The sequence below is a fragment of the Argentina silus genome (assembly GCF_951799395.1).
Source record: "Argentina silus genome assembly, chromosome: Y".
NCBI lineage: Eukaryota > Metazoa > Chordata > Actinopteri > Argentiniformes > Argentinidae > Argentina > Argentina silus.
Genome location: NC_139654.1, coordinates 17,437,202 through 17,581,380, shown reverse-complemented (window position 1 = coordinate 17,581,380; position 144,179 = coordinate 17,437,202). Strand labels below are relative to the sequence as shown.

Genomic DNA, 144,179 nt, shown 5'->3' with positions numbered 1-144,179 from the left:
CTGAAAAATTAAATACTTTAAGTCTCACCGTAAGGACATGGAAAACAGCCTCGCTGCTTGCGCCCAGCTTCTTAGGTGGCATAGTGCTGGATGGGAAGAGCAGTGGCAGGGCTCTGAACACAGCAGTGGCATCCACTATTTTGAAAGAAAGCACAACACAAGGCAGTATGAGTAACCACTCATCATGAGATCTCAAAATATAAACTTGGACAAATCAAGGTATACAGTGACCTCACCTCCATCCAACGTTTTAGGGGGTTTCATCGCTTTTGAACATTCCAGTTGTACATTCAAATAAGGATCATATATAACATTTTGTTGCATTTGTCCTGGTCTATCTATATTTTTATCATCTTTTGCTAGAAATGGTAGAAAGAAGCTCATTCGAGTGTTCAGAATTGAATTTTCAGCTTTCCCATATTCAAAAACCTACTTTTAGACACCAAGATCATCCAAATTGATCAAAGTGGTGAGATTATGTGTCAAATGTCCCCATTTACAAGTCTGCATGGCGGCCATCTTGGAAAATGGGTGGCCCGCATGCTTTTTCAAAAGAATAATGTCTAAGGAGTATTTGTACCAAGTTTAGTGCTTGTATCACTATTTGAAAGATTGTTTCAGTTATCTGCTGCACTATAACAGAGTTACTGCTAAATAACGTTTTGGCAAAGACACAAAACATCTACCATGTTGTACTAGCCTGCTAGTTCTAAGGTCTAACTGTCCTGAAAACATAGCACTAAAGTTCCAGAGTTAGCTAACAGTTGTATAATTTCCTTAGTTAAACTTCATGCACTTTTGCAAAAATAGCATCAAAATACTTAATGTTTGATAATAAAATGCACAATATTAACTGTAGATACATACATAAGATATTTTGAGCTTTACCATGCTAGTTAACTTAATGGGTTTTAGCACACAACCCAACCTAGCAAGGCAGGTTAGACACATAAAATGAAAAAAGTTAATGTTAATAAAACAGATAACTTAACAATATAACGTACCTCTTAGTGTAGCAATTGCAACTTCGTCCAGTTGATCCATTACCGCGATTCCAAAAACTCTCTGGCTGCAAAAATATGTACCTGCATTTGAAATCCAACGGTTAACGGCCTCTCTTCTCTACAGAAAACCGCATGTTGGAATATACCTTTTCAGGGTAGGGTCGGGGGTGCGGCCGGCCGGCCGAATTTTTTTTTTTTTTTATTAAATTGAAATTCCTTTAGATACTTTCACTAACATATAATACATATTAAGCCCGTGTATGGGATAATTAATTAATGACTGGTTGCTGCTCTTATGAGACCCAGAGTCACTTCCCCTTGATGACCTAATGTGTCGCCCCAAGGGGATAAAGATATTAAAACGTTTGTTCCCATTAATAAAGTGTGTGATGAAACACTTAGTACTTTTAGGACAACTTGACTTGGATGTTCTCAATAGTGCGTTACTTGCATTTCCCTACTCTCCACTTGATGTCAGAGATAAATCAAGCCCTATAAGCTACAGCACATTAGCATCCAGTGACAATAAATTAAAGCAGTCCTCAGGCCAAATGATTGTTCTACTTAAAATTCTTCCATTTCTGATTGATACAGTTAAAGGTAATGAGTACCACACAGTCATTCTTGAGCTGATAGAAATAGTTCAAATTTTGTTTGCTCATGTTATTGGTCTACAGACTATCAACAAATTGAAAACACTCATTGAACAGCACCTAAAACATATGAAGAACCTTTTCCCAGATAACAACATCACTCCAAAGCAACATTATTTGATTCATGTTCCATCTCAGATTAAGCTACTGGGACCAATGGTTCGTCATATGTGCATGAGATTTGAATCAAAGCATTGCTTTTTTAAACAGTGGGCTTCAAAACTAAACTTTAAAAATGTCTGCAAGTCCTTAATAAGGCATAATCAAATGTATGAATGTTGTCAGAATGTAAGTAGTTCTGAACACCCCATTTTTTCAAATGATTGTACATTGGGACCGATATCAGAAATAAGCAACATGTCATACTTAAAAGAAAAAACGAGAGCATTCCTTGGAAATGATGAGGTAAACCATGCAGTGTCTGTAAAATGGATTAATCTAAATGGCAACAAATATATACGGGAAAAGTCATTATTTGTGAATAATGTTAATTCTGATCTGCCAGAATATGGACTTTTAAAAAATATCTATGTAATTAATTCATCATTGTTTTGTTTTGAGTTCATACAGTACAACACCATTTGTTATAATAGAGATTATATGGCATATCAAATAGAGATCCCAAACTTGGCACAAGCAACTGAACTGATATCGGTCGATAACCCTGTAGATTTCACTCCGTATTACAGCTTTACTCACAAGGATATGGTCTATGTCCCAATGAAATATTCTTAAATTGAGAAGTTGTGCAAGTGGTCTCAATCTTAAAATAAGGAAAATAATCTTGTTCCTTTGCTGGGATAATTTGCAAAATATGTCCATACCTTGTTACTAGTTAAATTGAGCTTGATATTAGCTGGTAAATCTTATTAAGAAAAAGTTAGATATATTTTCTCAAAATAAGACTATTTTTCTTATGTGAAAAATGCTTGGCAAGATTACTAAAAATAGGACAAATTTTCTTTCTTAAAAATCTGTTTTTGCAGTGCATAAACGATTATATAGAGAACCAAGGTATCCAACTTGACCCTCATAAAATTGAGTACAACGCAGCCAAGCGTCAGATCGCAAAACTTTTACTTAATTCCCTCTGGGGAAAAATGGCTCAAAGATCTAATCAACTTACAACCAGCATAGTGAAAGAACCTAGAGAGTTTTTTCAGTACCTCTTTAGCAGTAAGTATGATATAAGCCAGTTCCATTTCATAAATAATGATGTTGCAATCATTCAATGGCGTCATAATTCCAGGTGTGTCTTACCACCCGGTGAATGCCTGTCGGAGGGGTAATTCTATTGTCCCTGCCCGTTACAATAGAATTAAACGTGATATCAAAGCTTTTTCGCTCACTAATAAACAACAAGTGATCAACTTTTCAGTTGTTTTTGATAAGAGACGCCTTCTCCCCTCAGGTAGAACACTGCCGTTTGGTTACTGAGTTGTTATTACCTGTTATCACCTGTTATTACCTAGGTTCACAATAGACTGTGTTCACAATATTACCGGGTGTTTTCTATAGTTCTGTAGGAACATTATTTGAAAAAATGTATTCTACAATGTATCCTGATGGTGTTTTATTGTATTTGAAAAATGTATTCTACGATGTATCCTAATGGTGTTTTATTGAAATTGAAAAATGTATATCTTATTAAATTCTTATTCATACGTCACCCTGCCTCATCATTTTTACATATTCCAGGCTGGATAAAATCAGGGTTCACCGTTAACCATGCTGTTAGTCTGCTATAGCTTACCCTTGAGAATGGAGGTGACTGTCGACCTGGCATTCCAAATGCCATGTAGCATGCTAATAGTGGGGCCTAGTGGCTCAGGTAAAACTTTTTTTGTAAAACAATTACTTGAAAACATGGAGAGTACATTTTCAAAAGTGCCGGCTCGTATAATCTGGGCATACTCTTCATACCAGCCATTGTATGACGAACTCAGTCAAAATGTCAATATCGAATTCATAGAAGGTATTCCCGCAAACTTTAATGATGAAAATCTTTTCCCTCGGAACCAGCACAATCTTTTAGTAGTAGATGATTCCATGGATGTGGGAGGCAATCATGATGAATTAATGAAAGCGTTCACAGAATATCGACATCATAAAAAATTGAGCGTATTTTATCTGCTTCAGAATTTGTTTAATCAAGGGAAACATTCGCGCACGATTAGTTTAAACACTAATTACATGGTGCTGTTTAAATCACCACGTGATAAAATGCAGATCCGGGTTTTAGCTCAACAAATGTATCCCGGCCTGAAAAAATTCTTTTTAGAAAGTTATGAAGATGCTACAAGGGAACCATATACATATTTAATCGTTGACCTACGTCCTAATTGCCCAGGAGCCTTAAGACTAAGAAGCGGGATACTTCCAGGAGAGTGGCCGACGGTCTATCAACCTAGAAAGTGACAAGAGACTTTTTAAATAAATAAACAATGTCTCAACGGATAAAAAGAAACCTTCCCATTTTAAAAGCTTTGCTCGCTCTAAAACCCAAGGAGAGAAGAAGCTTTCTATGTCGGGGGTCGGAAGATCTCATACTCGCACTGTGTGAGATTGCATTAAACATATTGAAGGGAAACATCCCTCTCACTAAATTAAAAAAACAGAAAAAATTTATCAAGCTTTTTGCCGAGCGTAAAACTGGATTTAAGCACAAGCGGAAAGTGCTGACGCAATCTGGTGGCTTCCTGCTACCATTATTAGCCACTGCAATTCCGTTTATAACTAGTCTGTTCTCTCGTCAGAGATAGCCATAGATACTTTGGTTATGGCTGCGTTTAATAAAATGTACATGATTTCTCCACAACAGTTGGATAATTTAACCCAAAAGAGCTCACAGAGCATTGGTGAGCGAGCCCAACATGTCTTGCAAAACAATATGGAACGAGTTCTGAAACAGACAAGTGTTGACTCGCATACTAAAGCCAAGCAGTTCAATGATTTACTCGATAAATATCTAACCTTGCTCTGCAAGGGGGAGACTCGAGATCACGAAATCGTTTTTAAACTACCTGACAAGCCCTCTGAGAAATCAGGTGAAGCTGATGAAGGCTACATAAGAGTGGAGGAGGAGGAAGAAGCTTCTGACAACCTGGAGGATGAGATTTTGGAGAATATAGGTTCTCGCAATCGAAAAAATGCAGCCTACATTCTGCAGAAGCTTCGTCAATCAAACCTTCTAAGATGGAATCGTTCAGGCGAGATAGGATAACCCTATTAAAGGATCTCATATTTTCGATTTGATGAAGACGCTGTCAAACCGACGGTTCCATTCCGGAACTCTACCACGCGGATGGGATGTATTTTTAAATACAATTTCTGAATTAAATATTCCAATCACAACGGTTACGAACACACATGCTCGCCAGCAATTACGGCTTAAACCCTCCAAAACCTCGAGTGAATCAATTCCTCAGATACGTCACAGCAAGAGAAACCGTGGAGAAAAAAATAAAAAATCTCCATTGTCAACATCATTATTAGACATGTCTTACGACAGGACCCCTTCTAAAACACCTAAGGATATATTACAGATGGCTACGTCAGCAGACTCTGAATGGTCAACGCCCACCGAATGGCAGCTCTCTACACCAATCCCTCCTAGATGGCTAGATTTCAATCGAAAAAAATGAATTCAAGCAGACTGTATGATCTTTTAATCAATAAATGATTTATTGAAATTAATATATGACCGAAAGAGTATTCATTCATGACAATTATAACACTCTTTAAACAGTTTTAAAGAGCATGCATTCTGATTATACGTTTTAACAGTCTTCACCCGTGAAATACATTTAGCATATTTCTTGACAAACTTGCTGACCATAACATCATTCTTTTTTGAATGATCAGAATACAATAGCATTGTTTCTTGAAAGGAGAGTCCTTTAAACCGTTGACAGAGGAAGAATACTACATGGGCTCCACAAGTCGTTGAATAATCATCTTGAACCTTCTGTTTGTTATAGCGTATTTCATGAGCATTCCTTGATAGAAAACGCATAAACGCTTCAGGGTAGAATCTGTGATCTGGAGGATTCGCATATGAGTCAAAAAATGTTGCCTTGTCAGGTTCAGCTTCAATAATCATCCCCACCCAATGTTCACCCTCCCTGTTCTGATCGTGCGTGTTAACGACTAGGTAGCTCGGTCGTCTATCTATCTTGGAGGGTAGTAAATCACTAGGCCAAACACCTGCAAAAGCATCACCTAAAATTGGCTTTAATATAGACCTTTAAACCTGAATATTTTTCAGGTTTAAAGGTTTCCACTTTTTTAATAGTCGATCAGGACTTGTCGCTTTGAGTTTATCTCTATGACACTGTCATAGCAGGCATACACTATCAGGGTCATTGTCTGGGGTAGGGCTACTCTGAATCTTAAATCCAGACGACAGGTACCATGCACCGAGGGTGAGAGAGCCTCGCTGTCTAATTCATCATCCCTCGACAAATTGAACAGGAACAATGAGTAACCGTTTTCTAAGTTGTCACGGTTAATGCAGAGCAGAGAGTCTCTGATATGTCGGTTTGTACCCAAATATAAGTTGTAAAATTCTCGAACACTCTGATGTGTATCAAAGTGGGGTTGGTAGGGTTTTGCGGGGATAAAGCGTGAATTTACACTGAGACTGAGATATTCAAGATCCGAGTGATGGAATCTGAACGGGTTCTTTTCCCATGCTCCAACGAAAGCTCGATCATCAACTAATCCCGCTACTATATATTTAGGGAGCCTCCCTAAATATAAATTGTCTTGCGAGCACACCCGTGAGCCTCTAGGGATTGTATAATTCTTAACGACTACCCGGCTTATAGGGTATAGCGCATTGGATTTCATCAGAGGAGCCGAATGTCCTAACATGACATCGGGTGAAACCTGTACTTTTTTCGCAAAAATACTTGCAGATAGGATTTTTAATGCATACTCCTGGTCTGCAGCTGACACCAGTGTAAAAGCACTTTTGGCTTTCACCAGTTTCAAACGGACATCCACATTGTTTAACAAGAGTCTTTCGGAGAAAAATATGTCACTGTGTAGAGGCCCGATTAGTTCGAATGCGCGTGAACCTCGACAGAAGCTGCGATAGATACAGAATCCAAATCTGCACCTTCATCTTTGTACCAGAGCCCTGCTGAAAACTGGCTCTCCAAGGTTTCTTTTGAAAAGTTGAGCAGAGTTTCAATAATAGATCTGTAAGGATGTGTTGCGGACGATGAGCTAATGAGAACATCATTCAGACTGACATCTACCTGTGAGAATATAGTATTTAATGGGTATTGTATTATTCCACAATTATCAGCGCCTGCAAGATCTGTTCCATCTGCCTTGGTAATCTTGAGTCGTAGATAGAGCAATGTTGAGTTTAGATCTAGATAGGCACTTCCACTTCCGGATATCTGAAAATCCAGAACCTCTTGATCCACAATAGAGTTTAGATGATGGATCTCCACGTAACTGCTTTGTTCTATAGACAATTGGGTCATGGGCGGTGCAAAAAGGTCAAGTTCCGATTTGGTGCACTCAGCTGAGAGATGATGTACAAGAGACATTCTTCTTATTCTTATTCTTATTATTTTTAGAATATATTTCCGTCACTTAGTCTTTTAGCCTTTCTGGGTTTTTTTGATATGCGTTTCTTAGAGGTGCGATGCTCTAACAATGCCACCGATCTTTTTCTTCTTCTTCCTCTGGCAAGGCGTCCTATTCCTGATCCTTCCTGAGACTGGCTGGCTCGAATGGCGATATGACTGGTTACGGCCCCCACAACGTCTGATGCTATCCCCTTCGCTGCTGATTTCAAATGTGGTTTAACAATATTTGCCCCTCGCTTAAGAAACGGCAGGACAAATCTGAACGCCCGACTTAAGATAGACCCTAACCCTCGGCCATATTGCACAGGAGCACCTACAAACCCACTTAGACTGCCACGACCTGTTTGGTTTACGTAATAATTCACAAATCTTTGTGAATCCATTTTTTATTTTTTTATTTTTGTTTTTGCGGCTGTTTTTGCTTTGTTCTATAGATTCAGATGAGAGACTTTGGTTTAAAGTGCAGCTTGCAAATTGTCTTCCCGTATGTGAATCGAATCGGCTTGTTTAAATCCGTTTTTAGCTCAATCTGTATATCCTGTATGCGCTGTTTATTAACAGGAACGTAGTGTAGCTTGCTATAGGAGAGAGTGATTACATCACCGTAAGATCCTTCTTTTTTAACGATTCTTAGAAGGGGAACAACATAGTCTCCGACATGCTGTGCTTCCACGATATTCGTATAGACGAAAAAATTATACTGCCCTGCATTAATATCGCTGGGATATTTACTCATGGGATTTCCACCCGATCGTGTCCATTCGTCAGGCTCAAATCCTAGCATGTAGGCTAGTGGAGCCATGAACCTGAGAGAATATTTATCAGGTCCTAATACAGAAATTCTTTTATGTATAGAACTGTAATATAAAAGTAGATCTGTTTTTTGTTTCTTAAATAAGGCATTTATCTCCTTCACTATCGCATCGACACTGTCATAATAGCCTGTAGGGATTTTCTGGTAGATTGGAGGGTCCCTCGGTCTCGAATGGTCTTTCAGGTCATAGGTATCTTCTAAACTTATAATATTATTCCATGTATGACAGTACATTATCTCTGCTAATGCCACCTCATAAGGTCCATGTAACTCTATAGGCTGAGACAGCGTTATCGTATAATTTGAACTGTTATTGCTAGGGTAAACGTTGTGACATGCATTTGAAGGGAGCGTCACATAGAAAGATTCTCGCTCCTCCATCCTTGCTTCTTCTAGTTTGGCTTCTTCTTATTTTTCTTCTTCCCAAGCTCTATGACCTCTTTAGCAGGCAGCCATGAGTCAAACTGACTAGGCCAACCTTGCCAGTGGACTAAAACCATCTTCCGTCCATTTTGAATTTTCTTGTCTAAAATCCTTTTGACCCGAAAGACTGTGTCAGGGGTGATTCTCACTTTCTGCAGTTCTGCCTCATAGAATGTGCCAGTAAGAATTTCACCTTTTATATCCCTTAATTTATAAACGGTCGGGAGTCTAGGGATACATTCATTAACTATAAAGTATTCATCAGTGAATGATTGTTCGTACATTTTATCGAATATCCCCCTGTATTTGGAAATCCGCACAATGTCACCCTCTTTGAATTTAAACACTGGGGGCTTACTGTTCAGAGGTAAAGTCCCGTATAAATTCTCAAAGACTTGCATGCTATTGGAGGGTGTTACCTCAACAGGTTTCATTTTGATACTGCTATGATAACTATTATTATAGCTATCAAGCAAATCCGGAATCACATCAATATATCTGCGGGTGTTCTTAGCTGTGAAAAACCTCCACATCTTCGTCTTCAGCGTACGGTTAAAACGTTCCACGACTGACGCCTTCAAATCACTACCCGTTGCAAAGTGTTGAATATTATGTTTCTTCATTAGTTTTTCAAAGATACGGTTAAAAAATTATTTTCCTGCATCCGTTTGAATTTTAACAGGTATACCGCTCTCCTCTAAGACTGCAGCAAAGGCCTCTGCAACTACGACGGCCGTCTTGTTTTTTAAAGAGCGTGCATAAGCTTTTTTTGAAAATACATCTATTACTGTAAGCAGAAATTTAAAGTTATCATTGTCTTTAGACAGTGAACTCATATCGCAAAGATCCGCTTGAAATTGATACATAGGACGTGGCGCAAAAACACGATTTCTAGCATAGGTTTTTCTAGCCGTTTTGTGTAAGGTATACGCCTCCTGACCAGACAGCCACTCTCGTACTTGATCAGTGCTAACTTTTTCAGCCGTCTGCTCTTCGACGGCTTTTTGAAGTTTTTCTACCCCTCCAAATGATCCCGGGTGTGCAGGGTCATAATATATTCTCTTCATTACACGCTCAGACGTTTTTGAGGTCATGACGACTAGTAAGCATGCAAGATCTGAGTACAATGACGATTTTCATAATTATTTATTGATTACATGTCATTACATTTGAATGATTAATACATGTTTTTAATACAACCCCACAGAAGTGTGTAAGGCATTTAGGGCCCTATCAACATCAAATGGTAGACCATTATATAGGTATACAACACCATGAGATGACTAAATTTGAACCTATGCATAGACACTTCTCTAATAATTCCACCTAATGTTTTTTCAAATTTCTCCGCATCAGATGCATTTGAACCAATATACACCAATTCCTTCCAACGGTTAAAAGACACACAACCTCTCACAATTTCCAATGACCTCTCAAAACGGACAACTTGTTCAATGTCAACATCGCTACATGTTTGAAATAAAGATTCATCATTAACACGATTAGCAATAGCACGTTTTACAAGAGCGCTGACCCCAGGATGACCTGAAGCGGAATTTAAAAAGTTAAAGAATAGTCTGAAAGCATTCCCCATTTTTGATCAGTTTAGACTAGTTCAAAAGAGGGTGTGAACTATTTCAACACTCTTCCAGTAGGATATGAGTTCATCTGTCATATGATCCTGGTCCTTGTCAGCCCCCACATACGCATCAACGATCTCTTTAAGCTTCCCCTGGATGTTTTCTTCATACTTCAGACCGTATAGAAAGGCCTCGGCTGCTCCTTGAACACGGCCGGTTGCTATCTCACCTAATCCAACCGTCTCCAGAGCAACCATAAGAGTCGGGAGAAATTTCCATGTCCACAGGGCGGTCATCAGCGCCTCAAAGTTGCTGTAAAAGTAATCACGCTCTAGAGGGTACAGACAAGCATGCTGACGTTGGCTTGGATGACCGGTTTTACACCCATAACATTCGTTTTTTATCTGATCCTCTATCACCAATGTTAACACAATGGCAACGCTGGCCTTCACCGTGTCCAGAAAAACATCACCACCCTGACGCTGAGATTGAAGCCGGTTCTCTAGAATTTCTTTAACCACAACAACCATCGGCTCATACAAGGGAGGGTTCACGGGTGTCCCCTGAGCAGTGATGCAAGCTTCCGCACAGGGTTCGTTCTGAACCACAGGGGATCCCGCTACTTGCAGGCGAGGCGAAGTCGGAGGTGTAGGATAGGCGTTGAGGACAGAACGATCTTCAGCCACGGGGGCAGCAAAATCTGAAGCCTGACACCCAGGGGTGTACAGACAGGGTGCTTTGTCCGATGTTGGCTTGTCGGTATATGGCCTATATCTTTTGACGGGGAATTCAAGAGGCCAGGACGGAGTATTTGACATGTCGCTGTCGGGCGAGTCGGGAGAGTGGGTGACAAGGCTAATAGTCTCCTCGGAATCGCTCTGATGTTCTAGGGCTTTCCACCTCGTGAGGTCGTCCGTCTGGGCATTCCGATAGTCTTCAAGAACCGGTTTATACAAATCATCGTAGCCGCCAGATTCCTGAGAAAGGCTCGGAAGATATCTGAGAAGCTTAGACTCTTCGTCCTGAGATTCTAGGGGTTTACATTCCCCAGCTGTAGAGTAGCCTTCGTCTTCACTTGATGAAGGCAAATCGTTGACTGTGAAAAAATCAGCCATGTTGAAGTAATGTCGCACAAACTCGTTTTTCCAAACTTCTTATATTGATTGAAGGTGAGGGGGGGTGGAGGGCTTGTGTCTAGTAGGCGTGTCTAGTAGGCGTGTCTAGTAGCCATTGGTAGTAGAGGTGTCTAGCATGATTTACTATGATTCAACACCGTCTGTTTCAAGCATGTCTTCTGGAAAAAGATTACGTCTGTATGGCTCAGAGTCAGACAGAGATCTAGGGGTTAAACGCCTGGACGGGCCTGAGATCCGTTTACCAGAGCATGTGTTCAGACGTTTTGCCAGCTGGATGAGTCTCAGTCTCTGACTTTCCTGATTGAAAAACTCGGTGATAGCTTTCAGGAGATTAGTCAACCTTGAGAAGTCTACCACTTTGATTGCCAGTTTAATCGGACAGTAGCGGTCTTTCAGAAGACTCTGCCTCTGTCTGGAATCGCACCAACAGCCATATGTGAGATCTTGAACAGTCAACAAGAAAAGCTTCCTGCAGGGAACGGCTCGGTACTCTGGGATCCACGTTCATCTGGCTAGAGCATAGGTGTCAAACTCATTCCATGGAGGGCCGAGTGTCTACAGGTTTTTGCTCTTCCCATCTACTTGATTGATGAATTAAGGTCACTAATTAGTATGGAACTCCCCTCACCTGGTTGACGAGGTCTAAATTGAAAGGAAAAACCAAAAACCTGTAGACACTCGGCCCTCCATGGAATGAGTTTGACACCTATGGGCTAGAGGGTTTCATACCCTCCAGGGTCGCATTTTGCTCGTCGTGCACAGAATGCATGTAGCGGATGAATTCCAGGATGTGACCCTTCAATCTTTCGAATTCTGATGAATAGATTCTCAGAAGATTCTCAGATTCTTTTTCGAAAGTGTATATGTCCACATAGGGGAATGCACCTCCTGATGCAAACTCGACACGCACTACACGACCGCCGTCCAATTCCCACATCATACTTGTAGACGACATTTTAGACACTGTCATATAGTGACAACTACTACAGATCTCACACAGGGTCATATATATACACCTTTTGCCCGGGAAACACGTGATCTTATCAGTGACACGCCCGCGACATGTGTCATACCCATGTTTGAAACTAAACATTTTTAAAAATGTAACCATTTTTTAATTCCCCATTTTATTCTTCATTATTGAACACTTATTTTTATTCTTCATTATTGAACACATTACTACCACTAGAGTAGCAGCCTAACCATTTTTTAATTGCCTTTTTTTTTTAATTGCACATTTTAACCCTCAGTATTGAGCTTTTATTTTAAGCCTCATATGCAATAAACGTTTATAGTATGCGTGTCTAGATGTATGTATGCGGCATGAAGTCATCACGACACATCACACAGCACTTATCAGTGACAAACTTTAGCTGGCCCTTGGTTGGTCTTCAGTCAGTTCAGGGCCCCTGGTTTCCTAGAAAGAGAAAAGGCCCCTAATCCAACCGTTCTAACGGTTCTATATCCTGTGGGTGTGACCACATCCTCAAAAAAGTTCCTAAAAAAAGAAAAAAAGTTCCTAAATCTAATTTCACAAACAGCAGAACACCTTGTCCTCTCACCAACGTCTCATTGCGCAAGCATCAACACCCACCACATCAGTCCAAAGGGGCGGGACTTATAATTTTCAAGTATTATTTTTGATGATTAAATTCATGTGACGTCATCACCTTTTGACAGAAGGTGAATACTATATTCTCTCTCATAGGATATGGTCTTCTCCCACGTCGATCAGTCTGTAGCTACTTCGGCGAGATGTGAATCAATGCGTGCTGTCCTCTTCTGTAGCTACTTCAGCGAGCGCGTGAATCAATGTCATTGTCCTCGTTGGAATCAGAATGTAACGTTGTTTTGGCGGGAATATCTAAATCTTACCCGGATACAGCAATGCTATTTTTTGATTGGCTGTTCGGTAGCTATATTCTTTTTATTTGATTAGCTGGTACGTGGCAGGCGCCTCCTGAACTGTATGGGGAACCCACTTGATTCCTACCTGTTCCACTGTTATAAAAAATAGCGGCGCAACTTGGTGGGCGTTATCCTGGTAATTTCTCTGTGTGAGAAATACAAGGTGTGGCGTGTGAGCGTGTGAACGGGTTGAAATGCGTGAGACTTGAGAGCTTTGTGGACAGCTGAACCCACCTATGAAAGTTGGGACTAAGTTTAAGAGAGACGCGTTTGCAATACTCCACCATGGACTCCAACATTTCGCCACTGACTATGCGAGTTACATTATTGCTATCTGGTTGAGGTTCTTGTCAGGTAGTAGTTAACTTTGTCATACACTTGTGAGACTATGCTATCAAACTGGCTGCGTTTTCGTCCTAAATGTTTTCTTGCTAACTGGGTGATCATTATTAGAATTGAGCATTTGTACGATATTTGCTATTATGGTAAATTTAAAGACAATATAAGGGTTGTAATCCCACACCTAGGGGAAAAGGTCACAAGGACACCAGATAGTCCTGGAACATCTCAGAAGGGGTGAGATCAGATAAGTGGGGGTTGACTAGAGGGTATGAATGCTTTGAAGTAAAATGGTTCAGGGCTGCAGAAACAGGATGGAGTGATCTAGGGACAGGATAGATGAGTAATAAACACAGTTGTAAACAGCCAAGACAAAAGGCTTTTGAAAACAGCTTGGGTCAATTGATCTTTCAACAGACAAACTGCCGCCAAGCCAGATAGGAGTATCTCCCGGGATGACGAAATGTAGTTCTTAAATGTCATTGGTGTTAGTAGACAGGAATTTGAATGAAGGGCGTTGACCTGTGTGATGTTTATAAAAGGTATGGGAAGTGGAAGGGGTTCAACTTTGCCAATCTGAAACGGCTTCTTTCTCTGTGAATAAAGTCTCTGGATGAATCAACAGCTCTGGTTAACGGTATTTTATTTCAAAATACTATGCGTAACAATGTCCGTGATACACAGAGGCAGACGCAGCGTTTTGGTGAGGGAATGTCCCGTTTATTTATCAAGTTCATAATACTAACACTCTCGGCGACTTTCCAGTCGCCCTCCTTTTTTCCTTGAACGCAGAGGCACACACATCTTAAACCATCTAGTCGACGAGGCTTCATTTGCAACAGGTGTGCAACGGAGCCTCGCCGACGTCACCCTGGCCACGGTCCTGTAGCTCCCTCTACAGGCCGAACGCTGCATGTCCCCCCACATACCCCCACCGCCCGACACAGGCCAGGGACACGACGGCCGACAACCTACTCCCCCCCCCTGCACGGGAGAGGAAGTCTGCCACGACCATCTGCGCCCCCGGTCTGTGCACGACCGAAAAGTTGAAGGGCTGCAACGCGAGATACCACCGGGTGATCCTCGCGTTCACATCCTTCATGCGGTGGAGCCACTGGAGGGGAGCATGGTCGGAGTAGAGGGTGAAAGCGCGACCCAGCGGATAGTAGCGGAGGGCACCGACCGCCCACTTGATGGCCAGGCACTCCTTCTCCACTGTGCTGTACCGGCCCTCCCTCTCCGATAGTTTGCGGCTCAGGTACAGCACCGGCCGGTCAGCCCCCTCCACCTGCTGGGTCAGCACTGCTCCCAGGCCTCTATCCGACGCGTCCGTCTGTAGGGAGAAAGGGAGGTTAAAATCAGGCGCAAACAGGACCGTTTCTCCACAAAGAGCTCCCTTAAGGGCCTCGAACGACCCCTGGCACTGGCCCGACCATTGGACCGGATCCGGGGCACCCTTCCGGGTGAGGTCCGTCAAGGGACTGGCCAGCTCTGAAAACCCCGGCACGAACTGCCGGTAATAGCCAGCCAGCCCCAGGAAGGCCCTCAACTCCTTCTCCGTCTTGGGCCGCGGAGAGGCGGTGATGGCCGCAGTTTTTTCAATCTGCGGCCGCACCTCCCCCCGACCCAAGTGGTACCCCAGATACCGGATCTCCCTCCGCCCGATCACGCACTTCTTCGGGTTGGCCGTCAGCCCCGCCTGCCTCAGGGACTGCAGAACAGCAGCCACACTCTGCACATGCTGCGCCCAGGTGTCACTGTGAATGACAATGTCATCCAGATAGGCCGCAGCATAGGCAGAGTGCGGCCGCAGAATGCGGTCCATGAGGCGCTGAAAAGTGGCTGGGGCTCCGAACAACCCGAAAGGGAGCACCGTGAACTGGAATAGCCCGATCGGAGTGGAGAATGCAGTTTTCTCCCGGGATACCGACGAGAGTGGAATCTGCCAGTATCCCTTCGTGCAATCCAACGTCGTGAAATACTTGGCCGTGCCAAGCCGGTCCAAGAGCTCGTCAACCCGGGGCATCGGGTAGGCATCGAACTTAGAGACCGCATTAACCCGTCTATAATCCACACAGAACCGTATAGCCCCATCCGGCTTGTTGACAAGCACAATGGGGCTACACCAGTCACTGCGGGACTCCTCGACCACACCCAGCTCCAGCATGGCTTCCAATTCCCTGCACACAATGTCTCGTTTGTGTACCGGCAAACGTATAGGGACGCGTGCGCACCATTAACCCCGGCTGCGTTTCTATGTGGTGGTCGATAAGCGTAGTCTGACCAGGCAGGGGAGAGAACACGTCCGCAAACTTAGCTTGCAAATCTGCAACGTCCGTGGCCTGGCTAGCAGAGAGATGGTTATCAATACCGACCGGAGTGCTAACTTTTGATTTTGGGACTTCCGGACCGAACTCATCTCTCTCTGGAATTATTGTAGCCAGAGCAACAGTGACCACGTCGTTCCATTTTTTTAGGAGATTTACGTGATACACCTGCAAGCTATCCCCCCGGTCCGAGCGTACTACCTCGTAATCCACGTCCCCCATGCGACGTGTGACCACAAACGGCCCTTGCCACTTCGCTAGTAATTTCGTGCTGGAGGTGGGTAACAGTACGAGCACCTTATCTCCCGGTGTAAATTCTCGTAGGGTAGTTCCCCTGTCGTACAGTCGCTTTTGACGCTCCTGGGCTTGCAGCAAATGCTCGCGTGAGATAACCCCTAGGGCGTGGAGCTTTGTGCGCCAGTCCAGGACGTATTGAATCTCATTCTTACTGTCGCTAGACCCTTACTCCCAATTTTCTTTAGGAAGGTCTAGGACACCCCGGGGCTTACGCCCATAGAGTAATTCAAACGGGGAAAACCCGGTGGAAGCTTGGGGGACTTCCTGTACCGCAAACAACAGGGGATCTAGCCATTTATGCCAATTCCGACTATCCTCGTGTACAAACTTCCAGATCATTGACTTCAATGCAGATATTGCGCAGAGGTATTGCCTCGGGGTATCGGGTTGCGTAATCTATCAAGACCAACACAAATCGATATCCCTGTGTACACCGATCAAATGGCCCGATAATATCCATGGCTATGCGGTCGAATGGGTTCTCGACCAATGGTAAGGGCCGCAAGGGGGCCCGTGGAATGGCTGGGGGATTTACCAACTGACATTCGCGACAAGAAGCGCACCACCTACGCACCTCTGCCCGAATTCCCGGCCAATAAAATCGAGCCATTATACGGTTTAGTGTCTTATTATACCCTAAATGGCCCGCCATGGGGTTGAAATGAGCCGCCTGGAAGACCATTTCCCGGCGGCTACGGGGAACCAACAACTGGGTTACTTCCTCCTGACTATGTGAGTCACGACTTACTCGGTACAACCTGTCGCTGATAATCGCAAAATAGGGGTGGGCGCGTACTGCGTCTGGTCGTACCAAAGTACCATCAATCGCTATCACTTGGTCATAGGCCGATCGTAGGGTCTCGTCACGAGACTGCTCGAGGGGGAAGTCACCTAGCAACGGATAGTTCGGCGGGGGAATCTCGGGTTGAGACCCCCCCGCCGGCTCCGGCTCCTCGGCAGTGTTGCGAGGCACCGCCTCAGCACAGAGCACATTACACACCTCACACCTCCCTCTCTGTCGTGCACGCACCCCGGTAGCCCGCTTTACCGCTTGAGGAAACCCCTCCCAATCTACACCCAGAATAAGGGGATGCGTGAGGCGCGGGCTAACCGCCTGTACACTATGCTTTTTCCCTTCAAAATGAATTTCGATAGCGACCACAGGATATTCGTGGATGTCCCCATGCACACACTTCACCAACACCCTCGATGCCTTTAACAATGCCCCCGGTCGAACCAGGCGCTCCTGGATCATGGACTGCATGCAGCCCGAATCCAAGAACGCCTGGTGCGTATCATGTTGTATCCTTACCGGAACACGATACGCCGCTCCTGGTCCGGGGGGAGGGCCCGGTATGTCGCCGATGCGGACGACCTGCCCCACCTCCCTCACTGGGCACTCCGACCGTACATGGCCCGGCCGTCCGCATCGCCAACACACCCCCCCTGTCGCTCGGGGTGCTTCTTGTGGGGCCAGGGCTGGTTCTCGACATGCCTGCCCCTGCCATCTCGTCCTCGGGGCGGGCGCCGGCCTCTCCTCCTCCGGCAGCACGGCCCAGGCGGTCCCGAATCGCCCGGGCGAGGGAGGGATAGTCCCGCTGGGCGGCCGTTGGCAGACTGTGGGCAGCGAGCTGCGCCTCGCCCGACAGGAGGGGCAGCAGGTGGTACGCCCACTCCCCGTCCGGCCACCCGAGATCCTCGCCGTCCCCTCGAGCACCGCCAGGAACGCCTCCGGGTCGTCCAGGTCCCCCATCTTCTGGAGGTGTACCTTGGGGGGACCTTGTGGCGACCCGGGCGTCGGTCCCGCTTTGATGGCCCCGACGAGCTCCCGGAGGAGGGCACGGTCCTCAGCCCTCGCCGTCGCCGTCGCCATCTCTCCCATCGCGGACTGCTGCTCATGCTGGAGGTGGGCCTGCTGTTCCAATATGAGGGCCATCTTTCCGATGGCCGTGCTTAACGCCTCCATCTGTGTCCCAGGTTGGGCGCCAATGTACCAATGTCCGTGATACACACAGGCAGACGCAGCGTTTGGTGAGGGAATGTCCCGTTTATTTATCAAGTTCGTAATACTAACACTCTCGGCGACTTTCCATTCGCCCTCCTTTTTTCCTCAAACGCAGAGGCACACACATCTTAAACCATCTAGTCAACGAGGCTTCATTTGCAACAGGTGTGCAACGGAGCCTCGCCGACGTCACCCTGGCCACGGTCCTGTAGCTCCCTCTACAGGCCGAACGCTGCATGTCCCCCCACACTATGATTTAAATTCTACGACATAATTGGCGTCACGAACAGGATTGGATAAATAGGGCTCGCATCGTGAACTATCGTTGAGGAGAAGACCGGACGATTTATACAAAATTAATGAGCTCAAACTAAGGTAAGCAGAATTCCTGCTTTTCGTATAGAAAATGTGTATAAATCGTTCTGGATTTCCATCTCTACGGTAAGAAACACGTGCATGAGTCTTACCAATAAAGAAACCAAATTTAGGATTTGAACTAGAGCTGTTGAGGATTTCAGAAAATGTGCATGCCCTAAATGTTAGTACTGTAAATAAGTTTAACTGTCATGTTGAGGAAGTGTATTGACAGAAGGTTTAACTGTCATGTTGAGGAAGTGTATTGACAGAAAGTTGATAGTATAGGCCGAAGCTAAGTGACCAAATTCTGTGTTCGTGCTTAGGATAACGCCAAATCAGATCAATATTTCAGGCCTGCTCGGGTAAAATGTAAAATTTATGGAATACCGCTGAAATTGAAATTGATTGATTTGGGGCTGGATAGTAAGCTAAAGAGTTAGAGCGATATTTGAGGTCTGTATAGGTGTACACTAATCTGTGGATGCCGCTGTCATATTAAATAAATATTACAGGTCTGAACGGGCAGATTATTGAATGAATAACGCTGAAATATCGTTGATGTGTAGTTTTAGTGAAATAGTGCTGGATAGAAGTGTTAAATAGGCGGACGAAGATAACAGAAGTACTTGTTAGCGCTGTGTTATAAAAGAAAACTGCCGCCTGTAGTTTTAATGAAATATTGCTGTGTTGTGTTGTGATAATATTTGTAAAATTGCTATGTCGTGTGTGTTTGTGAAAAGCACTGTGTTGTGTGGAGAGAGTGATATTTCGTTGTGCTGGCTTGTGTTGAGAGAGATATTCTGTATAAACACTGTTGGTCGGGAATTGAGGACTACAGTTAGTATATAACATATGAGAGAAGACAAAAGTTTAATTAATTAGATATATTATAGAAATTAGGTATAGAAGAATAAAGAGTATACATGTTTAGAGAACGGGTCAATGTGTGACCTTTTTAGGCCTCTCAGAGTACAGAATAATGAGAATATAGTATGATATATAGTATATCTGTGTATACGGAATTGGAAGAAAGCCATCGGTGCCTCTTAAAGGAAACGTAAGTTACTTCTTGCAAAAACTAAATAATCAAAAGTAAGAATAGCGACAACCCTTTTGGGGAGACGGAGCGTGATAAGTAGAGACGTTTACAGAAAAACGGGAAGACCGCCATCTTGAAACGTCATCCGAGTTGGGCTGTATTGTTGTAAAAGGGGGAGGGAATCAGGGTTGAGTGCGTATTATAACAATAGACTCCACAGCAGTTAGGTTTAGGATGAATGAATAAATAGATAATGAAATAAATAAATAAGATAAAATAAGAATATTTTATTGTATAAGTATATGTTGAGTGAAAGTGATTCTTAATTGAAGAGATTCATGTCTAAGCTCACACTGATTTAATTCACCTTCTAGGGTCACACACCTCACATTCACACCCACTCTACACACACGTACCCCCTCCCCCTCATCCCCACTCACACACATAGACACACACATACACACACATCTTATATACTCACACACACATCACATACTACACTCATACACACATCACACTTACACATAGACACACTCATACACACATCACATACTACACTCATACATACATTACACACATAGACACATACATATAATTATACCAATATAGACGCACACTCATTCTTACATTCTCACATACAAATACACTCTCAAGCACACATACATACATGCAAATACAGTTGTTGATGATATCTATATTTGATTCCCAGGGTGTAAGACACCAATTGTGATGAGGATATCTCAAGCTGATTCCAAAGTGGTTGCCTAAAATATTTCTTTAATTTTACAGTGATATCCTAGATAACCAATAATACAATATTGTTCTCTTTTGACAAAATTACAGAAAAGAGTGAAAATTAAGACATTTTACAATAACCCTAAAAATAATTACTGCAAAAGGAAAGATAAAAGAAAAAATGGAGAAAGGGATTACTATGGTAACTCCAGTAGAAATATTAGAGAATAAAAACCCTCTTTTAAATAATCAAATAAAAGAGATGTCAGAAAAATGGGAAAAACGAACCAGTAAGAATTATACTAAGTGGCCTAAGGAAGGGACATTTGATGTTGCAGTGTGTAAGGAAATGGGAACACTGATAAGAAACCACAAACCTCGAGAAAATTCAAAAAAGAGACAGGAGAAAAGAAAGAGAGAAATAGACATGTTGAAACTGTTCAAAACAGAAGGGGAAGCAATGTTAAAAGAAGAGAAGGGAAGTGAAGTGAGAAGGGGATGAAAACGCCCCCTAGAGCTTGATTGTTATGCAGAACTAAAAGAAACCCTAAACCAGGTAGACAAAGGCGGGTGGAGGTCAGAGTCAAGACAAGAGAAGAGGACTAAACCAAGCGCACGCCGAACAGAGAAACAGCTATACAGCACACCCAGAGATGAGGGGGCAACCGCCTGGGAACCCAAAGATGACCCAAGAGATGACCCGAGGTCCGGTGACGAGGGACAGGAGGAGAGGAGGTCTGGGATAAGCCAGAGGGAGATAGACCAAGCAAAAACAATAGATGAAATATTTAGTGACTGGGAAGAAAGTACTAGGAGAAGACATAAGGAAGAATACAGAACAACAGAGCGAGAGTTGAGGGATAGGGGAAAGATAGGTCGCTCAGATAGATATCATTGCCCCATCCTGATAAAAGGAAATCAAGGACACTATGTGCCCTGGGGTATGCAGGATTTGCAGGGAATAGTTAACAGATTACCTGACATACATGATGGAGCAGGTAAATGGATTAGAAGCTTTGAGGAAGAGACTGCAGGGAAACTGCTGGCGGTGGGAGACCTCAAAGCCCTGTTGGCCAAGGTACTGGGGGTGGCAAAAATGGAAGACATTCTCATAAGCTGTGGACTGGAAGGAGCAAAGGGCAATACCAGAGCCGATGGGATGTCATTTGACCAGACCAGAAATGAGATGTGGACAACCCTGAGAGAAGAATATCCACAGAGGCTGGATATTAAGACCCTGAAGGGAGACCCACTGGGAGAGACTGAGAATCCTGCCACATACCTGCACCAGCAATTGAAGAAGTGGAAACTAGAGACTGAAGTAGACCCAGAGGGAGACCCACTGATGACAACTCTGTTCAGAACCACAGTGATAGATGCCATGTCCCCTCCGGTGAAAAGCAGGTTAGAGGATGTGGTGGGACTCACGTCCAAAACACACAAGGAATTCTGTGATCATCTGGTCCATGCGGTGGAAAAATACCGGAGAGATGAATCAAGGCTAAAGGAGCAAGAAAAGGAGGACCAGAGAAAGTTAACACAGCTCCAGCTGAGGGAACTCACAGAACGAAACAAAAATAAGGTACAAGGCGTAATGGACGCCGAAACCGGGAAACCAGTTCCATACAGAGCCACACCAGAACCACTTCCAGTGCTGAGACCTCAGGGACAAGAGCAACCCACCGTACCTGTAGTTCAGGTGTATACCCAGCAGCCCCAGCAGTTTAAGCCATGGAAGGGCAGAAAGAGACCCCAAGGAAGGGTCCTAAGGACAGACCCACTAAGTCCACCAGGTGTGTGCTGGGGATGTCACCAAGCAGGACACAACCGAACGAATTGTCCAACTAATCCATGGAAGCAGAGGGAGAATAGTAAACAGGGCTATGGTCAGCAGCAGCAGAGGCCTCCACAAGGACCAGCCAATCCATATAGGGGACGAAATTATGGTTACTAGGGATGCCCAGAGAATCCGAAAAGGGAGGGTCAGCTTCCAGTATTAACCACAGAAGCTGATCAAGAACCAATGCTGTGGGTTCAAATAGAAGATAGGAGACAGAGCCAAAACCCTGCCCATACTGACCTCTGACCCGTCATCGGTGAATCTCTTGGGGAGGGATGCATTATGCATGCTGGGGATGAACATATGGTGTTCCCCAGAAGGTGTATATGTAGATACTATGGCAATAAAGATACAAGAAATACCAATAACTGCAAGCGCAAATGATTACTGGTTAGGGGAAATAAATTATGAAATAGAGCAAAATTGGTTAAAATGGAGAAAATTTATTGAAGCCCAATTGCCAGATGCAAGGAGACCACGATTTGACTTAAATTACAACTCCTGCCAAGAACAAATCTGGCAGGAGCAAACCAAAAATCTGGTTGTCCCATTAATGTCACAATATATTATAGGGGAAAACAGGGAGCAGCTATGCAAATAGATGAATCAGAATTCGTACAAAAATGGTATAATATACCTAATGCTGCTCATCATGTGTCATTAATGGTAAATAAAGGGTATAGAGCAAGAGTCTTGGGACCAATGATGAGACCCGCATTAAAAAGTAATTGGAAAGAAACAAGTAACCCATTGATAAAACATTCTGCAGGCAAGGAATTCATAAAATAATATATACCACGGGAAGTAGCCATATTGGTTAAACGACAGGGTCAGATGAAAGAAAAGTCAGATAATCAATTAATAGAACCAATAACGCAGCTAGAGGATATAATACGCATGCATCGGATTGCAGGGCCGTTTGAGCAATCCATGTGGCTCCGAAGGGGGGCGAAGGTGGACTCTACAGGAATGTGGAGATCATATGTGGGTACTATAGTGGCACCTACGGTACTACTGGGGATTTTGATCACTGGTGCGCATGGTTTTGACCATTGTGCAAGGGGGGAAGTTGTGAGAAAGATAAAAATCCAAGGGTATTGGACACCCTATGTACAGGCAATGGTAGAAAATGCATTAAACTTATAAATTAATTAATTAAAAACATTTAAATTACAAATTTGGTAATGGACTATGGAGACATGATAAAAAAGGTCATTGGGAAAAAATACATGCTTGTTGATATAGATAGATTCAGAAGATGGGTAGAAGCAGGGAACAGGGGTTAAATTTCTAACAAGTGAAGTAATACCCAGATTTGGAATAACTAATGAGATTAGCTCAGATAACGGTGCAGCATTTATTCAGAAAACTGTGAAACAAGTCATACAGCAGTTAAGAATAAAGCAAAGATTGGGTTGTGTCTACCATTCACAATCACAAGGAATGGTAGAATGAATAAATGGTACCCTCAAAACAAAGCTGAATAAGATATGTGCCAGCGCAAAGCTTAATTGTGTAAATGCCTTGCCACTTGCATTAATGAATTATCGCATGCAGACTAACAGAAACACGCATTTAACACCGCATGAAATGCTTACGGGTCGACCCATGCCAGTGCTAACAATAAGAGGACCTTACAAAGGACCACCACTTGAACAACGCCAGATAGAATTGAAACAATATATGAATTGATTAACTGAGATACACAAAGTTATATGTTCACAGGAAAAAGACAAGCAGCCGGAGCCGGAGACACCCCTGCCCAATCCGAGAACTCCAGGAGACCAGGTGTACATCAAAGTCTTCAGAAGGAAGTGGAACAAGCCAAGGAGAGAGGGACCGTACGAGGTAGTGAGAGCCACCCCCACTGCAATACAAGTTCGAGGGAGCCTAACCTGGTGCCACTTAAGCCACGGCACCAGGGTCCCGAGGCAAGAACTCAGGCAAACCAGAGAAGAAGACGAAGGAATGGGTGAGATCGTACAGGAGCACAGAGGAAATGAGGGCACAGACTTTGGGAAAGTAGACTGGTTAGACAACATCCTAGGATCATGGGGAGGAATGTTGGCGAAAATGGGAATAATGGTTGTGATAGCGATTGTAGTGTTAGGACTGTTATTTTGTTGTATAATGCCTGTTTTGAGATCCTTTTTTATACAGAGCACAATTAAGCAGATGAGTGTAACCAGAGGGATAGCTCAACAAATTTGCACTCAACACAGTGAGAGGCCACCTAGACCTATATCCTGTTCTCAACTGGGGAGGCAGCAGTGAGTCTTCTGCCCCCTCATCCGAGGATGACGAGATCGTCTAGACTCCCAGCCAGGACTAGCAAGCGCTAACAGCTACACCTACTTGGGAGGAACATGGCTACATTCATCAAGAAAGACGAAACCCTGGCCATACAAGGACGATATTCCCTTTGGGATATTGACAATTTCAATGGACATTGATGTGTTTTAAGGTGTTATGTGTAGCAATTATGGTGTGTAGTACTGATAGAATGACCATGTTGAATGTATGCATAGAGGCACAATGGGATGGCCATGGTTAAGGGACAGGGAATGTTCCCCTGTGTTGGACATATAGGTCCCATTATAGGTTGATGTGTTGTGTGAGGTTTTACTTTTTATTAACAATTTGTGTAGTCATTTAAATGTAGTTAAGTTGTTGCTCATGGGGACGGGTGCTCATTTGCAGACCTGTAAAGTGGTTGCTCAATGATGATTGGATAAGGTGAGAACCGTGGGGGAATTTTCCTAAGTACAAGGCTGGGTTTTTCGCCCCCACCTGTAAAGGAGGCGTGTCCCCAGGAGCTAATAGAATGTCATACTGTTGATGCCATACATGTTATGTTTGCTTCTGTGATTTGCTTATGTATGTTGTCTTAGATCACTTACCTGTTTTATTAGTATATAATTTACAACTCATTAATATAGGATGTGGGACTATTAAGTCCCAAAGGGGGGAGTATATGGTAAATTTAAAGACAATATAAGGGTTGTAATCCCACACCTAGGGGAAAAGGTCACAAGGACACCAGATGGTCCTGGAACATCTCAGAAGGGGTGAGATCAGATAAGTGGGGGTTGACTAGAAGGTATGAATGCTTTGAAGTAAAATGGTTCAGGGCTGCAGAAACAGGATGGAGTGATCTAGGGACAGGATAGATGAGTAATAAACACAGTTGTAAACAGCCAAGACAAAAGGCTTTTGAAAACAGCCTGGGTCAATTGATCTTTCAACAGACAAACTGCCGCCAAGCCAGATAGGAGTATCTCCCGGGATGACGAAATGTGGTTCTTAAATGTCATTGGTGGAAGTAGACAGGAATTTGAATGAAGGGCGTTGACCTGTGTGATGTTTATAAAAGGACAGGTAACGGAAGTGGAAGGGGTTCAACTTTGCAAATCTGAAACGGCTTCTTTCTCTGTGAATAAAGTCTCTGGATGAATCAACAGCTCTGGTTAACGGTATTTTATTTCAAAATACTATGATTTAAATTCTACGACACTATTAGCATTGCTTTTTTGTCAAATGAGTGTTGCTTTCTACGGACTGACGGGAATGCTTCCTCGTGGATTATTATGTGCCTTGCCATGTTGACTCAACCATCGAACGTCGCCATCTTGGATTGCATGATTCTGCTGCTATCTTGTAGCTCCCTACCCTCAATGGAATCTGTCTGTTGTGTTTAACTACCAAACATTGGAACCCTTTGGATTAGTCTCTCTTGAATCTCGTGCGGCCAGGGAGGTGCTCACATGAGTCACCCAGCGGAGTGCCGCGATCCCATCGGTGGATAGGGAAGTTGAACATTTGTTTTTTCTTGTTGCCTTCTTTGCAGGCTGAGTTCTGCGTGTTAACATGTAACGGTAGGTGCAGCAGGTTGTACTTTGTTGGGTGTGCGGTTTCAGTTCGTGTTCAAGTTTGGGGTTTCGTTAAGAGTCAGAGTGCGTTGTGGTGTTCAGTTAAACATTGTAACTGTGGGTTCGGGTTGCTACTGGGCGCAGTCAGTGGTGATGTCGGAGCTATCTCCATTAACTAGGAGTTGCTCCAGTTGATGGCAGCAAGTTCAACATGTTAGCTCAGGTTCAGTATCATGGTTACCGTTCATGCTGTAGGACAGAGGCTTTTAGTTTGAATACGTTCGGCGACATTGCGCAATCATCATGCTCTCTTTGCGTGTGCAGGTTACTTAATTTCCTGTGCTTGCGGGAGTTGTTCTGACTTAGGCCAGGGACTGTTAGGCTTTTAGTTTCAGGTCGGTGTTTAACACGTTGACATTGGGATGCTTGAAATTTGTAAAATAGTAGTCATAGGTCTCAGTTCAGAATTAGGTTCACTGGTGGTGCTGTCTGATCACCTCGGTAGCTATGTACTTCCTCTCAGAGGCTAGGAGTTAAGAAGTACCACTTTAATCAGATACATGATGTTCACAGTTCTTCCGTTCCTGATTGGAAATCCTGTTCCTTAATCTCACAGAATGCGCCTGTGTCAGCATGCGAGTGAACCTTCCTGCTTTGTTACATGGTTTTCAATTACAGTTCATTGAGACAAGTGTCATATCTGAGGTTTATGATTACGTCTTGCTTAACTTACATGTTCTCTCCCTCAACTCAAATTAATTTGGCTTACTGGCATGAACAAACAATGTTTACATTGCCTAAGCGATTATTTTATTTTTTTAATCAAAAGATAAGAGGTAAAACTTCAGGGAGGAAAGACAAATGTTAAAGGCTAATAAAGTAAATAACACAAGCAAACAATAGCAGTTATGGTATATTGCAGGTTTATGGTTCAACTCAATTTACTTTGATTTGGTAGTTTATTTTCAATATGTTACATAGTTCTATTTTATTTATTTATAATGTGGTTAGGTCTAATCTCCTTGGTGTTGCTGTCCTGAGGCTCTATGGGCTCTCTCTCTGCATTTTTGTCGGAAGACATGTTTACTGCGCACTCGCTTTTTTGCACTGTTATGTTTGGATACAGGTTGTCGTGGACATGCACTGTTCCTGCTGTGTTGACGTGCTTGTCAAGTTGTGTTGCAGCTCTTATTCTGTTTTGGGGTTTTAACAACCTTGGTTCAGAGCATGGTGCGATTTTATCCTATTTAAGGTGCCTGGACGCTGGCCTACCAATGCATTGGATGGTTCTGTTGTTGGGGTTTGAAAGTTTATGGGCTCCCCGCCTTATGATATTGTATTTGATGTTTGTTTAACTTCTGGCGGGGAGCAGAGCCACCCAGTTACGCCAAACCTAATGTATTACCATCAAATCTAATGTATTACCATTTTCATTAAACGCCAAACCAAAATGTATTACCATGTCTTTCCATTTATTAGATGACGTAAGTAAGTGACGTAACTGACTAAACTAGGCATAATGTGAAAGACAATTAAGACGACAGGAGGGCAACTTCTGACCTTGCTGGTCCTACGTGAGGGACCTCCTAACAAAATTCCCAAAGCACCTCAGACTAACCCAACACAACCAGAGTGGACACTGTCTTGCAGGAAGAATTTTTTTCACCCCTGTAATGTCCTATAGGACTGCAACCAAAGGGGTGAAGTGGTCAGGGAAGGTATTGGACAAGGGTAGACCTATAGACTGGGATAAGGTTGCATGCTGGGGAAAGAAGTCACTTGAGACGATAATGAGGGGAGAGTATGATAACCAGATAGGTATGAGGAGATGAAAACAACATATCGTCAACATCTTTGGTGGAGTGTACAACATGTTGTGTCCAGACTAACTAAGCTGTTTAAACTGATCACAGGGTAAATGAGAGAGTGCTCTCATTCCAGACACTGCTTAGCATTTTCTGATAAGGATTCACAGGGGAGGATGTGACTCTTGAGTAGCCATTGACCCATATATCAGAGAATAAATCCCCAGGGGGGAAGTTCTCAGTGTTCATGGAAGCCCATCTGTTGCAGGTTGCGGTGGGGAAACACATGATAAAAGGGAAAATATTACAACTGAACACTCTCCCAACCCCCCTTCTCTCTCCACCCCTTCTGAGGGCAGACGGCCAATTGACTTACCTCCCAGAGGACTGGGTTTTCAAGGGTGGGTTCATTGTTTATTGGCCATGGGATGAACTCTGTACCAGACACTAGCACAGGTCCTTATCCCTCTCCTCCCTTTCTCTTGCACCAGGTGTTATTTAGTCTCTGCGTTGTGTATCGATAGGTTGCTACAAGGCCAGTGGTGAAGGGCACATAGAATACTTGAAAATAGAATATAGAAATCATGGGACAATTCTAACAGACCCCCTATGATTATTTTGAAGAAAGTACAATAATAAAGAATTACCAAAATGAACAATAAAGACATCAAAACATAAAAAGTATAAAAGTATAAAAAAAACAAGGAGTATAAAAAACAGCCAGAATAAAAAGTGATAACATTCCTTCATATACTTAACACCCCCCCCTGTTGTCTCTAGGACAACATCCTCATACAGAATCGCCGTCAGATTCTGGAACTTAATACCATTAAACCCAGGGAGGGGTGAAGGCTACTATTATTATTCTTTAGTGGGAAAACAAAGTACAGTAATCAAAAATAAGGAAATACAAAAATGAATGATAAAAATCGAAAAGATGCAATGCAAGCAATATCATTTTAAATTGTCAAATTAGTCACTGATACTTCTAAAAAAAATACCAGGGTTCTCAAATTTTAATGCATACCAAGCATGCATCAGGTCAGTCTCGATGACTCTCAGTTTACTGCGCTGAAGCATTGAGGCAAACATTTTGAGCACCACACATTTCACGAGCATGAATATGACACAGATCACCAACAGACCAAGCAAGAGAGGCGCCAACAGTTTCAGTGGCCCAAAAAAGAGGCCCAAGAAAAGGGGTCCCACTCAGAGTTGTTAGAATGTGCAGGGCAGACATAACATCTTTAATGTGTGCTATTTGCACTGCCAATTGTTGAGAATGGTCGGGAATATAGAAACAACAAGTGGAATTAAGAACTGCACACAAATCCCCCTTGTTGAGCATAAAGCATGTCTAGGCCCATACGATTTTCAAGTACCACTTTTCTCATCTGACTAGTCTCTTCTCCCAACATTTCTAGTGATGTTGCAGTAGCATTAGACAACTTATCCATCTCCTCTGCCAACATCCTGATATCAGACAGGGCATAGTAAACACCTACAGGTGAGGGGGATACAGAGAGAATAGGACGTTGGAAACCTTGAGCATGAGTCATTTTGCATGTGGAATTAGCACTGAGTGAACGTCTAGTGCGTGTGTGTGAGTGTTTCACATCGTCAGAAGGTAGTCCTAGATGATGTACGGCTACAACTGATTCCAGAGAGGAGTGTACCACTATCCCAGGAAGAACAAACCCCAGATAGATAAAAAGTCCCAACCTAGTGATAAGGTAAAATCGAGTAGGCCCTTAGATCACAAACCTAATAAGTGTTGTTCATCGTGTTGAAGCTGGGTAGATAAGACCTAGCTGTGACTGTGTTCTTACACTCGCTCCGCCCAACTTGCACACTACCTTCGTCAGACTTCTGACAGAAGCGTCCCTCGCGTCTGCGTGCTAGAGTAATAGTATGGTTCTGACTAGGGGAGGTCCATTCCCATGTGAACAGTGCGGTTGTACCTTTCACTTTGAGGTCTGATGGATCTATGTGTGGGAGGTAACATGGAATACACAGCTATTTGTAGGGCTGAGGCATAGTGATGAGTGTTCTTTCGAGCAGCCATGGAGTAGTAGTCTTGCATCTGAGTAACGTTAAAGGGGACAGGCATTTTGGGTATTCCCAGTGTGTGAGATGTGGGCATCAACATACAGACATAACATTGAGATTGGTTCATCTTTCCTGCTACCATGTGTGCATACTGTAAGGCAACATTCTGTGGATCCATCTGAACCTGTAACAATATCACACTGAGGAGCACAATAGGCTGAAGCATGATGATTAGAGCACAAACTGTTGTCATGAGGTTTTACTGTGTCTGTGTAAATATGCCTCAATAGCTTCCCACAAAGTTTTCAGTTATTGAAGTGTTGTTATTTTTGCCCAAATCAAAACATACATTTCCCTATCTGAGAGAGACCAGCATGGATGTAATGTGACATCAAATCTTCACCCAGAGTAGGCCCCCACAGCCTATTGCTCATTGTTCTGTAGCTCCAAGGCTTGGTCTTCCAGTATGATCAACGAGTTTACAGTGACTGGCGTGTATCCATTTTGATTTCCCCTCTACTTTAACTGCTGTGTTGGTTATCAACAAAACCTGATAGGGACCATCCCATCAAGCTTCTAACGTAACCTTCTGTGGTTTGTGTATCATAATCCATTGACCTGGTACGATAGTATGTCCCCCCTCAGGAGGCTCTACCCACGCATCATGTACCTGCTGTTCAGCTGCTTTAGTAGCTTTGCCAAGAGCTAAACAATAATCAAGAAGCGCGTCGCTCATCAGATGTATGTCTGCTCGTCTCAGATCAATAGTACCGGGTAGTGACATTGGTCTGCCTGTGATGACTTCGAAGGGGCTCAGTCCTGTGGTATTACTGTGTGTTGCTCTAATACTGCACAGTACTGCAAGCAGGGCCTCTGGCCAGGGCACCCCTTCATGATACATTTTGGCAAGTCTCTCTTTAAGAGTTCGAGATGATTGAGGGTGATAGGGACAGTGGAGTGACCACTTTACTTCCAGTATCCTGCTGACTTCTTTGCAGACTTTCCCAGTGAAGTGAGAGCCTTGGTCAGAGACTATTTGTTCTGGTAGACCCCATTGTTACAACCCGGCTCGCTAGGGGAAAGGGAAGCAACATAAAACCAGATGGATTTGGTAAATTATAGTTATTTTATTAACAAGGAACTGAAATCGTTTTATAAAGGTAACAAGGGTCATACAGAATCAGTGGCTACTACAATGGAAAAAAGGACCAGTAGGGGCTGTTCAACTCAAACAAACAAATATAACCAAAAGAGAGCTCATAAATGGCGAGCCAAACCTAAACTTTCATTATCTAATCAAAACCAAAGCGAAAACAAAACCTCACTGGCCTAAAGCAGCGGACAAAACTTAAATACAGTCAAGAACAGCCACCTCTACTCCTGGAGTGTCTAAACAAAAGAATCCACTACATGTGGTGCAAAATCAGTACAACAAAACTAAACTTGGCCCAATTTTCGGTAACCATAACAAATAATAATCGAGTGCGCTATGCACAGTATCACAATACAAAGTCTATCGTTCTAACAAGTCTCTACAAAAATCTAGCGTTCTAACAAGTCTCTCAAGGGAACTGTTCCAACACACCACACAGCCCGCTGACTGACAAGCTGGCCCCACTTTTTAAACGCCCCGCGCTGGGACCCGATAGGCGCGCTGGTTGTGATGTATCCAACCCGGATCCGCGCTGGTGATACCGATGGAGTGGGCGGAGCCTCGGAATCTTGTAGCGCCCAGCCTGCTTGACAGCACAACAAGAGACATACACGGGCGGCGTCGGCTGCGGCCGCAACTGTGTGTTGCTCTAATACTGCACAGTACTGCAGGCAGGGCCTCTGGCCAGGGCACCCCTTCATGATGCATTTTGGCAAGTCTCTCTTTAAGAGTTCGAGATGATTGAGGGTGATGGGGACAGTGGAGTGACCACTTTACTTCCAGCATCCTACTGACTTCTTTGCAGACTTTCCCAGTGAAGTGAGAGCCTTGGTCAGAGACTATTTGTTCTGGTAGACCCCATCGTGGAATGATTTCTTTGACTAGCACTTTGGCTGTAGGTAAAGCAGTTCCCTTTTTGGTAGGGAAAGGCTTCCACCCATCGAGAGAATTTGTCAACGACCACCAACCCATCTTGATACCTCCCATACTTCTGGAGTGTGATGTAGTCCACCTGGAGGTGCCGAAAAGTTCCCGGGGGTGCTGTAGTCGTGCGCTGTTGCACCTTGACTCTTCCTTGGTTGTTGTTTTTCTGACAGGTAGGGCACTGAGATACGACTCTTTCTGCCTCTTTCCTGAAAACTGGGTTCCACCACTGGTTGCGATAGCGGTAAACCATTTTGTCTGTTCCGATATGACCCAGTGAATGAATCTGAGTAGCCAGATCAAGTAATATCTTCAGAGGGGCCACAGTCCTGACTGTACCGCTACACTGCACCTGTGCCTCCTGCATCTGTTGAATGTGTTCTGCCCGCAGGGCTGGTGTCGGAGTTTGTTTTGCTGCCGCCTTTGCAGCTCTATCAGCTAGGTCGTTGCCTTTGCTCTCTTCTGTGTCAGCTTTTGTGTGAGCTTTAGTCTTGATGATTGACGCTTGCTCAAGTTTCTGTAGGGCCACCAGTAGATCGTGGACCATCTCTCCATTCTGATGCTCCTAATGCATTGAGGAATCCTCGATTCCTCCAGTCATGAGTCACGCCGAAGGCATATCTTGAATCTGTGTAGATGTTTGCGGTTTTCCCTTGCTAGATTGCATGCTTCAGTGAGGGCCCATAGTTCCAGTTGCTGTGCCGAGGTCCCAGGGGGCAGAGCGCCAGAGGCTATCACGTCGCTGTCAGTGGTGACAGCCCATCCAGCCTTCCGCACTCTGTCTTCCACCATGGAGGACCCACTGGTAAACAGCATCATGTCAGGGTTATCTAAGGGTGTGGATTTAACCATTCCTTCATCAGCCGAAGCCAGCTGTACTGAAAATTCTTCACTGAGAACGCAGGCCAGGGTTGAACGTCCTTCGCGAGGGGGACGGACCAAAAACCATTCTATATGTCGATAACACTAAAGTACTTGTGTTCAGGCTTGAGGTCTTGGAAAATGGTTGCGCGATCGGCCATCAGTGGAGTCAGCTTGTCAATGCACTCATTGGCCACAATGTAGTCGTCGGTTAGTCGCCAAGTTCCATCCACCTTACGAACTGGCCACACTGGGGAATTCGAGCTGCTGTGTGTCGCCACCAGTATCCCTCGTTCCAGGTCATCAACAATCTGTTGGACTGCTGTAACTGCTTCTTTGTTGATTGGGTACTGTTTGGTGCTTGGGGGTGGTCGTCCAGTCACTGGTTCCATATCGAAATTTTCACATTAATTTTTGACGTCTTTTGTGTCTTACGAGATCTGATGTCTGAACTCGTCGAATTACCCATGAGACCTTCTTGTCTGTGATGTTCAGAGAGGTGTTCATTATTGTCATGATGTCAAGCCCTAGGATGGGTTCTTCCACATGCTTCCCAATCCACAATTTTGCTGTGAGGGTTGTGGGTCCAATTCCTATCTCCACTGGCTTGGTTTCGTGGAGTTCCAGTTTCCCCCCTCCTACTCCATGCGCACTAAGTGTTTTTCCGGTGTAGGAGATGTTGATTCCTTGGCTGCTGCTTGGGATAATTGTTATTTCAGCTCCAGTGTCTACCAGGAAGTAAATCGTTCTTCCCCAGACATCCAGTGAAGCATATATCCCATCAGTTCTCATGTGAACGGCAGCCTGAAGAGGGCATCTAGTCAACAACTCTCCACAGAGGCCAACAGACCCCTCTGCTGATCCAAGGACAGCTGACAAAATTGTTGAACCATCGAGTTTGAGTTTGAATTGTTTGTGATTTTGTTTTCTCCCCTCTGGGATTCCTGTCATTTTCTTTTCTTGCAGTCCTCCTTCCAGTGTCCAGGTATTTTTGTTGTGACACTCTCCTTTCCATCTGGGTGCTCGATTTTGGCTCTTCGAGACCGCTTTGACCTTTATGATACTTCCTGTTCCCAGGTCACGATCCAGTTGTGACAGTTTTGCCACGGGTTCACCATAACCGGCATTTCTCTAGTCTGCGATTACGCCCCTTCGGAGTCCCTCTCTCACTGCTTGCATCAGTTGATGGTTTAGGGCTCCATTGATGGTCTTGTCCATGTTGTGTTAAGTTATGGCAAGCAAGCCACTGTGTCTGAGCCATGTCTGACGGAAGCGTTCCTCAAAGTCCGCAAAGTACTCACCGGCCTTCTGGAAGCACTTGGTTACCTCAGTCCAGTCAGTGGTGGCATGGGAGGCTGTAATCACCCATGCTAGAATAATTTCCCAGGCTCCATTGATGTTCTGCCCATCTACACCCAGAGCGTTCTCCACTCTTGGTCTCAAGGCTTCAATCTCTCGAGGGTGGAGCACAAAGGAGTAAACCTGGAGTGCATCGTTGGGATGCCGCTAATAAATGCCCCTCAGACGTTGCACCTGCTCCCAGGATTTGAGACCTGCTATGCATGGGTGTGATACCACTTGTCGACATCCCTGGGGTCAGGAACCGTGTGTGTGACGTAGGGCAGCATCATCAGAGGAAGAGAATGAATCTGAGCTGTAAACTCCATAGCCTGGCACTGTAGCTACCATTTGCTTGAGTTCTTTCACAGGGCAGATGGTTGGTAGGGGAGGGGCTGGACCCTCCTTTGTTCGTCTCCCTTTAGCTCTCTCCCTCCACTTCCGGGTTTTAACGTATTCTGTCTCAAGCTTCACCTTGAGCACTTCGGCCCTCTCCTCTGCTTCAAGCCTGGCTCGGTCAGACTCAACTTTGGATTCCGCCCCCCGCCATGGCCCTCTGCTCTGTTGAGCCTGGCTCGTTCGTGTTCCACTATGGATCCAGTCAATGCCCTCTGCTCTGCATTCACTTTGGATTCGGCCAGTGCCCTGGTTTTAGTTTTTTCATGCTGAAGCACTCGCTTGTGTTCCGATGTCATGTGGAAGTCTTTTTTCGCACAAATCACTTCTACCACTATCAATGACCATTGATGTTTTTCCTCTCCAGCTTTCATACACTGACTTTTACCCAATGCTTTTTGAATAGCGTCTACTGGCCATAAGCCTTTATCATAAATTTTTACGCTGTATTTGCTAATTATCTTGCTTTTAATCTGATCTAATTTTAGGTGTTTTCTGACGTCTAGAACCAAATCATCTAGTATGTTTGTTACTGACATATCAGGAGCGGCTCTGCCTCCTTAAGTCGTGGGCTTATCGATGCTATTTACTTCAAGTGGCATTTTTTGTTTTAGTTTTAACACTAGTAGTGATCAATTACTAGAATAAAACAATAGTTAATGGACTGACAGGATAACAAGACAACGAAATAACGGACTGACAGATTAACATGACGTTTTGTAGTAAACCAACACAATAGATGTACAATACAGAATACACAGAATTCGGACAGTGAAAACACAGAACTTGGACAGTAGTCTTCTTACTGTTACTGGTTTCAGATTTAGGATTGATTCAAGAATAAATATACAGAATATATACCAGGTAAATAGCGACTCATACACTTAAGATCATTAACAGATATATGGATAACACGTTTTAATCACTACTTTCTAGTGACAACTCCACTATTCCAAGTGAAGAGCCAGAGGTGAGGGGCACATAGAATATTTAAAAATAGAATACAGAAATCATGGGACAATTCTAACAACTGTTGAAATATGTTGCTTGGGCTGTGCTAGCGGTAGCTGGGGGGGCTTTGCTGGTCCTACTGGCTTCCCATTTGATAAAAGCATTAATGCTTTAAGGGTGTGTATAGTGCAGACTTGCCCTCGGTTGAGGTGCAGTTGATAAAGGCCACTGCACAAGTGTATAGAGTCACCCTGGGGGAAGCAGGTATGGAGCTGGAGCACCTCTTGTAAGAACTTGAGTTCAAAAGGGGAAGTCTGGGTAAAAGCATGAGGAGGTGTATAGAGCCTTTATTTTTGCGGATCCCAACAGAAAACCATCCTGGCTGCATAGATTTAGGTTACTTGAGAGGCAGGAGCTCTGTACATTTCCACCAGTGTTCACGCTCAGGGCGAATGTTGTGTGCTACTAATTTTTCATTACTTTTGGGTACCCTGAAATAGAGAAACTTTGCATACAAAGTGTTGTAATTTCTGAATGGTGAAACCAATATATGGGTCAATCCTGTTAACTGGTGCCTTTTAATGTCCCTAGGAAATCCTACTTCATATTTGTTTCATATTCTAAAAGGCTTCAATTATAGGTTATGGTCTTCCTTATCATATAAATAACCAAAAAAAAGTGTCTTAAAGGTATTATTTTGTGTTTTAACCACTTTGTATTTGGTACAGGTTCGTTTTTGCCATGTCCCCAGCACAAAATAAATATTAGTCATTAAATAATAAAATATTCAAATGATTTGCTCATTATTTTATAGACCAAGTTCAACATTTTCTAATCATACATATTTTTCCTGGAAAATAAAAAAATAAATAAAAAAGAATTGTGATTTACTGTGTGTCTGAAATAATTTTCCACCCTGTTAGTTTGTAGTTTTTCTCCTTTAAGAATAATGTTCAGGAAATTACATAATTTCCTTTGGAGGGAATTCAACTGAGCCAACTGAAGCAAATATGAACTCAGTTTTATCTTTTTTTTTTTAAGTTTTATAATGTCAACCTGTTTGTCACAACCTTAAAGTTCCACCCTGTTAGGCTTTATTAAGAAAATGAATTACATTTTATAGTTTCAAAACTTGTGTAAACTTAACTGGGTGGAACATGCACTTACTAGGGTGGAAATGTTGATAGAAAATGTAGTAAATAAATGATTTATAATAAGATACATATAATATTTGTGATGGATTTTCAACTGTTAACTATTAATGCAATTTAATATAGTGCCGTGCATAATATTTGGGATAGTGAAGCATTTTTTCTTCTTTTGGCTCTTCTTTGGCATGTAAAGGATATGCAACCAAATACCAAACATGACTACTTTATTTTACATTATGTTAATGTGTCCCGATATTTCTAGGAGCCCTGAAATAGGGGAACTATGTAAATACTTATACAAATATCCTCTAATAAAAGCTGAAAATCTGTACTGCATATTAATTGTTTGATTTCAAATCTTAACTTTTGGAGTACAGAGTCAAAAGAAGATATTATGGAGGGCTCTGTCTATGAATTAACTAATTAATAAATATATTCAGAGTAGCCAGGTGTTACAAATTGTATAAATGAAAGATAGCAAAATGGTAAACATTTGTTAGGAAATGGCTCCAAGTGCTGCAGAAATGCAGCGGCGTTGCAGAAAGAGGAGATGCTGACCCAGACAGGAGAGCAGTATACCTCCAGAAAGAGAAGGATAAATGGCAGACAGATCGACAGACAGGGAAAAAGAAGGGACTAGTAGACCTCAGTGAATGAGAGAAGCGTCAACAAAGAAAAAAATGGAGAGAAAGGAAGAGGGATGCAAAAGCCATAGAGAAAGCCAGAAAGGAAGCCAGAGCAGCTATACCCTCTCCCCCTGCAACTCCAACCTCACCCCCTGAACTAGAACCAGTGGCAGGGCCCTCAAGGTTACAACTGTTAAGAGTAGGACAATTTTTCTTCATTTGAGTTATTACGTTATTATTACATTATATTAGGGATGATGTGAGACGTATGACGACGGGGAGAAAACAGATGGTCACACGCAAGAAGGTAAAGATGCAAAAGAGGTTGCTATGTGATATGGTGAAGAACACACACGTTAGCAGCTGATGCGGTGGACCCAAGTGCGGAGAAATACTCAGACAAAAAGGCGTAAGGACAAGACGTTTACTTTAATAGGGATGATCGGGGCACGATACACAAACAAACACTGGGGGGAAAAAGGTAAAAATAAAAGTGGAGAAAACTAAGCTCCGATAACTAAGGTACTCACTTCACAAGTGGCATAATGTAGAACTTAGGAAATTGCGAACACGGAATACGGCAACGGGGTAAACAACTGGAAATACAGGACTGACTGGCAGACAGGGTAAACACGAACAAAACAGGGAGAATCTCTGACAAGGACATGGGGAAACACACAGGCTATAAATAACAAACAGGGGACAGAACACACAGGTGAAACGAATACTGTGATCGGTCTCATCAGCAACAACGATGAGTCGGCCTACAGGGAGGAGGTCCAGCACCTAACAGTGTGGTGCAACGACAATAACCTGGCTCTCAACACCAAGAAGACCAAAGAACTCATTGTGGACTTCAGGAAGTCTAAAGCTGGTGCACACACCCCCATCCTCATCAACGAGACTGAGGTGGAGCGAGTCACCAGCTTCAAGTTTCTGGGTGTCCACATCTCTGAGGACCTCTCCTGGACCCTCAACACCTCCACCCTGATAAAGAAGGCTCACCAGCGTCTCTTCTTCCTGAGGAGACTAAAGAAGGTCCATCTGTCTCCTCAGATCCTGGTGAATTTCTACCGCTGCACCATCGAGAGTATCCTTACCAACTGTGTCACAGTATGGTATGGCAACTGCTCGGCATCGGACCGGAAAGCACTGCAGAGGGTGGTGAAAACTGCCCAACGCATCACCGGTTCCTCACTCCCCTCCATCGAGGCTGTCCAGGGCAAACGATGCTTGCGTAAGGCACGCAGCATCGTCAAGGACATTTCTCACCCCAACCATAGACTTTTCACCCCACTCCCCTCCGGGAGGCGCTACAGGTCTCTCCGCACCCGAACCAGTAGGTTCAGAGGCAGCTTCTTCCCTGCGGCTGTCACCCTACTGAACTTGAACACTGCACCGACCTGACAACCTACTACCCCTGCAACCCCCCCCCCGGACAATTGCACTATTGCACTATTACTCCACTACCCTCCCCTGCTCTTACTCATACCTCTGCTCTTCTGTACATACCTGTCCATACTGTTCATACTGCACATAATGCACATATCCTTATATTTTCTTTAATACTACTGCACATACTGTACATACCTGTTTATACGGCATTCCATATTTATATTTATTCTGCTATCTACCTCATGCTACTGTTAATACATATATACTGCTAGACTGCATTACCCATACAGCTCATATGCTGCTACACTGTTCATACTGTAACTATTTATTCTGCTATAATGCTACTGTTACTCATATACTGCTATACTGCACTGCTATATTATACTGCACTACTACTGATCATATATTGCACTACCTGTAAATACTGTTCATTGCACTTTCTGCTATTTTGCACTTCTGGTTAGACGCTAACTGCATTTCGTTGTCTCTGTACTTGTACTCTGCACAATGACAATAAAGTTGAATCTAATCTAATCTACTGGTAGATTAGGAGGGCACTGGCCCCGTACCGCCAGAGGGGGGCGCCAGAGTCACCAGACAGCAACCTCAGGCGTGACACACACAGAAAGGTCCAGTCTGAGAGCACACACCAGGTGGCATACTCTTTTTTCTGCAGCCAAAGGCCATTTTGGGTTGTGGCACCCGATGAGAGCGACCGTGAAACCTGCCAATGCAAGACACACGAGAACATTAAATTCCTAAGTGACAGCCTTTTCAGCCGTGGGCTTCTTTTCTCCAAGAATCTTGAGGAGATTGCAGATGCCACTGTGTGCAACCCAGGTGCTAAAGCCTGTGCCTATGGTGAGTGCGAAGTGTTCCACTCTTCCCCTGCTACCATGGTGAAACCCCCTTCCAAAGGTGACATAGCAATCACCCAATGGTCGGCTGAACACAAAAACGAATGAAGATGAAAAGAGGGCCATGATCACTGTTAAGAAGGAGATAACAATGACTGAGGATGAAGCCGTGAACGAATTCCAAGAGCGACTAACGAAGTTTTAACATTCGTTGGCAATACAAGGCCTACAGGGACCTGAGGGAGAGCCTGAAGGACCATGAATGTCTAATTCACGTGGACTTCAGTGAGAACTACGTGTGTAAATACACAAATGAGGTCCAATCTGTGCATTTCGGTGGATCCCACCACAAGCGACCCTCCACACTGGAGTCTTGTATGCAGGAGCACAGTCACCTGTAACCTTCTGCTCTATCTCCCCTTCAAGGAGACATGACCCGCCAGCCATCTGGGCACACTTGGATCCCATTCTGGAGATGGTGAAGGAGAAGCACCCCAAAGTGAATCAGTTGCACTTTTTCAGCGATGGACCAGCAACCCAGTATAAACAAAAGGGGAACTTCTTCCTTCTTTCCACCAAACCATTCAAAAGAAGCATCAATGACATCAGTTGGAATTTTTTCGAAGCCAGCCATGGCAATGGGGCTCCGGATGGTATCGGAGGGACCCTACAGGGTTCCGCTGACAGGCTTGTGCGCTTGGGGGAGGATATCCAAGATGCTGATGTGCTCTTCCATAAACTGAAGACTCAGGAATCATAAGTGGAGCTGTTCTTTGTCAGTGAAGACAGTGTTGAGACAAGGGTGCAGGAAATGCTGGTGGTAAGTGCACACATGATCTCCCTATTTTTTATCTCTCTCTCTCTCTCTCCCTCTTTATAGTGTGGGAATCCTCAAGTGATCCCAAGAATTTGATAGTATGCTAATCACACCTGAAAAAAACAATGAAATGTCGTCTATACTCACCTGAGTAAAGATAATTAATTGTAGCCCATTTTATACTCACCTGAGCAAAGAGGATGAAATGAATTTACCTTGTGACGGCCGCCGGGGTGTGCGGGCGCGTCACGGACCCAAACACAGTGTAAGCAGAGAGGTCCACACCAGAATTATAATCAAAGATATTTATTCGGTTAGCGGGGAGAGGGAAATGATAGAGAGAGGGTGGGGGTGAGAAGGCGTCGTGTCGTGAAGATAGCAGGGGGGTTCGGTACATGGTGGGTGGTCCTCTTACGTTCCAGGTCGGGGCGGCAGCGGGGTAGTCAGACAGGCGAAGGTTGGCAACGTAGCGGGCTCTCCTATGGTCAGGGGTCATACACTGGACAATGGTGACTTGGCTTATTTTCTCTCTCTCATCAACTGCTCCTTGGTTCGCCGTAGCAACTCCTCTCCACTGGGTGCTCCGTGGGCTACTTTTGTACCGTCTCTGCTGCTCCTGCTGATGCCCTTCACCTGTGCCTTGATGGGCAGGAACTCCATGTATGGGCATACGGTGATTATCTCCACGGGTTGCAGCTGTGGCCCCTTGGGGCGCAGGAACTCCATACATGGTCCTGCCAAAGACAACACGGGGCAAGAGAGGGACAGCAGAAACAGCAGAGACAAAGCGAGGCGAGATATATACTCCATTTACCACCGTCCCACACTCGCGCATGGGCTTAGGCACGGGCCGGGCGCCACAACCTGAAAGAAAATGAAATGCATTCTATACTCACCTGAAAGAGAATCAATAGCCCACACAAATGGTTAGCCATGATATTCTCAGGTACCCCCTTTGACAGCTGTGAAGGGGACAATGAAAATTCATCAGGTGATGAGTACCTTGGCAGCCATATTAGGTACAGAGACATAACCTGTTTCTGCCAAAGAGAGGAGGGGGTCATGCCCATGCTTCGATTTAAAACAAGCATGTATTCAAGCTGCTGAGGCTCCAAGGTCAGCAGAAGTTCCCAGCACTGAAACCCCATGGCGACCAGAGGCCATCCACACCGAACATGTTGGCAGGTGGTGTGTGGTGATCTATGACAAGAAGTCCTGCCCCAGCATCATCATGAATGTGGAAGGAAACAGTATCCAGGTAAACTGCATGAAGCCGAACGGTATAAACAAGTTCTACTGCCCGGGTCCATGCAAGGTATGCTGACCAGCAGGTACTACTGTTTATTGTTTATTTCTCAAGATTCAAGATTCAAGATTCTTTATTTGTCACGTGCATACAAGTATACAGTGAAATGCAAAAGTGACAGTGCCACAGAGTAGTGCAACAATACAATAAGTTTTAAAATACAATAAAATAAAAATAGAAGTACTAAAAAATATACAGTATGGACAGTATAAACAGTATAAACAATATGAACAGTATAACCGGTAAGCATATAAGTAAGCAATATAAATAGCAGATGGATGACGATGTGTGTGCATATGTGTTAAGATGACAGTGCATGTGTGAGTGTCTTGAGGGGGGCACTGGTGGGGTCATCGTTGACGATTCTGATGGTGTGGGGGAAGAAACTCAGCCTTAGCCTCTCTGTTCTTGCTGCATGACAGCGGAGGCGTTTTCCTGACCGCAGCGGCTGGAACAGTCCATGTTTCGGGTGGTGAGGATCCTTCATAATCCTGCAGGCTCTGGTCCTACACCTCCTGGTGTACAGAACATGGAGAGGGGGGGTTGGAGCTCCCATGGTTTTTTCCGCCAGGCGTACCACCCTTTGCAGAGCTCGCCTGTCCTGGGCCGTGCTGTAACCGTACCAGACGGTGATGTTGCCAGCCAGGATGCTCTCCACAGCTCCAGAGTAGAAGGACTGAAGGATCCTCCGGGAGACTCTGAATTTCCTCAGTTGCCTGAGATGGAACAGGCGCTGCCTTGCCTTACCCACCAGAGAACTGATGTGGGTAGTCCAGGTCAGGTCTTCTGAGATGTGGACTCCCAGGTATTTAAAACTGCTCACCCTGTCCACAGCAGTCCCTCCGATGTCCAGCGGTGTGTAGGCCCTTAGTTTTTGTGCTCTCCCGAAGTCCACAATCAGCTCTTTTGTCTTGGAGACATTCAGGATGAGACTGTTCTCCTGACACCAGAGTGACAGGTCCGCCACCTCGTCCAGGTAGCCTTTCTCATTGTTATCTGAGATCAGCCCCACCACGACCGTGTCGTCCGCAAACTTGATGATGGAGTTTTCGCTGGACTTAGCCACACAGTCGTGGGTGTACAGGGAGTAGAGGAGGGGACTAAGGACACAGCCCTGGGGGGACCCTGTGCTCAGTGTGAGTGAGCTGGAGGTGTGTCTACCCACCCTGACCACCTGTGGCCTGGCCGTCAGAAAGTCCAGGATCCAGGCACACAGGGGAATGTTCAGTCCTAGACCAATCATCTTATCAGCCAGTCTGGTGGGGACTATGGTATTGAACGCTGAGCTATAGTCTATAAACAGCATTCTCACATAGCCCCCCTTCTGCCTGTCAAGGTGAGAGAGAGTGGTGTGGAGGACCTGGGAAACTGCATCGTCTGTAGATCTGTTTGGTCTATATGCGAACTGCAGTGGGTCCAGGGTCGGAGGGAGGGAGGAGCAGATGTAATCCTTAATCAGCCTCTCGAAGCACTTCATGACCACTGAGGTTAGAGCCACGGGTCTGTAGTCATTCAAGCAGGCTGGGGAGGTGATCTTGGGCACAGGGACGATAGATGATCTTTTAAAGCAGGTGGGAACTACTGAATTAGCCAGTGAAAGGTTGAATATAGTGGTGAACACAGGAGCTAGCTGGTTAGCACAGGTCTTAAGTACTCTCCCAGGTATGCCATCTGGGCCAGCAGCTTTCCTTGTATTCACCTTCAGCAGAGCCCTCCTCACGTCGTGTTCCGTCACGGAGAGTGCTTGCTCTGCCCCAGCGTGTGAACTCTCATCAGCCGCGCTAGCCAGCGCTCTGACGTTGTTGTTGTTGTTAGCCGGCGCGCTAGCGGTGGTGTTGCCAGCCTCAAACCGTGCATAAAAAGAGTTCAGGTCTTCGGCTAGGGAGGCATCTGCACTTCCGGTTGAGGAGGGTGTGTGCCGGTAATCCGTAATAGATCGTAGTCCTCGCCATAGTCCCCTGGTGTCGTTGCTCTCCATCTGCGCCTGCATTCTGTCTGCGTATCTCCTCTTGGCGGCTTTCACCGCCCTTCGCAGTTTGTAGGACTCCGCTTTATACTCCTCCATGCTGCCGGATGCCAGCCCGGAGTTGTAAGCGGCGGTGCGAGCCCTCAGAGCGGCACGGATGGAGCTGTCGACCCAGGGTTTCTGGTTGGGGTAGATCTTTACCGTTGTCGTTGGTACGATGTTATCGGCTAATGTAGAGATGAAGTCCAAGACGGTCTCTGTAAACTCGCTGACATCGCTGGAACTTGATTGAAACATATCCCAGTCGACGTCACTCAGCGCGTCTTGTAGCGCGGCCTCTGATTGGTCGGACCACCGCTTTCCCTCCCTTTTCACGACCGCTACCTGTTGGATCCTCTGTTTGTAAACAGGCATCAACAGAATGGCGCAGTGATCTGATTTCCCAAAGGGAGGGTGGGAAACAGCTTTGTACCCATTCTTAAACTGAGTATAACAATGGTCCAAAGTTCTATCTCCCCTGGTGGCACACTTGATGTGTTGACGGAAGTTAGGCATAACTTTTTTAAGGTTAGCCCGATTGAAATCACCTGTTACTATCATCGCCGCCTCAGGGTGGTTGCTCTGATGCCGGCACAGCGTGTCATGTAGGGTCGATAGCGCTGCCTCGTGTTGGCCTGTGGTGGAATGTAGACGGCTGTGATGATGACTGAGCTAAACTCCCGGGGAAGGTAGAATGGGCGGCATGAGATGGTCAGATGCTCCAGGTCAGCCGAGCAGGACTGAGAAAGCGTCGTTACGTTGTTCGGGTTACACCAGTTGTTGTTGGTCATGAAACAAACTCCACCACCCTTGGATTTGCCGGACTCCTCCGTTCTATCCGCCCGGAAAACAGAGAAGGACTCGGAAGGGCAGATGACTCGGTCCGGTACCAACGAGGTAAGCCATGTCTCTGTTAGACAAAGGATGTTACAGTCTCTTACATCTCGCTGGAAAGTAATCCTCGCCCTTAGATCATCCATCTTGTTCTCCAGAGACTGGACATTAGCAAGAAGTATGCTAGGCAGAGGTGGACGGTGGGCCTGAGCTCTCAGCCGGTTCCGAATGCCTGCCCGCTTTCCCCGGTGTTTCCTCCTCTTTTTTGGCGCGCTCCCATTGTTGTTATTGTGGGGGGTCCTTCTGATCTCCGCCGGCCACGCCGTGTCGATAGAATAATTATCCAAAATACTTGGTCTTAAGTTGTAGTTTAAATGTAGAAGTGTGTCCTTGTCGTAGGATGTCAGTGCCAGTGAGTTTCTCACAATGAGAAAATTTAGAAAACACATAAAAGCTAAAAAAACGCACATCCTCTGCGGAGCTCTCACAACGGCGACCGGCATCGGCGGCGCCATTTTTCAGTCAGTACAATAACAATTTCTGTTATGTTACATTCCACCCTGTTATGCTCCATTCCACCATGTTAGCTGAACAATTTCAAAGAATAAATTGACAATGATTTCAAATGTTTTGCATGTTTTTGTGTTTATTTGCAGAGATGGAAGGGATTAATTGAACATGTCATTTTTTACTGAATTCTGTTGTTATTTGCCTTTTTTTGGAGAATTAGTGACAAAAAACTGTCGGTTCACACTAAACAAAACACAATGAACACATAAAAAATAGTTTAGTAATTATGTTTAGACAATAAACAAATATAATAGAATAAGGGACACATAATGCACAAATTTTTTTTAATATTGTAATGCACTTGCATTTTTAACACTTACAGTATTCCTAACAGGGTGGAATACTGTCACAGTCCATGTCTGAACAAACTGCCTATAATTATAAGCATTTAAGTGCCTGAGCTTGGCCAATATGTTTTCCAGACAGTTAAACATATCCCTTTTCTGATTAAATGTTAAAAATATGAAATATCTATATTATTTTTTTGAAAAGTTACTAGGTCCAAATGTCAACCGTTAACAGGATTGACCCACATACACAAATGCCATCAAATAAAATATGATAATCTCTAACCTCATAGTAATTGTTTGGTTTAAAATCCAAACCTTTGTCGTGGAGAGCCAAAAGAAGAAAAAATGCTTCACTGTCTTATTACTTATGCAGGGCACTGTATATCTGGAGACAAACATAGCAAGCTTGTATAGAAAGCTCCATCGGACACTGTAAATACAGCTATTTTAGCTAGATTGTTGAACGTGATCAAATGTTTTTATTTGATATTCCAGACGTGTACAAGTAACGTGGCTAACTGTGACCAGTCGCTAATATCGCTGAAAAAACGAGTTTTTTTAAAATAAATCTTCTAACCTGCGCAGTTTTACACACTGTCTCTGTTTCTGGGATGATGGGGGAAACTAAATAATGAAAAATATTTAAATATGTTATGGTGGGAGTATATTTAGCAGCCAAACATTTCCATTTTCATGTCAGTTTTACAGCGCTAAACGTTTGTTTGGCTGTCTACAGTGACGTTCCACTTCACCTGCACATTCTCGACACGGGGTCCAGCTTCCGGTCGCTCTGTATTGTTACGTGTTGTTGATATTGCGCAATAATCATACTTTTACAACGTGAAAGACAAGCATCAGTGCATTTAACGGGTGTTATGGGGGTTAATTAAGCTTGTATGCGTTTATATCAAGCTTTATAGATCATACATTTGCATATGTGTTGTCAGAAAAAAAAATGCGATTTCACAATTGTAAAGTTGGATAATTTATAGCTCTTTTATACATCGAATCCTGCCAGAACATGATGTGTGTTACTGCTAATTATATCTAGCTAGCTATTTCGCTGGCTACGTTTTGCCATCTACAGTGCCCTCCATAAGTATTGGAAAGAGCAAGCATTTTGTCTTTTTTTTTTTTTACCCCTATACTCCAACAGTTTGGATGTGAAATCAAACAATTATTATGGGGTCAAAGTAGAGATTCTCAGCTTTAATTCAATGGAGTTTTTTTCAGATTGGGTTCACCATTTAGAAAGTATAACATTTTCACGTGAAGTATAACATATTCATCCTATTTCTGGGCTCCAAAAGTATTGGAAATACTACAAATAAAGTACTCATGTTTAGTATTTGGTCGACAATCCTTTGCATGCAATAACTGTCTGAAGTCTGCAACCCACTAACCCCACCAGTGTTATGTCCCGCCCTGTTCTTTAGTTTATGTTTGTCTTTGTTTCATGTTATTACATTTATTGCTTCCTGTTTATTTTTGTGTTACTCACCTTGTCTCTCATTTCATACACTTCACCACCCTTATGTGTTTCCCGCCTGTGTGATTGTCTACCCTGCCCTGGCTTCACCTGTTCCTCATCATCCTTCCCTGTGTATTTAGTCTATGTGTTCCCGTCTCTGTGCCTGTTCGTCTTTTTTACCTCGATCTCAAGGAGGTATTCAATAAGACCCGTGCTTCCTCTCGACCCCCTCATTGGTCCTACGACTGCGCTATTGACTTGCTCCCGGGAACTTCTCCCAGAGGACGTCTCTATTCCTTGTCAGCTCCTGAGAGGGAGGCTATGAAGGAGTACATTGACTCTTCCCTTGCTGCCGGTATCATTCGCCCATCCTCTTCTCCTGCTGGGGCTGGCTTCTTCTTCGTCAACAAGAAGGATAAGACGCTTTGTCCCTGCATCGACTACCGAGGCCTGAACAATGTTACTATTAAGAACAGGTACCCCCTCCCTCTTATCTCGACAGCATTTGAACTGGTACAAGCGGCTAAGATCTTTACTAAGCTCGATCTTAGAAATGCTTACCATTTAGTAAGGATAAGGGAGGGGGACAAGTGGAAGACGGCCTTCAACACTCCTAGTGGTCACTATGAATACCTTGTGATGCCTTTGGACCAATGCCCCAGCTGTGTTCCAGACTCTGGTGAATGATGTTCTCCGTGACATGCTTAATCAGTTTGTCTTCATCTATCTGGATGATATCCTCATCTTCTCCCCTGATGAGGGAACCCATGTCCAGCAATTCCACCAAGTTCTCCAGCGCCTCCTCGATAACCAACTCTTCGTGAAAGCGGAGAAGTGTGAGTTCCATGCCTCCGCTTTTCCTGGGTTTCATCATCGATGATAACATTCAAATGGACCCTACCAAGGTCAGTGCTGTTGCTGAGTGGCCCACGCCTACCAGTCGCAAGCTAGTGCAGCGTTTTTGGGGTTTTGCCTCTCTCCCACCTCCAGGCCCCCCTCACCCCCCGGTTCATTGATGGAGGGCCAGTGTACACGGTTAAGCGGCACCTGGCAGTTCGTCATCGGGGTCGTGGACGGCAGTACCTGGTGGACTGGGAGGGGTACGGTCCTGAATCCCCAAATTGTGGATCCAGGTCTCATCTGGGATTTCCACCAAGCCCATCCTGACCTGCCGGGGACGTCAGGTGCCGTCCCTAGGGGGGGGGGGGGGGGGGGGTGCTGTATCGTCCCGCCCTGTTCCTTAGTTTATGTTTTGTCTTTGTTTCATGTTATTTTATTTATTGTTTATTTTTGTGTTACTTACCTTGTCTCTCGTTTCAGACACTTCACCACCTACCCTTGTGTGTTTCCCACCTGTATGATTGTCTACCCCGCTCTGATCGGCTTCACCTGTTCCTCATCATCATCATTTAGTCTGTGTGTTCCCTTGTGGAAGCTGCTGATATACGCCATTTAACTGACGTTTTTATCCAAAGCGACTTGCATTGCAGTGAGTGCATACATTTTTCAGTGTATATGGTCCCAGTGGGAATTGAACCCACAACCTAAGCGTTGTTACCAACTGAGCCACAGAGGACCACCCTGTCTCTGTGCCAGTTCATCTTGTGTCAAGCGTTTTTTCCTAGTGTTGAGTATTCCTGGTTATTTTGATCTCTGAAAGTGTTTCTGACTTTGCTTTTTGCCTACCCCTTTTCGGATTATCTGCCTGACTTTTTGAACTGCCTTTTTTGTCTGCCTTTTTTTGTCTGCCTACAGTTTTTGTCTCTGAGTCGTGCATTTGAGTCCTCTGCATAAGTACTCATTATAACCAGGCGCTTGGTATATTCTCTGGTGATGCTCTGCCAGGCTTGTACTGCAGCCATCTTCAGTTGTTGTTTGTTTTGAGGTCTTTTTGCCTAAAATCTTATCATCACGAAATGAAATGCATGTTCAATTGGATTTAAATCTGAAGATTGACTTGGCCAGTGAAGAACGTTCCCTAGTTGCTATGGCAGTGTGTTTGGGGTCATTGTCTTACTGTATGATGAAGAGTCATCCAATACATTTGGAGGCATTTGCTTGTATTCGAGCAGACAAGATTCAGAATATACTCTTCTGCTGCTGTCAGCAGTAACATCATCAATAAAGACAAGTTAGGCAGTTCTTGTGGCAGCTATACATGCCCAAACCTAACACCGGCCCTGCACCACGTTTCACAGATGAGGTGGTATGCTGTAAATCTTGGGCAAATTTTTCTCCAAACTTTCCTCTTGCAATCACTCTGGTAATATTTGTGTTATCTGTCCACAAGACCGTTTTTTCAGACATCTGCAGGCTTTTTAGGTACTTTTTCGAGGAAACTGTAACCTGACCATCCTTTTTGGGGATAACTAGTGGTTTGCATCTTGCAATGAAGCCTCTATAGTTCCACTGGTGACGTATTCTGCGGATGGTAGTCTCTGACACTTTCACACCTACCTCCCGGAGAGTGTTCCTGATCTGTGGGACAGTTGTTAGGGTTTTTTTCTTAATTATGGTGAGCATTGTTCGGTCATCCACTGTCGAAGTCTTGCTTGGTCTACCATTTGCAATTGCTGAGCTCACCTTTCTTTCGTTTTTTAATGATGTTACAAACTGTTGATTTTTGCAAGTCTAAGATTTTGGCTATGTTTCTGATAGATTGTTCTGATATGTCAGCCTCATAATGGCTTCCATGACTTTCATTGACGTCTCTTTGGTCCTCATGTTGACAGACACCAATAACAGACTCCAAAGGCAAATGCAAAGCCTAGAATCAATGCTCGACATTGACAGCTCTCTTATGCATGTACAAATTATGGAACACACCTGACTAACCAGAAACACCTGTCAAGCCAATTTTCTACTTTTGGTGCCATGAAATAGGGGGACTATGCATAATAATAACAATAATAATAATAATTTTTGAATGGTGAAACCAATATGTACACAAATACCATCAAATAAAAGCTGAGAATCTCTACTTTAACAAGTGGTCTCTACTCCAATCATAGTAATTGTTTGATTTCAAAATGTTGGAGTATACAGCTAAAAGAAGACAAAATGCTTCCTCTTTCCAATACTTATCAGAATCTGAATTCTTTTATTTGGCCAAGTATATTTGCACATACAGGAAATTGACTTCGTGAGGTTGGTGCGTGGCCATAAAAAAACAAATAGGAAATATTGACAAGAAATTTACAAAATAGTCAAATAGTAAAATTATTACAAAATAATAAAAGTATTAACAAAAATAACAAATTTACAAATTTACAAAAAGGAGCAGCAGAACAATACATCTTGTAGGTACAAGAGGCTGTGAAATGGTTGTGGGGCATGTACACTATGAATTAGAATAATTTTAAATAATTATAAATTACACTGTCAGTGCGTTGTTTGTGTGACGGGTGGGGGGGGGGTCAGAGAGAGGCAGGGGGCTTGGTTGTGAGCCCCACTGCCATGGGGAAGAAACTGTTCAGGTGGCGCGATATTTTAGTCTTGATTGACCGGAACCTTTTGCCGGATGGAAGTCTCTGGAAGAGGTGATGACCAGGATGGGAAGGATCAGAGATGATCTTTCCTGCTCTCTTACTGGTCCTGGAGTGGAACAGGTCCAGGAGAGATGGCAGGTTGCAGCCGATGACCTTCTCGGCTGACCGAATGATCCGCTGCATTCTGCCTTTGTCCTTGGCAGTGGAGGCAGCAAACCAGACGGTGATTGATGAGCCGTGATGGCCGTGTAGAACTCAACCATCACTTTGCATGTTGAATTTCTTCAGCTGCCGTAGGAAGAACATCCTCTGCTGGGCCTTCTTGATGGTGGAGGTGATGTTCTCCGCCCACCTGAGGTCCTTTGAAATTATTGTCCCCAGGAATCTGAATGACTCCACAATGTTAACTGGGGAGTCACACATGATGAGGGGGGCAGTTGGGGTTGGGCTTCTCCTGAAGACTACTACCATCTCTACAGTTTTTAGGGCGTTCAGCTCCAAGTAGTTCTGGCTGCACCAGGAAGCCAGGCTGTCAACTTCCTCCCTGTAGGCGGCCTCATCACTGTTGGAAATTAATCCAATGAGGGTAGTGTCATCCGCGAACTTCAGGAGTTTGACAGAAGGGTGGCTAGAGGTGCAGCTGTTGGTGTAGAGGGAGAAGAGTAGAGGAGAGAGCACACAGCCTTGTGGGGCTCCGGTGCTGATGGTCCGGGGCTCCGAGACAAGCTTGCCCAGCCGTACCTGCTGCTTCCTGCCTGTCAGAAAGTCAGTGATCCACCTGCAGGTGGGCTCAGGCACGCTCAGCTGGGATAGCTTATCCTGGAGGAGAGCTGGGGCGATAGTGTTAAATGCAGAGCTGAAGTCCACAAACAGGATCCTGGCGTAGGTGCCGGGGGAGTCTAGGGTGCTGTAGGATGAAGTGAAGTCCCATGTTGACTGCGTCGTCTACAGACCTATTGGCTCTGTAGGCAAACTGCAGTGGGTCAAGGAGGGGGTTGGTGATGGCCTTGAGGTGGGTGAGCACGAGGCGCTCAAAGGTCTTCATTACCACAGAGGTCAGGGCGACTGGTCTGTAGTCATTAAGGCCTGTGATCCTCTGCTTTTTGGGAACTGGGATGATGGTGGATGTTTTGAAGCAGGCAGGTACCATGCATTCAGCCAGTGAGGTGTTAAAGATGTCCATAAACACTGGAGACAGCTGGTCTGCACAGTGCTTCAGTGTTCTGTTTCTTTCAGTGCTGGGGTTCTGTTTCTTTAACAGTTTGTTAACGTCTCTCTCCTGGATGGAGAGAGGTGCGACGGGGGGGAGGGGGCTGTAGAGGTTAGTGTCTCTGTCCAGGCTGGGAAGGAGAGGTGTGATAGCTGTGGGGGAGGGTTGGTTTTGTGGGTCAGAGTCAGGGCTGCTCCATTGTCTGTCGAATCTACAGTAGGAGTCGTTCAGGTCATTTGCAAGTCTGAGGTCTTCGATAGAGTGGGGGGATTTGGTTTTGCAGTCTGTGATCACTCGAAGGCCTTTCCAGACTGATGAGGAGTCGTTGGCTGCAAACTGTTGTTCTAGCTTCTTAGAGTACTGTCCTCTGGCCTCCTTAATCTCCTTGCGAAATGTGTACTTAGCTAGTCTGAACCTTTCCTTGTCTCCACTCCTGAAAGCCCTCTCCTTCTCCAAACAAAACTGTTTGAGTCTTGCTGTGAACCAGGGCTTGTCATTGTTGTAACTCACCCTGGTGCGTGTTGGAATACATCTGTCCTCACAGAAGCTGATGTATGACGTCACAGACTCCGTGTATTCGTCCAGACTGTTAGAAGCAGTCCTAAAAATGTCCCAGTCTGTGGTGTCAAGGCAGTCATGCAGATGCTCCACTGCTTCTCTGCTACTCCAATTCTTTGATGTCCTCACAGCAGGTTTAGAAAGAATCTTCTCCTCCCTGGTCGGGCATTTGATTAACTGTTTATATTTAGGGAGTTCGTGAGTTAAGTTGCCCTTGTTAAAGTCCCCAAGGACAATAACTGGGGAACACGTGTTCGCTCTCCTTCTCTCCGCTCCTAATATTTGGTCAGCGAGTTGATGTTGAGCCACTTTCACGTCAGCTTGCGGGGGGATGTAAACTCCAGCCAATATAAAAGAAGTGAATTCACGTGGAGAGTAAAACGGTCTGCAGGTGATGAAAAATTATTCCAGGTCAGGAGAACAAGTTTGCAAAATCACTTTCGTGAACGTCGTTGCACCAGCGTTGATTTGTATAGAAACAGATCCCACCTCCTTTCGCCTTGCCAATAGAAATCGGGTCGCGATCTGCCCGTAACAGCTGAAAGCCGGGCACATGTACAGCGGAGTCCGGTGTCGATTCCATCAGCCACGATTCCGTGAAACACACAACAGAAGAGAGGGAAAAGTCTCTATTTGTCCTGATAAGAAGACGCAATTCGTCCATTTTGTTGCACAGTGCGCGGACATTTGAGAGGAGTATTCCGGGTAGAGGCGAGCGTAATCCTCTCTCCCTAAAGCGCACTAAAGCCCCGCCGCGTTTGCCGCGGCACCGGCGCCTTTGTCGTACTGCTTGTCCAAAGGCCAGAGCACCTTTGACCAGAATGTCCAGTAAATCCACGGATGAGGCGAGAAAGTTGGGACATAAATCAGATGATGTTGAGTCCCTGATGTTAAGCATCTCGTCCCTCGTGAAAGTAAACTTAGTGGAATCACAATTAACGGAATTAAAGACTATAAACAAACAAAGAAGTGCGCACCAACACACCGTGGCAGCCGTATGAGGCGCCATCTTGAGGTATATGGAGGGCACTTAACTACCACTACTCTTATCTGTACTCCATATCCACCATACATTTGCATCAACACACAATGAAAAATACAGTCAATCCTCAAGTCAATCCAAACTCAGTCAAGTTTTTATTGAAACAATAACATGACTTTAAAACATTATTTCGACCAAGGTCTTTCTGGAATCAATTAGTCTGTGAACTATGAAAACCTGCAGATCAAACAAGCAGCAAGTTTTAGCAGGACAAAGATGTCATCGCCATAGAGGCATCATGTTGTAAAGGCAAACAAATAGTATGTATCTGCTGCATCATGCACATCTCATACTTTGATTAGGATTCCTTCACTGTCCCAGTACTTACTCAGGGCACTGTATACTATGTCATTTAGAATTATATTGTGACAATGTCCATGTACACAGAGGCAGACGCAGCGGTGTAGTGAGGGAAAGGTCCCGTTTATTCATACAGTCAGTAATAATAATAATTTGTCCGTTGGCTTTCCAGCCTCGTCAGAGCGTCTCTCTCTCTCTCTCCACTGTCCGCTCTCAGCTCTCCTCGCCTCCTGAAATGGCAGAAGCACACACGTCTTAAACATTCGCCGACGAGACTTAATTCGCAGCAGGTGTGCAACAAAAGTCTCGCCGACACAACCCTGGCCACGGTCCTGTAGCTCCCTCTACAGGCCGAACGCTGCATGTCCCCCCACATATATTATATCACGTCTAATTTCAGACAGATCAGTGTGGACGGAGCCGCGCTACTTGTCGTAAGACGATGCCTATAGCCTGCATACATAAGTGAAGGCCTAAAAGGAAAATTAGCAAATTATTAATTATTTTGATGTCACCAATAGGTATTAGAGAAATCTCCATTTCCTGTAAGCCCACCCTAAAGTCGGTCTATTTCTTTGGAATGGTTAATGGGTTATTGTAATTTTCCAATATGACTTCAAATAATGCTATTCATTAAGCATACACATTCTACATAGTAGTTCATACTGTTTGCTTGTGTACTTGTATTGCCTTGTTTAAATACACATCGTTCAGGTTTCAACTTCAGAAAGACAGAGACCACACTTTATTAAAAAACATTTTATTGATTAGATTCTTAAATATTGGATGCAAAACAACAGGGGTATGCTATTGAGCTAATACCAAACTGGTCCAAATCTACTGGAAAACTGGAAAAGCATTGTGGCTAGAAAATAGCATGGTTAGGGTTAGGGTTCGATACTGTCACAGAAAACCAGGTTCTTACTCAATTGACCCTTGAAACAAATTAATCTTTGAAAGTACTAAAACATTATATAGAATATGTTTTCACAGGAATACACAAAACAGTACAATATAATTGGATAACAAATAATATGTTGAGTTTATAAAATTACATAATATCTTTACAAATGTAATCCCTTATGAGTTAGACTAGAAATAACTATGTATTGCCATGAACTCAATGGTGAGAATTGTGCACCACCACTGATGGAATGCCAACTTAAGAATGAGTGCCAAGAATCTCATCTAAGTTTATATCTTCCATCCAGTCATCATTCCCAGAGCCAGACTTTAGCAGAGAGTCTATGAAGTCAGAGTCTGTGTTGATCCCTGGGACTGTGTTATCTCCCTCGTGGAGGAAATCAAAGGTCAGGCGGTTGACCCGGTTTCTCTGGTAGGTGCTGGGGTTGTGACTGAGTGCTGCTAAGGTGCCTCCAGGTACCCTCTGTTCAGGGGACGCTTGGTTGAGGTTGGCTAATGCTGGTAGAGGGAGCATCATGGGCTGGCTAGGTCTGGGGGCAGTGCTCCTGCTTCCAGGTTTGAGAGGGAGCATTCCAATGTCTGTTGCCACCTGGTTGGGGGGGCCTATGTGCCTCTGTGGGTAGTGACGGCTTGCCATGTCCAGCTGCACCCCCTGAGACTGCAGTGGGTTGAGCAGCCTCCTGACACCAAGTCCAGGCATGACATTGGCTTGTTTGGCGCCTGAAGCCCAACCCATGTTAGTATTTGTCCACATGCCCAGTCCTTGCCCAGGCATTCCCATAGGTTGTTGACATACTGTAGTCCTAGGGTGCTGCACATTTGTGACATTGCTCACCCCAAAAATGTTGCCTTGATTGTTAGGCCCTGGGAATCTGGGTTTATTTTGATTTAATCCAATCCTGTTTTGGTTGTTGTGTTGCTGGAGCTGGAGCTGGCCAACACACAAGCCTCTCTATCCGGCCCACTCCCAAATCTTCTCTCAGAGGATGTAGGGGTCATCTTCACAGCCGGACCGTTTGGCAGATGACAGGACATGGACTGAAGATCACTCTGATCAGGCCCATTGCTAGTCAAAGACTGGGAGGAACTCAAACCTAAATGCATACAGTAACAATAGGGGCCATTAGCACTGTAGGTTTATTTGTACTGTTATAGAAATTAAATTAATATATTGGGCATGGCAGCACAATATGTACTTGACATTATACCAGTGGTATACTGTTGAGTACATATTCTGCTGCTATGGCCAATATATTAAATATTCAAAACAAATAATATACCTGTGAATAGGGTTGTTTGTTGGACTCCCAACAAACTTTGTGGTTGCTTATAATAAGGCGGCGGTCTTGTAAGATGACGGTCAAACTGATCTTGTGTACTGCCCTTGTCCTGAAATGCAACATAAACAGAGGATACTAGATACTATACCTAAATAAAATGACTCTTACATTTTGTCAATACGCATCTAAATTTATCACAGTATCAGATGACATTATAATATTAGCTATGTCGTAATGCAACGTGTTGCTCACCGAGTCATTGATGATGTGTTGCTGTTGGGCCAACTGTGGTCCAGTGGGCATGACCTGAGAATGCTGCCAGAAGAGAGACAAGGAATAAAGTTATTCCTGTGGTGACAAATAAGGTTTTTTAAGGATTTGTAGACCAATGTTGGTCAATACTCACACAGTCCAAGCAAAACAATGCAATAACAGACCTGTCCCACGAGAGGGCAAACTTCACAAACATTACAAATCGTTCAAGTGAAAATGATGTGCAACCTCCAGACTGTGGTTTAGGTCACTCTCCCCCTGACTTGGAAAGAGGTTGTATGGGGGGGTGGGAGCTTTTTGTGGTTGTGGAAATAGTTGCTGAGTAGTTGAAAGAAAGTGAGATAGTAGGATGGACCAATGGATAAAAGATGGTCAGAGGGTAGCATATAGGCAGACAGATGAGAGAAAGTTAGCTATATAGATATAGATAGATAGATAGATAGATAGATGAATGAGGGGATGTTTAGATGAAAGAGGTGAGGGATATAAAGATCAATACAATTAAGGAGTTTCTTAAGTATGAAATATACTGATAAAGCAGTAGTGGCTGGCAATAGGAAGAAAGGATGATGGCTGAGTAGTTGAAAGAAAGTGAAATAGTTGGATGGACCTACTATCTTTATGTCGTCTAATATACTGCCACTACTCTTCTATCTGTACTCCACCATCATTAACATTTGCACACAATGAAAAATACACAGTCAATCCAAACTCAGTCAAGTTTTTATTGAAACAATAACATGATTTTATAAACAATTTTGACCAAGGTCCTTCTGGAATCAATGGGTCTGCGAACTATCAGGAAAGGCTCTTCCCCAAACTGTTGCCACAAAGTTGGAAGCATACAATGACATTCTAGAGAATTGTATGCTATAGCATTAAGATTTCCCTTCACTGGAATCAAGGTGCCCAAACCATGAAAAACAGGCCTAGACCATTATTCCTCCTCCACCAAACTTTACAGTTGGCACTATGCATTTGGGCAGGTAGCGTTCTCCTGGCATCCACCAAACCCAGATTCATCCGTCAGACTGCCAGACAGTGAAGCGTGATTTATCACTCCAGAGAATGCGTTTCCACTGCTCCAGAGTCCAATGGCTGTGTGCTTTACACTACTCCAGCTGACGCTTGGCATTGCGCATGGTGATGTTAGGTTTGTGTACGACTGCTTAGCCACGGAAACCCATTTCATGAAGCTCCCGATGAACAGTTCTTGTGCTGACGTTGCTTTCAGAGGCAGTTTGGAACTTGGTAGTGAGTGTTGCAACCGAGGACAGACAGACAATTTTTACGTGCTACACGCTTCAGCACTCGGCGGTCCCGTTCTGTGAGCTTGTGTGGCCTATCATTTCGTGGCTGAACTGTTGTTGCTCCTAGATGTTTCCTCTTTACAATAACAGCACTTCCAGTTGACCAGGGAAGCTCTAGCAGGGCCACGTTGAAAGCCACTTGTCTTCAGTACGGCCCATTCTACTGCCAATGTTTGTATGGAGATTGCATGGCTGTGTGCTTGCTTTTATGTACCTGTTAGCAATGTGTGTGGCTGAAATAGCCGAACCCACTAATTCAAAGGGTTGTCCACATACTTTTGGCTATGTAGTGTAGCTGCCTAGCAAGGTGGCTTAACCTAGCCTAACCATAGCCAGACGGCATACTTTCTGGCGATCGTTATGCTAGCTTATCAGTTAAAAAGCAGTTGTAGTATAGGCAACACGACTCGGTTCGACATCTTACTATGGGATATGCACCCCTGTGTGCCCTATTCGCTGAAACCCTATTCAATGACGCCTGGAACAGGCTGGGAGTGCTTTGCATGGCTGACCCCGCCCCAGCTCAGCCTATATAGGCAACTGCAATGCACTGTCATTTCATTCTTCACACGCTTATTCGCAAGCCCATCTGCAGTGTTCCGATAGAACCTAGCTACCTCGCTTAACTGTTCCACTGGAAAGTTCACAGCTTTCTCCGGGGCGTTAGGTTGCTTATTCTTCCTCACAGGAATCCAGCTGATTTAGGCTTCACTCTTACCGAGCAAAGTTCTCTCTAGTTTGGTTCGCCAACAAGAGATGAGATTAGCCACTGGCCTAGCTATTTTCTCTTGGGTGCCACACGAGTTTTGTTGCAAGCTGGTGGGTGAGCTCTCTAGTGTACATGACTGTCGAGGTGCTCCCCTCTTTTGATGCACAAAGTGAAAGATCTCTTTTACTACACAAGTGAAAGAAAGAGTCTACTTTGCCCCCTTGTTTTTTCTGCATGAGTGAACACTTGGTTGCGGCTTTGAAAAACTTGACTAGCTAGCCAATGGTACACGACCGTTAGCCTGCTTCCCCAACTCCACTGTTATTAGCCTGGCTCGCTAGCTTTTGCTATTCTAGCTGGCTAACAACAGAGTGCTTGGCTAGTAATAAACCCACACGAGGTAATTACTATGAACCACTACCTGGCTACTTTCTCTCGTAGTTCCTTGAAGGTTCAACTTGAGTTTGTGTGTCAGATAGTGCGTCAACACGTTTCATGTGTTAGTACTGGCTCGTTTGCATGTATTCGAGCTAGCTAGCATACGAGTCACTGTGGGCCTAGCCACGGGGGAATTTACACTTACCTTGGTAAGATTCTGTCTTAGCTATTCCCCCCTGCATGGTCTGATTGGTTGGTGACATCTCCAGACCATTTATTTTCTCTTTATTCTCGTCCTCCAGGTCAATAGAATTCCGATTAGTGACAGAGAAACAGATTGAAGAAGGCATATGCTCTTGTTAGCGGAGGTTCTGTGGGATTTTCATCTTGCGTGTCCCGCTTGCCTCAACGTTTACATACACAAGGACAGCTTCTATATCCTTCAGTTAGTGAGTTTGCTCCCAATTGTTTGGTCAATCCTCTGACCCAAGGAAACTGTTCTCCACATTTTCCTCACACCTCAACCCATTTCCTCTCCCTCCTCCCTGTCTGCAGATGACTGTCACCTACTTTGAAAAGAAGGTTAATTAGCTCTTTCTCTCTACCTCTCGCCAAAACTGCTACCACTCTTCCCAAACCCACTGCGCTACACTTGGTCTCTGGTATATCAGCTCTTTCCCCCCTCTCCCATGATGATATTCTAAAACTGGTCACATCCAAGCGGGAAACCACCTGCTCTCTCGATCCTATCCCCTCCCTCCTTCTCCAATCCATTTCCAAAGACCTCCTTCCTTTCCTTACCACCATAATCAATTCCTCTCGATCCACAGGATCTGTCCCAACTGCCTTTCAGAGTCAAGCCTCTTCTCAAGAAACCAACTCTTGATAATTCTTCCTTCTTCTAGCATTGGACTACCAGTGGCCCCTGGTTTTAGCATAGATTTATTTTTATTATGATGACTGATGGATAGATGATTCACTTACTTAGACAAATGTATTTGAGTGATGAGTCATGAGTGATGCAGAGTCAGTGGGCTGGAACTCTCCCGTGGAGACCTTGGCTGAGTACCTCGACCCCAAGAGGATGAGTTTCTCCTTCTCCACCATGGCCACTCTGAAGCTTGTAAGCTTCAATGCTGCCACCTATGACGGGATTTTGAGCCGTTGGATAAATAGTGCCAAAAGCTTGCCACACCGACCCAAGAGACAGACCTTCCGGTGACTCTGGCCTCGGCCTGAGCTGCCCCCACCATGGACAGGCGAGAGGCTTTTCGTCGATGCTTCGAGGTGTTTCGTCCAGCCATGACTCGTACTGTATGTACTGTATCTGTCTACTCTCGTACTGTATGTGTCTGAGGCTACTTACAACCATCAAGGTGGGATGCGCTCCTAGCAGCTCCTGGCTGTAGCACAGGAACTGCTGCTTTGGAGCAGCGACCATCTGTTGTCTCAGAGCAACACGTGGACAGACTAAATGCTAAATTCAGGGTTAGCCCGTGAGAGGTCCAATTTCCACTCAGAGAGCTTGGCCCTGAATGTGTTTCAGCACGATTCAGGGTGCTAGAGCTCAAGTGGAGGGTGTTTGAGAGTTGGCTTGAGAGGCGTGGTGTGGTGCCTTTTCAGTGCTCCACTCCCACAGCCTCCTTACAGGACCTGCCATTAAGGCTACACGGCCACCATCCGGTATGCCATGTTGGTCCCTGTGAAACGACTATAGGGGTTCACCCCCTGGTCCGTCGTTTTGTGAAGGGAGTGTAACGCATCCGTCCGGTCTCCAGGCCACCTGTCCCATTTGGGACTTGTCCCTGGTTCTTGATGCTTTTATGAGCGCTCGATCGAGCCTTTGGTGACTGTCAACTTTGAGACGTTGTCTTATAAGACGGCTTTGTTTTAGTTCTAGCTTTGACCACAGTGGAGGACCAGACCACTTTTGCTATTCCTGTCCTGAGCTGTCGGGAAGGCCAGACCTGTGGCGAGTCCTATCATTACAGCAGCTATCATCTCTCCCGAGTCTGCTGGTTCTGGTGTCATTTTGGCAGCCTCTCTCTCCTGGGAGGAGCAACTCCATTCTCTCTGGGTATTCATAGACTCCAGAGCGGCTAGCAACTTCATGGACATTGGCTTGGCCAAATGCCTCAAGATCCCCCTGGCTAGTCTCGACCTTCCTGTCACCGTTCCTGTCCTTGACGGTAGACCTCTGGGTTCCGGACGGGTTTGTCACGTCACCATTCCCCTCCGTCTATGTGTGAGAGGCCAACACCAAGAGACCATCCAGCTTCACCTCATCCACTCTCCTGAGTTTCCAGTGGTTCTTGGCCGCCCGTCGCTGGCCTGTCACAACCCCCACATCAACTGGTCCCTCTGCGCTGTTATAGGGTGGGGCCCCACCTGTCATGCTACCTGCCTCTTCCCTGCACCCTCTTCTCAGCTCCTCCAGTCTCCAGACCCTCCCGAGTTGTCCCGAGTTCTCCCTGAGTGCGCTGGCCTTGGCGAGGTCTTTGGTAAGAGGAGGGCCGCGTGCGTCTCTTCCCCACCATCGATCATATGGCTGTGTCGTGGAGCAGTGCATCTGTGACGCCCTCCCTGCTGGTTTCATCCGTCTCTTCATGCCTCCTACTGTGCTCCAGACCAGCTTCCAGCCCCAGGCCAGCTTCCAGCTCCAGCCCGTGCCCCAGGCCAGCTTCCAGCTCCAGCCCGTGCCCCAGACCAGCTTCCAGTCCCAGCCCCAGCCCATAACCCAGACCAGCCCGCTACGAGGCTGCCGTCGCGTTCACCCTGAGTGCCCCTAGAGGGTGGAAGGGTGGAGGGGGGGGGGGTGTTCCTGTTCTACCTGTGTTCTTCAGTAAAGTACCTACATTTTTGGAATATTGCAAACCTTGCCTACTCTGTTATTACTGCACTTGGGTCCATACCACTTAACCTCGTTACACGTAGATGCAGAGAAATAAGCACAGAATATAAAATATAAATTAATGAGTAATCTCAATCATCCTAAAACTATGTAGGAACATTTCAAAAATCACTCTGCACTCTCCACGCATTTTAGGTTAGTATTAAAAAAAAAGAAACAGTGTTGACACAATTGTTGATGTCATGCATCTTCAAATAATTGAAATTGCAGATTAATTGTACCCTCCCGTTATGAAGTGTAGCCGAAATTATTTTCAAATAGCTTCCCTTTATGAAATACAGTGCCCTGCGTAAGTAATGGCACAGTGAAGCATTTTTTTTCTTCTTTTGGCTCTGTACTGCAAAAGTTTGGATTTGAAATCAAACAATTACTTTGAGGTTAAATCAGAGATTCTCAGCTTTCATTTCATGGTACTTGTGTACATATTGGTTTCACCATTTAGATATGACAACGCTTTTTATACATAGTTCCCCGATATCAGGGCACCATAAGTAATGGGAAAGATTTGTATAATGTCCAAATTAAGCACTCATGTTTAGTATTTGGTCAACAATCCTTTGCATACAATAACTGCCTGAAGTCTGAATACCTACCTAATAATAAGTATGACAAATATGCTTGAAGCAAGTCCCAAACAGCTTACTAGAGATTAAAAGATCAGGGAATCAGGGAAAACATTTTAAATCCATTAAGCACAATGGTTTACAGTGGCCCTTCTGTTGTGGAATCTGTCTATATACTTTATGACTCCTTCAGTTCATTTTCAACAATTAATCAACTTGTATTCAGTTAAATGCTATCAAAAGGGTTGTTTGGGAAATCATCATAATAAGCATGTACAGTGTTTCGTATTGGGCAGAGATAGAGGGCAGTATGTTACACTAGAACGTCAGCGGAACCAAATGACGGTGCTCAGAGATGGTGGGGTTAGCCCGAAGGCGTATTTAATAATAGAGGGGGAAAAGGGGTAGGGGAGAGAAGGATAATCCAAAAGAGTAGTCGTGGGTCGGTCCAGGGTTCGGCAGGCAGGCGGGTAGTCAGACGAGCAGATGGTCGGGAAGCCGGGAGGTCCAGTAGTCGAGGAGCGGGCTAGGTCCGTGGAAGGGTCGACGAGGGGAAACACCAGGGAGGACGGGGTATCTGGATGTGGACACAAGGGAACGCGGTGACAACACAAACAAACACAGGACAGAGAGAGAGAGAGAGAATCTAGGGCTAGAAGCGTAAAGGAATACTCGAAGGGTTACCGTGGGACACAGTACGATCTGGCACTGGAGTGAAGATCAGGCAGGGTTTATGTAGGGTGCTGATTGGGGATGTGTCGCAGGTATGTTGATTGGGGATCGGGTCCAGGTGCGCTGTCGACTGGGAAGACGCTCCAGTGATGACCGCCGCGGCCTTGAGGTGGTGCCAGAGGGTTGGTTGGGAGGGGGAACCGTAACACAGTAGCTTCAAAAGGATAATGTTTGGTCTTCGATCTAACAACACAAACTTAGAGCAATGTCAGCATTATTTCATATATGATAAAAGGTGAAACTAGTAAGTCATTATCCAAAAAGCAACTACATGTTTTGTGTATGTTATGTTCTGCAGACAAACAACTCTGCAGGTCAGATGACACTGGATTATTAGAAATAGAGCATCTAATTACCTTTTAATGGGCTACATTAGATCATGATTAGGGAATGATCACACAGTAGCCTCAAACTCCAGTAGTTCCTCAGTACAATATGTTGACATTTCTCAATTCCTTTAATTTGAGCATAGAGTTAAAGTTTCTAGAGCATGACTATTCTGAAGATCTATATTCCAATATCTGAAACAGTAAGTCAGGATCCTCATTAGGGTTCCTTGAGCACAGGGATGCCATTGTAGTGGCTTTAAGTTTTGACATTCTTGAGCTAACAACCGATTAGTCATTAGACTGTGAGAACAAGCAAACATGGACCATAGTCCACATCTTGGTCTCTTTAAACATTTATTGAGTTTTTCCCCAGTGGGAGGAAGTTCAGCGCAGCTCGCTAGTGTTCACTGTGGGAAGAGACTCAACTCAACTGCTTTTTTTTTCTCAGTGTGCCTTCCTCTCCAAACTAGCAAGGCATTTAACCCCATCACTGCTGCCTTCAGCAGACAAGCACTCTAACGGTGTACAACCCCCTTGTTGATACTTGCTCTTGCTCTTACTGCCATTTTCTTATTAAGATACAGTATATCATCAATATCTGTTGATTATTCAATCAAACAAACAGGACATTAACAGCACAATCAAAGATGTTCTTGGTAGAGTACACATCTTACCCTGGTACTGTATCAACGCTCTCTCTATTGGCTCATGTGACAGGATGTGGGTGGTCAGCTGAGTCTGTAGGTGATTGCCTCTCTTCTACCAGTGCTATAGAGAGCAGACAATATCAGACTTTTTAATTCTGTATCCTCTACTACCCTGCCATCTTTTTTGGCACTTGCCCTCCCTTAGTTTGAAGATGTTACATGAAGATCTCAAGTGGTAACAAGAGCCCTCGTGTGTGGTTCACATTATCATTTCACACAAAGAGGGCTAGAGATACTGTTTGTGCAAAAATGAAAAGGGGGAGATTTAAATCCAGGAGAGGCGTATTGTGGATAAGGATACAACACGATACGCACCAGGCGTTCTTGGATTCGGGCTGCATGCAGTCCATGATCCAGGAGCGCCTGGTTCGACCGGGGGCATTGTTAAAGGCATCGAGGGTGTTGGTGAAGTGTGTGCATGGGGACATTCACGAATATCCTGTGGTCGCTATCGAAATTCATTATGAGGGAAAAAAGCATAGTGTACAGGAGGCGGTTAGCCCACGCCTCACGCATCCCCTTGTTCTGGGTGTAGATTAGGAGGGGTTTCCTCAAGCGGTAAAGCGGGCTACCGGGGTGCGTGCACGACAGAAAGGGAGGTGTGAGGCGTGTAATGTGCTCTGTGCTGAGGCGGTGCCTCGCGACACTGCCGAGGAGCCGGAGCCAGCGGGGGGGTCTCAACCCGAGATTTCCCCGCCGAACTACCCGCTGTTAGGTGACTTCCCCCTCGAGCAGTCTCGTGACGAGACCCTACGATCGGCCTATGACCAAGTGATAGCGATTGATGGTACTTTGGTACGGCCAGACACAGTGCGCCCACCCCTATTTTGCGATCATCAGCGACAGGTTATAGCGAGTGAGTCGTGACTCACATAGTCAGGAGGAAGTAACCCAGTTGTTGGTTCCCCGTAGTCGCCGGGAAATGGTCTTCCAGGCGGCTCATTTCAACCCCATGGCGGGCCATTTAGGGTATGATAAGACACTAAACCGTATAATGGCTCGATTTTATTGGCCGGGAATTCGGGCAGAGGTGCGTAGGTGGTGCGCTTCCTGTCGCGAATGTCAGTTGGTAAATCCCCCAGCCATTCCCCGGGCCCCATTGCGGCCCTTACCATTGGTCGAGAACCCATTCGACCGCATTGCCATGGATATTATCGGGCCATTTGATCGGTGTACACAGGGATATCGATTTGTGTTGGTCTTAATAGATTACGCAACCCAATACCCCGAGGCAATACCGCTGCGCAATATTTCTGCCAGGAGTGTCGCGCAGGCATTGTTTCAAGTGATCTCCCGGGTGGGAATCCCGAAAGAGATTCTCACCGACCAGGGCACCAATTTTATGTCACGCACCCTCAATGAACTGTACGGGTTGTTGAACATCAAGGCGATTCGAACCAGTGTTTACCACCCGGCCACGGATGGCCTTTGTGAGCGGTTCAATCGGACCTTGAAATAAATGATCCGGAGGTTTGTGCACGAGGATAGTCGGAATTGGCATAAATGGCTAGATCCCCTGCTGTTTGCGGTACGGGAAGTTCCCCAAGCTTCCACCGGGTTTTACCCGTTTGAATTACTCTACGGGCGTAAGCCCCGGGGTGTCCTAGACCTTCTTAAAGAAAATTGGGAGGAAGATTGAGATTCAGTATGTAAGGACTTGCGCACAAAGCCGCACTCTGCCTATACTGCTGCCTATCTGGATGACATTGTCATTTACAGTGACACCTGGGCGCAGCATATGCAGCGTGTGGCTGCTGTTCTGCGGTCCCTGAGGCAGGCGGGGCTGACGGCCAACCCGAAAAAGTGCGTGATCGGGCAGAGGGAGATCCGGTATCTGGGGTACCACTTGGGTCGAGGGGAGGTGCGGCAGCAGGTTGAAAAGACTGCGGCCATCGCCGCCTCTCCGCGGCCTAAGACTAAGAAGGAGGTGAGGGCCTTCCTGGGGCTGGCTGGCTATTACCGGCAGTTCGTGCTGGGCTTCTCAGAGCTGGCCAGTCCCTTGACGGACCTCACCCGGAAGGGTGCCCCGGATCCGGTCCAATGGTCGGGCCAGTGCCAGGGGTCGTTCGAGGCCCTTAACCCATTTGTGCCGAATGCCGTGCGACGCAAAATTGCATCTACCGCCGGTTGCTGCATTGCGCAACTTTGAATCTACCGCCAGTTGCTGCGTGGCGCAGCATTTTTGATTTGTTGTAATTTTCATGAGTGCAGCATATAATGCACTGTCATTGGTTCAAATACACGAGGTAGGTCTTGTTGATTTTTTAAAACCACGTGAGCACCCAAATGTCGTGTGGTTCGCCGAAAATCACGTAAATCAATCAGACATACACGTGCGTTTATTGTAGAACGCACGTGTATGTCTGATTGATTTTCGGCGAACCACACGACATTTGGGTGCTCACGTGGTGCCACGCAGCAACTGGCGGTAGATTCAAAGTCGCGCAACGCAGCAACCGGCGGTAGATGCAATGTTGCGTCGCGCAGCATCCGGCACAAATGGGTTAAGGGCGCTCTTTGTGGAGAAACGGTCCTGTATGCGCCTGATTTTAACCTCCCTTTCTCCCTACAGACGGACGCGTCGGATAGAGGCCTGGGAGCAGTGCTGACCCAGCAGGTGGAAGGGGCTGACCGGCCGGTGCTGTACCTGAGCCGCAAACTGTCAGAGAGGGAGGGCCGGTACAGCACGGTGGAGAAGGAGTGCCTCGCCATCAAGTGGGCAGTCGGCGCCTTCCGCTGCTACCTGCTGGGTCGCGCTTTCACCCTCTATTCCCACCATGCTCCCCTCCAGTGGCTCCACTGCATGAAGGATGTGAACGCGAGGATCACCCGGTGGTCGTGCACAGACCGGGGGCGCAGATGGTCGTGGCAGACTTCCTCTCCCGTGCAGGGGGGGGGGGGGAGTAGGCTGTCGGCCGTCGTGTCCCCGGCCTGTGTGGGTATGTGGGGGGTCATGCAGCGTTCGGCCTGTAGAGGGAGCTACAGGACTGTGGCAAGGGTTACGGAAGCGAGGCTTCGTTGCGCACCTGTTGCGAATGAAGCCTTGTTAACGAAATGGTTTAAGACGTGTGTGCCTCTGCTTTGGAGGGGAGGAGGCTGAAAAGCTTAGACTGGAAAGTCGACCAGGACCTGAGTACGGATGAGAAGAAGGAACAGTCTAAATAAACAGGGTTTCCCTTATCACCACCACTGAGTCCGCTTCTGTGTTCAAGGACCTCGTTACATGTCCCTGGATAAACAGTCAGGTACGCCACATGCTGCGTGCTCGCTCTCTTGCATTTAGATCAGGCAATGAGACGGAGTACAAAGCTGTGAAGTATGGACTGAAAAAAGCCATTACAGCGGCCAAGAGGCAGTACAGAGAGAAGCTGGACGGCTTCTACTCCACTGCTGACTCCGGGCGGATGTGGCAAGGCCTGCAGCACATCACAGACTACAGGACCACCACCAACACCATCAGCTCCACAGACAGCCTGCCGGACGACCTAAATACCTTCTACACCCGCTTTGAGACCTCCAACCACAGCACAGAGAGGAGGCACACACACACCGGGACCACCCGACCCCCCTCCCCTCCACTAACCATCTCATCAGGCCAGGTAAACAAAGCCCTGAGGAAGATCAACCCCCGCAAGGCAGCAGGACCAGACAACATCCCTGGGCGGGCTCTCAGAGCATGTGCCAACGAGCTGGCTGATGTGCTCACCTCCATCTTCAACCTTTCCCTCAGTCACAGCACTGTTCCCTCCTGCTTCAAGACCACAACCATCGTCCCCCTTCCCAAGAAGAGCCAACCTGCCTGCCTGAATGATTACAGGCCAGTAGCACTCACTCCAATCATTATGAAGTGTTTTGAGAGAGTGGTACTGGCACACATTAAGAGCAGCATGCCGGACACCCTAGACCCCCTGGAGTATGCCTACCGGCCCAACAGGTCCACCTCAGACGCTATCGCTGCTGTCCTCCACTATTCCCTCTCCCACCTGGAAAACAAAGACTCCTACATCAGGACGCTCTTTGTAGACTACAGCTCCGCTTTTAATACAGTCATCCCCCACAGACTCATCCACAAAATGTCCACACTTGGCCTGCACCCCACCCTCTGTGACTGGCTCCTAGACTTTTTGACTGGCAGGCCCCAGTCTGTCAGGATTGGTAATAGGACTTCAGCCAGCATTATTACAAATGTTGGCACTCCACAGGGATGCGTCCTCAGCCCCATCCTCTACACCCTGTTCACCCACGACTGTGTCGCCTCCCACAAGGACAACACCATCCTAAAGTTTGCAGACGACACCGCAGTGATAGGATGCATCACTGGCGGGGACAAAGCGGCTTACAGGAGGGAGGTGGCCAGTCTGGTAACATGGTGCGAGGACAACAACCTCACCCTCAATACGGACAAGACGAAGGAGATGATAGTGGACATGAGGAAGAAGAGGGGACCTCATCGGCCACTGTACATCCGGGAACTTGAAGTAGAGAGGGTGAGCAGTTTCAAATACCTGGGCGTCCACATCAGCGAGGACCTCACCTGGACACTTAACACCACTCAGCTGGTTAACAAGGCCAAACAGCGGCTGTACTTTCTGAGGAGGCTGAGGAAGTTTGGCATGTCGCCCAAGATCCTCAGCAACTTCTACAGCTGCATTGTTGAGAGCATCCTAACTAGCTGTATCACTGTGTGGTACGGCAGCACTACTGCTATGGACTGCAGACGCCTGCAGAGAGTGGTGAAGACTGCTGAGAAAATCACCAGGACTCCACTGCCCTCTCTGCAGAGCATCTACCACCGCAGAGTCCACAGGAGAGCCGCCTCCATCCTCAAGGACCCCACCCACCCCCAGCACGGACTGTTCACACTTCTACCCTCAGGCCGGAGGTACAGAAGTGTTAAATGCAGGACCACCAGACTGAAGAACTCCTTCTTTCCCACTGCCATCAGGCTCCGAAACAACCCATAGGAGATTAATATAACCTTACTACCTCAAATAACTGAATTTTCCAGTTTGCATAATTGCACTGCTACATTTGCACTGTTTTATTATTATTATTGCTGCTATTTTATTTTATGCCTTAAATTTTGCTGTCTTGTACATTTGTTTAGTATATATTGTATATTCTTTAGTATTGTATATTTTATATTGGTTGGCATTCTGCGGACAGCAAAGCAAGAATTTCGTTGTACAGGGAAACATGTTTTCTACTGTGCATATGATAATAAACACTTTGAATCTTGAATGAGAAAATGATATGGAATGTGTAATTTGTCACATTTTCAGAAGACCCATAATAAATTCATAAAAGAACCAAACTTCATTCATGTTTTTTGTGACAAAGAAGTATGTGCTCCAATCAATCCATCACAGAAAAATAAGAGTTGTAGAAATGATTGGAAACACAAGACTGCCATGACATACAGTGGGGGAAATAATTATTTGATCCCCTGCTGATTTTGTTAGTTTGCCCGATTACAAAGAATCTGTGATTCTATAGATTTCTATAATTTTTATGGTACTTTTATTTTAACAAATAGAGACAGCATATCAACAAAGAAGTCCAGAAAAAACACATTATATAAAGTTATAAATTCATTTGCATTTGATCGAAGGAAATAAGTATTTGATCCCCAAGCAAAACATGACTTAGTACTTGGTGGAGAAACCCTTGCTGGCAAGCACAGAAGTCAGACGTTTCTTATATTTGGTCACCAGGTTTGCACACATCTCAGGAGGGATTTTGGTCCACTCCTCTTTACAGATCCTCTCCAAATCCTGAAGGTTTCAAGGCTTTTGCTTGGCAACTCGAAGCTTCAGCTCCCTCCACACATTTTCTATAGGATTAAGGTCTTGAGACTAGCTAGGCCACTCCATGACCTCAGTGTGCTTCTTCTTGAGCCACTCCTTTGTTGCCTTGGCTGTATGTTTTGGGTCATTGTCATGCTGGAAGACCCATCCACGACCCATCCTCAGTGCTCTGGCTGAGGGAAGGAGGTTCTCGTCCAAGATCTTATGGTACATGGCCCCGTCCATTGGCCCCTCAATGCAGTGAAGTCGTCCTGTACCCTTAGCAGAGAAACAACCCCAAAGCATAATGTTTCCACCTCCGTGTTTGACGGTGGGGATGGTGTTCTTGGGATTGTAGCATTCAGCATTTCTCTCCCTCCAAACATGAAGAGTCGAATTTATGCCAAAGAGTTCAATTTTGGTCTCATCTGACCACATCACCTCCTCCCAAGCCTTCTCTGAATCATTTAGGTGTTCATTGGCAAACTTCAGATGAGCCTGTACATGTGCCTTCTTGAGCAGGGGGACCTTGCGGGCACTGCAGGATTTCAATCTGTTACGGTGTAGTGTGTTACCAATGGTTTTCTTGGTAACTGTGGTCCCAGCTGCCTTGAGATCATTACCAAGCTCCTCCCGTGTAGTTCTGGGCTGATCCCTCACCCTTCTCATGATCATCCTTACCCCACGAGGCAAGATCTTGCATGGAGCTCCAGGCCGAGGGCGATTGATGGTTACTTTGTATTTCTTCCATTTTCTAATAATTGCACAAACAGTTGTCTCCTTCTCACCAAGCTTCTTGCTGATGGTCTTGTAGCCCATTCCAGCCTTGTGCAGGTCTACAACTCTTACCCTGATGTCCTTTGAATGTTCTTTGGTCTTGCCCATGGTGGTGGAGAGGTTGGAATGGAAGAGATTGATTCTATTGACGGGTGTCTTTTATACCCATAACAAGCAGAGATTAGGAGTACTTTTCCTAAAGTGACAGGACTAATCTGTGTGCCTCATGGGCATATAACCGGTCTGTATGAGCCAGAATTCTTGCTGGTTTGTAGGGGATCAAATACTTATTTCCTTCGATCAAATGCAAATGAATTTATAACTTTATATAATGTGTTTTTTCTGGACTTCTTTGTTGATATTCTGTCTCTATTTGTTAAAATAAAAGTACCATACAAATTATAGACCGCTCATTTCTTTGTAATCGGGCAAACTAACAAAATCAGCAGGGGATCAAATAATTATTTCCCCCACTGTACATGTTCTTTACAAGTGTATGTAAACTTCTGACCACAACTGTACCTGTCGTTGTTGAGCCAGTTTGAAATGGAGCCCTGGTCCATGCTGGTTCCGTGGGGTCCTCTGAGGAATAAGCTTGGGCTGCAGGCATGGGGACCCTGACATGGGCATCTGTGGGTTCTGATAGTGCAGAGCTGAATGTGGCTGATTCTGGGCTGTTGTGGATGGTTGCTGCAGCTGATGGCCTGGAGTCTTCCTCAGTGGGCCTGTCATGATGGGGATCTGCTGACTGGCAGAGGGGGGTGCTTTGGGACTGAAGTGCAGCATGGGCTTACTGCTGAGGACCTTTATATAGATGTGATTGCAGCTATTGTGTCCATTGGACTTGAAGAGGCAGTTGTTGATCCCTTTGCATTGGCTGCCACTCATGGGTCACAGGATGGAGCTCTGGGGGCTGATCCTTTGCTGGCCCAGTGGGGCTGGATTAGAGAGCTTCTCCTGGGGGAAGGAGCTGGTGGAGGAGTGGGTGCTCCTAGCTGTGGTCCAGCTGGTTACCCCTCCAGGCTGAGTCTGTTGGTGGTGGTGGAGCAAGGTGTTGTTGGGCTGCTGCTGATTAGCTGCCATCTGTTTCAGCTGCTCTGCATGGGACACCTCTGGCCAACTGGGCAGGGGTCTGTGGGCTCCTCCAGAGCCATGTGGCCCTTGGCTGTGGAGTTTCTGTGATGAGGTGAGGGCATGAGGGGAGGTGGACAGGGAGGAGGTGCTCATAGTGAAGGAGGGCCCTGCGGAGGCTGGTCGGAGCCGCTGTGAGTCTGACTGAAGTCTGGAGAGTACTCCATCTTTATGGTCCTCTCAATCTGAGAGCACAGGTTGGCCGCCCCTGCTGAGCTGGGCCTGCCAAGGTCTAAGCCGAAAGTGTCATCCTGCTTTAACATCTTCTCAAACTCCAGGTCATTCAGTGAAGGCACAGACTTTGTGAGCTCGTCGAACAGATCCTGGAGGTCAGCATCAGTTTGACCTCCACCCTCATCTTTGAAGTCAAACACCATCATGCTGGTCCTCGTGGATGACTGTCCACAAGACTGCACCTCTAGAGGCTCTTTCTTCATCTCCTTCAGGGTCATGTTGAACAGATCTGTGCCCACGCCCAGGGGGCATCATGTAAGTGTTCTTCCTCTGCAGACTGTGGCCCAGGGCGGAGGCTCCTGGTAGAGACTGAGACTGCCCTACACTAAAGGAACAAGGCTCGTGGCCCAGGCCAGTGCCCTCCATACACACACGCTTGATGTCTGGTCCAAGTGGCCCACAGGAAAGGCCATTCTGTTTGGAGGTGTACCTAGACGCATGTCCTTCAATTTTTCTCCTCAAAGACCCTTGGAGCTGTGAAGACAAAAACTAAGAAATCTGCTCATACACCAACAACAAGAGTCATTTCAATTGATGGCATGATCTTGTAGACGGATTTGGTGGTGGTGCTAGCTATTTGATTTACAGTTGAATGAGCTTGCCTGGTAGACATCCTGAAGAAATCACGCCTTAGCATCTGTCAATTCCTTTGCCATTGTAATGTATCTCACACCTACGTCCTATTGTTGGGAATGGTATTTAAGGAGAAGGACAGCAATGTGTCCTTTGAGCTTCTCTCCCGTGTTGTTCTGACACACGTTAAACGTATGGTTAGACTTTTTTCATGTTTTGCTTTGAAACTGTTAAATTGGTGATTGGTTTTGTTGATACTCTATGCTCATTCTTCATGTGCATTAATGTGATGTTGTGCGCTAGCTGTGCGTTAACGACACGTAGAGTGAGTCATCAGCTTCAGATATTGGCCTGAGCGTAAACTCCTCGCAATCCGATTGATCTTAACTTGATGGCATGGTAAAATTGCATTTTGGGTTATTCTTAATCGAATCTAGGATCCGATATGATTGATTGTCTGTCACACAGGGATGAGCAAAGCATTATCAATCCTTATTAACCATGAAATATCTTTTGGAGTCAGATATAACGTAAAGTTAACTTGTGTTAATTGGCCATGTGACCACCATATTGAGCTCGCTTCATCATGTCCATAACCATTTGAAGTTGTACTTGGGAATAAATGTGTTATTCTTAACCCGTCCTCTATCCTTCAGTGTGATTTTATTCCCAATTCTTCAGTCTCAGTTTGGCTTATTTAAGATTGTATACAATACATTGTTTGTCTCGTTAAACCAGACAATCCTATGTTTTCAGCTAACAAACTTTGGCAAAATAAGCTCATTCTCATGGGGAGACTTGCTCCTTTCTGTCCAATGAGGTAATTTCTGGACATTATTTCTGACAAGGGAACCCCTTTTTGCTCAAAAGCACCCCCAGTGGCAAAAGATAGATAATACAGCTTAACACATTTGTGCATTTTCACATTTATTAAGACAGTATGAAGATAGTCAGGGAGACAGATGAGAGGGATGACAGGACAGAAGATGCCAAGCAAGGCTTGAATCCACAACCTTCGAGAGTGGGTATATACTGTATGTGCACTATTGTTGTGAGCGTTACCACTGGGCCACGACTTTACCTCCAGATTTCTTGTTAAGAAAAAAAATCATTGTCAAGGCTTTCAAAATAAAACCCACGCTGGTTCAATCCAAGTGTTGCCTGAAGAAAAACGAACATTTAAGATCACAAGACCCTCTATACATAATGTATGCACTTCATTTGAATCCTCTCTTTGATGTTGTGAACCAATTAAAATTGTGATGATCATTCTAAATATCAGTATAATAAAAATGTAGTCCAAGCACTAAGTACCTCTATTTAAATTGATCACATTTTACAGCTTTCTCCAAGTCTTCCAAACCTTGCTCCCTTAGCCATCCAGTATGTTTGCAGATGTTTTCTGATGTCATAAGCCTTTGTCGAAGATCTTAGTAGAGCATTATAATGTCAGATTCCAACTAGTTACAGTACAAACATGGACAGTTATTTATTCAAAAAGTTATACGATCATGAACCTCCAAATCTGCCTTCCGATGACTTGGGATAAAATTCAAAACATTAGACAAACTATCAGTAGTTCCACATTAAACAAAAATGTGTCACCGATACATTCACATAAATGTAACTTGATAAACATGACCCAGTTTAATGCCATTGACAACAAAACTCTTGAGGAAACTGTACAACATCTTAAGCCATCAACATGCTGCCATGACACCCTCCCAACGAGCTTCCTTAAAAATGTTTACAGCTGCTTGGCGACTGATTTACTGCAAATAGTTAACAGCTCCCTCCTATCAGGCATTTTTCCAAAGGCTTTGAAAACTGCAGTTATTAAGCCTCTACTAAAAAAGTGTAGCCTGGATGCTTCTGTAATTAGCAACTACAGACCCATATCAAATCTACCCTTTATAAGAAAAATAATTTTAAAAATTGTCTACCAACATAGTTTCTTCGACAAATTCCAATCAGGTTTTCGATTCCATCACAGCACCGAAACTGCTCTTATTAAGGTTCAAAACGACATTCGCATGAACACTGATTCCGGCAAAATTTCAATCCTAGTGTTACTGGATCTTAGTGCTGCTTTTGACACTGTTGACCATTCAATACTACTAGACAGACTGGAAAACTGTGTTGGACTCTCTGGCACGGTCTTAGATTGGTTCAGGTCCTATCTGCAAGACAGGGACTATTTTGTTTCCATTGGCAACTACACATCTGAGCAAACTAGCATGACGTGTGGGGTACTGTTAGCAATGATCGTGCAGTGGACCCAAGTGCGGAGAGATACTCAGACGACAGCGTAAAGTAAAAATCAAGGAATGTTTAAATCAGAAAACTGGGGCACGGCACACAAACAAACACTGGGGGAAAAGGGGAAAATAAAGGTGGAGAAAACCAAGCTCCGTTAACAAAAGTATGCACTTAACAAGTGGAATAACTAGAACTAAAGAAATACTAAACTCGAACTAGGGCAACGGGGTAAACAACTAGAATCACGGACATACAGGGAGAATCTCTGACAAAGACATGGGGAACACACAGGCTATATATAAAAAACAGGAGACAGAATACACAGGCGAAACGAATACTGATAGATTGGGAGGGCACTGGCCCCGTATCACCGGAGGAGGGCACCAGAGTCACCAGACAGCAACCTCAGGTGTGACAGTACCCCCCCCCCCCCGACGAACGGCACCAGCCGTTACTTGGGTGCCCCAGGATGAAGGCGGGGGAAGTCAGTAATCAAGGTGGGGTCCAGTATACTCCGCCGGGGCACCCAAGTCCGTTACTCCGGACCATACCCCTCCCAATCTACCAGGTACTGCAGACCCCTCCCCAAAATCCGGTCCACGGTGTATGCCGGCTGTCCTCCGACGAGACGAGGTGGGGGAGCAGGGCGGGGAGGGGGGGCCAGGGGGCAGGAGATAACGGGCTTGAGGAGGGAGACATGAAAGGTCGGGTGAACCCACATGGAAGGGGGGAGTTGCAGTTTGTACGAGACCGGGTTCACCCGCCTAACCACCCGAAAGGGACCCACGAAGCCGGGGGACAGCTTCCGGGACTCGACCCGGAGTGGAAGGTCCCGGGTCGAGAGCCACACCTTCTGGCCCGGGCGGAAGACCGGGGCCGGGCGACGCTTGCGATTGGCCCTCTTGAGCGCCGCCCGCACCCGTCTCCAGGTCCTGCGACACCGACTGACTTGGGCCTGGACCGAAGGTACCTCTGCTTCCTCCTCTTGCTCAGGGAACAGGGGGGGTTGGTAACCATACTGGCACTGGAAGGGGGACAGACCAGTGGAGGAGCAGAGGAGGGTGTTGTGGGCGTACTCAGCCCAGGCCAGTCGCCGGCTCCAGGTCGCAGGGTTATCAGAGACGTAGCACCTCAGCACACCCTCCAGGTCCTGGTTGACGCGCTCCGTCTGCTTGTTAGATTGAGGGTGGAACCCGGACGAGAGGCTGACGGAGGCGCCGAGGCTGGTGGCGAATGCCTTCCAGAACCTGGAGGCAAACTGGGGACCCCGATCCGACACCACATCCTGTGGGAGATACACATGCTGGACGGCGCCCTCCAGCCAGTGCCTCCACTCCTCCAACGCCAGCTTAACCGCCAGCAGCTCACGGTTGCCCACGTCATAGTTCCTCTCTGCTGGGGACAGCCGACAGGAGAAGAAGGCACAGGGATGGATCTCCCCGTCCTTAAGGCACCGCTGGGAGAGCACCGCCCCCACCTCCACCACCATCAGAGGCATCCACCTCCACCACAAAGGGCCGAGCAGGATCTGGATGCCCAAGGACCGGGGCGGAGGTGAAGTGCCGCTTGAGTGTGGCAAAGGCGTTCACCGCCTCGGGGGACCAAGCGAATTGAGGGCGGCTGGACTGGGTGAGGGCGGTCAAGGGAGCGGCCAGGGCACTAAACCCGCGGATGAACCGCCTATAAAAATTGGCGAAACCCAGGAATCTCTGCAGCTGTTTCAGGGAGGAGGGCTGGGGCCAGTCCAACACTGCCTTGACCTTGGCAGGGTCCATACGCAGCTCCCCCCTGGAAACGATAAATCCCAGGAAGGAGACGGTCTTCTGATGAAAAACACACTTCTCCGCCTTCACATAAAGCTGATGACGGAGAAGGCGTTGAAGAAACTGGCGAACATGCTGCCTATGTTGGGCCAGGTCTTTAGAAAAAATCTGAATGTCATCCAGGTAGACGAAGACACATAGATCCAGAAGGTCACGAAGGACGTCGTTGACCAATGCCTGGAAGACTGCCGGGGCGTTGGCCAACCCGATGGGCATGACCCGATACTCGTAGTGGCCCCTCGGCGTGTTGAATGCCGTTTTCCACTCATCCCCCTCCCGATCCTCACCAGGTTGTAGGCGTTGCGTAGGTCCAGCTTGGTGAAGACCCGGGCCTGCTGCAGGGATTCAAAAGCCGATGTCATCAGGGGGAGTGGATAGCGATTCTTCACCGTTACGTCGTTCAGGCCCCGGTAGTCGATGCAGGGCCGCTGACCCCCGTCCTTCTTGGCCACAAAGAAGAACCCTGCACCCGCCGGGGACGTGGAAGGTCGGATATGCCCCGCGGCGAGCGCTTCCTCGATGTACTCCTTCATGGCCAGGGTCTCCGGTCGGGACAGGGAGAACAAGTGACCTGTAGGAGGCATGGAACCTGGTAGGAGGTCGATAGCGCAGTCGTAGGACCTGTGGGGCGGCAGACTCTTGGCCCGTAACTTACTAAAGACCTCCGCCAGGTCCCAATACTCCGGGGGAACACCGGTCAGGTCAGGAGCTGGGGAGGTAGGTGGCAGTGGGTGGGAAATGGGACTAAGGGGAATGGATGGACGTGCGTGGACGGTAGACCCCACCCCCAGAAAAACCTGCCCAGTGGCCCAGTTAATCTGGGGATTGCTGGAAGCTAGCCAGGGATGACCCAGGACAAGGGGGCAGTCAGGAGCCTCAATGATGAAAAAATGAGTCTTCTCCCAACGAGCCCCCTCAACCTGGAGGCGCACGAGGATAGTGCGCTGTGTTATCAGGCCAGCTCCCAGGGGCCGACCGTCCAGAGCCCAGACCGGAATGGGCTCCGCTAGCTGGATGAGCGGGACTCCCCATCCAGCCGCCAGGCTCATGTCCATCAGGTTCCCGCTGCTCCGGAGTCGATCAGGGCGAGGACCCTCTGCGGGTCGGAGCCCTACTGCACCGCGACCCGGAGAAAGGTCCGGGAATCTCCAGGAATGGAGGGTGGATCCCGTCCCGCCAGCACCCCCCCAGATACTAGCGGGACCCTCCGTTTCCCGATTTCTCCGGGCATGCAGCGCAGCGGTGACCCGACGGCCGCAGTACAGGCAGCGCTGTCTCTCCGCCTTCGAAAGGTGCGCTGCCTCCAACTGCATGGGCTCTTCCTGAGGGACCTCCATAGGAGGACGGGGAAAGGGTTCTGGATAGGGAGGCGCGCCGTGTGTCAACCGTCGCTCCCTTGTCCTCTCCCTGCGACGGTTGTCCACGCGTATAGAGAGGTCGACAAGGTCGTTCAGTTGCTCAGGGAGCTCTCGGAAGGTGAGATCGTCCTTCATGACCTCCGAGAGACCCTGGGCGTAGAGGGCGACCAGAGCATTCTCCTCCCAACCTGCCTCCCTTGCCAGGGTCCTGAACTTTACGGCGTAGTCCGCCACGGAGCACTCACCCTGCCGACAGGCCATGAGACGTCGACTGGCCTCATGCCCCGACGCCATCCGGGAGGTGTCGACTATATTGCGTATCTCCCGGGTGAACAGAGCGACGTCAGAGCATGCCGGCGTCTGACGCTCCCACTCGGCCGTAGCCCACGACAGAGCCCGGCCCGTCAACAGGGTGATGATGTACACCACTCTGGAGTGCTCCGTGGGAAAGTATGAGGGCTGCAGACTGAACACCAGGGAACATTGGGTGAGGAATTCTCTGAGCCCTCTGAGCCCTCTCAGCCCTCCGGACGTCTGTCGTAGCGTTCAGGCGGTGGTAGGCGCGGCTCCCGTGCTGTGGTCTGGGGAGCTGGAGCAGGTGGTGTTGGTGCAGGTACAGCGGCGGTCTCCCGAGCCTCCGACATGAAGCAAACCATGATTGTTAATCGCTGGAGGCTCTCGGCCACCTGCTGCATTTCCTGCTCGTGTTGGACCAGTACTTTGCGCTGGGCCGCGAACTCTTCACGCAGCCTGAGTATCTCCGCTGGGTCCATGTTGGTCGGAGATTCTGTTAGCAATGATCGTGCAGTGGACCCAAGTGCGGAGAGATACTCAGACGACAGCGTAAAGTAAAAATCAAGGAATGTTTTAATCAGAAAACTGGGGCACGGCACACAAACAAACACTGGGGAAAAAGGGTAAAATAAAGGTGGAGAAAACCAAGCTCCGTTAACAAAAGTACGCACTTAACAAGTGGAATAACTAGAACTAAAGAAATACTAAACTCAAACTAGGGCAACGGGGTAAACAACTAGAATCGCGGAACAGACGGGCAGACAGGGTACTCACGGACATACAGGGAGAATCTCCGACAAAGACATGGGGAACACACAGGCTATATATAACAAACAGGAGACAGAATACACAGGTGAAACGAATACTGATAGATTGGGAGGGCACTGGCCCCGTACCGCCAGAGGAGGGCAGAAGAGTCACCAGACAGCAACCTCAGGCGTGACAGGGTACCTCAAGGTTCAATTCTGGGACCTCTTTTATTCAACCTCTATACACTCCCACTAGGCTTAATTATGCAAAAGAACAAAATCGCGTACCATAACTATGCAGACGACACTCAATTATACATAGCTGTCTCATTGAGTGACTATGCGCCTATAGACTCACTGCATCTGTGCATTGACCAAATCAATGACTGGATGTGCCAAAATTTCCTCCAGCTAAACAAAGACAAAACTGAGATAATTGTCTTTGGTGCTAAAGAAGAAAGGCTGAAAGTTGGTGCTCATCTTGATTCCCTTTCTTTGATGTCTAAAAACCAAGTCAGAAATCTGGGTGTTATTATTGACTCAGATCTAAATTTTAACACCCACATCAAGTCTATAACAAAATCGGCCTATTATTATCTTAAAAATATAGCAAGAATTAGAGGATACATGTCCAAACAAGACCTAGAAAAACTAAGTCACACTTTAATTTCCAGTAGGTTAGACTACTGTAATAGGTTTTTCTCAGGCCTTCCCAAAAAAGCACTTAGGCAGTTATAGCTCTTTCAGAATGCTGCTGCTAGAGTTCTAACAAGGACTAAGAAAGCTGAACAGATTACACCAGTTCTCAGGTCTCTGCGTTGGCTACCAGTGTGTTATAGAATTGACTTCAAAATACTATTACTTGTCTATAAATCACTTAATGGTTTAGGGCCAAAATACGTGGCTGACTTGGCTGACTTGCTTCCACACTATGAACCCCACTTCTTAGGTCATCAGGGACCGGTCTACTAACTGTTCCTAGGATTAAAAGAAAACATGGTGAAGCAGCATTCAGTTATTATGCGACACATAGCTGGAATAAACTTCTGGAAGATCTTAGATCAGCCCCAACTCTGGCTACTTTCAAAAACAACCTTTATGTCCGCTTTTGCCTTAAATTGCCTAAGTTAACTAAGGTATTTGAGTTAGAGTCCCAAATAAAATAAAACTAAACTGGGTTCCTGTCGGGCCTTTTTAGTTAAGTGCTCCCTGGTGTTTGAGCAGCAGGCCCTCACCTATTCTTCTGACCGGGCTCATATTGCTTATTTGATCGGGTCTCTTAAAGGTGCAGCACTCGCACCCTAACCCTAACCCTCCACGGTGTGGGACAAACAGTTACCGGTGTGTTTCTCTTACGCCGACTTTACACAGGAGATGCGTAAAGTGTTTGACCATCCTATCCAAGGCAAGGACGCCGCTGAGAGCGGCTGGAATGATGAAGCGCTCCAGGGTGCGTTCCGAAATGCGCTATGTGACGCTATAAAGGATGGGCTGGTGTCTCGGGAGGAGCCTCAAGACCTCGACCAGCTGATCGCCCTCGCCATCCGGCTGGACAACCATCTCCGCGAGCACAGCAGGGAGAGGTCCGTCAGATCCCAGCCGGCCATCCAGTTTCCATCGGGGACACCACGTTACTCGCCTCCGAGAAGGTCCAAGTCCAGCTGAGTCTCCCCGAGTCACAACGATCCGGAGCCGATGCAGCTGGATAGGGCTCGCCTGTTTCCGGAGGAGAGGGCTCGCTGCCTCAGCGACGGGGTGTGCCTGTATTGCGACCAGGGTGGTGATTTGGTGGCCACCTGTCCCGTCCGCCCAGGTCATTCGGGAAAAGGGGTGGCTCATCCGTAGTGGGAGAGATATGGACGAGCCGAGCCACCTGTTCCCCTCTCTCACGTCCCCAACTCAAGGCCACCCTCGTGTGGCGTACCCAGTCCCTTCCCCTCTCAGCCCTCATTGACAGTGGGGCTGAGAGGTCATGGAACAACTGGGAATTGAGACCGTGCCCCTAGACTGTCCTCTTGAAGCCAAGGGTCTCAACGGTATGCTGCTCACCCTAGTCGCCCACAGAACCGTTCCAGTTTCCTTACGATTATCCAGGAATCACCAGGAGATGATCTGTCTTCACCTCTTCGACTGCCCCCACTCCCCGTTGGTGCTCGACTGGGCCTCGGATGAGTTCATGGAGTAATTTCTGTCACTCTCACAGCTTACTCTCGGCCCCTGCCCCTGCTGTGTTTGACCCATTGCTCCTGCCGGAGGCCAGTGATTTACCCTCTTTTCCACAGGACTACCACAACCTCGCTCCGGTGTTTAGTAAGCACCTTGTGGTGTCCCTGCCACCTCATTGTCCCTATGATTGCAGCATCGACCTCCTGCCCGGCACCTCCCTCCCCAGTGGTCGATTGTACAACATCTCCCGACCAGAACGGGAGGCGATCAAGAAATACACTCACCGGCCACTTTATTAGGTACAGATGTTCAACTGCTCGGTAATGCAAATATCTAATCAGCCAATCACATGGCAACAACTCAATGCATTTAGGCATGTAGTCATGGTCAAGACGACCTGCTGAAGTTCAAACCTAGCATCAGAATGGGGAAGAAAGGTGATTTAAGTGACTTTGAACGTGGCATGGTTGTTGGTGCCAGACGGGCTGGTCTGAGTATTTCAGAAACTGCTGATCTACTTGGATTTTCATGGGCAACCATCTCTTGGGTTTACAGAGAATGGTCCGAAAAAGAGAAAATATCCAGTGAGCGGCAGTTCTCTGGGCGAAAATGCCTTGTTGATACCAGAGGTCAGAGGAGAATGGCCAGAGTGGTTTGAGATGATGGAAAGGCAACAGTAACTTAAATAACCACTCATTACAACCAAGGTATGCAGAAGACAATCTCTGAACACATCGAACCTTGAGCTACAAAAGGGGGTCCAACCCAGTACTAGCAAGGTGTACCTAATAAAGTGGCCGGTGAATGTACATCCGGGACTCCCTATCCGCTGGTATCATCCGCCCCTCCTCTTCGCCGGTAGATGCAGGATTTTTTTTTGTAGGGAAGAAGGATGGGTTCACTGCGTCCCTGTATAGACTTCCGTGGGTTGAACAATATTACTGTGAAAAATAAATACCCTCTACCACTGATGAGCTCTGCTTTCGCCCCTTTCCATGGTGCCACCATTTTCACTAAGTTAGATCTGTGCAATGCTTACAATCTGGTGCACATCCGGGAGGGAGACGAGTGGAAAACTGCATTCAACACCCCCCTTGGTCACTTTGAATATCTAGTCATGCTGTTTGGATTAACCAACGCCCCCGCGGTGTTTCAAGCCCTTGTTAACGATGTACTCTATGACATGCTCAACCGATTCGTTTTTGTTCATTTAGACGACATTTAGATTTTTTCCCAGTCCCTCTCTGAGCACAAGGATCAAGTCCTCCAACGCCTGCTGGAGAATAAGTTGTTCGTAAAGGCGGAGAAATGTGAGTTTCATGCTCCCAAAGTGTCGTTTCTGGGTTACATCATCGCCCCGGGGCAAGTGCAGGTTTCTGAGGTGGCCGCTGTTTTTTGGGCATTTAAATTTTACTTTGACATACTGCCCGGGTTCCCGCAATATAAAGCCGGACGCCCTGTCGTGGCTTTTTTTCGGGAGAGGAAGAGTTAGGGGAGTCTGGTTCCATCCTGTCACCCACCTTCATGGCCACCCTTACCTGGGAAATTGAGTCACAGGTGCGGCATGCTCAGAGCCAGCAACCTGACCCAGGTAACGGTCCCCCTAACTGTTTGTTCCCAGGTTCTCCAGTGGGCTCACTCCACCTGCCTCATGTGCCATCCAGGGGCTTTCCGTTGGCTTTCCTCCTCCAACGGTTTTGGTGGCCCTACATGGGTGCTGACGTCCGATCCTTCGTCACTGCCTGTACCATCTGTGCTCAGAACAAGACGTCCTTCAGACCCCGCTCCGGCCTCCTACGTCTCCTGCCTGTCCCCAGTCGACCATGGTCCCACATCGCTCTGGATTTCGTCACCGCTCTCCCTTTATCAGATTGTAAAACCACTGTTCTCACCACTGTGGATCGATTTTCTAAAGCTGCTCATTTCCTTGCTCTCCCTAAACTTCCCTCAGCCCGAGAGACCGCTGACATCATGGTGGACATCGTGTTTCGCCTTCATGGCATACCAGCAGACATTGTGTAGGACAGAGGCCCCCAGTTCATCTCACAGGTCTGGAGGGCTTTCTGCAAGGCCCTGGGTGCTACGGTCAGCCTGTCATCCGGGTACCATCCACAAATTAATGGCCAGTCAGAGCGGGCCAATCAGCAGATGGAGGTTGCGCTCCAGTGTGTGACATCTGCCAAGCCGTCCACCTGGAGTTCGCATCCAACTCTCTTGTCAACGCATCCTCTGGTTTGTCCCCCTTCCTCTGTTCCCTTGGCTACCAGCCCCTCCTATTCTCAGGAGGAGGAGATTGCAGTTCCGTCAGTCTTTGACCACCCAGTCTACACTGTCCGGCGGCTGCTGGACGTGCGCCGGCGGGGTCGTGGGGTCCAGTATCTGGTTGATTGGGAAGGATACGGTCCCAAGGAGTGGTCGTGGGTCCCTCATACCAAGATCCTGCATCCGAGTCTCATCCCGGATTTCCCCTGGGCGCACCCATCCGGTCCCACCCATCCGGTCCCAGATATGTGCCAGGTGGCACTGTGACTGAGGAAAGTCTAACCAAGTGGCGGACTGTCTTTCCCGCCTTCCAGAGGGAAGTTTATAGAGGCTTCAGGGCTTGGCCTTTATGAACTTTGGGAGAAGGGGGAGGAAATGTGATGGAGATCAGTCCATCACGGGTTGGGAGTGTATGGGTGTGTTTGTGTGCAGGGGTATATGTTGTGTTTAGGTGCTTGTGCAACGCAGGGGAGGACTCATGGGTCTGCGGTTGTTGGGCAGTCATGAGGTGCGGTTCTGCAAAGAATAAAAGGTATGAGTACGCTGCTAACACATTGGTACTGACAGCTGTAAATAACATTAACTATAAATAACATTTGAGTTATTGTGAAACATTGGTATTCTACATTTTACATTGTATATGGGAAATGAATGAAAGGTAGAATTTGTGTATATACTCACCTGGTTGTGATTGCAGTTCCTGGTTCACCGGCCAAAGGAGTCCTCAAGCCACAGGGACAGCCTATATAGTTCTGGAAGCTCCCATTGTTAATTGAAGGGGGGGAATGGTATTTGTGGCTGGAGAATATACTGTGTCCTTTGCATTTACCATAGCCTAATAGTGATTGTTTGTTTTTAGCTACCTGTGATACATGGATGTGTGTGATAATGTTATAAAAATAGATGTTAGATTATGTAATTTGGTTTGTGTACATTGTGAAGCTCCCCTCTTACTTGGTTAATCATGTCACCTGGGAGGGTATTTAAGTGGGGCCATTGGAAGTTGGTGGAAGTTTGAGATCGGTACCAATAAAATGCCCCACAAAGGGTTTTTGCAACACGTCTGCCTCTTCACTGAAACTCCATCCGTGCTAAAGCTTACAGGCACCTGTAGAGGGGGGGGGGGTACTGTCACACCCTCCATTTCCACCTAGCCTGTGTCAGTCCCTCTCCCTCTCCCCAGTCTGTGTTCCATGTGTGGGCGTGGCTCCAGGCTCCTGCCGGCCCATTCACGTCGTCATCTCCACCTGCCGATCTACACACCTGCGGCTCGTCTCCTCATCACCCATCTGTGTTTTATACCCTGGTTTTCCGTCCACTTTTTGCCAGTTCGTCATAGTACTTCCTACCTATATGTCCCAGCATTCCTAGTCTGTGATTCCTGGTTTTGGATCTATAAGTGTTTTCTGGACTGTGCTTCTGCCTAACCAATGTCGGATATTTGCCTTCCCTAGAACTGCCTGCTGTGTCTCGACCCCTGCCTGGAATTCCCTGTCAGATTATCTGCCTTTCTTAGAACTCCCTACCCGTGTATCGACCCCTGCCTGGACTGCCCTGCCTACCTGCGTGCCCAGTCTACCCTGCCTTCCTGTTTTCCCTAATTCCTTCATTAAATACTCTATTATTTTATACCTGTGTCCAGACTCTGTGTTCTGCATTTGGGTTCACTAGCTCTGATTCGTAACAATAAGCCTGATGGGATCACTAATTCCTTAACATGCTTGTGTACTTAGCTACCGATGCAATGCTTATTAATCAATCAAAACAGTTCAGTGACACTCTTTAATGGACATTGATTTCATACCTCAACCAAACACAGATTAACATTACTAACACAGGCTCATACAACTGTTTGTGTTAGCTTTTGGAAAAAAGCTGTAATGACATTTAGTCTGAAAACCCTGGCCTTGCTGACCCGATATACAGTATTTAGGAATCTGATACAGTCGACAGACCACAGAGAAAATAACTCTCTAATAACTAATTTGCATACATTATATTTCCCTCCATTGTGTTTCCGTAAAGATAGCAGAATTCTCCTTTGTATTTGAGATTCAACTTATAATGCTGGTGTGAATATCTGGCTTCCTTTTGTTCCCCCTGATGTCTTAATTTACAGTGCCCTGTGTAAGTAATGGTGAAGGGGGAGACATCAATTCTTCCCCCCTTTCTTCAAATGACCATTCACCCGATGGGCCAAATGACTTTGAACTCTCTGTGAAGTTTTATAAGCCCTCTGGAATGTGTCAATGCTGTGGTGTTTAAAATAGTCATAAACGGAAGATTAATTTAAAAAGTAGCAGAATGTTTATTTCCAACTCACAATGCAGAAAAGCTGCGGCCTCCATGTTCACTTCAAATCCTCATGACAGATCTACAAGTGATCTGAAAAAAGATTTTCTGATTAACATTTAATGAGCTTAGAAGCTCTGGATCACTTTGAAAGTGACTCCTGGTGAATGAATGGCTTAATGTATAATACACAGCTCTTGTCCTAGTGATGAGAATCTGTATTGCTGACCTTAATTTTTCTATGTTGAGTGAAGATTTCTAATATTGTAACAAGACATTATCTTTAAAAAAGGGTTACTTTTACAGCAACCTTCACAAAAACATGCTGTGACAGAGCTAATTGTGGAACATACAGAGTATCATTCCCTACTTATTTTATCTTCAAGATAAACAGTCCAATTTCCTGGCTTCCACTGCACCATAGGTGATGAATATGATAATCTTATTACAGCATTAGAATGACTAGACAGACAGTGCTATCCAGGAGTATTTATCATTCAGTAGTCACTTATGATTCAGGAACTGCTCTTCGTAGGATGTAGGTAAACCTTAAACCTTACATACTGTAGGGAGTTGCCAGATTCTTTTACCTGAATTAAATTCCCAATCAATGTACTAGATTGACCCATTGCAATAGGCCTATTTAAAACAAATATAGACCAAGTTAATGGTTATTCAGGTAACTTTTCCTGTAAATTGCAACATTATTTCAGCCTCATGGCATCTGCTACAGAGACATACAGACACTGGCTCATACTAAATTGATACATTTCTGTATCTTAACAGCAATGCAAATGCATGGTCTTTGTGGGTCCAACTAATAACCCCAAACAACCCCAAACAGGTACCCAAAAGTACCCCACACACAGCCACAAACAGGTACCCAAAAGTACTAAAAAATTACCCAATAACCCCAAAGTACCCAAACGAACCACAAACTGGCAGCCAATACAAGACAAATCGATTGAACACGTCAACATATTGAACAATAATTGAGAATTTAAACTGAATTGACACCAATCCTGATGTGGGTGCATGTGTGTCTTATTTTGGCTCAATACTCCAAAGGTTTGGATTTTAAGATTCTTAGCTTTTATTTGAGGGTATTTGTGTACATATTGGTTTCACCATTTAAAAATGACAACACTTTTTATACCTAGTCTCCCTATTTCAGGGGACCAAAAGTAATAGGACAATTGGCTTGACAGGGACATTTGGGATTGAGTGAGTGGTGAAGCCTGTTCTCCAGTCTGAGTTAGTCAGTTTGATCTTGTTTGTAGTCAGTGCTATTAGGAGTTGTTTGTTTTGTCAGTGGCTATCCTGCCTCTCTAATCAGAGTGTTATTAACCCATTTGTGCCGAATGCCGCGCGACGCAACATTGCATCTACCGCCGGTTGCTGCATTGCGCAACTTTGAATCTCCCGCCAGTTGCTGCGTGGCGCAGCATTTTTGATTTGTCGTAATTTTCATGAGTGCAGCATATAATGCACTGTCATTGGTTCAAATACACATGAGGTGGGTCTTGTTGATTTTTTAAAACCACGTGAGCACCCAAATGTCATGTGGTTCGCCGAAAATCACGTAAATCAATCAGACATACACGTGCGTTTATTGTAGATTTTTTAAACGCACGTGTATGTCTGATTGATTTTCGGCGAACCACACGACATTTGGGTGCTCACGTGGTTTTAAAAAATCAACAAGACCCACCTCATGTGTATTTGAACCAATGACAGTGCATTATATGCTGCACTCATGAAAAGTACGACAAATCGCGCAGCATCCGGCACAAATGGGTTAAGAGTTGTTTTGTTTGGCTATCCTGCCTCAAGTAGTTTCTATTGGAAGCCATCTGTTTGAAGTAAATTAGCTGTGAAGTGCTGTCAATCTCCAGTGGGAGGGCCTAAACACTATTTAACTCCTGCTCATCCTGGACCACAACCACAATACATTTGGGATTGAGTGAGTGGTGAAGCCTGTCTGGTCGTTAACTGATCGTCAGGTGGGAGGGGATGCCACCCTGGTAGCCATCAGCAATCACAGAATCTGCATTTATTTTGTAACGAGCGCAGAGCGACAGCCTCCTGACACAAAGACTCAAGACACAAAGACATAGGAGTCTATCTGTGGAGTCAGACTCAAGACACAAAGACATAGGAGTCTATCTGTGGAGGCCTGAGAGGAAGGCCATACTACTAAGTATTTTTATTCTATCTTGCTAATTTCTTTATTACCCCGAGTGTATTGTTTATACTTTTCCCACTAACCCTCTCCCTCTATATCGGCAAAAAATCACAATGTGCTTTCTCCCCATTCCTGTTATTTCCTCCATTCGGAGGACACATCGACGCAACACCTCCACTCGCAACCCTTCCAACCTAACCTACCCACCATGCTCAACTGACCATGACCTCACCGTCACGGGAGGACTTTGGAACTGCCAATCGGCGGTCCGGAAAGCAGAGGCTATCTCAGCCTATGCCTGCTTCATGTCTCTCCACTTCCTTGCTCTCACAGAGACATGGATTACACCGGATAACACAGCTACCCCGGCAGCCCTCTTTGATGCCAACTCCTTTTCTCACTCCCCTAGACTCTCTGGTCGAGGAGGAGGAACAGGACTCATCTCGCCTAAGTGGTCACATAATGTCCTTCCCCTGTCACACCTGTCCATATCATCCTTTGAATTCCATGCTGTTTCTATCACCTCCCCTGTCAAACTTCACATTGTTGTTATCCATCGCCCTCCAGGTCAGCTTGGACACTTGTTAGATGAGATGGATGTCCTTCTCAGCTCATTCCCTGAGGACGGCACACCGCTCACACTACTGGGAGACTTCAACATCCAGTCGGAGAAGCTTCACTTGTCTGGAACGCTTGACCTTCTATCCTCCTTCGGCCTTACCCTGTCCCACTCTCCTCCCACTCATAAGGCGGGCAATCAGCTTGACCTTGTCTTCACTAGATCCTCCCATACCTCAAACCTCACTGTTACCCCTCTTCCATTTTCGGACCATCATTTTGTATCCTTCTCCCTCCCTCTCAAATGCTCACCCTCCCGACCAGCCACTACCCACACTGTGTCCTCTCGTCGCGGCCTGCGCACCCTCTCACTCTCCACTCTTTCTTCCTCTGTCTTATCTGCCCTACCCTCTGTTGAATCCTTCTCTCTTCTATCCACTGATGCAGCTTCCTCCACCCTCCTGTCCTCTCTTTCCTCATGCTTCGACTCTCTCTGTCCACAGATCTCAAGGCCGGCACCATCTACTCCACGCGCTCCCTGGCTGTCTGAAACCCTGTAAGCTTGGAGAATAGGGCTCCGGGCAGCTGAGAGGAAATGGAGAAAAACTGGCATTCCTGATGATCTAGACTCTTATCTCTCTCTCCTCCTCAACTACACCTCATCTGCATCAGCTGCTAAAGCCTTATACTACCATTCCAAAATTCAACCCTCTGTCTCTGACCCAAGGAAACTTTTTTCCACATTTTCCTCACTCCTCAACCCTCCTCCTCCCCCTCCTCCCTCCTCTCTGTCTGCTGATGACTCTGTCACCTACTTTGAAAAGAAGGTTGATGACATTAGCAGCTCCTTCCCTCTACCTCTCACCAACAATGCTACCTCTCCTCCCAAACCCACTGTGCAACTCCCAGTCCCTGGTTTAGCAGATTTCTCCCCCCTCTCCCCTGAGGATGTTCTAAAGCTGGTCACATCCAAGCGGGCAACCACCTACCCCCTCGATCCTATCCCCTCCCCCTTTCTCCAATCCATCTCCAAAGACCTCCTTCCGTTCCTTACCACCTTAATCAATTCCTCTCTATCCACAGGATCTGTCCCAGCTGCCTTCAAGACAGCCAGAGTCAAGCCTCTTCTCAAGAAACCAACTCTTGACCCGTCTGCTATCAATAACTACAGACCGGTATCCCTTCTCTCCTTCTTATCTAAGACCCTTGAACGTGCTGTCTCTAACCAACTGTCTAACTACCTCCTTCAAAACAACTTCCTTGACTCTCACCAATCCGGCTTTAAAGCTGGGCACTCTACTGAAACTGCTCTCCTCGGTGTCACAGAGGCTCTCCTCGGTGTCACAGAGGCTCTCCACTCTGCTCAAGCTTCCTCCCTCTCCTCTGTTCTCATTCTTCTGGACCTGTCTGCTGCATTTGACACAGTAAACCACCCAATCCTTCTCTCCACCCTCTCAGAATTGGGCATCTCTGGCTCTGCACTCTCCTGGTTTGCATCCTACCTGGCCGATCGCTCCTACCAGGTGACATGGAGAGGATAGCCTTACCACTGGTGTCCCCCAGGGCTCTGTCCTTGGGCCTTTACTGTTCTCTCTCTGTACCAAATCTCTCGGCTCTGTAATTTCTTCACATGGTTTCTCCTACCACACCTACGCAGATGACACTCAACTTTTTCTCTCCTTCCCCCCTTCTGACTCACAGGTGGCAACACGTGTCTCTGCATGTCTTGCAGACATTTCTGCTTGGATGTCAGCCCACCACCTAAAGCTCACCCTTGACAAGACTGAGCTGCTCTTCCTCCCAAGCCTGCCCTCTCCAAGACTTCTCCATCACAGTAGAAAACTCTACTGTGACCTCCTCCCATACAGCCAAGAACCTTGGGGTGATCCTTGACAACCGCTTATCCTGTGTGGCGAACATCACAGCGACGGCACGCTCCTGTAGATTCTTCCTCTACAACAACAGAAGGATACGTCCATTCCTCACCAGAGAAGCAGCACAACTTTTGGTCCAAGCATTTGTAATCTCTCGCCTCGACTACTGCAATGCACTCTTGGCTGGACTCCCCGCCTCCTCCATCAGGCCTCTGCAGCTCATCCAGAACGCTGCCGCTCGTCTGGTGTTCAATCTCCCCAAATTCTCCCATGTCACGCCCCTCCTCCGCACCCTCCACTGGCTCCCGGTAGCAGCTCGCATCAAATTCAAGACCCTGGTGCTTGCCTACCGGGCGGCAAAGGGAACAGCCCCTCCCTACTTGCAAGCAATGGTTAGCCCCCAAACCCCTGCAAGATCACTCCGCTCCTCCACCTCGGCTGCCCGCCTGACACCGCCGCCTCTACGTGGATGCAGTGGCCGTGCTACTCGGTCACGGCTTTTCACTGTCCTGGCGCCACACTGGTGGAATGAGCTTCCCACAACGGTCAGGACGGCAGAGTCACTTCCGATCTTCCGCCGTAGATTGAAAATCCATCTCTTCAAGCTAACAGTCTCTTAACAGTCCCTCCTAAAGACCGCGTCACCCTCACTACCCCCCCTATACGAACCCTAACCCTGAGACCTCTTCCCCTGTTACCCCCCTGTACAAGTTCTCTCCTGCTAATAAAATATATATTTAAAAAAAACTAGCCTACTGGCATTACGACTGCCAATGGCCCCTGGTGTGAGCATTGATTATTTTGTCTTATGATGACTGTTGGATACAGTCATGAGAAAAAGTTAGGACACCCTATGAAATCCTTTGTCTTTTTCAACATATTCAAACATATGGACATTTGATATTCATTTGAACAATATTGACAAATTGAGGTAATATAACTAAACAAATACAACTGAAACAAATTATTTAAAAAATGATTGGTAAAATGTAATTAATAGAAATGCAATCTTCTTGTGAGGAAAAAATTAGGACACCCCCACATTTAGTTCCACTTAAAATGCCTAAAATTATAATCAAGAGCACCACATCAGGTGCAAATGATTAGAACATCGTTACAGAGGATTTTGGAGGAGCCTGTCCTATTTAAACCTCAGATATTTAGTTTGGTTTGCTCTTGATTGTTGAAGTGAGTTGCATCACCATGGCGAGATCAAAAGAGCTCTCTGAGGCCTTCAGAAGAAACATTGTCGATGCATATGAGTCTGGGAAGGGATATAAAAAGATCTCCAAACAATTCGAAATTAGCCATTCCACTGTCCGGAAAATAATTTACAAGTGGAGAACATTTAAAACCACCACCAACATGGCCAGGTCAGGCCGCCCAAGCAAGTTCAGCCCAAGAGCTGACCGTAAGATGCTTAAAGACGTCTCCAACAATCCCAGAATGTCATCACGGGACCTACAGGTATCTCTTGCCACAATTGATGTCAAAGTACATGCATCCACCATAAGAAAGAGACTGAACAAGTTTGCATTACATGGGAGGTGTGCAAGGAGGAAACCCCTGCTGTCAAAAAAAAACATCAGGGCAAGACTAAAGTTTGCCAGAGAAAGACCAGAACTTCTGGAACAATGTGCTTTGGACAGATGAATCCAAAGTTGAACTATTTGGGCACAGTAAGAGTAGACATGTTTGGCGCAAAACCAAGACAGCATTTGAGAACAAGAACCTCATACCAACTGTGAAGCATGGGGGTGGAAATGTCATGGTTTGGGGCTGCTTTTCTGCAGCAGGGCCTGGTCAGCTCACCATCATAGAATCCACTATGAATTCTGTATTGTATCAGAGGGTGCTTGAGGAAAATGTGAGACCATCTGTTCGAAAGTTGAAGCTGAAGCGGATGTGGACCATGCAACATGACAATGACCCAAAACATTCCAGTAAATCTACCAAGGAATGGCTCAAGAAATTGAGAGTTCTGGATTGGCCAAGTCAAAGCCCGGATCTTAATCCAATTGAGATGCTGTGGATTGATTTGAAACTGGCTGTGCATGCAAGACACCCCTCGAACATCACACAGCTGAAAGAATTCTGCAAGGAGGAGTGGGAAAAACTTTCTCCCAATCGATGTCAGAGACTTGTAGACAGTTATAAGAAACGTCTAATTGAGGTTATTTCAGCCAAGGGGGGCAATACTAGCTATTAGGGCATAGGGTGTCCTAACTTTTTCCTCAGTAGGAATTGCCATTATTGTTAATTTTTCGTTAAATAAATGATTACAAAGTTACATTTTCATAGTTTTTTGTTCAATTACATCCCCTTTATCTATAGATATTGTTAGAAAGAAGATAAAATATTGATATGTCCATATTTTTAAGAGAATAACTTAATATTTTGGGGGGTGTCCTAACTTTTTCTCATGACTGTAGATGATTCACTTACTTAAACAAATGTATTTGTTGTACGTCGCTTTGGATAAAGGCGTCTGCTAAATGCCATAAATGTAAAAATGTCAGGTGTTTCTGTGAAGTCAGTTGTCCCCTCACATCATTTGTGGAGGCATAAGAGAGCTGTCAATATCTAGTATTGACTCTAGGCTTTGCGTTCGTCTTTGGTGTCTGTCAACCTCAGGTGTCAATGGAAGCCATTATTAGGCAAAAAAAAAAAAAGAAAAAAAAGAAAGATAGTCAGAACTTTAGGCTTGCTAAAATCAACCGTTTAGAACATAATTAAAAAGAAAAAAGCACTGGTGAGCTCAGCAATCGCAAACGAGCTGGTAGGCCAAGGAAGACTTCAATAGTGGATGACCGAAGAATGCTTACGATAATTAAGAAAAACCTCAAAACATTCTACCATCCGCAGAATACGTCACCAGTCGAACTACAGAGGCTTCACTGCAAGGTGTAAACCACCAGTTATCCTCAAACGATGGTCAGATTACAGTTTGCTAAAAAGTACCTAAAAAGCCTGCAGAGGTCTGGAAAAAGGTCTTGACAGATAAGATACATATGATCATGTACCAGAGTGATTGCAAGTGGAAGGTTTGGAGAAAAAGGGATCTGCCCAAGATTTACATCTATGAAGGTGGAGGGGGTGTTCTTTGTACGCATGTATAGCTGGCACTAGAACTGGCTAACTTGTCTTAACTGATAATGTAACTGCTGACGGCAGCAGCAGAATATATTCTGAAGTGTACATAAACATCTTTTCTGCTCAAGTACAAACAAATGCCTCCAAATTCATTGGATAGCGCTTCATCATACATGACTGAAATGACTGAAAACATACTGCCATATCAACTAGGGAGTTTTTCAGGGCCAAAAACTTGACTGGCCAAGTCAATCATCAGATTTTAAATCCAATTGAACATGTATTTAATTTCCTCATGATAAGATTGGAGGCAAAAAGACCTAAAAACAAACAACAACTTAAGATGGCTGCAGTACAGGATGTGCTTACAGTGTGTTACAGTATAGTGTGTTTACAAATATTGCCACCTGATGAATTATTTGAAGAGTAGCTTATGAGTTGTTGTTTCAATTTGGAAAAGTTATTGTCTGGTTGGAGAAATTTGAAATGATGTCCTTGGATACAACTTAATTTAGAACAAATCATGTATTCATAGACACTTCATAAAATTATGTCAGACATGGGATGTGTGTCCGCAAAATTGCATAGCGCAGTTCATGCTGTGAGGAATCCTTCTCTCTCCTGCTGCTTCCTCCACTGGCCACCAGTGGCCGCCAGAGACTCCTCACTGTGTTCACTGATTTACCTTATTTAGTTTATTGGCTGTGTCTTGTTGTCTGGCTGGCTCTAATGCTACCCTATGTTCTATCCTGAGCCTCCACCGTACTGTACCTGTGTTTCTTCAGTAAAGTACCCACGTTTTTGGAATATTGCAAACCTTGCCTCCTGCGTTATTGCTGCACTTGAGTCCACACCACTTAAACCTGTTACAGCAGGATAGAACCAAACATGGATCAACCAGAAATGGACCAAGTACGCGCCGCTCTGGCAATCCAAGGAGCCACAGTCGGCAGGCATGAACAACTACTCCTACAAGACTTTAAAACTCTATTATTAGCCTATAAAGCGTTTGTGCGCTTCATTCACAAGACACTGGGAGATTAGCCGTTCCCAGAATATCTAAGACTACAGCAGGGGGCAGAGCATTTTGCTACAGAGCACCCCATCTCTGGAATAATTTTCTGATTCATGTTAGGGAGTCAGATTCTGTCTCAATTTTCACGACTCATCTCTTTAGTCAGTGTTACAACCAGTCTTAGCCCGGCGATAAACCATCCTTGCTGGATGCCTTGCTGCTATTTCAATCCCACTCTCTCCCTCACCCTAACCCGGGTTCGTATCCTATTTCCCATCCTAACCCTTCTCTTGACCCTCTGACCTGCCCCCCCATGATGTCCCTCTGGTGGGCTGCCCGTGGCAGAGTGGATCAGAATCAGAATCAGAATTCTTTTATTTGGCCAAGTATATTTGCACATACAGGAAATTGACTTGGTGAGGTTGGTGCGTGGACATAAAAAAACAAATAGCAAATATTGACAAGAAATTTACAAAATATTAACAAAAATTACAAATGTACAAAAAAGAGCAGCAGAACAATACATCTTGTAGGCACAAGAGGCTGTGAAATGGTTGCGGGGCATGTACACTATGAATTAGAATAATTTGTGTGGTGTAAGCGGGCGCTGGCCTTGTCCTTTAGATGTATTTTAGATGTGCCGGGGGCCTCAGGCCACCTGCTTTATGCTGATTCTCTCCTACTGTTTAATGTATCCGTTTTTCAGTTTGCAACAACCTCTAATCTTGTGTTGTCCTCTTTGTGCTTATCTGTCCGAGGGGCTCTGAGCCCCTCAAAACTAGACTCTAGTTATTAAATTCGTCCAGGCTGAGTCTACTCCATCCTATATCCTGGTCCTTGCCGCCCTACCCGGGTACAGTTCTCTCTTGGCCACAGCGTTTTGGGACCAGCAGACATCTTTAAGCTCCAACTATCACCTCTTCACCAGGGAGATGAAGAGGGTCTTCGACCATCCTGTCAGTGGAAGCGAGGTAGCCAATAATCTTCTGTTTCTCTGCCAAGGCTCACAGAGTGTTGTGGACTTTGCCATCGAGTTTCACACTCTCGCCACTGATAGTGGATGGAACCTCTAAGTCCAGTATCCTGTTGGCAGCCTCCATCTCCTGGGGGAACCACCTCCATCCTCTCAAGGCTTTTATAGACTCCGGAGCGGCTGGCAATTTTATGGACATCAGCCTGGCCAAACAGCTCAAGACTCTCCTGGCCAGTCTCAACCAACTTGACACCGTTACCGCTCTGGACGGTAGACCCTTGGGTTCCAGAAAGGTTCGCCACCTCACCATCCCTCTACACCTCTGCGTGGAGGATCAACACCACAAGACCATCCAGTTCCATCTCATCCACTCCCCAGAGTTCTTGGTGGTCCTTGGTGGCCCGTCATAACCTCCATGATGGTCCAGCCACAGTCTCTCGGTGCGGTGATAGGATGGGGGCCTACCTGTCATGCCACCTGCCTCTTCCCTAACTCCCCTCCTCAGCCTCTTCAGTCTCCAGCCCCCCTTGAGTTGTCCGGGGTTCCCCCTGAATTCAGCAAGAGGAGGGCCACATCTGTTCCCTGCCATCGACCCTACGACTGTGCTATCGATTTGCTCCCTGGTTCCTGTCCCCCCAGGGATAGAATTTTCTCTCTCTACTCCCGAGACGGTGTCCATGGAGGAGTACATTGGTGAAGCACGGTGTCCTTCCTGGGGTTCATTATCTCCGGGGGCAACATCCAGATGGATCCCGGCAAGACCCGAGCTGTCAGTGTCAGCCTAATCCCTCCTCTACTAAACAGCTGCAGTGCTTCCTAGGCTTTGCAAACTTTTACCTGAGATTTATCCGGGACTTCAGTGCAGTTCCTACTCCTCTCACTCCGCTCACCAAGGGCTCATCCACCCAGTTCAGCTGGTCCTCTGAGGCAGAGAGGGCTTTCAAGGACCTCAAGCGGCGCTTCACATCAGCTCCTGTCCAGGTGCTGTTCCAAGAGGGGGGGGTACTGTGAGGAATCCTCCTCTCTCCTGCTGCTTCCTCCACTGGCCACCAGTGGGCGCCATAGACTCCTCACTGATTTACCTTATTTAGTTCATTGGCTACACCTGTGTCTTGTTATCCGACCAGCATATAAGCCTGGCTCTTATGCTACCCTATGATCTATCCTGAGCCTTCACCGTACTATGTACCTGCGTTACCTGAGTTTCTTCAGTGAAGTACCTACGTTTTTGGAATATTGCAAACCTTGCCTCCTGCGTTATTGCTGCACTTGGGTCCACACCACTTAAACCCGTTACATGCGTCAATCATTTTCCACTCTGGCACTGCAAGTTCACGTTGAACGTATTTCACATAATTGAAATGAGAGCTTTCATGAATCAATCAAAACATTGTACTTGCCATGTGCAATGATGAGAATAAAACAAACTATATTTTCACTGTTTTACTGCCCATATCTGAGTCATTTGTAGTTGCCTACTGTCTGTATTTGACTGTTCTTTTTCTGCCCTTTCCATCATATCATGTATCATAGTTTGCTACCAATGAAGAGATATATTTCAACTACCTGGCCATCATCCTTTCACCAGTCACTACTGCTTCACTCAGTATAACCCATACTGTTGTTATTAACCTGTTAATTGTTTACATCTTTCTATACCTCCCCTCTCTCATCTATCCATCCTCTCTTTGATCTATCCATTCATCCATCCAATCAACCAACCTATCTCACTTTCTTTCAACTACCCAGAAAATCATCATCAACCCTGATTAAAAGCTTTCCGATACCCACATACACAAAATGAGTTAACAAACACTCACAAATATCTTTGATAGTTACCTCATTTTAAACATTTTAGGCCCCGCGAATACTATATACACACACACACACTCATACGCATACTACACTCACTGCCATAGCTGCTGCTCTGTATTGTATATATTTTTTCTATTTAATTATACTGCTCATTATCAACTTGGAAATAACCGTCATACATTGACATAGCACATTTCTTAGTTCACACTGTATATCCTATTGTATCATATCAGACTTACTGCTAATTACTGCTACTTACACTTTAAATATTGTTATTGGCTTAGTTCTTGTATGGAGCCTTACCTTGTACCATTGTGTACTGTTGTTATTCTATTTTTACTTCTCTGTTGTCATTGCACTGTTGAGAGGAAGCTTGCAAAGTAAGCATTTCATTGTACAGTTTACTGCCTGTATTCTGTGCATGTGACCAATAAACTTTGACTTGACTTGACAAATAAGACTTCGGAATGCTATACCGCTAGTATAAGGCCAGTAGAGGGCAGGAGAGACCATGATATCAGATGTAGGGTTCTGCATTTCGCAGGTCCAAATGCAGGCGTATTGGCAATTTGTGTCGGTGGTAACGGGTGAAGTTACCACAGCAGATACCATGCTGGAGCACTCTATCGCCTGCGCTCAGATGGGTGGAGTAGCAGCAATAGAGGTGTGTTCATGACAATGAGCAGGCCAAGTGCCATCAGTTGTGCAAAAGAATTCTGGCCTTGAAAATAGCAATACTATTTTAGACACACCCACGAGTGCCACCGCCAGAGCCCCCACCAGCAATCGCGCTAAGATGTTTTTTACGCTGTTAAAATATAGCCCAAAGTGTTGATAATAACAGAGAATGCACAGAAATTAATTCATTAATCACACAGTGACAACATTTGACCCATTATTTTCAGTCATACCACTTTCATGCTATTTCAGGTGATTATTTAAAAAAAAATTCAGCCCCACGCCAGCCGTTGACTCCATGAGGCAGGGTTGCTGGAGGTGTAGCACCTCAGTATCCCCTCCAGATCCTGGTTGACCTGCTCCGTCTGGCCGTATGACTGGGGGTGGAAGTCGGAAGACATGCTGACGGAGCCGCAGAGGCAGGTGGCGAACACCTTCCAGAACCTGGAGGCGAACTGAGGGACCCAATTAGAAACCACGTCCTGGGGGAGGCCGTGGATCCGAAAGTCTTCCGGGCCGACGGGAGTTTGGAGAGGGGGATGAAGAACGCACAGGGATGAGTCTTGTTATCTGAGGGGGACTGCTGGGACAAAACTGCCCCCACTGCAATGTCCGAGGTATCAACCTCCACCACGAAGGGCAGAGAGGGGTCTGGGTGCACCAGGACAGGTGCCGAGGTGAAACGCCACTTAAGATCGGCGAAAGCATCTTCCGCCTCCGGGGACCAGGAGAACGGAAAAGGGCTCTTCCGGGTAAGGGCTGTCAGGGGGGTGGCAAGAGTACTAAAATTCCGGATGAAACGTCTATAAAAGTTCGCAAACCCCAGGAAACGTTCCACCTGCTTCACCGAGGAGGGTTGGGGCCAGTCCAGCACCGCGCGGACCTTGGCGGGATCCATCTGGAGGTGTCCCTGGGACATAATGAAACCCAAGAAGGCAACGGTGTTGACGTGGAGTTTGCACTTCTCAGCCTTAACAAAGAGCCGGTGTTCCAGGAGGCGCTGGAGGACGAAACAAATGTGCTGCTTATGTTGGGCGATGTCCTTGGAGAAGATGAGGATGTCATCCAAGTAAACAAAGACACAGTGGTTGAGCAGGTCACAGAGCACGTCATTCACCAGTGCCTGGAACACCGAGGGCGCGGTGTACTCATAGTGGCCACTAGGGGTGTTAAAGGCTGTTTTCCACTCATCTCCCTCCCTGATTCTCTCAGATTGTATGTGTTGCGGAGATCCAGCTTGGTGAATATCTGCAGGGACTCGAAAGCCGTCGTCATCAGCTTTTCTCACCACCTTGCGGTGGCTTTTGGCAGTGTGTACGGTACGCTGGCGGCTTTGAAGTGCAGTGGAGGTGTGCAGGAATTAAACCCCTGCCAACTGTACTGTACATTACTTATTGCTGACTTTGACACTATACTTTCCTGTTGCTTCTAAGATAGATGTCATAATGAGGGTGCAGAACGAAAGAGAAGTAGTCTGAATGAAAAGGCTGAACAAAAGACCCAGTGTCTCCTTCATGATGATGGACACAAAAGTGTAGTGTTCTCCAGGTTTAGCTGGCACTTCCTGTTCTCGCCCATGGGCCTGGTATTCCAATTCATTGTTTAAATTGGAAACAACAGAGACCATTTTCTTCCATGAGGCCAACCCTTCTCTGTAGCCTGTTCATGTTAAAAACAGGATTAGAGAAGAGGCAGAGAAATACCTCCCACCATTTAACAGGCTCTGAGCCGGGCTTACCTGTCAACTGAACACAAGCTGAGCTCCCACTCCAGCTGAAAAGGTTTGATTTAGTGGGAACGCTGACTTTGGGGCTTTGGGGCTGATCATCACTTTCATTCCAAATTAAAGAGAGCTACACTGCATACATAACAAATGCCATACAGTACCCTCCATGCAATCTATGAAGAGTATATGTGCCTGTATACTTGTGTGAGGTAGAGAGTGTGAGAGAATTTTTGAGCTGGGAGACAGCTTGAGTGTGTGAGTGTATAAATCAGATTTTTAACAGCTCTCATAGAGCAAGCACTGAGGACATATGGACAGGTCATATGAGGCAACAATCCTCTTCAGACACCAGGGATCATTTTTTTTAGAACCTAAGGTTGAAATTGTACTTATTTAAATTCATACTGAATATGCTGATTACTTCTTTATTGTATCAAGGAGCAACTGTGTAGAAAATAAGCAATGAAAGCTGTGTCTTTTAGGCAAGAGTCATTGAGAGCCATGACATTGTGTTTCACATTGAAATACTCAGCATGTAGTCATTTGTTTTGTGGCTGAGCAGACATGCCACAGGGGATTCATTGAAAAAAGAGATTTTCCACCACTCAACTTTATTTGCCATATAAATTCCTTTAGACCATGAGATTACAGATGTAATGTAGCCAGAAGTTAACAGGCAACAGTGTACTAACAGCATAATCAGATGGGACCTCAGTTGAACCAGACAGCTTGATAATCTATAGCTCTAGAATGATTTGTTCTCTTCAGATTTGTTCCTCTAGCCAATCGCAGCTCAAAACAGGCCCTTCCCTTCCCATAAATGTCCATTTCCATATAGCCATGAGGACCTTTTTCCCAGCAAACGTCAAATACTAGTCATGTCCCCGGTCATGCCACAGGAAAAGACCCATAAGCAGGGAACAAGTTATCTTCCTGTTATCAAAGACGATTCCTATGGCATGCAGAGTCGTTTCCTGCTCACTGAGCTGATTTCACCATCCCCAACATCTGGCTGCTCTTCAACGCTGCAGCTGCAACAAGGCCTTTCGATACCATGTCAAACGATCACAACATACTCATGAAGCAGCATCATAACCATTACCCTGTGAGGGCGACACCACTGCTTGCACTCAGGTCGGTGATGTCACTACGTGATGCTGATCACAGCCATCCACTTCATAAACATACAGTATAGTACACATACACACACACAAGTCACAGACTGATCTACAAGAGGACCTGAGTTATGTTAATAATTGCTTGTGCAATTAAAATCCATGCAGCTACACCAGAACGCAGCACATGAAAAACTAAGGAAAATAAAAAAGAAGGGGAATCTTTGTAAAACTCCCACTCAGTTTTGCCTTTCCAAAAAAGGCCTGCGTAGAGGTCCTACTAACCCAACCAAGGACAGAGGGGGAAAATCATGGTGCATGTGACCCCATAATCTACTTGAAATTTCCCAGAAAATATCATATTGTGTTCAATAATAACACAAATCATTTCATAAATATGCTTGTTAATGTTGTTTTCAAACAGCACTGGTTTGCTGTTTGATTGGGTTGTACAGTTATTAATTAATTATGAATTCAATTGGATTGTACAGTAGATGTTGAGCACTAACCTGAGTTGTAACGTAACAGACAGTCTAGACCATGTTGATGTGCTAATGCCAAACATGGTCAAATTTGTGTGCACCTTAAAGCCTGCAGAGTGTTTGAATGTTTTGCGACTGCTCGAGATTACAAAACCCATTGGGTCTATTGCAACACAAATTCGGAACGGGATGACCATAAATTGTTAAATCATATTAACTCATGTTAAGTCAAATGTGAAAGAGATTATCCTAATGGCAACCAAGATTCCCCCTGCTACTAGAGCATCAATTTGTGTACACCTGGGGCTCACCCCCTTATTAGATAATCCAGTTGCTACCAGGCACGGCGGCACGCTTGGGTCTACCCACTTTACTCATTGGCCCACCCCCAAAAAATTAGTTTGAGGATGAAAACGTCCAAACATGATAACCAATAATTAAGTATGGTCCTTGTTGCCATATTGCCATATGGCATGCCGCCACACATGGTAGCAATGTCTAGTATTGTAATGTAAATGTAGTATTGATTCTAGCCTTTACATTAGTTTGCTATTGATGTCTGTCAACATGAAGACCAAAAAGTTGTCACTGCAAGTCAAGCAAGCCATTATTGGGCTGAGAAATCAGACAAGTATCATAAACATATACAGTCATGAGAAAAAGTTAGGACACCCCCCAAAATATTAAGTTATTCTCTTAAAAATATGGACATATCAATATGTTATCTTCTTTCTAACAATGTCTATAGATAAAGGGGATGTAATTGAACAAAAAACTATGAAAATGTAACTTTGTAATCATTTATTTAACGAAAAATTAACAATAATGCCAATTCCTACTGAGGAAAAAGTTAGGACACCCTATGCCCTAATAGCTAGTATTGCCCCCCTTGGCTGAAATAACCTCAATTAGACGTTTCTTATAACTGTCTACAGGTCTCTGACATCAATTGGGAGAAGGTTTTTCCCACTCCTCCTTGCAGAATTCTTTCAGCTGTGTGATGTTCGAGGGGTGTCTTGCATGCACAGCCAGTTTCAAATCAATCCACAGCATCTCAATAAGATTAAGATCCGGGCTTTGACTTGACCATTCCAGAACTCTCAATTTATTTTTCTTGAGCCATTCCTTGGTAGATTTACTGGAATGTTTTGGGTCATTGTCATGTTGCATGGTCCACATCTGCTTCAGCTTCAACTTTCGAACAGATGGTCTCACATTTTCCTCAAGCACCCTCTGATACAATACAAAATTCATAGTGGATTCTATGATGGTGAGCTGACCAGGCCCTGCTGCAGAAAAGCAGCCCCAAACCATGACATTTCCACCCCCATGCTTCACAGTTGGTATGAGGTTCTTGTTCTCAAATGCTGTCTTGGTTTTGTGCCAAACATGTCTACTCTTACTGTGCCCAAATAGTTCAACTTTGGATTCATCTGTCCAAAGCACATTGTTCCAGAAGTTCTGGTCTTTCTCTAGGTGTTCTCTGGCAAACTTTAGTCTTGCCCTGATGTTTTTTTTTTACAGCAGGGGTTTCCTCCTTGCACACCTCCCATGTAATGCAAACTTGTTCAGTCTCTTTCTTATGGTGGATGCATGTACTTTGACATCAATTGTGGCAAGAGATACCTGTCGGTCTCGTGATGACATTCTGGGATTGTTGGAGACTTCTTTAAGCATCTTTCGGTCAGCTCTTAGGCTGAACTTGCTTGGGCGGCCTGACCTGGCCATGTTGGTGGTGGTTTTAAATGTTCTCCACTTGTAAATTATTTTCCGGACAGTGGAATGGCCAATTTCGAATAGTTTGGAGATCTTTTTATATCCCTTCCCAGACTCATATGCATCTACAATTTTTCTTCTGAAGGCCTCAGAGAGCTCTTTTGATCTCGCCATGGTGATGCAACTCACTTCAACAATCAAGAGCAAACCAAACTAAATATCTGAGGCTTAAATAGGACAGGCTCCTCCAAAATCCTCTGTAACGATGTTCTAATCATTTGCACCTGATGTGGTGCTCTTTATTATAATTTTAGGCATTTTAAGTGGAACTAAATGTGGGGGTGTCCTAACTTTTTCCTCACAAGAAGATTGCATTTCTATTAATTACATTTTACCAATCATTTTTTAAATAATTTGTTTCAGTTGTATTTGTTTAGTTATATTACCTCAATTTTTCAATATTGTTCAAATGAATATCAAATGTCCATATGTTTGAATATGTTGAAGAAGACAAAGGTTTTCATAGGGTGTCCTAATTTTTTCTCATGACTGTACAAAGCCTTAGGCTTGCCAACAACAACAGTTTGAAATATCATCCAAAAGAAGAAAAATACTGGTGAGTTCAGCAATCGCAAACAAGTTCCTCCCACAGATCATTGGTTCCTCCTGGGTGAGTTTATGGTTGAACTAGAACTACAATAACTGCAAAATTGCCAAGAATATCAAGCTAATTGGCGAAGAAAATAGTATTTGCATTGAGGATTGAGAATGCTGTTACGGTTCCCCCTCCTAACCAACCCTCTGGCACCACCTCGAGGCTGTGGCGGTCATCACTGGAGCGTCTTCCCCCCAGTCAACAGCGCACCTGGACCCGATCCCCAATCAGCACCCTATAAGAACCCTGCCCGGTCACCACTCCAGTGCCAGAACGTACTGTGACTAATGGTAACTCCTGACCCGCAGACGCTTCAGCCCTCCAGAGAAACCCTTGTGAATTCCTTGTGTCTTGTTTTCTCCTTGTGACCTACCCTGTTCTCCTGTGCTCCCCCAGAACCCTCGTCTTCCTCGGACCCCCTCGTCAACCCATTCCACGGACCTAGCCCCTACCTGAACTTCGGCCCCCGACCCCTCTCAGCTCCTGAACCTCCCGCTAACGACTCCTGGACCGAACCCCGACTACCCCTACGGATTAAATCCCACGGCTCTTTCCCCTCCCCCGAACACTGGACCTCCTGCTATCGACCCCTGGACCGGACCCCAACGACTCCTTGGATTATCTCTCTCTCCCCTACCCCTCTCCCTATTCTTTACTATTAAATACGCCTTTGGGCTAAACACTACCCTCTCTGTGTGCCGTCATTTGGTTCCTCAGACGTTCCTGTGTAACAGATGCATTGCTTCGATTAGTTAAAAAGGTTTACATGCATTATACATTATATGAGGTTAACGTGACTCCAGCACATTTGAGACAATGACTGTAAATAGAAATGGACACATTGAAGTCTGATGTCACCCTATTCATTTTAATAGTAGTAGCCTGTGTCACTAATCCCGTCAACGAACTGCAAACGTTCTCGTCGCCATTTTGGTCGGTCCGCCCACTGAAAGTTAGCCTGCTTCTGGGACCGTGTGGATGCGCAGAGCAGAGCAGTGCGGGCACGCCACCAGGTCCTCCGGCAGCGGCGCATGTGGGCTTGGACGGATGGAACCGCAATGTCCTCCTCCTGTGCAGGAAACAAGGGGAGCTGGTACCCGAGAGAGTAGAGGAAGGGGGACAAACCAGAGGAGGCATTAATCAGTGATTTATGGACGTATTCCACCCAGGACAGCTGGGAACTCCAGGTGGACGGGTTGGTGGATGTGAGGCAGCGGAGCGCAGCCTCCATTTCCTGGTTAGCCTGCTCTGATTGGCCATTGGTCTGTGGGTGGTATCCAGAGGACAGGGTGACAGTGGCCCCCAGAGCCTTGCAGAACGCCTTCCATACCTGGGAGACGAACTGGGGGCCTCTGTCAGACACAATGCCAGAGGGGATCCCATGGAGACAGAAAACGTGAGTGACCATGAGGTCGGCAGTCTCCCTTGCTGAAGGAAGCTTAGGTATGGCAACGAAATGGGCAGCCTTGGAGAATCGGTCGATAACAGTGAGTATGGCAGTCTTACCATCCGATGGGGGGAGACCGGTGATGAAGTCTAAGGCAATTAGGTTCCCACCCTGGCCGCAATACAGGCAGGCTCCCTCCCTGAGGCGATGCACCCTCTCCTCCGGGGACATCCGGGCTCTACCCAGCTGCATGGGCTCGGGGTCGGAGTGGTCGGGGGAAACTTGGTGGCGCTCCGAACCTCTAGGAGGCGGAGTGGGCGGAATCACTGATGGGAACGGGATGGATGGCTGTGCCCTGGTGGACCTCTCTCTGCGGCACTTGCGGAGACGGTTGTCTAATCGGATGGCAGGGGTACAGAGATTATTGAGGGTGGCAGACAACTCCCTCAGACTGAACGATATGTCCGTGAGAGCTCTCTCCTGTTGCCCCAGATGGACATCCTGACTGGCGCAGGTCTGACAGAGAATCTCAAGGGCTTGGGAATGTTGTCCCAGAAGAACGCCTTGAAAGGCTAGGGCTTGCTGGAGGGACTCTGTGTCCACTGGGTTCGTTGTCATGGTCAGATTGTACTGTTATGGTCAGATCTAATGAACCCAAGCGCGGACACAGAGTCAGGACACGAATATAAAATAATAAGTATTTAATAAGGAACAAGCAGGGGGGAATAGCAAACGGGGTAGGGCAGGCAGACAGACAGGGCAGGCAGGGCAAGTAGACTAGGCAGGCAGGCAGGACAGGCGGGTAGTGCGGGCAGGCAGGTTGACAGGTGGACAGGTGAATAGCCGGGTAGGGTTTCTGGAGGATAAAGAAAAGACGATCAAAACAGAGTAAACAAACGAGGACTAAGTACTACTAGATTTTAGTGGCCGAGAACGGGACTAATTGAAACACTAAACAACGATCTGGCGATGAGTGGATGGGAAGCCAGGGTTTAAATACAGCACAGTGATGAGTTGATGGACAGCAGGTTTGTAGATCGGGCAGGTGGAGATGATGATGGGAAACGAGAACCGGAGCCTGGTCACGCCCACACACAACACAAATAGACAGACACAGACAGACAGGAGAGAGAGGGAGGCACTGGCACAGACTAGGAGGAAGTGGAGGGCGTGAAACCCAACTCATCCAAACCTGCACTACAATCTAGCAGGAGCCTATGCCAACGTGCACCACTACAAAGTGATCGCATATAGGCTTTAGGAGTAGCTTAACCAGTCTAGACTACCAGAGCGCAAGTTGCTATCGGTATATTAAGGAGTGAGTTAAGATCGAGAACATAAGTATATACATTTGGGATTGAGTGAGTGGTGAAGCCTGTTTGTTTAATCTTGTTTAAAGTCAGTGTGCTGTTGGTAGCTTGCATATTTTGCTGTGGCTATACTGCCTGAAGCTCAGGAACCTAGTTTCAATTGCTGTGAATTGCTGTCAATCTCCAGTGGGAGGGCCTGACACTATCCTGCAAGGCATTTAACCCCTGCTCACCTTGGACCAGGACTAATACATTTGTGATTGAGTGAGTGGTGAAACCTGTCTGGTCGTCATCAGGTGGGAAGGGCTGCTACCCTGCTTGTCATCAGCAATCACAGAATCTGCATTTATATTGTGACGATCACAGAGCGACAGCCTCTGCGACAGCCTCCTGACACGAAGACGAAGGAGTCAATCTGTGGAGTCCATCGAGGAAGGTCTGAGAGGAAGGCCAAACCACTAAGTATTTTTATTCTATTAGTTTGTTTTTTCAGTGTACTGAGTGCTACCTACATCTTGTATTTCCCACAAACCCTCTCTCTCTATACCGGCAAATATCACAATGTGCTTCCTCTCCATTCCTGTTATTTCATCCCTCAGGAGGATACATCGACGCGACACCCCCACTTGCAACCCTTCCAGTCTAATCTACCCACCATGCTCAACTGACCACAACCTCACTGTCGCGGGAGGACTTTGAAACTGCCAGTCAGCGGTCTGGAAAGCAGAGGCTATCTCAGCTTATGCCTGCTTCATGTCCCTCCACTTCCTTGCTCTCACAGAGACATGGATTACACCGAAAAACACAGCTACTCCGGTAGCCCTCTCTGATGCCTACTCCTTTTCTCATTCCCCTAGACTCTCTGGTCGAAGGGGAGGAACAGGACTTCTCATCTCGCCTAAGTGGTCACATAATGTCCTTCCAGTGTCACACCTGTCCATATCCACCTTTGAATTCCATGCTGTTTCTGTCACCTCCCCTGTCAAACTTCACATTGTTGTTATCTATCGTCCACCAGGTCAGCTTGGCCACTTCTTAGATGAGATGGATGTCCTTCTCAGCTTCTTCCCTGAGGATGGCACACCGCTCACACTACTGGGTGACTTCAACATCCAGTTGTAGAAGCTTCACTCGTCTGGAGCATTTGACCTTCTCTCCTCCTTCGGCCTTACCCTGTTCCACTGTCCTCCGACTCATAAGACGGGCAATCAGCTCGACCTTGTCTTCACCAGATCCTCCCATACCTCCAACCTTACTGTTACCCCTCTTCCGGTTTCTGATCATCATTTTGTATCCTTCTCCTCTCAAATCCTCCCCTTCCCAGTCAGTCTCAATCCACACTGTATCTTCTCGTCGCAAGCTGCGTACCCTCTCACTCACCGCTCTCTCTTCCTCTGTCTTATCCGCCCTACCCTCTGTTGAATCCTTCTCCCTTCTATCCACTGATGCAGCCTCCTCCACCCTCCTGTCCACTCTTTCCTCATCCTTCAACTGTCTCTGTCCACAGACCTCAAGGCCGGCACGATCCTCTCCACACGCTCCCTGGCTGTCTGAAACCCTGCAAGCTTGTAGAATAGGGCTCCTGGCAGCTGAGAGGAAATGGAAAAAAACTGGCTTCCCTGATGACCTAGAACCTTCTCTCTCTCCTCCTCAACTACACCTCATCTGCATCAGCTGCTAAAGCCTTATACTACCATTCCAAAATTCAATCCTCTGCCTCTGACCCAAGGAAACTGTTCTCCACATTTTCCTCACTTCTCAACCCACCTCCTCTCTATCTGCGGGTGACTTTGTCACCTACTTTGAAAAGAAGGTTGATAACCAGCAGCTCTTTCCCTCTACCTCTCACCAACACTGCTACCTCTCCTCCCAAACCCACTGCGCTACACCCGGTCTCTGGTTTATCCGATTTTTCCCCCCTCTCCCCTGATGATGTTCTAAAACTGGTCACATGCAAGCAGGCAACCATCTGCCGCCTCGATCCTATCCCCTCCCCTTTTCTCCACTCCATCTCCAAAGACCTCCTTCTGTTCCTTACCACCTTAATCAATTCCTCTCTATCCACAGGATCTATCCCAGCTGCCTTCAAGACAGCCAGAGTCAAGCCTCTTCTCAAGAAACCAACTCTTGACCTGTCTGCTGTCCAGACTACAGACCGGTATCCCTTCTCTCCTTCTTATCTAAAACCCTTGAACGTGCTGTCTCTAACCAACTGTCTCACTACCTCCTTCAAAACAACCTCCATGACCCTCACCAATCTGACTTTAAGGCTGGGCACTCTACTGAGACTGCTCTCCTTGCTGTCACGGAGGCCCTCCACTCTGCTCGAGCTTCATCCCTCTCCTCTGTTCTCATTCTTCTGTACCTGTCCGCTGCATTCGACACAGGAAACCACCCGATCCTTCGCTCCATCCTCTCAGAATTGGGCATCTCTGGCTCTGCGCTCTCCTGGTTTGCATCCTACCTGGCCGATTGCTCTTACCAGGTGACGTGGAGAGGACAGCGATCCACTGGGGTCCCCCAGGGCTCTGTCCTAGGGCCCTTACTGTTCTCCCTCTATACCAAATCTCTTGGCTCGGTCATTTCCTCACATGGTTTCTCCTACCACAGCTACGAAGATGACATCCAACTCTTTCTCTCTTTCCCCTCTTCTGACTCACAGGTGGCAACACGTGTCTCTGCGTGTCTTGCAGACATTTCTGCTTGGATGTCAGCCCACCACCTCAAGCTCAACCATGACAAGACTGAGCTGCTCTTCCCCCCAGGGAAAGCCTGCCCTCTCCAAGACTTCTCCATCACAGTAGAGAACTCTACTGTGACCTCCTCCCATACAGCCAAGAACCTTGAGGTGATCCTTGACAACCACAGATTCTTCCTCTTCAACATCAGAAGGATACGTCTATTTCTCTCTCTGGGACTCCTCCATGTTCAAACTGTATAAAAGACAAACCTGATCATTGTCTCTTTAGACTTGCGCTGAACGGAACCCCGGATCTACGCTGGGCTGCTGTTATGCTCCTGTCTCTTGTTTGCAAGCAATAAATACCGGACTCAGATATTGTGGCTACTCAGGACTTGTTTCTTGATTCTTACCTCCGAAGAGCTAAAGTACAGAGTGGTAAATCCTAGACTTCCACCACACAGTGTAGCCTCTGTTGTTCTGCTGGTGAAGTCTTCTGCGGATGGTAGTCTTGACACATCCATGCCTACCTCCTGGAGAGTGTTCCTAATCTGTGGAACAGTCGTGTTTTTCTTAATTATGATGAGCATTCTTCGGTCATTCACTGTGGAAGTCTTCCTTGGTTTACCAGGCCGTTTGCAATTGCTGAGCTCACCAGTGTTTTTCTTTTTTTGGATGATGTTTCAAACTGTTGTTGTTGGCAAGCCTAAGGCTTTGGATAGTTTGTCTGATTTCTCAACCCAAAAATGGCTTCCTTGACTTGCAGTGACAACTCTTTGGTCTTCATGTTGACAAACACCAATAGCAGACTCCAATGGAAAACATAAAGGCTAGAATCAATACTAGACATTGACAGCTCTTTTATGCCTGCACAAACGATGTGACGGAACACACCTGACTAACCAGAAACACCTGTCAAGCCAATTTTCAAATACTACTGGTTCCCTGAAATAGGGGGATTATGTAATTTCTAAATGGTGAAACCAATCAGAAAAAAAAAAATTAAAGATGAGAATCTGTACTTTCACCTCATAGTAATTGTTTGATTTCAAGCAATTACGATCAAGGATCGAGTTGTTGCTAAATAGGTATAGTGAGTTTCATGTGACTTCAGTCACATCAAGCAGATGTTATGTTGTGATACAATAACCATTATACTGGCTCATCATACTATGAGGCCAAGTTCGGGAGAAATGAATAGCATAATTACTCAATTGGAAACAACGTGTGGGCCACCTGTCAAGCCACCTGTATAAAAAATAACTTGGTCATGAAGTGAATTACAGTAGGTGAATTGTGGCGAGGGTGGCAAACTTTACAGACTACGAGGCTACAGTACCTATAATTAGTCAATTACCTATTTTAGGAACCAACTTGAGCAGATCTAATGTTGATGTTTGCAGTCTAATGTTGTTGTTTTGATAATTTGTCGCAGTAAGGTTAATTTCTAAGTCCCTTGTGGGTTTACCAAACTCACTTGCTTTGTTTTGCCTTCTACTTCAATATTATTTATTCCTTGTGCAATAAATAAAATAATTTTACATCCACATGTTTGACACTGATTTTATCATGTAGCCTAATAAAAAATACTGTGGAATCCCAGCAAACATTTGACAGACCACAGATGTTGAAATATTGTCCTATATGCGTCCCTGCTGGCCGGGCTTCTTTTCGGCCCTAATGCACATTCAGAATGTGTTCAAAAAGACCCGAAAGGGCTTCACTTACAAAAACATTGGATTTTAACAATGTGAACAATATGATGGCATATACGTACACTCACTGAACACTTTATTAGGAACACCTGTGCACCTTCTCATGGTGGAGGTGGTGTAATGGTGTGGGGAATGTTTTCTTGGCACACTTTGGGCCTGTGAATACCAATCAATCATCGCTTGAATGCCACAGCCTATTTGAGTATTGTTGCTGACCATGTGCATCCCTTAATGACCACAATTTAGCCATCTTCTAATGGCTACTTCCAGCATGATAATGCACCATGTCACAAAGCAAAAGTCATCTCAAACTGGTTTCATGAACATGACAATGAGTTCACTGTTCTTCAGTGGCCTTCCCAGTCACCGGATCTGAATCCAATAGAACACCTTTGGGATGTGGTAGAACGGGAGATTCACAGCTTGAAAGTGCACCTGAAAAATCTGCAGGAATTACGTGACGCAATCATGTCATCATGGACCAGAATCTCAAAGGAATGTTTCCAAAATCTTGGGGAATCAATGCCACGAAGAAATGTTTTGAGAGCAAAGGGAGGCCCTACCCAGTATTAGTATAGTGTTCCTAATAAAGTGTTCAGTGAGTGTATATCGATGTATTTAGACATGCTGATGGATAATTAGAGAAATATACCCCCAAAACGGTTTAAACATATTTCATGGACTTGTCTAGTGGGAACTATTTATCATGCTTGGTGCATTATAACTTCCTGTCAGGTGGCACAATTTTGCTGAAGTGTGTTGCTGTTATGAGAAGTGAACACGTGACTTGCATCTTTCACATTTGAAGCACAATAAAAGAGGTATTAGATGTCTAACTGCTTTCTATGCAAGTAAATCTGATCTGCTGGAAACATAATTAAAAGCTCTATATGCCTGCATGTTAGTCAAGACGGTCTTATTAGTACACTACCATTTAGCACGCTAGCTCACTAGCGTGCTAAAAACTAAAGCCAGCTAGAGTAGCATAATGATAGCTGCTTATCTAGCAAGGTGGCTTAACCTAGCCTTGTTTTTACAACACCAGACGGCATAGTTTGTGGCTGTTATGTCCCATAACCCAAAATACTGTTACGGTTCCCCCTCCTAACCAACCCTCTGGCACCACCTCGAGGCCGCGGCAGTCATCACTGGAGCGTCTTCCCAGTCGACAGCGCACCTGGACCCGATCCCCAATCAACGCACCTGCAACCCATCCACAATCAACGACCTACTTAAACCCTGCCTGATCTTCACTCCAGTGCCAGATTGTACTGTGTCCCACGGTAACTCTTTGAGTATCACATACGCTTCCAGCCTTTTCATATCCTCCCGTGTTTCCAGTGTTTGTTTTGTGTTTCACCGCGTTCTCCTGTGATCCCCTAGAACCCTCGTCTTCCTCGGATTCCCCCTCGTCTACTTTCCACGGACCTATCCCATTCCTGCCTGCCTGCCGAAACCCCTGCTCGTCTGACTACCCGCCTGCCTGCCGAACCCTGGACCGACCCTGGACTACTCTGACTTGGATTATCCTTCTCTCCCCTACCCTTTTCCCTTTTATTATTAAATACGCCTTCGGGCTTCATCTACCCTCTCTGTGTGCCATCGTTTGGTTCCTCAGACCTTCTGTGTAACAGAACGATCTGGCCAAATGTCGGAACCAGACGGCATCAGATACCCGGGTCGGGATCCCTCTCTCTGGTAAGCCATGCTACTCTCGCCCACCCTGGCACCCCTCAAACTCGGCTCATCCCCACAACTCTCGCCTGGAACCAGGAGTCCTATAAGCCTGATCGCCCTCCTGGATTCCGGGGCCGATGACAGCCTCATTGACGCCACCCTGGCTAAGGAGGCTTGGATTCCCCTGCTCCCGTTGGATGCCCCCATTCACGCCCAGGCTCTGGACGGTCGACCTCTGGGTACCATCACCCACCAGACCCACCTCCCTTACCCTCACCCTGTCTGGTAACCACAGCGAGACTCTCCGGCTCCTTGTCATCCCCGCATCCACTGTTCCACTTGCTAGGTAGACCTTGGCTGGAGAGGCACAACCCCCACGTGTGCTGGACCTCTGGGAGGATCCTGGGATGGAGCGTGGGGTGTCATGCTAACTGCCTCCGCTCCGCCCCCTCTCCACCCGGACCTCCCAGACAGGTCGCCCCGTCCCCAGACCTATCCGGCGTGCCTCCCATCTACCACCACCTAGCCGAGGTCTTCAGCAAGGAGCGTGCCCTTTCCCTTCCCCCTCACCGCCCCTACGACTGTGCTATTGACCTCGTTCCCGGTGCCGCCCTCCCATCCGGCCGATTCTATAACCTCTCACTCCCGGAGAAGCAGTCCATGCGGGAGTATATCTCCGAGTCCCTGGCCTCGGGCATCATCCGGCCCTCCTCCTCCCTGGTGGCAGCGGGGTTCTTCTTCGTGAAGAAGAAAGGAGGAGACCTCTGGCCCTGTATCGATTACCGGGGCCTCAACACTATCACGGTGAGAAACAAATATCCTCTCCTGAGCTCGACCTTCGAGCCCCTTCGTCACGCAGCCGTCTTCACTAAGCTAGACATCCGGAGTGCGTACCATCTGGTGCGCATAAAGGAGGGGGACGAATGGAAGACGGCCTTTAACACTCACCTGGGGCACTTTAAGAATTTAGTGATGCCTTTCGGGCTCACTAATGCCCCGGCCGTCTTCCAGGCCTTAGTGAACGACGTGCTGCGTGACATGTTGAACATCTTTGTGGTGGTCTACCTGGACGATATCCTGGTGTTCTCCAGGACGGAGGGGGAGCACCAGCAGCATGTCCATCTGGTCCTCCAACGACTCTTGGAGAACAGACTCTTCGTGAAGGCCGAGAAGTGCCAGTTCCACGCTGCCTCCGTGGAGTACTTGGGCCACGTCGTGGAGAAAGGTCACCTACGGGCGGACGAAAAGAAGATCCGGGTGGTGGTGGAGTGGCCTCAACCCCTGAACCGCCAACAGCTAAGACGCTTTCTGGGCTTCGCAGGATTCTACCAGCGGTTCATCCGGAGTTTCAGCCAGGTGGCCGCCCCACTGACCACCCTCACTTCCACGCTCCGCCCGTACTCCTGGACCAGGCAGAGGCCGCCTTCTCGACCCTGAAGAGTCTGTTCACGGCAGCCCCGGTGCTCATCCACCCCGACCCTACCCGTCAGTTCTTTGTGGAGGTGGATGCTTCTGACACCGGCCTCGGGGCCGTCCTGTCCCAGATGTCCGTGAAGGACCAGAGACTCCACCCCTGTGCGTACTTCTCCCAGCGGCTGACACCGGCAGAGAGGAATTATGACGTGGGCAACCGGGAGCTGCTGGCAGTGTATGCGGCCTTGGTGGAGTGGAGACACTGGCTCGAGGGGGCCCAGCAGCCTTTTGTGGTCTGGTCCAACCATAAGAACCTGACCTACATCCGCTCGGCCAAGAGGCTCAACTCCCGCCAGGCACGCTGGGCCCTCTTCTTCACACGCTTTGAGTTTTCAATCACCTACAAGCCGGGCTCCACTAACACCAAGGCCAATGCACTCTCCCGCCTGGCCCCGGAGGAGGTGGCTCCGTCAACCCCCGGCACCATCCTTCCCCCCTCCTGAGTGGTTGGCGTCGTCACCTGGGCCATCAACTTCGTGGTCCGGGCGGCCCAGCGTACTCACCCCAGCCCTGGAGGCGGACCCCCCGGACGTGTCTTCGTTCCCCCGTCAGCCCGATCCCGAGTCCTGGAGTGGGGGCATGGTAGCAAGTTCGCGTGTCACCCAGGGGGGAGCCGCACGCCATTATTTATCCGGAGGCGATTCTGGTGGCCCGCCATGGAGACAGACACCCGAGAGTACGTGGCCGCATGCACCATCTGCGCCCGGAGTATTGCGTCCCATCAACCCCCGGTTGACTACTACAACCCCTCCGTATCCCCAGCCGCCCTTGGTCTCACATAGCCCTGGACTTCGTAACCGGTCTTCCTGCCTCCCAGGGTAACACCGTGGTCCTCACCATCGTTGACCGGTTTTCGAAGTCCACCCACTTCATCGCCCTTCCTAAACTCCCCTCCTCTGCTGAGACCACCAACCTCCTGGTGCTCCACGTTCTCCATGTTCTCCATCTCCATGGCATTCCCTAGGACATCGTGTCTGACCGTGGTCCCCAATTCACTTCCTGGGTGTGGCAGGCCTTCTGCAAGGGCATTGGGGCCACGGTCAGCCTCTCCTCCGGGTACCACCCCCAGACCAATGGCCAGGCGGAGCGAGCCAATCAGTGCTTGGAGACGGCTCTCTGTTGTGTCTCCTCCCATCATCCTTCCACCTGGAGCCGACATCTGCCCTGGGTACGCACACAATTCTATGACCAGCAACGCCACCGGGATGTCCCCCTTCGAGTGTTCCCTGGGTTACCAACCCCCCATGTTCCCCAGCCAGGAGGTAGAGGTTGGGGTCCCGTCCACCAGGGCCACCTCCGTCGGTGTCGGTGATGGATTTGACAGAGCAATTACGGTGAACTACCTTACAGGTGTAGCGTAAACTAGGCAAATCTCTTTTTTTCGTTCAAAGGGTAGCTAAACAAAAACAGGTGACAGAGCCATAGCCGCATTTTGTTCGCTGGCTTACAGTCAATGTGTTTGTCAACTGATACACATTGTTTTGTAAATAGTTATCTACTGTGTGTCATTCTTTGGGATTAAATATCAATAACAGTTGACAATATGATACAATATTTATCAGTCAGTCCCTCATCATGAAGTGTGCCCAACTGTATGTAACTAAATTAAGATGAAAATGATACACTTTTCAAAGGGGTATCATACGATCCATAATTGTCTTTATAACAAATGTATTATATTTATGTATGAGCTATCTCGGCTGAATGTATAACTAAGAGTTGTGAAATTTGACTGGTTATGGTTCTGAAAACGAAAGTGTATAACAGATGTGGACTGTAGTATCAAAAAATAACAAATATGAGAAGTGATATTGGTGCCATTTGAAGAGAGAATTGGAGGTTACGGGATGCAACCCTGGTTCTCTGAAGGAGATGAGGGAGACATCTCACTATGGGATAGGCACCCCTGTGTACCCTGTTTGCTGAAACCCTATTCTATACAAGTTCAGAGAATTAGTTACTTCTATCCCTCACCAGCCTGTGGAAAACGGAAGAGAACAAACAACTTAAAAGGAACTGCCGTATAGCAGAATGTAGATGGAGAAAGGACAAGCTACATATTCACTATGAGATCCTTAGAGAACAATTTGCTATCTACAACAGAGCAATGAAGATGGCTAGACAAGCACACTTCTCTAGACTCATTTCTGAAAACACAAACAAGCCTAACATTCTTTTTTCAACAATTGATCGATTAATTAATTCTACGCTGACTGCCGATCCTGACATTGTGTCCGGTTCCGCATCTAGATGTAATGAGTTTGCTACTTTCTTTCAGGAAAAGATATCCAGTATTCGCTCACAAATCTCTCAGGCCAAGTTAACTACAGATTGAGATGATCAATGCAGACGAATTGATGCTGTTATGGATTTATTTGAGTAAGTCGACATGCAAGCTTTGAGTGAAGTTCTCTCTCAGATGAAGTCCCCAACCTTGATCCCAAGTTCTTTAAAAAGGTGTATGATTGTTTACTTGATGATGCTTTGGCAATTGTGAACTGTTCTTTATCAGCTGACAAATTCCCCACCGCCAGGATGTATACTGTACTTTCTGCCTGCCCAAACTTGACATCTATTCCACGCCTGACCTGGTAGGGGGATCCCTCTCTGAGTAGCCCCTCCCAAGGTTTTTTCCATTTAAAAAAATAATAAATTCCTGTAAGGTTTTATATGGGAGTTTTTCCTTGTCATCTGCGAGGGTCTACGGTTGGGGGGTGTCGTGTGCAATCACTTACTGTCTTTCATATTCGGGCATTATGAAACCGTTTTAGACTGTAACAGTGATTAAGGGCTATACCAATCAATGTGAATTTTATTTTATTATTTACATTTATTTTATTATTTTATTTATTACACTATTGGTCCGTATTGCTTGGGTTTTACTTGAATAGTGCTTTAATTATCTATTACCATTACTTGTATCATGTTAACATGTACGCTACTGCTGTTTATTTATTGTTTTCCTCTTTCACTTTTCTTGAACTATTGTTTCTCTGATTTTTATGTACAGCACTTCTTATGTACAGCACTTTGAGCTGCAGTCTCTGTACGAAAATGTGCTCTATAAATAAATGTATTATTATTAATAATTATGCCTGGAACAGGCCGGGAGTGCTTTGCATGGCTGGCCCTGCCCCAGCCCAGTCTCTCTAGGCTACTGCAATGCACTGCCATTTCATTCTGCGAACCACCTCTTCACAAGCATGTAAAAGAGGGGCAATCTGGTGAGATGTCTCCTTCAGAGAACCGAGGTTACATACCGTAACCAAAAGTTATCTTTCAGTCGATTCGGTTCAACATCACTATGGGACATTTGTACAATGCCCCGATTGCAACAGCCTGTACAGAAAACCTGATATAGTACATGGAAATGTGCCCGGTCCACCCAACTGAGCTCCAGCGCCCAGGACCGTATGCGCCAAAGAAGGTGCAGTGACATCCAGGCAGTAGAATCTCACGAAAGTCAGAGGGGGAGCCCAACTGGCTGCAGCATAAATCTCTGAACAGAGATGCCCTCGATCAGAGCCCAAGACGTAACAATTCCTCTAGTGAAATGCGCCCGGACTCCCAATGGGGGCTGCAAGTAGATGTAAATGCGTAGTGCATGCACCGGGCTGAGAGTGTTCAGATACTTATCCTCCGGAGAAGAAACGGTGGGGGATGGAAGGAAAACAGTTCAGTAGCACAATACGTCATAGAAATTATTTCAGGAACGAACACGGCGTTAGGACGTATCATCCCCAAGAGTCGCCAGGGGCAAACTGAGTGCATGACGGATGAAGTGAGAGTGCATGGAGGTCGCTACCGCTCTTGACTGTGGTCAAGGCTAGCAACAAAGCCATCTTATAAGACAACGTGTCAAGGCCGACGGTCACCAAAGGCTCGAGCGAGTGCTCATAAGAGCATCAAGAACAAGGGACAATTTAAAGAAAAACTATAGTCGTTTCACCAGGACGAACATGGCATAGGCGAAAAACCCTCTCGCCTGTCCACAATGGGGGCAGCTCGAGCGGAGACAGAGACCAGAGTCACCGACAAGGTTTCTATCTTGTGTCAATGTGACTGTGGTTTTGGCACTATTTATCTAGAAGCCTAGGACGAGCAGGTGAGACACCAGGAATGCTGTGTGCATATAATCCAAGATGGCGCTGTACAGGGCAGCCACGGCTGGACTGGCTCTACAAATCTATGCTATTTTGTTGTAATTTGTTACGTATTGTGTGCAGAACGTCTCTGCTAATTTTTTCTATGACCGACAAACAGACCGACAATCGGACCAATCACCACTCAACGCAACTTTGTCCCACCACTATTGGACACTATTGGACTTCCCCAGAGGAGCCTGCGTGGTAACAGAGCTGGGATTCTGACCAGACTAAGACGCCGAGTGAACCGTCCTCCTATCCCATGTATACTCCTTGCCAATGTTCAGTCCCTAGACAACAAACTGGATGAACTCAGAGGAAGGATTACTTTCCAGCGGGATATTAAAGCATGCAGTGCCCTCATGTTTACTGAAACCTGGCTTACTACTGCAGTTCCTGATTCCGCCATTGTTATTGATGGCTACTCGCTACACCGGCAGGACAGGACTCTAGACTCCGGTACGGGAAAAAGAGGCGCTATATGCTTTATAATAAATACAACTTATGATAAAAACAACTGGTGCACGGACATTGAGACTTTGTCTACCCTCTGTTCCCCCCGACCTGGAATACTTGATGATAAAATGCCACGAGAATTCTCATCTCATATCATTACCGCTGTGTATCTACCTCCCCAAGCCAACACAAAAATTGCACTGAAAGAATTGTATAGGATAGTTGACTGTTAGGAAACGGCACATCATTGTGACTGGGGACATCAATCAGGCTAAACTAAATAGCCTCCTACCTGGTTATCACCAACACATTTCCTGTCCCACATGAGGCAATAACATTCTTGACATTCGTGATTGAATAGGGTTTCAGCAAATAGGATACGCAGGGCTGCATATCCCATAGTGAGAAGTCGACTGAAAGAGAACCCTGTTACAGTAACATCACGTACTGTAGTGTGGGCTACTGACAGCACAGACAGGGAGATCTAAGTTCATTGATGACAAAATTTGACCAAGCTTACGTGCCACGGAAGACCATATTGTGAGGTTATGGCACAAGCCTCTTTTTGTTGCCGGATGTGGGAAAAACATCCAATCGATTCTAAAAAAAGAACAGGAAGGAAACCGGGGGGTGGGGTGGCAGTGAGTAGCAATGGGGGTGTGGTAGAGAGTGGGAGTGAGAAAGGAATGTTCTCATTTCACTCTTTTTCTCTCATCCATTACCACTTTGCTGCAACAGTTATGAAAAGAATACAGCATCACAGTTATTCACTGTGAAAGAGGGTAGGACAATGAGCCCATACATGCTTAATGATCATTTGCTGTCTCATCTATAACAGTAACACAGGTATACAGAGCATAAACATACTGTCTGTACACTAATAATACACTACGCTGTATATGGACATTTGACAATAAAAATAGATGCACAGGAGATGTTGTTGTACAGTGCCTATAGAAAGTCATCATACCCTGTGAAATCTTTACCTTTTGTCACATTACACCCTGGAAATTAAAATAAATCAAATCTAACTTTTTTGAGCTGTATGTACACATTATAACCCTCATCATCAAAGTGAAAATAAAAATGTAAAAAATTCTGGACAATTATTAAAAATTAATTAATGAAATACCTGGTTTGGTTAAGTGATCAGCCCCTTAGAGTATACCATTATAAACTTGCTCAGGTGCAACCAATCAACTTCCAGATCAAACACCAGGCTAATTGCCCCCCACCTGACATCAATTGTAGTGGTTTTGATTACTTCAGAATAAAAAACGCTGTTTCTTGAGGATTCCACTACTAGAAGTGCATGGTTCTGCAAAGAATTCACCATGATTGGAAAAGTACTTTCAAAAGGCCTCCGGGATAAAGTTGTAGGAAGGCACATGTTAGGTGAAGGCTACAAGATTTTGAAGGCTTTAGCTATCCCTCTGAGTACCGTTCAGAGCATCATTAAGAAGTGGAAGGCGTATGGCACCACCAACACCTTGCCTAGATCAGGCCGTCCGACCAAACTGGATGACCGAGCCAGGAGGACATTGATCAGAGAAACTACCAAGAGGCCAAAGGCAACTTTGAAGGACTTACAAGTCTTTATGGCTGGGACTGGTCTGTCTGTGCATGTGACAACAATCTCACAAGCTTTACACAAAGCTGGCCTGTATGGCAGGGTAGCAAGAAAGAAGCCTTTTCTGAAAAAGTGCCACACTCAGTCTTGTTTGTGCTATGCAAAAGCACACCTGGAAGATTCTGTTGCCATGTGGAAAAAGGTTTTATGGTCAGACGGAACTAAGATTGAACTTTTTGGACTGAACTCCAAGCGCTATGTTTGGCGAAAACCAAACACAGCACACCACCCAAAACACACCATACCTACTGTGAAGCATGGTGGTGGCAACATTATGTTGTGGGGATGTTTCTCTTCAGCGGGGACTGGGCAATTGGTCAGGATTGAAGGGAAAATGGATGCTGCCAAGTACACCCAAATCCTTGAGGACAACCTGCGTCCCTCTGCTAGACAGCTGAAGATGGGCAGGTCATTCACCTTCCAACACAACAACGATCCTAAACATACCGCCAAAAGAACAACGCAGTGGCTTAAGGATAGAAAGGTCAATGTCCTTGAGTGGCCAAGTCAGAGCCCTGACTTAAATCCGATAGAAAATCTGTGGATGGACTTGAAGAGAGCAGTCCATCGCCGCTCACCACGGAATTTGACTGAACTCTAACAATTCTGCAAGGAAGAATGGGCAAATATTCTCCAATCTTGGTGTGCAAAGCTAGTAGAGACATATCCAAACAGATTGATGGCTGTAATTGCAGCAAAAGGTGGCTCTACAAAGTATTAAATCATGGGACTGATGACTTTTCCAACCCTGTTATTCTTGTTTTTCATAAATTTTCAGAACTGTCGCCTTTTTTTTCATTAAGATCAAGATTCTTTATTTGTCACGTGCATACAGTATACAGTAAAATGCAAAAGTGACAGTGCCACAGAGTAGTGCAACAATACAATAAGTTTAAAAATAGAATAAAATAAAAATAGAAGTACTAAAAAATATACAGTATGGACAGTATAAACAGTATGAACAGTCTAAGCAGTAAGCAATATAAATAGCAGATGGATGATTATGTGTGTGCATATGTGTGTGAGTGACTTGAGGGGGGCACTGGTGGGGTCATCGTTGATGATTCTGATGGCGTGGGGGAAGAAACTCAGCCTTAGCCTCTCTGTTCTTGCTGCATGACAGCGGAGGCGTTTGCCTGACCGCAGCAGCTGGAACAGTCCATGTTTCGGGTGGTGAGGGTCCTTCATAATCCTGTAGGCTCTGGTCCTACACCTCCTGGTGTACAGGACATGGAGAGGGGGGGTTGGAGCTCCCATGGTTTTTTCTGCCAGGCGTACCACCCTTTGCAGAGCTCGCCTGTCCTGGGCCGTGCTGTTACCGTACCAGACGGTGATGTTGCCAGCCAGGATGCTCTCCACAGCTCCAGAGTAGAAGGACTGAAGGATCCTCCGGGAGACTCTGAATTTCCTCAGCTGCCTGAGATGGAACAGGCGCTACCTTGCCTTTCCCACCAGAGAACTGATGTGGGTAGTCCAGGTCAGGTCTTCTGAGATGTGGACTCCCAGGTATTTAAAACTGCTCACCCTGTCCACAGCAGTCCCACCGATGTCCAGCGGTGTGTAGGCCCTTAGTTGTTGTGCTCTCCCGAAGTCCACAATCAGCTCTTTTGTCTTGGAGACATTCAGGATGAGGCTGTTCTCCTGACACCAGAGTGACAGGTCCGCCACCTCGTCCAGGTAGCCTTTCTCATTGTTGTCTGAGATCAGCCCCACCACGACCGTGTCATCCGCAAACTTAATGATGGAGTTTTCGCTGGACTTAGCCACACAGTCGTGGGTGTACAGGGAGTAGAGGAGGGGACTAAGGACACAGCCCTGGGGGGACCCTGTGCTCAGTGTGAGTAGGCTGGAGGTGTGTCTACCCACCCTGACCACCTGTGGCCTGGCCGTTAGAAAGTCCAGGATCCAGGCACACAGGGGAATGTTCAGTCCTAGACCAATCATCTTATCAGCCAGTCTGGTGGGGACTATGGTATTGAACGCTGAGCTGTAGTCTATAAACAGCATTCTCACATTGCCCCCCTTCTGTCTGTCAAGGTGAGAGAGAGTGGTGTGGAGGACCTGGGAAACTGCATCGTCTGTAGATCTGTTTGGTCTATATGCGAACTGCAGTGGGTCCAGGGTCGGAGGGAGGAGGAGCAGATGTAATCCTTAATCAGCCTCTCAAAGCACTTCATGACCACTGAGGTTAGAGCCACGGGTCTGTAGTCATTCAAGCAGGCTGGGGAGGTGATCTTGGGCACAGGGACGATAGAGGATCTTTTAAAACAGGTGGGAACTACTGAATTAGCCAGTGAGAGGTTGAATATAGTGGTGAACACAAAAGCTAGCTGGTTAGCACAGGTCTTAAGTACTCTCCCAGATATGCCATCTGGGCCAGCAGCTTTCCTTGTATTCACCTTCAGCAGAGCCCTCCTCACGTCGTGTTCCGTCACGGAGAGTGCTTGCTCTCCCCTAGCGTGTGAACTCCCATCAGCCGCGCTAGCCAGCACTCTGACGTTGTTGTTGTTAGCCGGCGCGCTAGCGGTGGTGTTGCCAGCCTCAAACCGTGCATAAAAAGAGTTCAAGAGTTCTTCGGCTAGGGAGGCATCTGCACTTCCGGTTGAGGGGGGTGTGTGCCGGTAATCCGTAATAGAGTAGTCCTCGCCATAGGCCCCTGGTGTCGTTGTTCTCCATCTGCGCCTGCATTCTGTCTGCGTATCTCCTCTTGGCGGCTTTCACCGCCCTCCGCAGTTTGTAGGACTCCGCTTTATACTCCTCCATGCTGCCGGATGCCAGCCCGGAGTTGTAAGCGGTGGTGCGAGCCCTCAGAGCGGCACGGATGGAACTGTCGACCCAGGGTTTCTGGTTGGGGTAGATCTTTACCGTTGTAGTTGGTACGATGTTATCGGCTAGTGTAGAGATAAAGTCCAAGACAGTCTCTGTAAACTCGCTGACATCGCTGGAACTTGATTGAAACATACCCCAGTCGACGTCACTCAGCGCGTCTTGTAACGCGGCCTCTGATTGGTCGGACCACCGCTTTCCCTCCCTCTTCACGACCGCTACCTGTTGGATCCTCTGTTTGTAAACAGGCATCAACAGAATGGCGCAGTGATCTGATTTCCCAAAGGGAGGGTGGGAAACAGCTTTGTACCCATTCTTAAACTAAGTATAACAATGGTCCAAAGTTCTATCTCCCCTGGTGGCACACTTGATGTGTTGACGGAAGTTAGGCATAACTTTTTTAAGGTTAGCCCGATTGAAATCACCTGTTACTATCATTAGTTTGATGTTGTATGGCTAAATTTGTACATAAAGCTGGAAAAAGTTTTTTTTTTAATGGGTTTTGATTTCAGGCTGTATGACAAATATAGTAACTATTTCAAAGGGGTATGATGCCTTTCTATAGGCACTGTACATATAGCCAGTGGTGTTTTTACTAATGACATCAGCGATCACTGGCCTGTATTCGAGATAAAAGGATAATTATTATTTTTTTAAACATTTTAACGATTGAAACATGGTCGAATCCTTCCCTTATGAGCTGCATACCCGACCCCGATTTGGCTCTAGAACCTTTCTCATCTACATTTATATCTCTGGCAGAAACATGCCCCCAAGCTCGAAAACCTGACCCAGTCGGCGATTGGCAGGTTTTCAGACAACTGAGAAATACGTAGATGCACCTGATCAATTAAGAAAGCTAAATCAAGCTATTTCCAAAATGCTATCTCGGATTCTGCTGGTGATCCTACAACATTTTGGAAAATAGTTAACGCTCTGAAGCGTGGAAATTCCTCTTCCTCCCTTCCTATGTTTTGTCAGTCTCTGGCCTCATTACAAAGAAAATTGAGATAACTAATGCCTTTAATCAGCATTTTATCGAGGCATGGTTTTTATTTGAGAGAAATGGTGGTTTGGCTGACCCTGGTCAGACAGTCGACTGTGCTTCCATGTCCCAGCCCAAAGCTGGCTCGATGGGAGATCAGTCAACTACAAGCGCGTCTCTGTTTTCTTTTCAACAATTTTCTACTTGTGATGTAGTACATGACTGCTCTACTTGCTGTCACGGAGACCCTCCACTCTGCTCGAGCTTTATCCCTCTCCTCTGTTCTCATTCTTCTGGACCTGTCCGCTGCATTCAACACAGTAAACCACCAGATCGTTCTCTCCACCCTCTCAGAACTGGGCATCTCTGGCTCTGCACTCTCCTGGTTTGCATCCTACCTGGCTGATCGCTCTTACCAGGTGACGTGGAGAGGGTTGCTGTCTTCTTCACGCACCCTCACCACTGGGGTCTCCCAGGGCTCCGTCCTAGGGCCCTTACTGTTCTCCCTTTATACCAAATCTCTTGGCTTTGTGATTTCCTCACATGGTTTCTCCTACCACTCCTACGCTGATGACACTCAACTCTTTCTCTCTTCCCCCCCCCTCTGACTCACAGGTGGAAACACGTGTCTCTGCTTGTCTTGAAGACATTTCTGCTTGGATGTCAGCCCACCACCTCAAGCTCAACCTTAACAAGACTGAGCTGCTCTTCCTCCCTGGGAAAGACTGCCCTCTCCAAGACTTCTCCATCACAGTAGAGAACTCCACTGTGACCTCCTCTCAGACAGCCAAGAAACTTGGGGTGATCCTCAACAACCATCCTTAACTAATCCTGTGCGGCAAACATCACAGCGACAGCGCACTCCTGTAGATTCTTCCTCTACAACATCCGAAGGATACGTCCATTCCTCATGAGAAAAGCAGCACAACTCTTGGTCCAGGCACTTGTAAAAAATGTAAATGCTTAAAATTGATGTAAATTCATTGGGGCTGATCTGCTTGATCCAGGTCTATTGCAGCTTTCGCCCCCCCTGATTGCGGAGTCATTGACATATTCTTAATCTGACTTATCTCAGGTGCTATCCCCATGGTTTGGAAGGCAGCCCATGTTCTCCCTCTCCATAAAGGTGGTGACCCCTCCGACCTAGATAACTACCGTCCAATATCCAAGCTGTCTTGCCTTTGCAAAGTATTAGAGTCCCAGGTCAACTCAGAGCTAAAAACCTTTTTATCTTCTCATTCTATTCTAAATCTGCACCAATCTGGCTTTAGACCTGGTCATAGCACAGTCATTAGCACAGATAGCTTATACAGCTCAGATGTAGATGGCTAGTCTGCAACTCTACAGGCTCTTGACTGTGGTTACAGAGCTAATGTGCCTGACTTGCAAGAAGAATTCAGATTTCATTTTCATTAAAAAAAAATCAGCTGAAGATGCAAAGCCGTCTCTCCGTCTCAGCAGGTCACTGCAGCCATGTCTGGCAAAAGTGACAAGTAAAACACTGTCTCATACTTAATATCAAAATGTTAATGTTTCAAAATGTTAGACAAGGATTTTTCCTGCAGTCAGCATCAGATATGGTATATAACACAGCCGGTCTTGTTTGGAGACGCCTGGCTCTGCCTATGGGGCTGAGAAGTGGCAGCTGGAATGTTTGTGTTAGTGCTGTGCTGTGGTGAGGTGTCACGGTGTGGGCACCTCGCTGAGCCAAACTCTGGCGCCTGCTCTCTGCTCCCTCTCCACCTCGCCCAAAGCCACACAGACACACTGCTGTTACACAGTGTACTGTAGGTACACTGACAGGAGGTGAAACCAGAGGAGCCGCTGGCATGACTCAACCAGGGATCTGCGTTTAACAGGGCCAAGTAAGGGAAGACACTATGTTATGTTTATTGTTCTAGTCCACAATATATACACTCACCGGCCACTTTATTAGGTACACCTGTTCAACTGCTCGTTAACTCAAATATCTAATGGTGTGGGGGATATTTTCTTGGCACACTTTGGGCCCCTTAGTACCAATTGAGCATCGTTTAAACGCCACAGCCTACCTGAGTATTGTTGCTGACCATGTCCATCCCTTTATGACCACAGTGTACCCATCTTCTAAAAAAGAAATGGGAAAAGTCAATGCAGCATATATCAGGTTTATGAGATACTTCATGAATATATATGAATATCTATCTATATAGATAGATAGATATATATAGATATATCTTTTACCTTTTTAGAAAAGCTCTTCAAAGTCATGTTATTCCTTATAAATCCTATCGATAGCTTAAAATACCTCGTCTTTTATTGTTGTTTTTTGTCAGTTTGCCCAACCTTAAGTGGGGCAATTTTGAAACTACTTTGAAAGTGCAAAACACAAATACTGATCGTTCTATGCAGCGTCTTCACTTTTAAGGTTGCATGATAATTAATGTAGAAATTATTTTATGTGGCGCTGTAAATGAAATAGGGATGGCAACCCCAGTATATGGGAGGTGGAAAGGAAATCTCTGAAAAGGCACACATAAAACAATAACATGCGGGATGTTTTCAGCTCAGACAACAAGAATGACATAAGAACTTTAATTTAATTTCCATACAACCTTCTCTGTACAGTGCCTTTCAATCGATTGATCTCTTGAATGACCGATATATGCCACTACATCAGTATATCATGTCACAAATACATTGAGAAAAGTAATTTCAAATGTGTATTCCCTTTGTAAAATGTAGCATGCAAAAATACATCTATCGTCATATCAAAAACTGTATCAAATTTGGATAATGAATAGCGTGCTACTGTTCTTGTCGTTTTCTGGTTGCAACAAACAGCTTTAAATGGCAAAGGGCAAGAAAAGCCTCGCTGGTTTTATTGCGGCACTGGATAGCATCACTTCAAGATGCAGATGTTAGATCCTTGATGATCGCTCAGTGGCATCTATAAGCCAACTACGAACCACTAAAAACACTACTTATAGGTTTGCAAAGTTACAGGTAACCTATATTCAATTAATTAGATGACCTCCTACCTCCTGCTTAAATGTTAAATGAAAGTTGCCACAAGACGTGCTGGAGACCACAGGCCAGGGTACAGCTCAGAGTGATACCTGCCATGCATCTTACCTAACGTTGGCCCCTCTACACTGCTCAGCAAATCATAACTCCAACTCAGACTTTAGTCATTATTGCTCTGCATACAACATCCCATCAACATGCCTCTTTCTTTCAATCCGCAGCCCTCTATTTATACTACCAAAACATATTGCAGGAATATTGATAGTGATTCATTGCAAATCTAAATATCCATTTCATTGGTACATCAATATATCATCCAGTCATGACTACAGCTTATATTGCCACACAAATGAGTCCCAACTCAGTGTCTGCTGAGCGTTCATTGGTTGTTTTAGTTACAGTATTACTACATTTTAAAAAGGGAGGATTTGCATGCGTACATAACAACATTGAGACTTGAACTCCCAATTACAAAATTTGGTCCCATGAACTTTAATGTACATACATTCAAAGTTCATCCATAATTACAAATTTTGCTTAACTAAAGGTTAAAGGAAGTAAAATGATAAAGTTTGTACACAGTATTGGCTTGTGTCATTTGGTCACTAAAATTGATCTTTGTCATCATAAATTAGGGATATACAACACTAGCACCCGAGACCGTTCTGAGGTAATTTTCCAAGTTGGTATATAAAAAGCCAAGTTGCTCTGAAGCCCTCAATGCTTTCGGAAAGATACAAAATACCTTGCATTATTAGTTATGGTGTCTTGCATGTTGCATGTAATTCAGCTATATGGCATTGGTTCGGTTTGGGGAAGCTCTACGAAAGTTCTCCGATTTCTTTTGCAACCGTACTTTCTCAGGATAGAGTCGCTGCGAGTCGATGGATGGATGGAGCCAAGCTCTGCGTGACGACGATCATAGTTCTCCAAATGAACGCAACCAAAAAAGACCTGATAAAATAAACTAAAATGTTGACTACTCAAAACAGAGTGAGATATGAGACCATCATACTGTAGCAGGGCCTGCAGAAGCCATCATACATATTTTTGGGGAATAAAAGAGCAACATCTAGACATAAGCTAAACAAACAAAAATACATGAGAAGTCAACTCATAAACCATAACGGACAACGGTACGAGAAGCATCATTGTTATGGAGCCATTACGCGTATTAAAGGTTGTAGGGGGGGGGGGGTTTAACGATAACCATAACATTTTCAGGCATTCCGCAAAAGGTGACAAACATTAATTGTTTCTGTTGGTTACTTGAGGAAAAAACTGTCGTCTGATGGGAATATGAATAGTAAAAGCTGAAGCCAAAATTAAACATACAATAAGATCACATGACATCGCAACTATGGTAACAGCTCCTCTATTACAGCACCTCAACAGGCAATACAAAGTAGGACCAATCTTCGCACCAGCTCAAATTCAATCTTTCTAGTAGATGCCTATTCAACGACTAACATGACTAATGTTCCATCAGTCTCATTCTTAGGGTCAATTTTTGCCAGAGAACAGACATCAGAAAACAAAGACAACTTCGACTTCTTACTATCCCAATTTGAGGGGTCAATAAGTTCAAGTTAATGAACATGCATAATACGCATATTACAGGTGGATACGTCATTTCTTAAAGTATATCAACACTCTGGCTTTCAGTACATTCAGTGTTACCTATTGTTACCTTTGAATTAAGAAAATAAGTTATACTCTACTATAAGGGGAGGTTAGCTCTTCAGGGGAAGATAGGAGAAAGGCAAAGAGAGGCATTACTGTGCCTATATATCTGACATTATACTTTTAGGAGATGTTTAGATGGTCAGCAGTAGGCTATAGGCCTACAATAGTGCAAACCCAGATTCACGTTTCATTTTGTTATTAACATTGTTTGCTTGAATGTCCTTCTGCAACACAGAGAAATATGGGTCATATGGAAAAGGCATCCATCTATACTATTCTTAACCCATTTTGAATGGAGATTGACAACTGAACTGAGACATCCATGTAGGGACCAGTTGAAGAAATCATACAAACCAACAAAGGGTAAAGCCGAGCAATGACGACGTTAAACAATCTCTAAAACACTCCCAACAACTCGATGAAGCATGATGAAAAAAGATCAACAGACAATCCAATTGAATCCAATTCAATTGTTGCATTCAAGCAACAGAGGCACGTGAAATGTGCCTACTGGTGAGCTGAATTGGTCTATGATATCCATGATGATATGCCATTTAGTTAAACAAAACAGACCCCTCATAACCATACTCTTTCGCAATTAAATGTGCCTTTTCCCTAAAAACTGTCAAGATCTGATCAGAGGGCACCCTTAAGCCTAGTTTTTATGCAAGTACTAGACTAGAAATGGTGCATGTATGATTTAAATGTGATTTCATTATTTACATCCTGGGCTTGCTATTGTTCAGGTCACTCTCAAATTAAGCACTTATCCCTCATTGGAATGACAACACACACACCTATGAACATATCCATTCACTGGAAATAGATTAGCTTCAGATAAACTGTGTCCCCTAACGATGAAAAATGTACAGGTTGACAGATAATTCAACTACATCCTGATATGTAACTAGTTCTACCTGCATGGCCAGTGGCAACATTCCATGATGCATTTTTGCAGCTTGACTTCTCTATAAATGCTGTAGTTTCGGTGACCACAGAAACAAGTACTAGGCCTACACATATTCATCGAAGAACCAATTTGCTGGATACTTTCCACACACTAGAGATAGACAGACAGACTACAAACAACCAGTAAGATATAGCCTAGCCTACATATTGAATGTCCAACAAAAGTCAAAATAAATGTCAGTTTCACAATGTTTTGCATATGCACTGTTACGCTTCACCATAGCTCAAAACTGAGATCATAACTAATGAACAGCAACATTTTATGGGGGGAGATTCAATGACAACCTATTGGCAGTTATTTCTGTAATAAAACATTAAAGGCATTATTCTCTGTAATATCACCCACTGCATGCTAGTTGGCTAGCTAGTATCCCTCTCGACCAAAGGGTGTAAAAATGAATTTCTGAATTAGTAGTGCACGTACATTACGTGTATCCGGGACCAGTTGGTTAACAAGCTATGCAATGAGTTGGTGTGGTCTCACCCGACAAACTAGCCTGGTATTAAACAAAGTAAGCTTCATGATGAACATTCACCTGCCCTCATCACCTCTCCTCTCTAAAACAGAACAATCTGAACGTCCAACCATCTGAAACACACTAGACTCAACTCAAGCAATAGCTCCAAAAGTCATTTTATTTTAGTGCAAAAATAACATTGTTATCAAATGTTGTACAGGTCAGGTAATCTAAGGTTCTGGTATAAATAGGTAACTTAAAACATGAATAAGCAGTATTAGAAACAAATTTAGGATGAACAAAGGATATGAGGTAAAATGATTTAGGAAACGGTGGAGTGAAAGATGAAGCGTTCAGCGTACTGAAACGAGAACATTCACATTTCATTGGACAAGCACATATTCTGCATTGATGAGGGTAGCCAATAGAAAAAGCTGAGTGACTGATTTGAGTTCCCACAATAATACCATCAACTCAAGTTCTATCCTAAAAATCGACCTAAATAACAAATTGTGAGATAACGATCCAAATTAGTGATACTTTTCATGAACTCTATATGTGTCTATGGGAATATAGCGGTACATGTTGTACATTTAAAATGTCAAGCCAAGGGTTAAAATAAGAGACAATACCCATAGTCAAATTCTGATTTTTGGTGGTGAGCTGCTATGACTTTCATTACCCTTTTCTTTACTGACATGTTACTTGCGAACATACCTACATATGCAACATGTCTATATTCAAAGATATGCAATACGCTTCTTTAAGTCAGATTGTATTGTTATCCAGCATTGGTTTCTAAACTTCCCATATCCATCTCAAATAAAAAAAGGTGCTAAAAATGCTGTTCCATTGGCATGTAGAAAAAAAAAGGAAAAAGCCAAAAGCTTTGTACGACCAACAAATACTTTCCTAACAATTTGGTCTTACAGCTCAATGCTAAAGATCCCAAGACTTTCAAGCCACTTTTTTCTTGAAAAAACATTTAGAACATGCTTCAGGATAGCTTACAAAAACTAGGATTACAGAATGCAGGTTCACTGTCCCACATGGCAAACGTTGAAAAACGTTGAACCTCAATGCAAGACTCAAGTGATGCCTATCAGATAGATATATTACGTGTAATTATGAGGAAATGACCAGCAGTGTGATGTTACCATAACACTTGAACAGGTAACAAGAGGTAGAACACACAGCCATTTCCACACAATTGCACCTCCATGGTGGAGAGAGATCGATCAGATGCCGCTGTCACAAGTCTTTGGGCCTTTGTGACCAGCTCTCAGGGTCATATATATTACTACCACTAGAGTAGCAGCCTAACCATTTTTTAATTGCCTTTTTTTAATTGCACATTTTAACCCTCAGTATTGAACTTTTATTTTAAGCCTCATATGCAATTTTGACATAGATGCATGTATGCAGCATAAAGTCATCACCACACATCACACAGCCCTTATCAGTGACAAACTTTAGCTGTACCTCGGTTGGTCTTCAGACAGTTCAGGGCCCTGGGAACCCCCTAATCCATCCAATCCATTCTCACGGTTCTATAGCCTACGGGGGTGACCACATCCTCATAAAAATGTCAAGTTCCGACAAACACCAGAACACCTTAGCCTCTCACACACGTCTCATTGGGCAAGCATCAACAGCCCACCACATCCGCCCCCAAAGGGGCGGGACTTATAATTTTCAAGTATTATTTTCGATGATTAAATTTATGTGACGTCATCACTTTTTGTCACAAAGTGTATACTATATTCTCTTCTATTGTATGATGACTGAATGTATGCAATATTGTATATACAGTGCCTATAGAAAGTCATTATACCCCTTTGAAATAGTTACTGTATTTGTCGTACAGCCTGAAATCAAAACCCATTAAAAAAAAACTTTTTCCAGCTGTATGTACAAATTTAGCCATACAACATCAAACTAATGAAAAAAAAGGCGACAGTTCTGAACATTTATGAAAAATGAAAAACAAGAATAACAGGGTTGGAAAAGTCATCAGTCCCATGATTTAATACTTTGTAGAACCACCTTTTGCTGCAATTACAGCCATAAATCAGTTTGGAAATGTCTCTACTAGCTTTGCACACCTAGATTGGAGAATATTTGCCCATTCTTCCTTGCAGAATTGTTAGAGTTCAGTCAAATTCCGTGGTGAGCGGCGATGGACTGCTCTCTTCAAGTCCATCCACAGATTTTCGGATTTAAGTCAGGGCTCTGACTTGGCCACTCAAGGACATTCACCTTTCTATCCTTAAGCCACTGCGTTGTTCTTTTGGCGGTATGTTTAGGATCGTTGTCGTGTTGGAAGGTGAATGACCTACCCATCTTCAGCTGTCTAGCAGATGGACGCAGGTTGTCCTCAAGAATTTGGGTGTACTTGGCAGTATCCATTTTCCCTTCAATCCTGACCAATTGCCCAGTCCCCGCTGAAGAGAAACATCCCCACAACATAATGTTGCCACCACCATGCTTCACAGTAGGTATGGTGTGTTTTGGGTGGTGTGCTGTGTTTGGTTTTCGCCAAACATAGCGCTTGGAGTTCAGTCCAAAAAGTTCAATCTTCGTTCCGTCTGACCATAAAACCTTTTTCCACATGGCAACAGAATCTTCCAGGTGTGCTTTTGCATAGCACAAACAAGACTGAGTGTGGCACTTTTTCAGAAAAGGCTTCTTTCTTGCTACCCTGCCATACAGGCCAGCTTTGTGTAAAGCTTGTGAGATTGTTGTCACATGCACAGACAGACCAGTCCCAGCCATAAAGACTTGTAAGTCCTTCAAAGTTGCCTTTGGCCTCTTGGTAGCTTCTCTGATCAATGTCCTCCTGGCTCGGTCATCCAGTTTGGTCGGACGGCCTGATCTAGGCAAGGTGTTGGTGGTGCCATACACCTTTCACTTCTTAATGATGCTCTGAACGGTACTCAGAGGGATAACTAAAACCTTCGAAATCTTTTTGTAGCCTTCACCTAACTTGTGCCTTCCTACAACTTTATCCCGGAGGCCTTTTGAAAGTACTTTTCCAACCATGGTGAATTCTTTGCAGAACCATGCACTTCTAGTAGTGGAATCCTCAAGAAACAGCTGGTTTTATTCTGAAGTAATCAAAACCACTACAATTGATGTCAGGTGGGGGGCAATTAGCCTGGTGTTTGATCTGGAAGTTGATTGGTTGCACCTGAGCAAGTTTATAATGGTATACTCTAAGGGGCTGATCACTTAAACAAACCAGGTGTGGGGGGACATGCAGCGATCGGCCTGTAGAGGGTGCTACAGGACCGTGGCCAGGGTCACGGGGGACGAGGCTTTGTTGCGCAGCTGGTGCGAATGATGCCTCGTTTAACGAAATGGTTAAGATGTGTGTGCCTCTTCTTTCAGTAGGTGGGCTGGGAACGGCGGAGCAGGAGAGATTAGAGAGAAACGGCAACTTTCCAGTTGCCGAGTGTTTGAGAGGGCTGAAAAGCCAGAGACGAACATTTGTGAGAACTTTTATGAATAAACGGGACCTTTCCCTCACCACACCACTGCGTCTGCCTCTGTGTACAATGGAACTCGTTACACCAGGTATTTCACAAATTAATTTTTAATAATGGTCCACAATTTAAAAAAAATATATTTTCACTTTGATGATGAGGGTTATAATGTGTACATACAGCTCCAAAAAGTAAGATTTTATTTATTTTAATTTCCAGGATGTAATGTGACAAAAGCTAAAGATTTCACAGGGTATGATGACTTTCTATAGGCACTGTATTTCTAAGGCCTATTTGTTAGGATGATGTCTAACAGGGTGGACTTATCTGGATTCTTCAAGTTATGTCGTGTTGGTTTTGAGATTAACTGTGATAGTTGTAAACCATCGCATGACGTTTGAGACAACTAGTCTAGGTTAAAATCACCTATTATTACTACTTCAGAATAGACATAGGAGGATAGAAGTGCTAAGTTATCAAGAGCACTATAATGAGCAGATGGTGGGTGATACACTCCTATCACAGACACCTTAAGAGTTATTTCCAAACACACACTTAGGACTAAACATTCATAGCCACACCTCCCCCTCCTAAATATGGTATAGCCATTTCATCAGGCACTGACAAGTCTTGCCATGTTTCAGATATCATAAAAATGTCTGGGTTTGCCTGCTGAGCCCATGTATTGATGAAGTCCATTTTATTTATTAGGCTTCTGGCATTTAAATGTAGTCGTCCAAGCCCATTTCTCATTTTTTAAATGGTCTGGTGTTTCAAGGGTGGGTAACTCACCTGAGGCGTAGGACAATTTGCTAGCCTGTGCTGAAATGCTGTGTTTTATTGGCAGTCTATGAGGGAAATGGATTGGGGTTACCTTTAGAGGGCTAGGAGTCGAAAATGTAAATAGATAACTCCTTAGCGCTGGCCATAATGGGAGCTACTGTAGTTTAAGCTACTGTTTGTCTGCATTCGAATGTGCAGCATATGGGCAAACAGAACACAACACAACACACATACAGCAGTACCTTCCATGACAGCATGCTGCTGGAGGCCCTCAGTTCCGACTGGAGATAGGAAATAACAAAATCATCCCAATGTACAGGACTGTTAATCACCAGCAGCTACTGTATTTTCAAGGCCTGTTTGACTTTCAGTAAACACAGCCAGGTAATTGTATTCAATGACTTTAAACATTTATGTGGGGGCATTGCGCTTCAAAGAGTTTCATGGGCAAAGCATCTTTCAAGAAGGTGCTTAGTGGGTCATCATTAAACCTGGGATAATAGGGCATGACAACACATGGCAAACATTACAACACACAGCAAGGTCCTTTCACTCCATGTCTGCTAAACCTTTATTTCCTATGTTCACTATCTGACTCATTTATTTATTTTTTTCCACAGGCTCAAGGTTCAAGGTTTCTTTATTATGCCCTAGGGGTAATTAATTTTGCAGCCAGGGTTCACAAAGACAGAATACAAAAAGGACAACATCAACACAATAAACTGCAGAGCTAGTTCAGAGAAATGGAAATTCATACCAAGTAGAAAAAGTGCAAGTGTGCAAAATGTGCAGGGGTAGTACAAGGAATACAGCCAAAGTGCTATTTGCCATTAAGCATATCAATAGCACTTGGGATGAAGGAAACATTAAAATCTTTTAGTCCTCTTAACAGGTGCCCTGAAACGACGGCCTGAGGGCAAAAGCTCAAACTCCTTCTGGAGTGGATGGTCCTGGCAGACCAATATAGCATTAGCCCTCCTAAGGCACGCGCACACACACACACACACACTGGGACTCCATTTACTTCTCTGCATTCTGCATCATCAGTTTTGTGTAGAACACACTCCTCCTGGGTCAAATGAACTTGAGACAGAATGAAACAGCACTGTTGTTAATTACAAGCTCTTATAATGTAGAGTCATTCTAAAACATTATGTTTGTCCTACACAAGGGTCAGCAGAACAACCTCATACTTTGTTTCTGAGTCTCTGTCTTCATTCAGACTTCACACAACACACGACTCACTCTGCATGGCCACAAATCAAATAATCTTTTTGCATTTAGCAAATCAACTTCCACCTGTATCATTCATGTTTGAGCTTACTTATATGTTCCATTTGTGCCTGAGAAACCAAACATCTGCAAGCTGTTGTAAAGATAGGCTCTCCCATTTTGACATTATATTGAAACATTCCTTGGGAAACATTGTGTTGCCTCTAGTCTACATGTCCAATGAAAGAAAAGAACTAAATAAATCTCACATCTGTTATGGAAAATACATTGATAGAACTGTTTGAAGGATATACACTTTCATATGACTGATACAACTTGTGTAAATACTGTGATTACATTTTCTCTTGCCACACCTCTAAAGTTCTATAGCCATTGTTCTGAGAAACGCTGTATAATTACAATATGGATAGCCGTGGTTTCGGAATGAGTGGTGGGGGAGAGCGACAATAAAGGTACATACACATCTTGCCGACAGGAAGGTGGATAAGTGTGAAATGTTGAACGCCAATTGATCAATAAGAAAGTCTCCCCATTGTTCTCTCTCTCTCGCCCCCTTCCTGTCTAAGCACAAGCCCATCAGCTGATAGACTTTGTGACTCCTACCATTATGTTTCATCTGTATAAAAGACAACCTTGAGAATCGCCTCGTCAGACTTGCGCTAAACAGACCCCCGGATTTACGCTGGGCTGCTGTTAGGCTCTTGTCTCTTGCTTGCAAGCAATAATAAATACCGGACTCAAATATTGTGGCTACTCAGGACTTTGTTTCTTGAATCTCACCTCCGAAGAGCTGAAGTACAGAATGGTAAATCCTAGACATTCACCACACATCTCATTGGTTGTGCCCTGAACACTGAACAGATGCCATACTTGAAACTAGTCATATACAGTAAGCAGCACTCCCAGGAACATAGACAGTCCTCACTTCCATTGAAGTCATAGCAATACCATGTTACAGTATGTCCACCGCGCGTGCATTGGTAAGCGCGTCCGTTTTACGTTTACAAATAATAACATAATTACTGATACAACGTAAAACAACGTGTCTATAGGTTATTGGATGCGTACTCACATTATGATTAACTTCAACTTTAGTCGAAATAGGTATACACATTTAAATCAAGGCTGGCGCGACCAAAATCCGTCTACAGATGCATGCATGCATTCTTGGTATTTAAAGCATTAACATGAAATTTCTTGTAAGGGAAATACTAACGTTGTATCTTCTTACTATGGTGTTATTTGAAAACAAATGCAAACATGGGTTAGGGGAAGTAGCTCACTTGATAATGTCTCTCTTTGAATTTCATGCAATGTTCATAGAGCATGCAGCAACAGAGCTACACGTAGGTGATGTTGATCAAGTGAACATTCAACACTTCTCACATCATGAGCAGCAAATTCATACACTACAGTACATTTGAGAAGGGGCATTCCAAGCCATCAACATTACTCTCCTTTGAACACTGTGTAATTAACACCTCCAGAAAACAATTAAAATAAGGCTTCTGAGAACTGCGGGTCATTGAATAGACTAAACTGACTCTGTGTCTCTCATCAGGAGGAGCATGGCAGAGTTTTCAGGAAATGTGAAGCAGAACTAAGACTTCACATGAACTGATGACCTGAAATTTTTGCCTGATGTGGATTGCTTTGTATAAACATCTTATGTGTATCACTGAATTTAAGTCAGTATAGGCATAGGCCTCTGCTGTTTTCACAAGATTCTTGACACACTTTCAAAAACTCACTCTAACATCACTTCTATTGCAGTGTTCAAAGTGTTCTCCATTTCATTTTGCAAGCAAGTACCTTTGCAATTTTCAGTGTCATAAATAAAACCTAGATAAAACCTTTTTTAACATCAACATCATGACTATGGATGGCTTAGCCCAATATGTAATAGATCACATTAAAACTGGGTTGATGACAGTAAGCCTCCATCAAAAGTAGGCCTACAGCATCACACACACACACACACACACACACACACACACAATCATCATCATCATCATCATCATCATAATTACTTACAGCTATTCGTGTTGAAATCTTCTGGTCTCCCTCTGAAGAGGTTTGTGCTTTCTGTTCTCCATTAACCTGCCCTCTGCAGGTTGCTGGGTTGAGGTTCGAATGCCTTTAGTTTTCCTGTTTCCCGGTCCTTGATGTACAATGTTCAGAAGGTGAAGCGTACTCTCGTGTTCAAGATCCGAGTTTTCGGCTTGACTTCGCTGGTAGCGGTTCTCACACATCAAGTGATGCCTTCTACACAATTCTATCCGGGCGCGTAAACGCTCTACTATCGCACTATGTAACTGCGGGACAGCGGACCCTCTCGTGGTCGCGATTGGCCCGCTGACCACACCTGGCATAGATCCTACCATGCCAACACCTAACATTGGAACAAATTCACCCGCTGCGGGTTGAGCAGGAGTAGTTTCTCCCATACCCCCTGGCCCTCAAGAACTTCAATCAAAAGGGTTCACCGAGCTTTTAAGTGACCACAATAAGGACAGTACAAAATAATCTCAAGCGCAATGAGCTCCTACAAACCATTACAAAATCTGTCAAATCAAGGGTATGACACTGTAACAAAGTCCGTTTATACACAGAGGCAGACGCAGTATATCGATAAGGGAATTGGTCCCGTTTATTCATACAGTGTTCCGCTGGCACTGTTTGGCTTTCCAGCCTCGTTCAAAAGTCTCTCTCGGTTCTCGGCTCTGCTCTCCTCGCCTCGCCCTCTCCAGCTTAGCTCCCCTACTGAAATGGCAGAAGCACACACATCTTAAACATTCGCCGACGAGACTTAATTCGCAGCAGGTGTGCAACAAAAGTCTCGCCGACACAACCCCGGCCACGGTCCTGTAGCTCCCTCTACAGGCCGAACGCTGCATGTCCCCCCACATACCCCCACCGCCCGACACAGGCCGGGGAACCGACGGCCCGACGACCTACTCCCCCCCCCCTGCACGGGAGAGGAAGTCTGCCACGACCATCTGCGCCCCCGGTCTGTGCACGACGGAAAAGTTGAAGGGCTGCAACGCGAGGTACCACCGGGTGATCCTCGCGTTTACATCCTTCATGCGGTGGAGCCACTGGAGGGGGGCATGGTCGGAGTAGAGGGTGAAGGCGCGACCCAGCAGGTAGTAGCGGAGGGTGCCGACCGCCCACTTGATGGCCAGGCACTCCTTCTCCACGGTGCTGAACCGGCCCTCCCTCTCCGACAGCTTGCGGCTCAGGTACAGCACCGGCCGGTCGGCCCCCTCCACGCGCTGGGTCAGCACTGCTCCCAGCCCTCTATCCGAAGCGTCCGTCTGTAGGGAGAAAGGGAGGTTAAAATCAGGCGCATACAGGACCGTTTCTCCACAAAGAGCCCCCTTAAGGGCCTCGAACGACCCCTGGCACTGGCCCGACCATTGGACCGGATCCGGGGCACCCTTCCGGGTGAGGTCCGTCAAGGGACTGGCCAGCTCTGAAAACCCAGGTACGAACTGGCGGTAATATCCCGCCAGCCCCAGGAAGGCCCTCACCTCCTTCTTTGTCTTGGGCCGGGGAGAGGCGGCGATGGCCGCAGTCTTTTCAATCTGCGGTCGCACCTCCCCCCGTCCCAAGTGGTACCCCAGATACCGGATCTCCCTCCGCCCGATCACGCACTTTTTCGGGTTGGCCGTTAGCCCCGCCTGCCTCAGGGACCGCAGAACAGCAGCCACACTCCGCACATGCTGCGGCCAGGTGTCACTGTGAATGACAATGTCATCTAGGTAGGCCGCAGCATAGGCGGCGTGCGGCCGCAGAATACGGTCCATGAGGCGCTGAAAAGTGGCTGGGGCTCCGAACAACCCGAAAGGGAGCACGGTGAACTGGAATAACCCGAGCGGAGTGGAGAATGCCGTTTTCTCCCGGGACACCGGCGAGAGTGGAATCTGCCAGTATCCCTTCGTGCAATCCAATGTCGTGAAGTACCTGGCCGTACCAAGCCGGTCCAAGAGCTCGTCGACCCGGGGCATCGGACATGCATCGAACTTGGAGACCGCATTAACCCGTCTATAATCCACACAGAACCGTATAGTCCCATCTGGCTTGTTGACAAGCACGATGGGGCTACACCAATCACTGCGGGACTCCTCGACCACACCCAGCTCCAGCATGGCTTCCAACTCCCGGCACACAACGTCTCGTTTGTGCACCGGCAACCTATAGGGACGCGTGCGCACCGTTAAACCCGGCTGCGTTTCTATATGGTGGTCGATGAGCGTAGTCCGACCGGGCAGGGGAGAGAACACGTCGGCGAACTTAAGCTGCAAATCTGCAACGTCCGCGGCCTGGCTAGCAGAGAGATGGTTATCAATATCGACCGGAGTGCTACCTTTCGATTTTGGGACTTCCGGACCGAACTCCTCTCTCTCCGGAACTATCGTAGCCAGAGCAACAGTGACCACGTCGTTCCATTTTTTTAGGAGATTGACGTGATACACCTGCAAGCTATCCCCCCGGTCCGAGCGTATAACCTCATAATCCACGTCCCCCATGCGACGTGTGACCACAAACGGCCCTTGCCACTTCGCGAGTAATTTCGTGCTGGAGGTGGGTAACAGTACGAGCACCTTGTCTCCCGGTGTAAACTCTCGTAGGGTAGTCCCCCTGTCATACAGGCGTTTCTGACGCTCCTGGGCTTGCAGCAAATGCTCACGTGAGATAGCCCCTAGGGCGTGGAGCTTTGTGCGCAAGTCGAGGACGTACTGGATCTCACTCTTACTGTCGCTAGACCCTTCCTCCCAATTTTCTTTAAACAGGTCTAGGACACCCCGGGGCTTACGCCCGTAGAGTAATTCAAACGGGGAAAACCCGGTGGAAGCTTGGGGAACTTCCCGCACCGCAAACAACAGGGGATCTAGCCATTTATGCCAATTCCGACTATCCTCGTGGACAAACTTCCGGATCATTGACTTCAAGGTCCGATTGAACCGCTCACAAAGGCCGTCAGTGGCCGGGTGGTAAACACTGGTTCGAATCGCCTTGATGTTCAACAAGCCATACAGTTCCTTGAGGGTGCGTGACATAAAATTAGTGCCCTGATCGGTGAGAATCTCTTTCGGGATTCCCACGCGGGAGATGACTTGAAACAATGCTTACGCTACACTCCTGGCAGAGATATTGCGCAGAGGTATTGCCTCGGGGTATCGGGTGGCGTAATCTATCAAGACCAACACAAATCGATAACCCTGTGTGCTCCGCTCAAATGGCCCGATAATATCCATCGCAATGCGGTCGAACGGGTTCTCGACCAATGGTAAGGGCCGCAAGGGGGCCCCTGGAATGGCTGGGGGATTTACTAACTGACATTCCCGACAGGACGCGCACCACCTACGCACCTCTGCCCGAATCCCCGGCCAATAAAATCGAGCCATTATACGGTGCAGTGTTTTGTCATACCCTAGATGGCCCGCCATGGGGTTGAAATGAGCCGCCTGGAAGACCATTTCGCGGCGGCTGCGGGGAACCAGCAACTGGGTTACTTCCTCCTGACTATGTGAGTCACGACTTACTCGATATAACCTGTCGCTGATAATCGCAAAATAGGGGTGGGCGCGCACTGTGTCTGGCCGTATCAAAGTACCATCAATTGCTATCACTTGGTCAAAGGCTGATCTGAGGGTCTCATCACGAGACTGCTCGAGGGGGAAGTCGCCTAGCAGCGGATAGTTCGGCGAGGAAGTCTCGGGGTGAGGCGCCCCCGCCGGCTCCGGCTCCCCGGCAGTGTCGCGAGGCGCCGCCTCGGCACAGAGCACATTACACGCCAACACACCCCCCCTGTCGCTCGAGGTGCTCCCTGTGGGGCCGGGGTCAGTTCCGGATAGGTGCGCCCCTGCCATCTCGTCCTCGGGGCGGGCGCCGGCCTCTCTCCTTCTGCTCCCCCGGCTCCTCCTGGGCGTTGGCCCCCCCCCCCTTGCCGCGGGGCCGGGGTTGGTCGTTGTGGCCCCCGCGGTGGGAGGGAGAGATGGTCCTCGGCCTGTCCGACGGCGGTCTGTAGGTCCTGGGGGCGGTGGTACTGGACCTTGGGGGGACCTGGTGCCGCTCCGGTCCCCGGCGCCGGCCCGCCGACCCTGGTGAAGTCCTGGAGGAGGGCCCTGTCCGCGACCCTCGCCGCCGTCAGCTCCTCCAGTGTCGCCTGCTGGGTCTGCTGCAGGGCCGTCTGTTGCTCGAGGACGAGCGTTATCCTCGATATTGCCGCTGTTAGCGTGTCCATCTTGCCTGTATTCTGTGCCCCACGTTGGGCGCCAATGTAACAAAGTCCGTTTATACACAGAGGCAGACGCAGTATATCGATAAGGGAATTGGTCCCGTTTATTCATACAGTGTTCCGCTGGCACTGTTTGGCTTTCCAGCCTCGTTCAAAAGTCTCTCTCGGTTCTCGGCTCTGCTCTCCTTGCCTCGCCCTCTCCAGCTTAGCTCCCCTACTGAAATGGCAGAAGCACACACATCTTAAACATTCGCCGACGAGACTTAATTCGCAGCAGGTGTGCAACAAAAGTCTCGCCGACACAACCCCGGCCACGGTCCTGTAGCTGTCTCTACAGGCCGAACGCTGCATGTCCCCCCACAGACACCAATACAGTAAATAAATCAAATAAAGTACACGAGGTCTCGCATTAGAAATGACGCACATTGCCCTTGACGATAAAAGCTACCCTCTTATGGATTCATTGCGCTGATAAAAATCCATCATGCATTTCTTTACTGATTAGTGCAATCATTGCGTTGACAAAATTACATGAGAGACGAATACTTGAATACGTATATTTCTACGCAATTTCAAAACAAAAACGTTTTTTTTTTTTTTTATCAACAGTGCATACCAATAACACTTTCCAATAATAGCTGTGAATTTAAAGTGAGCAAATCTTCATCAAAACAACACATACTAGGTGGCAAATCCACAAAACTTCCAGCGACTCACGACATGATTTAAGAATCCCCCTTTTCTCCGTCCGTGTCAGAAACATCTGGTTACATATTGGTCAATTAGAAAATAACGAACGCATAAAGGTGCTACCCCAAGGAGCCGACGCACAAACCTATTGTGATCAGTCTCAAATATTCCATTGTATGAACATTGTATTCCTCCCTTTGGACATGAGATACACATATGGATGATGGTGTTCGAATGCACACTCTAGCGGATTTTGATATGAACTGCACTGAAATGACCACTGCTACTTGATTGGTATGGGACAGTGATGCGCACACACACAGGCCTGAAGTCACACGGGGACTATATCCCACCGCTGTCACCAATAACGACCGAGATGGAGCAGCTAGGAGCTGAGCTCGAATTTGCAACCCAATGATTATGCACTACCACCTGTGCCATGAAAGCCAAGACCTCATAGTACACTCACATTAAGGAATACACTACTTTGGGATCTAGGTTTCTGCTCTAGTTCTACTGCTGCTTCAAAAGTCTTTGTCAGGAGACCTACAAACACCACATGGATTTCTTTCAAGATTCAAGATTCAAGATTCTTTATTTGTCACGTGCATACAAGTATACAGTGAAATGCAAAAGTGACAGTGCCACAGAGTAGTGCAACAATACAATAAGTTTAAAAATAGAATAAAAAATAAAAATAGAAGTACTAAAAATATACAGTATGGACAGTATAAACAGTATAAACAATATGAACAGTATAAGCAGTAAGCAATATAAATAGCAGATGGATGATTATGTGTGTGCATATGTGTTATGATGACAGTGCGTGTGTGAGTGACTTGAGGGGGGCACTGGTGGGGTCATCGTTGATGATTCTGATGGCGTGGGGGAAGAAACTCAGTCTTAGCCTCTCTGTTCTTGCTGCATGACAGCAGAGGCGTTTTCCTGACCGCAGCGGCTGGAACAGTCCATGTTTCGGGTGGTGAGGGAGGGTGGTGAGGGTCCTTCATAAAAAAACTTTCTATAATTAATCCAGTATCCAAAATCCTGTCATACAGTAAATCCCCTCACTGATGTCAAGCTGCAATAGAAAGATGACTAGTGCCATCTGCTGTTGGTGGAAATCAGTGATGGCCTTATGCAACTGTTGGCATTCACCGACACAATGGCTGTACAATTGGAATTCAGTCATAATCACTATAAGAACCTTTGGCAAACCCTTATGCCTTGAAAGGGGCATGCTCATTTTGTGCCTTGTTGTTGTGATTGTGTTGGGTTTGTTCTCAATTAAGTTGTAAATTGTGCTATAGTCTAGTTGTAGCTTAGGTGCGCCTATGAATAATGTTGTACTGTACTGTTCAGAACAAAATAACAGCAGTATGGGAGGAGTATTATTACTAAAGAACAGGAAACAACAACAATTCTACAGTCATTACTGTAACTGGGACGAATTCAAGATGACACACACAGTGCCTCTGTGAAAGTTTTAAGCCTGTAATTCATTGTTCACTGTAACCAGGTCCTAAACACAGAGGCGGACTCGATGTCGGTGATAGGGAATATCCCGTTTATTTAGAATGTTGAGTTATTATAAATGTTCGTTAGGACTTTCCAGTCCCCGCTTTCCAGCCCTTCCCTCCCAAAGCAGAGGCACACTGTGGAAGTGTCCGTGTACACAGAGGCAGACGCAGCGGCGTAGTGAGGGAAAAGTCCCGTTTATTCATACAGTCAGTAAATAGTTCTATCAGAGTTCGTTGGCTTTCCAGCCTCGTTAGAGCGTCTCTCTCTCTCCGACAGCTGTCCGCTCTCCTCGCCTCTCGCCGCTTCCAGCTTCGCTCTCGAAATGGCAGAAGCACACACATCTTAAACATTCGCCGACGAGACTTAATTCGCAGCAGGTGTGCAACAAAAGTCTCGCCGACACAACCCCGGCCACAGTCCTGTAGCTCCCTCTACAGGCCGAACGCTGCATGTCCCCCCACACACACACATCTTAAACCATTTCGTCAACGACGCTTCATTCGCAACAGGTGCGCAACGAAGCCTCGTTTTCGTAAACCCCGGCCACGGTCCTGTAGCTCCCTCTACAGGCCGAATGCTGCATGTCCCCCCACATACCCCCACCGCCCGACACAGGCCGAGGACACGCCGGCCGACAGCCTACTCCCCCCCCCTGCACGGGAGAGAAAGTCTGCCACGACCATCTGCGCCCCCGGTCTGTGCACGACCGAAAAGTTGAAGGGCTGCAACGCGAGATACCACCGGGTGATCCTCGCGTTCACATCCTTCATGCGGTGGAGCCACTGG

At 46.1% G+C, this 144,179-nt stretch overlaps 1 pseudogene across 1 annotated transcript; it reads right to left on the bottom strand.

Annotated features, from left to right (window-relative positions):
• Positions 1-54,491: 54,491 nt before the first annotated feature.
• LOC310824013 (mastermind-like protein 2) lies at positions 54,492-137,385 on the bottom strand (annotated as a pseudogene). The gene is made up of 5 exons: positions 136,973-137,385; positions 70,531-71,847; positions 60,485-60,961; positions 55,786-55,848; positions 54,492-55,330 (listed from the first exon to the last, which is right to left on the bottom strand). The product of its transcript is annotated as a mastermind-like protein 2 (transcript).
• Positions 137,386-144,179: the final 6,794 nt, after the last annotated feature.